Here is a 117,230-nt window from a genome sequence, read left to right as displayed (position 1 = left end):
CAACATCAGATATCAATTGATGTATGGGACCGTGTTCAATGAAATAAATCTACTGTGTAATCCGGTAAGCAGACCTTTCACAGCACATTAAAGTGCGGCTGCATTGCCAGCTGCTGATAAAAGGTACGGCAGGCATGTAGAGATTCGGTGTATTAGGCAGTAAGTGATGAAATACTGTTACAGATTTTGACGATTATCACCATTACACTGTGCTGCTAGAAAATAAATTTATAGGGACAGCACATTGCAGCTACTAAACACGCTTGAAGCGCTAGGCATAGGTATCAGAAAGGGTATCATAATTCTGTAGATTTTCTCCTAAAGGAGAGCAGCATTAGGAACATTTGAGCCAAATGATCTGACAGCTGAAAGCTAAATGACATTTGATGGTAGTCAATGCGTTAACTTAATGCCCCAAAAGGAAACGTGCTTTTGCAGAAAGATACCTGAGAGAACTTATGGGTCTTCAAACGTATGAAGAACAAAACTGCCCTTGGCTCACTGTATTGGAATTAAAATGCACTGACAGCACAGTGGAAGAAGTGAATGCTAATATGTGTCTTGCAACACAAGGAAAGATTTTATGAAGAGAAAAGCCTTAAAGACAAGATCTTAGACAAGCACAGGAAAATAACAGATGCACAAGATAAATAGCCTTATTGAGCACCATGCAATGCATACCTCAAGGAATAAAGAAAGGCATTTTATTTGTCTTCTGTTAAAGTGCCCTACAGTACTCATCCGCTTTGATAATACAAACGACTAGCTGAAAAACATAATAAAAGGCAGGGCTTTAAAAGTCCCTCACTCCAGTCCTATATAATACAAAGCTTGAAGGACAATGACTACACTATAGAAGACAACTAGACTCATCGAAGCATGTTTAACAAGCTGCCGTGTGTTTGATTATATTGTGAAAATATTAATAATTACAGAGCAACCATAATGTTCAGTTTACAAATTCCACTTTCAAATACAGTACGTTGTTTAAAGATGAATTTCCAGTGCACTGTAGTCAAAAGATTTTTTAAAACACTGAGCCCTAATCTTCGGATTTACAAGATAAATGTTGAATGGAACAGGTAATCAATACTGGCCAATAGGTCACTAGAAGATCTTCTTTCAGGTTTGATCAAAAGTGATCTTTTCAACAGGCCTGGTTGTATAATACAATGTATATTTCACACTGTTAGAAAAGTCGAAGCATTTTACTGCATACTGTCTGGACAGACTTATTTTCTACATGCTGAGATAGGAGCCAGAAATGCAGTAATGAATTATTGATATCACTGGTGTAATTAGCAACAGGTTTAACATATTGTCTATCCTTATTTGTATTTTATGTATTAATGTATTTATTTGTCTAATTTCCTTCTCAAAAAAACTTGGACAGTGCAAATACTGTACAAAAACCCAAGGTGTTTTTGTAAATTCAATAGTTAATAGAAAAAAAAATGTTGTTTATTTCTGCTGAAGTCTAACCTATAGGATGTATATTTCAGGTCAGGACGATGCAAGTAACTAGGGAAAGATCTTTATGCTTACCATCCTCATTTTGGTCGAACGCGATAGTTTTGCTGGAGTGACTGACACCCATTTTAAAAGTGCTTCAAATTATTCTCTGGGTGGATTCTTCTCCAAGGTCTAAAAATCATATTGAATTAACTGGAAGCAGAGCAGTCTTTTCATTGAAGTCAGCTGCATTCATCAAACAAACCAATGATGTGACATCCGTCTTCTGGAATAGCCTATAGGACAGACAGAAAGATAGCAACACAAAACCAAAGACAGTCTGACACAACGGAGCGGTGTATGTTATTTCTTTATGCTCATTTATTTTTAATTCTGTTCAGCTCTTGTCACAATGGCTACAGAACGGTTAACTGCATATTTAAGGATTTTGTTTGTTTGTTTGTTTGTTTGTTTTTATCTTGTTGAATTATTTGGTAATATCTTTTCAGGCAGTATGATGCTGACAACGAACTTGTACTGGAGTCGTCCCTTTCAAAGACTAATTAGTAACATAATGTTATGATTATTAAAAAGAATAATAATAAATAAAACACCCAGGAAAGTTGAATTCTAGACAATAAAACAGGTTCACTAGTTTTACGGGTGCTATTGGAAAGCATATAATAAACTATCGTATAATGTACTGTAAAATAAGCTGTTTCACGCCAGGTGAATGTAAGCTACTATCTATTTATTTTTTTGTTTGTTTGATTTTGTATCATACCATTTTTGTATATGAACGTTGCCGTGTTAGTATGTTTTAGTCCAAAATAAAAAAAGCAAAACTGTTTAAACTTATAATAAATAATTTAGCTTGTTCATAGAAAACTGTTAATCTATGTTCACAAAGCACACAAAAAAATCAGACACATCCAAAACACGAAGCTACACACCTTTTTAAACGGTGAAGATTCTTGACAGCTCAGCGTGTCCAGTAATAAATAAATCCCAAAGCAGGAGCAACACAGCTGCTTTGTTGCTTACACAGAGAATCACTGAGGCATCTTTAGATACCAAATGCAGAAATCGGACAGCTCACGAAACACCCGAGCCCCCTTTCTGTCAGGGTTGTAACTATCACTTGGAGAAAATAGGTAGAGTGGAAATTATAGGTAGAGCGTACCGCTGGCTGCAGATCATTGTAATCCGGTTATTCAACTGTACTTGAGCAGGTGCATCTGTTTGAAGATCAGCAACTGGCAAAGTCGCTGAAGGCTAACGCTCATCACAATTGATTCTCTTGATTGAACAGCACAGAGTTACATTTACATCTGACTGGGCGCTGGATAGAGGGAGGCGAATAGATGTACTCAATTAATACGAAGCTAGAGCTAGGAGCTGTAACCTACATTAAAGCAACACATGTGTCAATGTAGAATATATGAGTTTAATAAGTTGGGATTGTGGTCATATAAATCTGTAGCAAACAAAATGTCATTTTAAATATTTTAAAATGTAAAAGAAAGCGACGTTTTTGGTTATAACGAGCTTAATTACATTTTACAAAATATCGTTTAATGAAAGAAAATAATCTTTGATTAAATCTGTCCAGATCTGCCTATACTGAAGTGTTTTATATAACTACAGGAGCTGACCTGACTTGCTATGATTGTGAACAGCTTCACAATGCAGTCTAAATATTAGAAAAAAGTGCTTATATATATATATATATATATATATATATATATATATATATATATATATATATATATATATATATATATATATATATACGGTATGCCATACGAGAGCAAGCCTTACTTAGCATCTATTAGTAGATAATCTAATTATTATAATATTATTAATAATAATAATAATAAAATAAATAAAGAAAGAAAGAAAAGACGTTTGTTTACTTATAAATACCGGTATTACAGGATAGTAACAAATGTCGAAAACTAGCGCTAGCTTGTGGTGATGAAGTATAATATAGACGCTGTTCGGGACAGGCTGTAAATCTTATAGGGTATGTTTATTTTTTTAAGTAAAATGTTAAGAAAGTTTTAGAAATGTAGTACATTGTCGAACTATTTATTTGCACTGATAGTATGCATAACATAGATCTAATTAATTCCACGCTTTGAGATGTGTTAAAGTGACATCTATTGGTATAGAAAGGCTAATGATTTGATTAGGCCCTATGAGCAAGGATTATATTGTACAAAACCGAACCCGACACGCAGGATTATCCAGACGAGTTAAACACAAACTCAAAGCCATGGAAAAGGCAGATTTATAGAAAACGGATAACAACTGAACATGAAAACAGAACCCAGAGCCATTCAAACCCAGCACCAGAATTATTACAAACACCAAACAAGCACATTTGTATCTGAAGCTATGTGTGTTTAGGTAATTCGAAATGAATTAATTTCAGGTGACAGTAAACATTTACCATTGAGTGAATCCCAGAGCAGTCATTACTTTTATTTGCTGTTCCATACAGCTGTGAATAAAGGTACAGTTTAGTGAAACCTTATTAATCAAAGAGATTCCGTCAATGCTTGTTGACCCATCGTGTGTATTTGAGAAACTTTAGCAATGCTTGAATAAACAGTTTGGCCAAAAAGTTATCACATTACAATCCGGCAGGACGTTCTACAGTTGTAACATTTTGTCCCAGTCACTTTGTCCAAACAATTTAGATATTCCAGAATTAAAATAATAATAATAAAAATAATAATAATAATAATAATAATAATAATAATAATAATAATAATAATAATAATAATTCAAAACATGTGCTGAAATACTTTTGAGTTATTTCTGGCACCTAGAACTGTTATTGTTTCACCAGATTTACCTTCGTTTCAAAAAAGTGGGAATTATCAAGCGCAAAAACTGATAGCTTGATTTTTCTTTTCAGAAAACACTGTGCTCAGCTTCAGTATTTCAAGGGGAGAAGCTACTCATGACATAATTAGGTTTCTGTATGTATTTTTTCTAGTGCTGATTATTTAGCTTACCTAACTTGAACCTGACAGATATTTTGCATGACTGGTATAACTCGTTCTCATTCTCCTATTCTACCTGTAATGTGCGGCGTTTCTTGGTGTAGTGTGTACAAGTAGTGTTGCTATGCGAAGTAAAGCCAGCAGGTGGCAATAGTGGACAATTGTATTTTCTAGTGTGCCGCTCTTACGTAGTGCATGAAAAGTTAACCTAAAAACATGCTTGACGACCCGCCTTTAATAAAAAATAGTTGTCCTACATAAAAAAATAGAAGCAACGTATATGTTTTAATGCAGTTTTTTTTTTCTTTCAACAGCTTGCCTCTTCAACAAGCACACGCAAACATGTCGTATACATTAAACACTGTTTATAAATAGCATAGTAGAATAATTCACAGATCAGGCGCACACATAACAAAACATATCATGGAAAAACATTTGAATTGCATTAAGAAAGCACACACTAACAGCATACATGCTTCACTTCCTACGCCTATTTTAAAATCATCACACGCCCTTTAGTCCTGTCAAATTTTAAGCGCATCCCGCCAGCTTGGTAAATGTAGTTTTTATAACCCACGGAACCTTCAGTGAACTATTATAAACGGCATGTAAAATAAACTACAACTACCAAGAGCGCTACATCTGCAAAGAAGGTGGGGCTTGTTTTACAGCAACAACATTCTCAGAGCAAGAGTGGTCAATTGAGTGTTAGCAAGTGGGGAGTTTGGTGTTGGTTTTATGCGATTGACGTGCACTATAGAAGTTTATGCTTGGTTTATCATTAAACAACAACACAAAAGGATAAATACTTTATTTATGACAAATGCTAAAATAAAAACAGTTTGACTCATTAGGGCGTGGTCTTGAAGTTTATCAGGGAGTTTAAATTCAGTATTTGATTTTTCTGGCATGGTTAATGTAGTTTGTAGTTGATGAAGCCAATTGAAACAAGGTAGTTTTCAATGTGAATTCTTTAATTCAACACGTTTTTTCCCCCGTTTTAATTGTGCAACATGGCTTTTGCAAAATTCAGCAAAATCTTGCGACTTTCTAACTTTGAGAAAAGGAAAACAAAAGAGTATGCACATGTACAGAGGGATTTGAACCCCAGTGATATCTGGGAAATTATCGGAGAATTGGGAGACGGAGCTTTTGGCAAAGTGTACAAGGTAAGAATATTATTATTATTATTATTATTATTATTATTTTATTATTATTATTATTATTAATTCAGTGTCATACTGTATTTGCAGCATTTAGCTACTGTAACAGGGTAGGGTGATGCAATGAAACGTCTCGATGTTGCTGGAGTTTCATACATGCTTGGGTTTGGGTTTTAATGCACGGTGCATTCAAAATGTTTTTGGCACTATGGACACAGCAAGGACGATGAAGTTGGACACTGGGTCGACTACAAATCACTGTAGATTTCGAACCTATTAATGTATGATTGAATGTACACAGTCAGCGGTTTACATTCAATTTGCAGGCTTCCATGTCCTAGTGGACAGGTTGTCTCTGATGTCCACAACAAACGCAAAAGCTACAGTAGAATTTTCACTGAAGGCTTGCGGTTGCTGAACTGAGCGCTTCTAGTCATATTGGAGTTATTCAAATAGGCATTCAGGATAGGGTTGGGGCACATTTGAATAAACATTGTGTGAGACCTTTCACTACCTGTGCTACTGCATACCAAAGATTTCCCAGTGCCATGGCCATAATTGGTTTATGCTGGTCAGTGCTTGTAGATTTGCTGGTTATTCTGGTTCGAGACACTGTAATTCCAGGTAAAGAAATTGTTAATGCAGGTTCATAAAAAGAGATTTAAAAAATAATTTTAAAGTCACTTTTTGCTGTGAAGGGCTAGATTTTAGTAATTGTCTACAGTCTACATATTGATTTAATTTCTCTCAACATGTGCTGCTTTTTAAACATCACCTGGGAGGAACAGAAAAAAAAAAAACACTCTTCCTAATGTTTGATGTTCACATGGATAAGGGCAGCAGGTCATACATCAAGAAACACACGGGGCCAAGTGAAAGGGGCTAATCATTACAAGCATGGAGCTGTGTCTGAGCAGTGCACTGGGAAGTAGATGTTTGGTGGCAAGGCTGTAGTGTGTAGGGCACAAGGCATTAAGTTACAGTATTTGATAGTAAACATCAAACACCTTAATCTTAACCCTTTTTCATGCCTGTGCCAGTGGCATTTATTTTCCACGTCTCTGGCACAATTTTTTAGCACTTGGGGGGGAAATAGTGTTGGAAAACTTTAGTATTGTTTACTACATTTACTAACTTGGGAGGATTCGCTGAATGCTTGACAAGACCTAGGGGTGTGTGAAGAAACAGAGCAACTGGTGGTTTTTAAATCCTTTTTTTTAGTAAAATCAATTCCTGTGCTCGTGAATTTAACTGGCACGTTTTCCTACTGAGCTGGTAAATTTGTCCATGTGTTCATGCAGACAGACCTTGGTTCATAATCCTCAGCGTACCTTACTTAAAACAGCAACATATGACGCCTCCAAAAAAGAGTAAAATAACCCTGTCCGAAATCAGTTTAAAGAACCAGGCCATTCATCCTCCCCCACCACTCCTCACATCCTGTTTCCATACGTTGTTTTCAGAGCTTTGTGTTCAACAATCAAAATATAAGCGCCCCATATGTTTAAACCTTATTCATGTTGAACAGCATTCATTAAATATGACAGGAATACAATATGATATGTTAAACAGTGTTAAGTAAAAATTGCAGAATAGACTGGATTGTCTTGTTCATCGGTTTATGTTTTTGCAGAGTGATCTCAGGTGGGAGTTGATCCATTATTTAAAAAACCTACAGTTAGTTGATGAAAACAAAATAAAAGGTTGTGTTTTTCATTCATGGCAGTTGTATTACACATTCTGGGAATACAGTGTTCTTTTGAGCGTTGTAGTGTAGAAGCTTTACAGTTTTTTGTGTGGGTATTTTTGATGAAACAATACCACATTCTTTCTTTGAAAAAGAAACTAGCAGAGTACCCCATTGAGAGAGTTTACTGTTATTAACTATCCTTTAAAACCAGCTTTGACAAAATCAGACCTCAACGAAACAACCTTTTTTTTTTTTCTTTTTTTCTTTTAATCTCTGTGGCCCAGGCACACCAGCGCCTCGTGATAAGTTCTCTTGACAGAGGGTGTGGCAGGATGCCCCTGCTCTCAAGAATTCTGTGACATTGTACATAATTCACTGTTTAGGGAAACCTGCCACTTAAAGCTGTCATTTAAGGCAGCAGTTTAAATATGCAGTTTCCTGTCAGGATGCTGTTGTTGTACTGAAGTCCCTGGGCTGTAACTAGGAATCAACAGTTTGCATTTGAAGACACAACAGTTTTTCTTTTATAGCTAATATGCAAAATTTGCGCTTCTGTAAGTGGGTGACAACTGAGGCTTAAAAAGCATTCTTCTCGAGTTTTATGACAATGTACTTTTTTTAGGTAGTGTAGAATTGATAAAGTTTTAAATTTGACTATTTTGATGTTCAAACCCATCATTTTAATGAATTCGTGGTTACTGTAACCAGGGTGTTGACGTTGGGTGTTTCTCATTATCATAATGTCAAAAGAACTGCATTGCATTGCAGTATTCTTTTTGTAGCCGTTATTTTAAATTGAATTAGACCAAGTGGAATATCTAACAGACAACTGCATCAACTTGGTCATGTTTGGCAGTGATAGGGTGTCAAAAATACCTGGACAAAGTAGTACTGGAATTAAGACCTCAGCAGCCACTGAATATTGAAAGTCTTCTTGCAGCACAACCCTCTTGCTAAAACTGGCCTGCATGTGAGCTAAGATTTAAGCCTGTTGTCACTTTAATTAGCACTGGCAAGCAAAGCTTGTCTGTTTATTATATACAGGCAAAATAAAGTTATTGTGGACCTGTGTTTGTTTTATTTTTTTCAGTGTTATGCAAAATTGAAATTACATTACAATGTACTGTACTGTAGACCTACATCAGAAGAGCAGTGCATTTAGAGCAAATTTACAAGTGCTTCTTCAGTTCAAGAGCATGGATTCCTTCCTGAATGGAACCTTCTTGAATGCTGTGGTTTTAGTAAAGCAGTTCAGTAAGCAAGAAAGCAAATTATACTTTGTCTTTTTCAATGTTTTTTTTAGGTCCTTGGAGAACTGGGTGGAGTTCAAAAGCCATGACATTAACCAGCGGAAATATTTAATTTCACCCCAAAATTCCTGTCATTTTAACCACTCTAGATACATTGTATTACTGTAACCTTCTTGTGTCATTTGGTTTTGGCTGTGGGTTACCCATTTATCATAGTTTCTTGGACACCATTTTAATTCCCAAAGGAAAGTAAATAATTCTGCTCTGGTAGGAAGTTTATAATTTTCCAATCTCTGTATCTGGATAAAGGATCACACGTCCAGGGTTCCAGTATTTGCCAAAGAAAGCAGTTTTAGTGAGTGTGCAATTACAGTAGTTTCTACATTGTTTTGAGTGCCAACCCTGCTCGTTTTATGCAGAGTAAATAGCCAAAATATACTGATTCAGTCAGCAAAGTGGTTGCATAGCAGAATAATGGAACACCAGCTATGTCATAGATTTATTTTTAATTCAAAATGCTGGCTAAGTGTTCTTTTGTAGTGCTGTACATACTGCAGTACCTGAGGGCGAACAAGACACGTCAATTTTGTGTTCAAGATGTTGGCAGCAACAGAATTCAGAGCAGATTCTATTGGACAAGGTAGATACTTGCTGGAAGAGGGGAGAGGTTCTGGTTTATAGTCAACCTCAGCCTGTCGCTGCGTGTTTAACAGCCATCTTTATTTTAAACTATGTTTTGTTTGATTGGGGTCCATAAAGTTGTCAAGGACGAGCATTAGATGCTGTAGAGCAAACAAGTTGGAATACACGATCGTACAGTATTGACAATCCGAGTTAGGCCAACGTCTTACTGTATTACCTGTTGAGGAAGCAGTACTACTACAATACAAATAATAATAATCATACTAATATGCCACTATCTCCTGCTTTCCAGGGATGAACAATTAAGCATTTGAGCCCGAAGGAGCCTGCTTAATTGTGTGGTAATGCCCTCCTTGTGCAGTTGCAACATAACGAGAAGGGCATTGCCACATGATTAAGCCTGCTTCTGAGGGCTCAAATGCTATTAGATTGTGGATATGTTACAAATTAAATTAAAAAATAAATACATTTTAAAAAGCTAGTATTTTTTGTGATTTTATCAAGAACTAGATTTTGTTGCGGCTGATTATATTTTGTTATGCGATCTGTTTAGAATTATGCCAGGCTGCTTCATTCCACCAGTGTGATTGGACGATAGTTGTTTGTGAAACATCCAAACCTGGAGTCATCGTAAATTTCCCGGGAGATGTATGCTAACTTACAAATAAAACAAAACCATATAAAGTCTTAGGAAAAACAACAACACAGAGGTGATAATAGTTGTATTGTGGTGGACTGCAAGCAGTGGTTTGTATACCTTTTACTCAGGTTGGCCAAATTTCTTAATGCTGGCATCATGTTTCCTAAGGTGTTTTTTCCAAGGGGAAGTGGGTGGTACCATATGTCAGTAGAAGAGAGTTCTTCAGGTGATAAATTAATTTTAGGCTGTAAATAAAAACACTTTGCTTCATTGGGACATTTATTCATGTATTTAATTAAGGCCTCTACTGGACAATTTTTATTTTGTTTCGTACATCCTTCCACGGTAGTTAGTCTTGAAGTGGTCGCTGGTTTGCTTGCGATTTTTTTTCTTCATTGAAGGGGAGTGTGGCATATTTCAGCCCCTGTTCATCTTGCATCATTGAAAAAGATTTAGGTGGTAGCAGACTCTGACCCTCTCTGCCTCTGCGAGCAAAATCTAACTTAGTTATACCAGACTGTATACAATAGACCTTTCGGAGTATCTGTAGAAAGCGAACATTACATTTTTTCAAGGTCTTGTTTTGTTAATGCATCGTGATGCACTGTTGTGTCTTTGCGTGCATGCCTGATTTTCTTAATCACTGCTTTCAGTGCATTGTTGGAACTTGTATACCCTGAGTCGTTCATAATATTACAGTTTTTACTGAAGGAAGGGTTATTAAGGTGCTGATTTATCCTTGATCTTATTCCTGTATAACTCTGTATGCTGTTCTGCTCCTTAACTGTTCTTACTGTTGCATGGAATTCTCTTAGTGTAGTATTGAGTTGTTGTGGAGATTGTCAAAGTTGTCATTTCTTTTCTGATAGCCAGCTTTTAAGTAGACGAACAGCCCACTGTGTTTGTTCTACAGTTTTAGTCTTGTTTCATTTTTCTTCAAGCTGTCTCCAATATCCATATTGTGGACTAGTTTCCTCCCAGAATTAGGAGAGAGACCCTAAATCAGTAACATCTGAAACTTCATTGTATTGCATGCTGTTGACTTTAAATCTAGCCTAGGAAGTATTGAGAGGTTCATTTTATAATTAGATTTACTTGAGCATGAGCAGTAACAGGCAGCTGTTGCTAGGCAGCATGGACTCAGAGTTGTTTTTAATTCTTCTAGAGTGTCTTCCCATGTAAACAGAATTGATTGATTATTACGCCATTTACTGTACGTGGGGCATTATGAACTCCCCAGAGCTAAACTACAAACAAGGAAACGTAGTTGCCAACAAAAGTTTTGAATTGCTTTTATTGATATGATTGATTTTATGATTTTATGGTAATAAAAAATACTGCAAGTAGTATTTTGTATTAACTGTTTAAATATAGCACGAACAGAAGTAATCCAGGACCTCTGTAAATGGCTACAGAATGTAACTGTCCAAATGAATTTCATTTTCAGGTTCCAAAGCATATTAGTAATAAAAAGACTGCAATCAAAAGACTGTTGACTGTTTACGTCACACATGGGTGGAGAAACAGCCTCTACAGATTTGAGCAGCTGTATCACCGAGGAACTGGTTCAGCAGTATGAGCAATTGCAAAATGGTACACGTTCTATCATGAAGTTTTATACACCCTCCTTGTTCTTTACAAAACTGCTCTTGTTCTTTGTTAGGTTTGTTGATCGATCGTTACAGAAGCTGAGATTTATAATTCAAATGCTATATTTTGTCTGAATAAGAGGTATTCACAAAACTTGATATGAACTACTTTGTGTGTGTTTTCAGGACTATTTTTGAAGGAAATGTTTTGCAAGCCTGTTCATCTCTGTATGTTATATTTATGATGCAGCACATTGAAGGCTTCAAACAGAATGGAGGAGTGAGTTACAGTTTTAAAGAAGGACGCTGTTTGGATTGGGTGCATGGGTTGCATTATGCATTTCGTTATGTTGCATTATGCATTTCGTTATGTTGCATTATACATTTCGTTATGTTGCATTATACATTTTTTTTAAATCATACTTGCACCAAGTGTATGAAAGCATGCCAGAACAATAGAGGAACTAAAACCCCAAACACAGGTCAGCTGGTAAGAACATCATGTTGAGCCCTCTGCTTTTTCCTGTGAGTGTTTGAGGAGCACAGAGAAGAGGAACAACGTCTGTGTGAGTTCAGTGATTTAGTACTGTAGAACACAATTGATGATCCTGTTGGATAAGCCATAGTGTTTGTCATCCTTAACTTAAACACTCAATCATAAGAGATGTGAGTGCCTGTAATGTAAAATGGCAAAATACTGGAGAGGAGTATGGAAGATAAGGGAAGAGTAATGCATCATCTTCAGGAAGGCAAACGGGATGCATCTAAGTCTGTGCTGGCGAGTGAGAGGAAGCATTACCACACAGTAGTGAGAGGGGTTTTCCAAAGCACACTCTCGCACGTATACGTAAATACAAGATAAAAGGAGGCTATATACCTAGATAAAGCAATTCACTTTAGCTGTTTTGAAACTCCTTTACAGGAAATACGGCCTAATGTACTGCAAATCTGTCTAGGATTGTATTGGCTGTGTGTGATTTAGTTTTATAAAAGCTTATACTGTGTGAGAAGTCCTGTCTGTGCTCTTGTGAATTTTTGATAAGGAAGCCAGACTGTCCGTGTTCATCTTCAAGAGGGAGGCAGAGCTGACTATATTGCACATACTGTAAGTGGCCTTCCTACAGCCCAGAGCCTGGTGCTCAGATGTCTGGCTCAATTATTCTGCTATAAGTACAAACATTTTCCCATCTTTTGGGTTTATGTTGTTACCTGAATTTCTCCCTGTACAGTGCATACTAGTAAAGCAGTCAGACAGTGTCTTAAACAGTCCTAATTTGAAAATGTGGACCCTTAGGCACCCTCTGTAGTAATGGATATAGACACAGTAACTGCTTTGCATTTGTGCCAATCGCCTTGCAACATGTAGACTCCAAGCCTCACAAAGCTGTTTTGTGTTATGCACATATACAGGTAATCACATCAAATACTACAGTAACTCTAAACAAGGTTCTTTCTTAAAAAGGGATGGTGCGAGTCTCCAGCCCTGTGAAGAGTCTTCAAACTCAGCCGTTCGCACTAAAATGTACCCTTTTCAAGTCACTCTGTCTTCAGTCCTCAAAAGATTCTGGTACTGAAAGCTCTTGTGGGGTTGTGTGGCCTTGGGGAGTTTGTGTTTGTATTCACCTTGCACTATATGAAATCAAGAGACTGAAGGGTCTTATAATACATATATTTTTTTTCTCTTCATAACTGGAATAAAGTTGCTGCAGAAATTGTCTATCTTTTGTAATCCTTACATACCGAGCAGGCAGTTGAATTTCAAGTTTTTCCAGGACTCTCGATGTCTTTTGGTGTCAAGCTGCTTATCGGAGTATAGTCCTCATATTCTTACTGTGCATGTCATGCATACTCATACTAACAATACGGACCTTTCACATTCTGAGGCTCTGTCCACTTCTCCACAGTATGTGCAGGTACTGGGGGTTCTAGGAGATGAGCTGTTGCTTGCAGTGCAGTTCGCAGCATGGCACCACCCCCCAAGCAGTGTAACTATTGTATACGGATGTTCACATACCTCCCTTTCTCCTTCTTTTCTCTCACCGTTGTTGTACCTGTTAGCCGTAGTGTAACACTTGTATATTATGTAGAGAACCACTAATCATATTGCTGTGAAAGCTGCTTGTGACTTTCTTTAGCACAGGTTGTTTAGAACAGCAGAATGTGTGGATGTTATGTTTCCATTTTGGTATGTATTCAGAGCATACAGTGGATGTAGTGTGGTCCAGTGGTTGAAGTCCAGGGCTTGTAACCAGAAGGTCACCGGTTCAAATCCCACTTCTGCCATTGACTCACTATGTTACCCTGAGCAAGTCACTTAACCTCCTTGTGCTCCATCTTGTGGATGAGATGTTAAATCAATGACCTATTGTAAGTGACTCTGCATATAATGCACAGTTCACAGCCTACCTCTGTAAAGCTCTTTGTGATGGTAGTCCGCTATGAAAGGCGCTATATAAAAATAAAGGTGTTGTTATTATTGTATTGTAGATCATGGTGGTTTGCTTTTTCGTGTCTCTAATACATGGTTGTTTGCTTTTTCGTGTCTCTAATACAGTAATTATAATTGTAGAGCTATTGGTTAAGTCTGTCATCACTGACGTACTTGTTGAATTGTTTACCTTTCCTGAAGCAGGCAGTGTTTGATGTGAGATTGGGAACTTGTGGGAGGATAAGAAACAACGTTTAATGAAGTGATCTGTGCTTTAATGAATGAATATTTTGTGTTGCAGGCTAAAAACAAGGAGACTGGTGTGCTAGCTGCTGCAAAAGTGATAGAGACGAAGAGTGAAGAAGAACTGGAGGACTACATGGTAGAAATAGACATTCTTGCATCCTGTGACCACCAGTACATCGTCAAACTTCTGGATGCCTTTTACTTTGAAAACCAGCTGTGGGTAAGTCAACGCAATGGATGCTTTCACACCAAGTAGACAGCTTTATAGTCTGAGAAATGTAAACAGCGCTCTTTTATATTGTAGCAATCTTTATTTAGAGCAAACTGGGGTTTGATCTGCCTAGCGGAACATTTTAATCTGAACTGCAGACTTAAACTCAGTCCTAAAGTGTCTTTAATGATCTGAAAGATCAATTAAAATTAATTTCTGTTAAGGCAGCCCTGTGATTTGGTTGTAAATGCTACATTTGACTGAAAAGTCTTGTGTCCTGGTTTAACAAGCAAATCCACCAAAACATGTAATAAAACAATAATGAAAGAGTATGCTATAGTGTTATTTTTCTGGATTCAAAAGATTTCTAAATATAGCAACCAAACAGATGCAGTATGTAACCTGTTCAGTTAGATTATATGGAAGAGCTTAGGTGAACATTTCTAGAATTCCAGTGTGTGAAAGGTAAATTCTAGGAACTGTGTCCATGTACATTAATGAGGGGTTAGTGTAACAAAATGGAAAGACCTTGAGACGCCTGGAAATTCAGCTGAAGATAGCAGTAGAAGCCTTGAACTACATTAAGCTGATGATCTTTATATTAAATAATGAGAGAAAAGCAGAACCATGGCTGTCGGCATAGTTACCATTTTCTTTTGGTATTTGAAGACATTTTGGGTGTGATGTCTCTAGGAGCTATTATCACTGTTCCATCTTAAGCCAGTTTACAGAAAACATACAGGCTAGGTATGAATAGAATGTAAATGGTTGAACCTGGCATTGGTAGTCTTGTGAGTCTTCAAGACGTATCCTCTTGGGTAAGTTGCACACAGTGGAAACAGCTAATTTCTTGTAGCAGCCAATTGGAGTGCATCCAAAAGTATTTGATTGCCATTGATTGCTTGAAAGGAACCCATGCTTCCTGGATGAGTAATTAACTTTTCAAACATGTACTGTAGTATTGGAGAGACACTCACTTTATTCATGTCTAAGATGGACAGAATCAATGTAAACTGGCAATACTTAACGAACATATGGAATGCCAAGGATACAGTGTAGAAACCATACCGTGCGTTTTGAAGTGTCAGTGTGGTGACAGCTACAGCAGTAGTCCTAGAAACTGCAGGCAGGTTAAACTAGTCTATCGCAGTGTTCTGTGTTTATGCCAGCTTGTAACTAACACAGGAAAGCAAAGCTTCAGTTCTCTCAAATCCTCTCGTGTATACCAGCAGGGGTGGAACATTCTTGAACGCACGGACAGCATGAAGGGCTTGTTTTGTTTCCAATGTGAAAAAAAATATTCAGACTTAATATGTGCATATTATTCCCATATCTGAATATTTCTGCTGTGGACTTAACCATTTTTGTGCTGGAAGATTTGAGTATTGAGACCTTCTGTTTGCACACAAAACAGCTGTATAGATATACTTGCAGAAGCTTGCAGATAGCTATTTTGAACAAATCTTATTTAAGTTGAGGGTTGAATATGTTTGAGCAAAAGCTTGTTGACAGGATGTGGGTTATGGGGACTACTAGAAGTGCTGCATTGCGGTATTGCTATTCTGCACCACTGTCCATTGAGGTTTACTGTATGCTGGTGCAGGCCTTTCTGCAAAATTGTTTTCATAGTTGACTTTAAAATAGCAATGTAGTTTGTACTTTCGACCTTTTGGTGCTAGCTGATGTCATTTGTATAGTAGTAAGGTTATGTAGTTTTCATAACATCAGATAGCTTACACGCTGTGGAAGAGCCCGGGCAATTGGAATTGAACAATCTCACACATTAAATCCAATACAGGCTCTTAAGGGTTTTGATTTTTGATTGCAGCTTTTAATGTCTGGTTTTAGACACACAATGCATTCTCTTTCATGACTCAGTCTGGAGTGGAATGCTGTTTTAACAAGTATATCAGGTGCATCCTTATGACTCCGACATTATGATTATACGTGCTTGGCTACCACAGCAAGGTAAAATATGTTCCTTTGCAACGGTGGATCCTGTTTTAGGGAGGGGCAATCGGAATCAGGATCAAAATCTAACAACTTGCTTCACAGCTCCAAACATGTGAAATTTAGTCACATCTATAAAATAATTGTAGACAGGCACTTGTGTTTTGTATAACAAATATTGTTGTGACACCTGTCCTGTTGAAAATGGTTAATAATAATAGTAATGTCGTTTATAGGGGTCAGCCACTGCTGGATTTATTAAACCAGCAATCTCCTTGATTGCAGCAGTCACCTGTTTCTAGATGTAACCCTAGGAAAACTGAAGACAGGTTCACCAGTGCTGTGAAATGTTCTGATAAAATTCATTTTGACCAATGTCTTCCCCTGTGGGTTGTTCACTGTGACTCCTTACTGCAGCATTGTGTTTTGTTAAAAAAAAAAAAAAAAACTGTTGTCATGTTCATAATGAAACTGATGTCTCCTGTGTTTATCCCATTCATCCAGTCTGTGTTTACATTACTAAACCTGTGCCAAATCTACACTGGTATTTACTGTAAAATATAGACCCAGGAACGTTACTAGCCGCAGTTTGAACCAGAAAAAATGCTGTTTTGTATACCAGCATCGAGTTCAAAGTTAGGCTTGGAATGTAGTACTTTGATTTGGAAACATACCTGATGTGATTTAGCCATTACTCACTGGGGTTTATCTCAAGTATTTACAGGAGTCCAGCTAATCTCGAACAGTTCTTAACAGTAAATAAAATCTGATGATTGAACAGGTTTGTGTCCTTCCCTACTGCATTTGATCTGTTGTGTACCTAGCATATTGTTAAATATGTAAGGTTATCTTTGATTACAGCAATCTTTGTAAAGTAACACACACCCTGTGTGAAAAACATGACTGAGCTGCTTGGCATATCTTTTATAATGTACCTCTTTTATGGACTCTTATTAACCCAGACCTCTTCCACACTACCCTTAAAAGCAACATGGAACACCATGCAGTACGATGACCTTAGTATACTGTTATGTAACAGGTAATCCCTGTAAGGGTTATTCTCAGCTTTAGAGGTACAGAAAGAGTGACCGAACGTCTGTCCAAAGTAGCAATAGTAAATGTTTTGGATTAAAATTAGTTGTTTTAAAAGCTTAAATAGGTCCTTAAACTACAGAATAAAAAGGAAGAATGCATTCATCTTTAAGCAATTTATGGCTTTATATAGCAATAGAAATGTAGCTGGCCTACAATTTTGCTCATTAAAATGTTGGCAAACATAAGAATTATGCTGAAATAGAGACCTCACCTTTGCTTAATTATGCTAACCAGCTACACATGTTAAAGGTCTACAGGAGCTATAACTTGTAACAATACTTTATGTTTTTGTACTTTTTGGTCATTGTTTGTCTAAAAATACACTATACAGTGCACCTAGTACAATAATGTCTTTCTCAAGAGAATTACTCGCATGTCTCTCATGAAAAGAATCTGACTGCACAGCTAAGGCTGAATACATTTTGAATAAATAACCTGCTTTGAACTTTTCAGACTCAACATGATTCAGAACTAAAACAAAACAAAAAAAAAACCAAAAAAACAAAACAAAAAAAAAAACAGGAAACAAATATTGGCCACCAAACAAGAACATTCTTTTCGAGGGAGAACTTTTTGCATGTCAGGTTTAACCCTTATTGAGGTATTTCATTTATTTCTGGGGCAATGCGTTGAATGCCAAATAAAAAGTGCAACAACATATATTATTTACAACCAGTATGCACAACCAGTTCACTTTTATCTGTTCACAGATATACTAGACAAAAAAATATATATTGCACTGCAGATCAGTGAAGCTGGACAGGCAGCACAGTAGACACAAGGACATTTAATGGCAAGGTTGACACATTGCATGAAAGCAGAGCAGATTAACCTGGGTGCTATTAAACCACTACCAGAAGAATATGCAAATCGTGGGCCATGATGTCCGTGCAGTGTTGTGCTATTGCTATTTCCAGGATGCAAGCCATTGTGGAGTCACATGCTGGTTACAGCTGTAGACACACTGTCACATTTCCTATGGCACAAGCTACTAACCATACAACAATCCCCTCTTAGTCTACTGCTGCTACCTGCCTAGTTGCATTGCCTTGTTGTGCATAGTCTCCCCCTACTCTGTATAAAAGCACAACTTACTGAAACTGCCATTTGAAAAAGGTATTTGGGAGTTTAAATAAAAACCAATGCCAAGTCCCTGTACCTCCGTCCCATTGAGCTGTAATACTATGGGGGTAGGGGGTCTGTTTCACTTTACAGAGCACAGCATGCAGACAGAGGCACTCCGTTTCCAGGCAGTTTCCAATCCTGCCCTTTTAAAACCCTTTCTTGATTTTAATTTGATTGACACTAAAACTTTCAAGAGACCTTTTTAACCAAAGGGAGGGGGAGGGGGGATGCTATGTGCATAAATCTCCTAATGTAAGTTTCAACGCACCACAAATACACAACCCCAAAGTAACCTCAGTTTGTCTAATATATGGTGACTGTTAAGATTATTGTATTTATCAAAGGCTTGTTTTACTGTACTGACAGTGACCTGGCTATTTATGACTATACTGTGGGAACCACTTCGTGAAATGATGCATGTTTTGATGCACTGTACTCTTGTGTATCTGCTATATGTATAAATCACGGTGACCAGCTGTTTTAAGATACTGACAGCTAACGTGTGAAACCCAGGAGATCATTTGTGTTAATGTCCTCCCTTGTCTTCATTTGACCAGGACACCCATTCTTGTTTGTATCATATTTCCAGTAACTTATTGATATGTACATGCATGCAGCTTCATGTTGCTATCCACATCTGTAAATGTTTGTACAAGTTTAAACTTATGTGATATTCAACCAGAGATTAACACTATTGGGGAATAACTACTGTATCTATGCATCTGCATATGACTAAAATGTGTGACCGTAAATGCACTGAGTTTAGAGATGTTCCAAAATACAGCACCAGCTGAAATACAGCAAAAACTTTATCCTGCTTGGTTTATTTTTACCATATGCATGTTATAAATAGTACTGGGAGAATACAAATTGGTATTAGACTGCCTTCTGCTATGACCTCTAGGCTAAAGGAGTACATACTGTTTGAGAGCATGTGCAGTAACACGGCTTGTCTGAATATAAAACAGTGTGCAGTATTGCAGAAACTTCTACACAATCCAGGTCTGACCATGTCTATCCTGCAATCTGTGAAGGCATCTGTACCTCTAAAGGGATGCGGACTGCTACAACTGGACTATTGTTTTCATTATTGTTCTTTTTTTACTCTCAGGAAATACCCTTGTTTAGGACTGTTTGTGATTTGCATGTGTTTGTAAAACCTGAGAGTGAACATAATTACTTGGCAGCTTCTCTCACAAGGCTTTCCCCCCATAAGCAATTTCTAAACAATTAAGGCGACTTTGGGTTACCGCATTGGAGTGACTTTACGCCTTTCGCAGTATGCTTAAACAGTTTCACATTTGTTATTAAGAACTGTAAAAACATCGAAGAGTGGGAATATTTCCCTATTACAACACCAAGGTTAGTCAGTCTGATTTGCAGTACACAGTTGTAGTGATTTCTGACATATTAGAAATAAATGGTTTGGAATTATTAAGCATCCCCTTAGGGAGAATTTGCATGTAGTTATGTGCCTTGATTGCTTGTCAATCATTGTCGGGCTCAGGCACATTCTACACATTAATTGATTTGGCAGGGGAGGCAATTAACCCTTCCCTGATGACCTAAACCAACAATGCAAATAAATTACATGTATTAATAGTAGTAGTAGTACTGGTAGTAGTAGTAGTGGTGGTGGTGGTGTTTTTTATTTTTATTTATTTCTTAAGACACCCTTAACCATGGCGTCTGCTGAACTGTGACATTTAAATCCTGATACACCAAAATGCAAATAAACATGTGGTCATTTTCCATATATAAATTTAACTTTGTGTTTAGAAGCCATTATATCAGAGGTGCTGTTCCCCTTAAATCCACATTTGAATTAAATGTACTGGATGGTTCTGTATTTCAACTCATTTTATGTTTGGTTTTCTTCAGTTTCTGTGTTTAACAGGAGATCGGCACAGTTTGAGTTTGCTGTTTTTAGTTCCATTTTCCTCAGAAGAGATTTAGTGTAGCTTTGAAAAATACCTTTCTATGTCTGTGTTTTTTTTTTCCTTCTAAAAGTGCTTGCACTACGAATATGGACAGTCAGAGGGTATGAAACTAGAAATGATCTGTGTTGTTGCTAGTTACTCAAGGTGGGTGCATATCTGACAGTCCAGCTGGAGATATGGTGACGTGTCACATGCTTTCTCCTTGTGCAAGGGGTCATAAAAGTGAAACAATCTCTATAAAATGCGATTACCGCATTGTATTGTTTTGTTTGCCATAGAAACGCAAACCATAATTGAATACACCTTTCCCTGTGTTGCCAAACTTAATAAGATTCACCTGTAGTTTTAGACTTTTTTTTCTGTATTTTCACTTGTGCAACCATCTAAGAACTAGATTGTTGTTGACAGATTAGCCCTTGCTTTCAAAAAAAGCTTCCAGGGGTAGTTTTCATTCTAGACATTTAAGTCATAAATAGTAACACAATGAACTTAAATGTATCTAAATGGTGGCCGATCTTTTTAATGGTTAGATGGGACCCTCCCTGGTGTTTTACATATTTCTAGAGACAGAAATGCATTCCGTCGAGTCATGCTCTGTTACATGTTTGATTTTCAAAACCTTGATACACAAATCTGAATTAAATAGACCGCAATGAGTCTGTGTTTTATTTCTGTAGATCATGATTGAATTCTGCCCTGGAGGAGCAGTGGATGCCACAATGCTGGGTAAGAAACGTATTCTGATTTTATTTTTATTTTATTACTAGAATAGTTACTGTGTAACATTATGATCAATGTTGATGTAATCCCTAATATCTGATGCTTTACCGGGCTGAAAACTCACACGGTTGTACAGTACACATTTACAGACAAAGGTGTTTTATAGTCTAATTGCAGTTGAAGGATTATTAAAAGTTTCTTGATATTTTCTAATTTACAAATACAAATTGTACAAAATTTCTAACTTTGCAAGTGGATTTTGCCTCGTCCTAATACTCAACACTGTTTAGTTACTTTATGAGCAGCTGATATTCCTGCATTTTGACATTTAGTCGAAATGATTGTTTCTTTTTTGTAATTGCTACTCTACGTATTGAAACTTCAGAAGTGCATGTAGTCAACCTAAGAGACATTTTACGTTTTTATAAAGACTTCTGCAACTTTACATAAGGAAATTGTGCTATTATTTTATTTTTTTTCTTGTAATTTTGTGCAGAGCTCGACAGAGGGCTGACTGAACCCCAGATTAAGGTTGTTTGTCGTCAGATGTTAGAAGCTTTGGTCTACCTCCACAGCATGAAAATCATTCACCGCGACTTAAAGGCAGGAAACATACTTCTGACACAGGATGGAGACATTAAACTTGGTGAGAGCTGATGTAGCTTGGATCGTTTATAAAAATGTGCCTTTGAATACCCAGCAGGACCCTAAAATGAACTTTTAAAAGGAAAATATTAAAAGAATATCTAAATGCAGGACATTTCTGATACAGTTGTTTTATTCCCTTGGTCATTCTCTTTGGTCATGTACACATTTCTTTATGAAAGCAAATTGCCTGATATTTTGTGTTACAGTTTTATCTTTTTGGATTTCAAAGTCTTAAATGAAAACAGGCTTTATTGTGCTTCATATAATAGCTTAAAAAAATGCCAGCCTGAGTGGGTGGCAGAAAGAAGAATACACATAAATAAAATAAATCTCTCCAGGCAGGAAGCTGCCAATGTATTAAAAAAAAAAAAAGTCCATTCAACAGTGTATTCCATTGCAGTCAAATGCATTGAAATGTGCCCTAGATTTGAACTGTGGTGGAAGAAAATGCTTTTTCTTTTCAGTAGTTCGCTCAAGATTAAATGGGTATGGTTCCTTTTTTTTTTTTTTAGTTAAAAGGAGTACCTCCCAATGGCTAGTTGAAAGAGCTGTAGTTGTTCAGGAATTCATTCTTCATTGAATTCATTGCATTCTTTAGTCAATTGGGTACTTTCGGTTTTTAAGAACGTAGCTGTGTGTTATGTGTGACTCATGCTCTAACATCATTTATCTTTTTTTTTTGTTAGCTTTTACCACCCCAAAAAATTGAAGACTACTGTAAATTTATATTTTCTGTGCTGAGTTTGGCAATAAAGGAAAACAACAAGCAGTATAAGATCAGGGTGAATCAGCTTTGTCCTTCAGTGTAGCTCCTAACTGGGGGTTTGGAATTCACTCACATGACCATCAGATTAAACTGTAGAGGAAATTAATTTAACTATTATTCTTTTTTTTTTAATCTTCAATGCAGGCACTGCCCAAACAATCATGTTGGTTCATTATTTTGATTATTTTCATTTCATCCATTGTACTTTATTGTATCATTAATGCAGTAATCGGACTCTTCGATGCCCTAAACCCGTATATGTATGAATGCTCTTGTCATCAAATTGTGTATTGTAAACCAAGACATTAACTAACAAGATAGATGTAAAACTTTAATTGGAGCAGCGATAGTTGCATACTTTGGAGCCATTTTAAGCAAACTTATAAAATATATGTCTAGTTTACAGAAAATAACACATTTAGAGTATTTTTCAGAATATGTGTGAATTTGTTCCTTCTCTCATTGAGGATATCAATCAAGCTCACATTCCCATTCTATCTGTGTTCTGTCTGCACCACCCTTGTTGCCAACATTTCATTTAGTACCCTAGGGTTTATTGTTGACAAAGTCCTGCTTGGAATTAATGCTTCTTCAGTAGAAAGTTCTTATAAGACTAACACAAAAAAAATTCCAGCTCTACACAAAGCAATGCTTGGCTCCATAAGGATTCTGTGTTTTTTGCATGACCAGTCAGGTGGACTTACAGAGGCAGTCTGTATGGATATTTCCAGGGCTAGAAACTTGGTATGAGTTGAATGCTTTCTTTTAAAATGGAATAATGCAGAAAACAAAACAAAAAAAACACTGGAGACATTCAGAGCCACTGGCTACAGAATTTGGCTTTAGCCCAGGTAAAGGGGTATTGTGAGGCAGTGGTCAGTAGAGAAAATCAAAATGCTGCCTTGGGCCCCGTATTGAATTGTTAATCTGTTTTGTTTTATTTATAATTGACAGCGGATTTCGGGGTGTCTGCAAAGAACACCAAGACACTGCAGAGAAGAGACTCCTTCATTGGAACCCCGTACTGGTGAGTACTGTGCAGGATAGCCGACAGCCCCTTTTTAAGGTATCAGAGACCAAAAGAGGTAGTAATAGGTCCTTTTTTTTTGTTTGTTTAATGTAGCGTGACTAGTCTAAATTCATACACAATTCTACATATCGATAGCGCTACATCTCTCTTCAGTTGCTTTATGAAAATGCCACATGCCTTGTCTTCATTTCAGACTTCATTCACTTTGGCAATCCATAAATACCTTAATACAGTCTGGAATGTAAATGTCAGTCTGTAAGGAGGTACAGGACATTGAACCTTGTCTAAATAGGAATTTTAAAGACCAATGTGCAGGTTAATCATTGACTAATGGAATTAGTGGTCGTTACCTCTATCTTCACTATTAAATATCTCATAACAGGCCCGCGGGCAACTGGGGACTCCTGGTGGACTTTAGTGTGGCCCCTGACGTGCAGCCCCCAGCAATACACAAATGTGAAAAAAGCGGTGTGGCGGCCCTCACACTGATGTCTTATCGGTGGAAGTGGCCCCCGTCTGAAAATTAGTGAAGAACACTGCTCTATAACATATATAACTGTATGGAAAATACAGTAGAGAAACTGTTTGTGAAGCATGGCTACAGCTTTTCAGATTTTGATATGACTAGCTGCATTCTGTTACAGTATTGATTTTCTCAGCCATATGTCATAGCATGATGTATGGGTATGCCTATTCTTCTTTTTTTTTTTTTTTTTTTTTTCCCTACCCTGAATCTATTTAATCTATTATAGTGCGGTTGCCTTTTTGAATAACGTAGATATAAAGAAATCATGAAGTCCATTGCAGGTGGTTCCCATTTGGACATCTTTCAGAAGTGTGAAACGGTGTCTGTTTTAAATGACATCACACCCCAATGTGCATGGTTTTGTCTTATGACATGTTCAAATGCAGGAATGTAATTTAATGTCCAAAATACTGTACAGTGTAGGTCTTTTTATTTATTTTTTTGTACAGTGCAAAATGTTAATTGTAATTTGCAGTTGGAAAGATTAAGATCTGTTCCTAACAGATTATATTCTCTGTAACTGGGTTTGTAAAGGGCTGCATCTGGTTTACAGCATTTTGAAGTCGCTGTTCTCCTTTCTGCTCTAATACAGAAGATCTAATGATCATGAATTCATCTGACAGTATTGCAGACCTGGAAAGTTCTCCCACCATTTGTCAATTTAAAGGCCTTCAAACTGGGCTGATAGTAAAACATATTTGATATGCGTGTTTCAAATAAATGCAAACTGATTCCAGTCTGGGTAACGCATAGAAATGTGCTGTTTGTTTCAAGGATGGCTCCGGAGGTAGTGATGTGCGAGACCATGAAGGACACCCCATATGATTACAAGGCTGATATCTGGTCTCTGGGAATCACGCTGATAGAGATGGCACAGATTGAGCCCCCACATCACGAGCTAAACCCAATGAGGGTCCTGCTGAAGATTGCTAAATCAGATCCACCCTCTCTTGACATGCCCTCAAAGTGGTAAGCTCAGGGAGCCAAACCAAATGGGGACTTGAAAAAAGGAAATGAACACAAATTCACTTGGAGTGTCATACATATCCTCTGTACATAGCACTGCAAGGAAACTGAAGATAAAATGATTGAAAACAAAAATGTAAAAGTGGAGTCTCCTTTAGTAGATGCTTACTGAGTTTACATTTGTTGTGTAAAGAAGGAAAGGGTTTTTGCTTTTTGAGATAAAGTTAAGTAAAGTCAACAAAATAAATATCGTAAGCCCTTCAGCATAATTATAAGAACTTTGTTGGTGCCGTCTAACAGATTAACCTTAGAATACAACGTGCCATTAAAGGCTCTTGCATTTGTTCACCTGATTGAGTTTTCCAATGATTTATGTATTAAAGGACACCAGAGTTTAAGGATTTCCTTAAGAAGTCATTGGATAAGAACCCTGAGACCCGACCAAGTGCAGTTCAGCTGCTGGAGGTAATGCAGCCTCAGAAGCCAAAAGTTTCAAATATTCATCAGGATGTGATCTGCGTATCACATCAATCCTTGCTTTTATAATTACAGACCCCATTGGGTATGCATGTGTAAACAGGTCCCATTAGAAAAGCAAAAGGTATCTATTCCTTATGTCAAATTATTCTGTTGAAGTACAGTAATTAACTTCAAATTGTATGGAAGAATAAAGACCAAACCTACCCTAAGGTAAACGACTCCTATTTTGTGGGTACATCTGTTTGTCTCATCAGTATAATGATGTCAAAGGTCAGTTATTAGGTGGAGGCACAGTAAATGTTTGCACTGTTCTCTTTCCTGTGGGCTCATTATTGAAAGACAAACTATGAGTCTGTAAATTGCATACATGCTGTTCATCCTTCTGAGCAAAGCTGTAATTTGCCATTGCATTAATCAGCATTGTTCTGTTACTGTAAGCTGTTTTATATAATGTTTTTTATAACTGTTTTATTTAATACAAAGATATATCTTACTGGCAATACAATGTGAGTACTAGCTATTGTTAGAATAGCACAAACCCTGTATTTTTGCTGAGCTGGAAAGCAAGCTTTTGGTAGAATTCCAAAAGTTGAATTGCTGTAAGTGATAGCAACCTTACGGAAATAGTGCAGGCAGCATGCAAGGAAAAATCCCTGCTGAGGAAGCTTTGTGGATTCCAACAGGATTTCCTGAAGGAAGACATTTGTACAGGGTCAGGAAAGATTTGCAGCTTGTGTAATTTAAATGAACAGCCTTTTATACGAAGCAAACTACCACATAGCGTAGCTCATAGAACCACCACCTTTAATTAAATTGACAATAACAAAATGCATTTGATTATCTTTTTAATAATACATGATAGATACTGATAAGACATCCAACACTTTTCCCTCCAATAAACAGAGGGTCCTATTTCACATTTCAAAAGTCATAGTCTAAGCTAATTGGCAGTCCGCTCATTAGGGTAAACCGTGTAGAGTTTCATGGACAGTACCACTTTTAAATTTTTTTTTTTTTTTTGTGGCCCTGGCAGCACCCCTTTGTCTGCAAAGTCGACTCAAACAAGCCTGTGAGGGATCTGGTTGCCGAGGCAAAGGCTGAAGTGATGGAGGAACTTGAGGACAACAGGGAGGAAGGAGAAGACGACGACGCAACAGAAGTGATAGCTGTAATTCGTCAATATCTTGTTTTCATTTCTTAGAAACCTGAAGACCTGTAAACCCTTTAACACTTCCATCTGACACTTGCATTGTATTACTGTTTTATTGTTGTTGGCTCTAAAGAAAGGTGTTATCTTGTTTATGTAAAATGTCTTTTATAGGCCTGACAACATGCCACCAACACATGAATGAAACTGGAAAAGGGAGATTTTTTATATTGCAGATATAACATACAGAGATTTCATTTGCAAAACAACCTAGTTAAGGGAGGTACATACTATATTGCAAATGCATGTAAAACAGCAACAGTCTTATGCAACCACGTGCATGGAAATAATATGAGCCATGCAATGGAAAATGTCAGTTTAGTGGTGCTGTAAACGTCTGGGGGTTTTTGTGTTTCACAATGCATGTTTGGTGAGTGTGTTTCCATCCCTGCTGTCTGCTTTTAGACCCATCTTAATCGCTTACAGAGTAGGTGCAGATTCAGTAGAGAAGTGAGTGGAAAGTCAGCTGGTTACAGTAATCCAGCAGCGTTTACATTAGCAGGCCAGTCACACCTGTATGGGAACACAGCTGAAATATACTAACAGCTCAGAGTATTGGTAGCTGTAGCAAGGTTTCACAGCACTAGTGGTTAGAGTGCTGTGTCAGTGTGCAAGCTGAAGAACAGGGAAAAAGAAAATAGGTCAGCTGCCAGCTATATAGGCTAACATCAAGCATATGATTTCTAATTATTCTACCTTATGTTGCAATAGCCCATTGCCATCAGCACAATGAAGTAAAGTTATAAAATCTCATCTAGCCTAAAGACTGTATTTGGACTAATGCCATCTGCAGTCTTGAAACTTGATCCATAGTTTTCTGTGTGCACGTTTTGCACATAGTAGTTTTGAAAGCTCGCTTTCTGAACTAAAGGCTGGCATAGAGAAGAGGTTATCTACTACAGCTAATTTTAATTTTTGTTCTGCTTCCAATGAAAATGAACAGGACTGATTTTAGTGAAATGAGAAGTTAACAATTCACTGTAAATCAGATGTAGGGGTACAAAAAAAAATACAGTAGTTTTAGGCCATTGAAATGATTAAACACAGTGCTTGTGAAGCAAGTCATATATGTGTTTCTTATTATCTACTGCACTTCCTTGCATGGAAAATTTTCAACATGTGGTGGTAATAGCTTTTCATCATACCAGACCCTATTAATCGTTTTGCAAAAATGGCCTGAAAAGGTTTACACTTACTCTATGGAATATGAATGGCTGTATAGGGAATGTAGAGACTGCAGAAATACAGAAGGATGTTTGTGAGTGTGGAATGTTGGGTTACTCTAGCTCCAAAAAAAACAAGAGGATTCAATAGCATTAGGGTTTTTTTTCCAGGGGTTATTCGGGTGAGAATTAGAGCCCAGGCTGACATTTTGAACAGTTTCAGCTCTGTGTCCTGTTTGAGATTTCTGTTCGGAGTTCTGTGCTTTGGCAGCATTTTTCATCTTTGCTGTAAACTGAGATGCCATATTTTCAAGTATGTTCGTACCCATTAAAGCCTAAAATATGACATTTGGTTCTCATCTGTGAACTGCTATGTAGTAATAGCTAGTTAAACACTGCCCGTGCCTGTGATTACAGTTTATACACTTGCTGTGAGGCAAAATTGTATAGAATAACATTTTTTATTTTTTTAATTGTTGTAATTCTAATAGTACATTCTTTACATTTTTACTATCAAGTTATTGAACACTTGAAGTAACTTCCAAGTGAAAAATATTGTGAATTTCAGTAGGGTATGCTTGAGATAATAGTGGTAAGTTAGGGTTAGATCATTTAAGGTATGCCCAATTATCGCCCTTACTGAAAATGATCTTTTTAAGATACAAGGCAACATATTAAATCATCCAACTTAAATTATTAACATGTGAATACTGTTTATTCTTCAGCTGCCAGGTACTGATGCTAAAGATCCTTCTGAAACAAGCCAGAACAGTTTTGAAGGCAAGCAGCCTACAGAGCCCATGCTGACTAAAGAAGTCAACTGCATCAAGACCCCCAATCCACCTCTACCCAAGTACCAGTCGGACAAACTTGGCGACAGGCTTTCCGATGAAGGAAGTGGCAGCAGTGACACGGACAAAACTGAGAGTGAAAAGTCTCTAAAGATAAGCAGCTCTGATTCAGGAACTGAAGATGGCAAAAGTACCCTGACTCTGGGGGAGGAAGAGAAACCCAGACCAGGGACAGAGGCTGGGCCCCCAGTGCCTGCAGAACCGACAAAGACTACCCAGGAACCCCTGCCTGAGATCTACTACAACACAGTGAGCCCGTCGGCACCCACAATACCTGAGATACATCTCATACCTGTGATCAAACCCGATGTAGAAATAAACGAAAGTGCGGCAAAAGATGAACCATCCCAGAAATCTTTGGAGACAGAACCCATGGACTCTTCAACACCAGTGGCCAATGGTAGATCGAAACGATATTCTGACTATGGCAGTGTGTCTACCTCCGACAGCATGGATCTGATCCTGAACCTGTCCGGAGATCTTTCGCTGAACAAGGAGACCGGCTCAATGTCGATGCGGGTGAGCTACTTATTCTTCTGTTTTGAAAGAGCTCCTCTTCTGAAAGTAGTGCTTGACTGTCCAGGTCTCTATACGGTTATTTTAGACTACAGAACAATTCCTTACTCCCCAGCTAAGACCAGTGTGGGAGTGTCACAAAAAGTGCATATGCAGGAAATCTCAGAAAGATTTTACTGTTTATTATTGTAATAGGGCTTTCCCCTTTTCGGTATCGGGTTTTTCTGAAATCCATAGTTATTTACAACAACAGCGTATTCTTTTTTTTACAGTGATGATTTGTCCTTTTTTTTTTTTTAAATAGTAATTCAAAGTTAATTCTGAATTTGACATTAACTTAGTCAAGTGTTTCTTTGTCCTGGCCTCTATTCAGTATTGTTATCGCTTTTGTATACAGTCATTGTGGACCAGTTCTGGCAGTTTATAGACCTGCATCACCAGCCTTTTTCTGTTGTGATTTACAATTGTTTAATGCTGCTCATTTTTTCTGGACTAGAAGTTGTTCACAATTGTTAATCTGTTTGACCAGATGAATCAACACTAGGCTTGATAGAGTCAAGGTTGCTTGGCTGTTGAACACATTAGGGCAAAGGTAGAAAGAAACATGAAAAAAATATACATTTTGGGATGCTTCAGAAATATTATGGAAGGAAAAGACACTGGCTTAGTTACTGACGTTTTAAAAATTATTATTATTATTATTATTATTATTATTATTATTATTATTAAATCTTTAAAATGCATGTTGCTCAGCATTTACACAGTAGAAGCCTTGTTTTGAACCTTGCCTTCGTAGAAAGTCCCCCCCCCCCATGTTATGTTCCCTATTCCTAAAAAAGTTGCATATTTATTGCATGTTCAAGAACAGCTGAAACACACAGAGTAGGTCATTGTACTGAGTCAGAGCAAGAACCTGTATCTCTTATTACGATCACCCCAGTTGAAGTGGGACCTCCGGTAAATTCTTGTATAATCAGACAAGTCATAAATACATTGTGAATCATTTCTTGTTGTTCTCTGGTAATCTAAATAATATACATTAAAGACATACATTCTTGGTATGTCTGGTAACCTGTTGTCTTTACTAATAAAATATTCAGAGGAAAAACGGAAATGCATAAATGTGTCTAAAATGTTTCAGTATTGAGTTTTATACCCTTTTTTGCTGTGCTTGAATTGTAGGACTCAAAGTTTTGCAGCAAGACCCTGAAACGGACCAGGAAGTTCGTTGTGGATGGGGTGGAGGTCAGCGTGACCACCTCCAAGATCATCGGAGACGATGAAAAGAAAGATGAGGAGATGAGATTCCTGAGGCAAGTCAAAGCATTTCCTCAATTACAGTTTGCATTTGATACGCATGTCTTAATGATGATATCTATCAAACTCCCAAGTGGTCAGAACTGACCATTTCGCACGCGCGGACACACGCACGCAAGCCCCTTTGTGGTAGCAGATACTGTAGGCTTTATTTAAAAAGAAGCTAGTTTAAAAGTTTGCAGCTGGTGACCCAATAGGGATTTGGTATCTGAAAATGAACACCAATCCTGAATTTTTATCTAAATAATTCTCAGTGGATAAACCGTTGAAACAGCCTCATACCCTAAATGCTGATTCTACGCAGGGACACGTGACTCTGTACAGATAAAAAATGCACTTATTTTTATGAATTCAGTATAAACTGTAATATACCTCAGATTTGATCTCACTAAATGTGCCAAATGTTTTTAAATTGATATTCAATTGAAATCATTTTAAAAACCTTGTACTGCTATTGTAAATATTTGATACGAAACCAGGTATTCTGGTAAGACAATGGGGATGCATTTCAGATACATTGCATCAGTCATATACTATACATAGGTTCAAAACTGAGCGACATCATAAGTGTATCAGATTTCTGACACATGGTATTGAAAGCGCTGCTCGAGGTATATTTGAGAAAAAACAAGAATTCAGCTGACCATGTTTGATGTTCTTTCAATAGCACTGGCAAACAAAAGATTTTGCTGTTTACTGTAGCATACAATGCTGAATTGCCACATATGCTTCACTGAGGAAGCTGCTATAATAACGGTTGTTTCACCCTCAGTTGTATCATAACAAAAAGTTAGTGGTTCCTCATTACTTCGCTCTGATTCTCGCATCAAAAAATAAAAACATTCTATGTTTTATCTCGTTTTGTAGTAGTGTAGTTTTCTTCCGGTTTCATGATCCACTACCTATTTTTATTGTTTTATAATGCTTGTCTTTGGTTTAAAGTTAGCAGGCACTGTTTATATTTTATTAAAACAGCTGACGTATCGCAGTTCATATAGTTTGACTTGTAAGATGTTGAGGAACTAAGGTGTTTTATCTCCCAATTTTTTTTTTTTATTTATTTTTTTTTTAAGTCACTGTTAGTGTTTGGTAATGCACTAGCAACGTTTTAGTTTAATGAGGCAGTTAGTTTTAAGATATTTGAATTTGTTTCTACGAATATATTTTTAAATCAAAAGGGAAATTAAGTCAGGTTTTAAAATCATTTAAAACAACATGCTACTCTTGTGTTTTAAGGAAAAGAGAAAGCAACTCCTGTCAGCAGCATTGCTTGTTCTGTCCTTGCAGTCTGTGTGCTGCTGATTTTATATCTGTACTGCCACCTTGTGGCCACAGTTAAACAATCTCTTATTTTTCCAACTTCAGTCCGTAGATTCTGGGATGACATCCTAGTTTATTCAGTATTGTTCATGAGAAGGATGTAGTGAGTGACTTTTTACAGACCGTAATATCATGCATTCACAACCATTAAGTAATATTCTATAGTATTAATGTATTAATTGTATTTAGCATACACTAGTACTCAATATCTTGCTTCTTATTGTAAACATGTGTTTCCTTGTGACCCGTTCTTTTTTAAATAGGCTGCCCTATGTATGTGAATGTTTTATTTGATGTTGGTGGTAACGTTTCAGGTTTAGCAGTATTATGCAAAGTCTGTTTCAACTCGTGTTTTTGTAGAAATTAGTTTTTAAAGGAAAGTAAATAAAATACATATAAATGTACAGGCCTATCACAAGATAATAGCAACTACCCAGAGGCACAGCTTCAGTAGTTTTCTGCTCGTTGAACATGTTGCACATTTAAACATCAAATTTGCTGCATTTTTTACTGGACTTGCTTCTACTTGAGATTACTGATTGCCCTTGCAATCTCTTCAAACTAAAAACCTTAAACTGGATACTTCTTTAAAAGAGCTGTATTGTGGAGCTCAGGAGACATCTGTTGGACAGTCATGATCTCTTTTTTTTTTTTTTTTCTGGAGAACGCAGTATCTTTAGTTATGTCTTGCACTATAAACCTGCTAAATGAATCGAGAACCAAGAAGCCCTCTAATGCGCGTGCCCATGGTTTGGGTGTAACGTTGAATGGGGAGCCCTCTAATGCTCATGCCCGTGGTTTGGGTGTAAGGTTGAATGGGGAGCCTTCTAATGCTTGTGCCCATGGTTTGGGTGTAAGGTTGAATGGAGGAGCCCTCTAATGCACGTGCCCATGGTTTAGGTTTAATGTTGAATGGGGGAGCCCACTAATGCTCGTCCCTGTGGTGTGCCTCTTTCCTCAGACGGCAGGAGTTAAGGGATCTGCGTCTGTTGCAGAAGGAGGAGCACCGGGCCCAGACCGAGCTCAACACCAAGCTGCTACACCAGAGGGAGCAGATGTTCCGCCGCTTCGAACAGGAAATGAATGTAAGTTCAGGCTGAAATTCATACAGTGTGAAAGCATGGATGAAGAGGAACACCGGCCAACCAGCTGCACCTACAAAACAGCTCTGGGCAAACGTTTTGCAATATCATTTTCTTTGATTACATGATGTTAAATAAAAGATCTAAGTTATGTTCATTTATATATATATATATAATATATATATATATATATATATATATATATATATATATATATATATATATATATATATATATATATATATATATGATGTCTCAATCCTAAAATTCTAGGTCATGCAAAACCTTAGGCCATAGCTGTACAGTGGAGGCGATGGTTCACTCTTCATAACTTCATAATGGTTATGCACAATTGCGCTCACAGCATGTTATTTTGTTTGCTCGCAGGTAAAGAAGAAGTTCTATGACACAGAGCTGGAGAATCTGGAAAGGCAGCAGAAGCAGATGGTTGAGAAGATGGAGCAGGATCACATGACCCGCCTGCGTGACGAGATGAAGAAGATCCGGGCAGAACAAGAACGCGAGTCTAGCAAGTTTCAGGAGAAGCTCAAGCAGAAGAAGAAAGAGGTAACGCTGCATTCAAATGAAAGAGGGATCAGAATAATTGATCCGAACCAGGTACCCTGTAATAAAAGATGAATACTGATTTGTTCTGCTCTACATTAAAGGGCTTGATGTTTTACAGATCTTATAATTACTCCCCATGAATCCTCACCTTCACCTATCTGTCTTAACTTTTTCAATCTTCAGTGTCTTCAGTACTTTGTTAGTCGTGTCTGCCAATTGGGGGATACAAGATATGTTCTATAGATAATGTGTGTGTGTGTGTGTGTGTGTGTGTGTGTGTGTGTGTGTGTGTGTGTGTGTGTGTGTGTGTGTGTGTGTGTGTGTGTGTGTGTGTGTGTGTGTGTGTGTGTGTGTGTGTGTGTGTGTGTGTGTGTGTGTGTGTGTGTGTGTGTGTGTGTGTGTGTGTGTGTGTTTATTCTATCTGCTTTTTATTATTATTATTTTTACAGGTTAAAAGTGAAGTTGAGAAACTGCCCAGACAGCGCCGAAAGGAAACCATGAAACAGAAGATGAATGACTTTGCACAGTCAAAGCAGACACAGGTAAATTGAAAGTATTCTGTGAGCAAGTGACTTGACTATAATTACATTGGCTTACATAGATTTATTTGTCTGCCTAAAGCAGCCCTTCCTTGACTTCAGTTTATCTTGTTACAAATAGAGATGAGTTTCCATTGCACACCTATGGCAGGCTACGTATCCCAACGTTCATCCACCGAATGCAGCAGCACTGTCAGCCCTCAAACAGACATTTATGGATAATGCACACCCACAGATCTGTATGTGATGAGCATTTTCAAACATGGAACAGGCAGCACTGAATGAAGCTTTTTACTGACCCCAGGGATATTGTAACTGAGTAAACAGGTGCATTGTTCCCTTCAGGCTTTCCCACACTACAAACACACCTAGTCCCTTTTGTTCAGCAGACAGTATCTCTTAAAGCAGCAGATGCACAAGACAGGTGAAGAAAAACAAAGGGTTGTGTTTGTTTAAAGTACTCAGAATGGTTCAAGAAATGTGGTTTTTTTTTTTGTTTTTTTTTTTAAGTTTCAGTGATTACCAACAGTAAGTTTTGTGTAGATCTGCATATGTATGTATGTATCTCAAATAAAATTTAAAAAAGCCTGTCCTTTTCTATAGTCATGTCATTTGAAGGTCATTCTCTGTTGATTGGCCCCATTCTTTGTTTGTTTGTCTTTCTGGCTTACAGGAACAGGAGTTCTTGGCTGCCCAGAAGGAATATTTGGATAGCACCCTGAAGAGGATAATTGCCGAAAATAAACGAGAGATCTCTGAACTGGAGCGCGAGTGTCTCAACAAAAAGCAGCAGATGATGAGAGGCGAGTTGTGTTTTTGTTTTTAGGTTTTCTCTATTTTGCTTCCCAGTAGCTTTAATGGTTTAACATTTTGCCCCAATATATTATGGTACAATTGCATCTAACAGGTAAAGCTGTTGTTGGGGTCAGTGCCTCCATCATAGTGCCTGCAAGGATTCAACTAAGGAAAATCTTTCATTTCAGAGCGGGAAGCAACTCTCTGGGAGCGAGAAGAACACAACTTGCAGGAGAAGCACCAGCTGATGAAACAGCAACTCAAAGACCAGTACTTCCTGCAGAGACACCAGCTTCTCAAGAAGCATGACAAGGTAAAATACTCCGGACCGCTCTGTTAAGACTTGGACTAAAAGGCAGAGGGATTTGCTCAATAGTGAATGAGACACTGCCTTATCACATAATGGCAGTTGAGTGCATGCTTTCTCACTGTAATGTGTTTCATGCAAACACAAAAAGCGAGAAATACATTTTGTTACGCTGCTTCATTAGACGTTTTTATATATAAGCAAACACTTTTTTGATCCCTTTTTTTTATTAGGATTTATTTAACCTCCTCATTTCCATTTTGTTATCAATGAGCTGTTTAATTAGTGTTGCTGAGTGATCATTTCCTGTCCTCATGTATCCCATGTATCATTTTTAGGAGCAGGAACAGATGCAGCACTATAACCAGAGGATGACTGAGCAGCTGAGGGTGCAACAGCAGCAGGAGAAAGGACGGCTACCGAAGATCCAGAGGAGCGAAGGGAAGACCAGAATGATGATGTATAAGAAGAGTTTGAGGATTACCACGACAGGGAGTCCGGCAGAGGATAGAGAGAAAATCAAACAGGTATATCAGCCAGATCTGTTTCAGGTGCTCAGGTGTAATGTCATTTGCCTTTGATAATCCTTCTTCCATCACGGCTGTAAATACAAAATTAGCTCTGTGAGTTATAAAAAATGTACATCCATCATATTCGCTTGTGCCTCTGTACACCCCCCAGATTCTGATACTCTCAATAGCTTGTGCTAGACCTGTCTTAGGTAAGTGGTTCCCTGGAAGTAAAACTCTAAAGTGTGACACGTCTACATACAGCAGCCCCCACTGTATCCTTTCTGCTGGGGACGTACATGATAACAAACAGTACAGGAAGACCTGTCTAATCCAGCCCCTGTGCAAGACTGAATCCCACATGTAGTTACAGTACAAACAAGTGACTGTCTTTCTCTGGGAATGGATTAAACAGGCTCCTGCTAGCAACTAGTAAAGATTTTGTTGAGAAATTTGTTGTCTAAAGTCTGCTAAAGGATTTATTGTGTTTATTATAATTTGTATGTACAGTAATACTTTTAATTTTTGTATTTAAGTGTTCCAAATCAAAAAATAAATAGTTTTTTTTTGGTAAATTTTTTTTTTTTTTTTTTTTTTACAGTAACTGTAATCCAGTACACTGTCTAATCTGGCTCAATTTTCCTTCGGTCCCAAGCGATGCCAGATTGTACAGGGTTTACTGTACTAGCTTTAAGGGGTTTTCATGCATTGTGTGTGGTTCACCTAAAGGGGTGGGTATATTAATACAAGTTAGTCAGATAAGGGTTGTAGGAGTTTTGCAAAGATGCAACCATTTTGTAAATTGTAACATCTAATGTTTATTGTTCTACTATTTTATTGTTCTTTTTACATGCAAGCAATTTAACCATCAAGTCCTTTTGAAATCAGTTTGCACAGCAGGAGGAGAAGAGGCAGAAGGCAGAGAGGCTACACCAGCAGCAGAAGCATGAGAATGTGATGAGAGAAATGATGGCTCAGTGTGACAGTAACCTGTGGGAGCTCCAGCAACTACAGGTGAGCACAGCGCCCATCCCTTCCGACCACGAGTTGAGCAGGAACTGGCTGCATGCTTTTGAAACACATATTTCTCTGATGGCAAACCTTTTTTTTTTTTTTTTTTTTTACAGCTCTTATGCATTTGCAAAACATTACAATCCAGTTTGTATTCTCTTGGGCTGGCTGTCCATAAATACAGAATTGCATGTTTTAAATGGCTTGCCCAGGCCAGCGTTTGTTGCACCTCATCCTAAACCCTATGTTGAATGCCTCAAAAGACAAACATGGTTGTGGTATCTTTTTTTTAATGCTGTATTTTATGGGTTTTGTAAGCAGTCTACCTTTCTGAAATTCGTTTTCCTTTTCTATTTTAACCTACAGAATGAGAAATGCCATCTTCTTATTGAACATGAGACCCAGAAACTGAAAGCACTGGATGAGGAACACAACCAGCAGCTAAAGGACTGGCGAGACCAGCTCAGACCCAGGAAAAAGGTAAAACAATTCAGTATGTGCTACTATGAAATATCAGGCATAGCTGTGTTAAGTTTAGACAGTCAGGCCCATGCTTTTTAATAAGCACTGTAACGTTCTCACACTGCTTTTATTTTTACTTGCTGTGAACATGGCAGGCTTCTTGTTTTGAAAAGGCGGTTGTTACAGATGCAGAAATAGCAAACATGTCTGGTTTTTAAGACAGTCTGTTATTTTGGTGGCTTTGAATGCGTCTGCTTTTTTGGGAATTTGGTTTACAGTGTAACAGACAGCAGGTATTATGAAAGGTTGTTAGTCTGCCTGGAATACACGAGTGAGGCACAGTATCAAAATATTTATGCATTTTCTAGAAGCTGATTTCATTGTTGAAATTATTTTTATAACACACACACACGCCACAAAAAACATACTTGCAAAGGCAAATTCTCTGAGTGGAGTGTATTGTAATATTATTGTAAGCAACCACTTATCCACAGAAAGGAGCTGTTAAATAAATGCTGACTTTTTTTATATATTTAAAATGATTGCATTTCTCGCTAACAATTTGCCTCTGCAATTGCTTCAAAGTTGGCTCGATTAGATTGCCGTATTCTTCTTTTGACGAGAAACAGTGGTTCTCTTTTGAATTATTGATTCAGTTATTTGTGTAGGTAGTGTTTTTATCTGCATGATTTTTTTCGATCGTTTTTTTTGTTTTGTTTCATTAATTTTGTTACCAGGCCCTGGAAGACGAGTTGAACCTGAAGAAGAAAGAACAGGAGGAGTTCTTTAAGATGAGTGAAGATTCTGAATACAAGAGCCCAAGCTCTCCTAACAAAGTCGCCAAATTCTTCCCTTTTAATAACTCTACTGATGTCTCCACCACCTAGCTAGACTACAGCCAAGTGTCTTACTGTGAACTCAGGACCAACAGGATAGTGTGTAGCAAGCAATGGTACAAGATACAGAGTCAGAACACACACACACACACGCCAGTCAACCATTTGCAAGCTACGCGGTACCGTTGTCTTATTATTATTTTTTTTTTTTGTTGACATTATATTGGCTGGCTCCAAATTATAGAAATTATATATATATATATATATATATATATATATATATATATATATATATATATATATATAAATTATATTTATTTTATTAATTACCATCATTAACTTTACATAATAAGTATTGTGGTGAAAAGGGGCCTTTTCAGGTTTTCTCTGCTCAAATGTTTTTACGTTATTTGTATTTTATTTTTTAAGTTTGAGTGTTCGTACTCATTCTGAAATGTTCCAGTTATTTTGATGGCAATTTGGACATCATTTATGTCGACAGCATGTTCAACACGTTTATGGAGAGTTTTTATTTAAAGTCACTCAGTCTGTATTTTGCTTTTTTAGCTCATAATGGACTTCTTGTTGAAATAGATAATGAAGGTAGTAATACTGTAATGATATTTCAATACACTATGTGAAGCGAGGCACCAAGTAAAATAGTCTGTTTAAATTTACAAGAGCCTCTATATACTGTAGTATATGGTATGGTACGATACACAATAAACCCCCCCCCCCCTCTCATAAATTTATAATACTTTTGTTACAACTATATTACAACATATGTTTTTTTTTGATATATGTCAACTATTAGACTAATAAATATTATATATATATATTGATATTTGTAATATATATATATATATATTTATAGATATTAAAAGATGGATAAAGATGAACTTGTCAAATTACGTGACATTTGAACGTGTTCTATACAGAAAACTATCACAGTGAAACGGTTCTTTTCTGAATCGTGTCACTTTGGAAATAAAGCAGCCTTTATATATAAATTAAACATTCCTTTTTTGTGGTGTAGGCTTTTTTTTTCTCCTAATGAGCTAAAAATGTTCCTTCAAGGGTTCTGTCTGCAAATCGGTGTCCATACAGTGGCACTAAAATTAGGATTAAAAGCTTTCATTTTGGCTGCGTTTCCCTGCATTGCCAGAATTAAGCATGAAGTTCTTCCAGCAGTTGCTGTTGGAGACTGAGGGTGTCGTGTATTCACCATACAGGAGTTTGTTGAGCGTGCTGTATTTATAAAATCAGGGGTGTCCTTTTTTTTCTTTTCTTCTCTAAACACCACAGTCTGTAAAATAATTTACCTCACAAAGCTATATTTTTTAAGTAAATGCACTTCTGTAACTTAAGGAATTCAAAAATAGTTTTGTAACTGTTTTGGAAAGTCGTTCTGTTGTGTTAAATGGGTTTAAATTTGGGTTTGACAGCAGTGCAGATCTACAGAATACACAGTTTAAACTACTGTGTTCAGTTATCAGTCTCTTCATTTTAGAAACCACTATGTTGTAAATAAGAGTCTTATAAAAATGGCACTTGAATATGTCTCTCTGGTACAGAAAAGAAAACAAAAAAAAACCTGTTCACTTTTTTTTTTGTATTAAAATTTTTTGCTTTCACTCTGTGTATGCATGTTTTGTAGCACTGAAAGTCTTAACGTCAGTTTTTAAACCTAGTACCTTTTAGGTTTGCCTTTACAAACCCCCTTGTATACTTACTTTGGCACCGAAGTGTGTATTTCCACCAGTGGAGACAGACGTGGTTCATGCAAAGGATGATGTATGTCTGATGTGCCCTATTTAAAAAAAAAAAAACTGTTCTAGCTGGTGGTAGCTCAGCAGTCTCTGCCGTTGCTATCATATCTTAAATAACAGATAACCATGTTGGACCAAAATAGATTGTTATAACATCTGCAGATTTGCCTACAATTAGTTTCTTTATCTTGACAAGAATTGCGTAATCTGCCAAGTGTGTATAACACACGCTACATACTGCATGCAGTTTCTAGTGAAGTCCACAGATTAAACAGGTTTGCTATTCTGCTTTTTCTTGATTGGGGTATCATTCCCGTCACTGATTTTAAGTCAACCTTGTGAGCGGCATCTGCACGGACCTAATCATCTATAAAGAAATAGAAATTGAGTTTCTTAAGAAAGCCATTGCACATCACAAAATCGTTCCCTGGCATTCCACGAGTAAAAGCAAAATAGTGTTGTGAAGCAAAGGCTTGTTTAACTTTGTTTGTGCACTAAATAAGATAAGCATTGGCGTTTCAGAGAATTGCCTTTCCCTGGGAGCTGCAGTTCCTGAATGGCTAATTGACTTGGGAGTAATTTTTATATTTATATATATATATATATATATATATATATATATATATATATATATATATATATATATATATATATACACATATATACAAAACAAGATAAAAGCTCTCTGCTCAAGATCACTTGCATCTATTTTTGTATGTATTAATTATATAGGGCTTCTAGTTTTCAGTTTTTATTTTCCATCTATCCCTCCCTTTAAACCATAATTAATAGTTGTTAAGCCTTAACTGAATACCAGATTGTTTAAATTAGCAACGCACTACTAGAAACTAACGCAGTGGAAATTAATAAGCTGAATTTGGCAATAGAGCCAAAACGAAATGCAGGTTCAAATAGAATCAGGCGAGATCAATGCATGTTGTTTGTTAACAATCAAGATATGAGGGTAAAAATAAGCAACTTTTGGTAATTGGTGTTTGATTAAGAAAGCGAATCGGCTCAAAATAACTTTAAAAGGGATATCACATGATCAAAAATAAACCCTGAAAACCAGAAGCCCTAATTATAATGTGGTATGATGGGGCTGTGTCCATTTTTTTCTTTGCAGGATCATTGTTTTTCTGTGTTCTGACAGCCATAGCTGTCCACTGAGGCTACCTTCAAGATGACAATGCCACAAGATGGCGCTGTTTTTAAACATTGTCTGACCGCTCCACAGCAGATGTGCAGAGCCAAAGGAGAGAGCCTCTTGAAAGAAAAGGTCAATTACCTACAGGTAATGACCGCTGCAGAGGATATTAATTTTATAATAAATAGAACAAATTAAGGAATTTTTAAAATGTGTTTTTAGGCTATATCTTTAACTTTGTGTTGATGTTTCAAGAAAGTGAGCACTGTATTCTGGACCTGTTTGGCTTTCTGAGAGGTTTATAATCGGTCAGCTGAGACAATCTGTACCAAGATTGTGAAGAAAAAAAAGAATGATCCAAGAGACGTTATTAAACATGTCTGAGCATCCTTATACAATCAGATACCCATTTTTTCATGTCCACTTTTCAACACGTCCATCTGTTTGCACCTAATGATCACAGCATAGCATATACACCACATTTATACTACCAAATAAATCACAAACAAGGAATCTTGAGATATGAGAAATGTTTATTAAGTTTGTCTAAAATAAACTTTTGCAACAAAAAAAAAAGCAGGGGCAATGACATTACATTTTGCAAGTCTTAAAAATAAGAGACTATTTTATTACAGTACTTTGTACATCGAAAAAGTAACATCCCATCAAATATCCAGCTTGAATTCAGTTTCCACTCCAAAAAACAGACTTTATTCAGCAATAGAAAACCTAACTCTGAGAAGGCACCGTTCTCAATTAATAGTTATAATCATTAATAAAAAGGCAGTGTGTTGAAGGACATATGTACTACTGTGGCATACTCTTTAGTATGTATTTCGTTAAGTAGCATCTGGAGTAGTTGCATAAAGTAAATTAGGCCTGGGTGTATTTAGTATTGCTAACCCGTAATCACATTATGGGAATTGCTGAAGGTTAATCGTCCAATAAAACATTTTCCATTCCCCCCTGACAGTTACTGAACCCATTTTTCCAACTACCTCCCACTACAGGCGTGTAAGTAACATATTCTCCTTACACTGGGAAGGTTAGCGTACATTTTTTGTTTGTTAATGCTACATGTTGTATTTACTCACCTGTCAAGATGGCTTATTTTCAAGGATTTATTTTTTTTATCACAAGTAATGTATTTGTCTTTCTACTTGGCATTCCTGGACTTCTCATTACTCATTTGTCTCTCCTACTCAGGCGGACTTGGAGATTATTCCAGATTAACTTTGAAACTCTAAGTACTTCAGAGTGCACAATTTGAAATGTTCGTGTCTGTAGTTTGTGACCTCTGAAATGCAGTTTCACTTTCGAATACTAGCACTAACCATCACTGGAGTAAAACCGATCCAGTCAGGCTTCAGAACCGATATAACCAGCAGCCTGTGGTGGGTCGTGTAGAGTGCTGTACCCATGCCTATAGTGGTTTCACCTATACCTGGCAGTGTGATTGATCTGAATTGCTCTACTGAAACGGGGCAAAAGAATCATACTTTGCAACCCAGGTACTCCCCCATTATTGCACTTCTACTGAAGCCCTCTGTCTCATTACATTAGAACAGTCTATTGAAATGAAAAAGGATATGCTTATTTACTACTATTTTAATATTACATAAAATAATATGTTGTGTACCCCTTGTCACGTACATCACAAAATAAACAGGGAAATTGCACCCCCCCCCCCCCCCCCCACCCACCCACTATTTCAAAGTTCCTCACTTACCCTATTGTACTCTCCTCCCTTCCCCCTAAGACCCAATGTTGAGTTATAGTGTTTATCGCCCAATTTGAACTTTCATGCCAAACATCAGCAATCTTAAAAGCACCATGTTATAAAACTATAGTTGAAGCCTAGTGCTTGCTTCGCTCTTTTATGCACGTATGAATGAAAAGAGAGCACCCAATCCAGCCTGAAAACGTTTCACAAATGTGATTTATTTCTAAATTGCTGTATTGCAGAACAGGGTTGTTTCTACTAATCGGGAAACACATTTAAAATCCACTGATGTGCTTTAATATGATGCACAATGTATAACACCTGCATTGTTTTTTGTTAAAGAACATAAAAGTTAAAACAAAAACAAAAAAAAAAAACAACACCAACACATATTTGCAGCTAGGCTATAGTGGCTCCTGGCCTTGCCAATTTCTTCTGGTACAGATTCCACAGAGGTGATTGTATCAGATCTCACCATGTTCAAACCCTTCTTTACCAGCACAGGCGTTTAGAGTTTCTGCTGGCCAGGTGTTCTGGCTCAGCTTGAGGTAAAGAGTCCTGAAGAAATGTCTATGGTTACTTAAAAGAAGACCCCCACCCCCACCCCAATCTTAATATTAGGTATCTACTTATTCCATGCTTGAAACCAGTCAAGCATTATTAGTGTGTTAAAACAGAAAATATAATATTGCATTATATAGCTGATCAAAGCGCCCCAGGGAACAAACCCTATACTTGGCTGACAGACTTTGATATCGTAGTTCATACAGATGCTGCACAAACAAATGCTGGTTTAACTAATTCTGAAAAATGAAACCAATGCATTGAGAGTTTTCAGAGTGAAACTGTGCAAACCGTGCTTAAAAGCACAATAACTGGGTTTATGTGACGTTCATAACGACTACTACAGATGCAGCAGACCATTACGTGGTATGGTGAAACATGGCTCGGAGTAAAAGTTATGCATTCCAAAACCAATTCGACATGAAGTGAAGGTGGTCTTGGTTAGGGCTGAGAATTTTACAGATAGACATTTAAATACGCTTCACCTCAGCACATCTATGAGCTAACACACCGGGTTAACGACATAAGTTATTATATCTAATTATAGTTATTATGTATTCACATTTTCTAACAAAAAGCCACAGTGAGTGAACCCTGGTCTATGAATGGAAGGAGGCATTAGATAAGTCTACTGTAATAACTGATGGTTACTTGAGCAATCAACTTCCCCTAAAAAGTATGATAACTATATGCCTTGAAAAAATATTTAGATTGCATTTTCTGTGAAAGACAGCATCTGAAATGCATGGTTTGAACATTTTGAATGAGAAACTATTCTGAGGTACCTAATCTTTAGTTTGGCAATACTTCATAGAAAATGTGCCTCATTCATTTGTTGTATATATTTACCTTTTCTCCTACAGTCTACACAGCATTGTTTTAGTTAATCCAATATGCACACTTCATGAGGATAACCTGACTTATTTGCATACATTTTAATTTGTGTCATACGGAAGTAATATAGTACGTAAGGCATAAAGTACTGCACGATAGATTTTTTTTTTCTCAATTCTCTAAAAATATAAAAAGTTATATTAAGAAAAAAGGATAACATGACAGTAAAAGGTGGAAAACCAAAAAAATTTAGTTAGTACTCCAATTTGTTTGACTATGGAATCTGGTTTAAGTTCTCCAGTCCAAAATACAACTAAATTTACAGAAAACAGGTTCCAGTAATATTTGCTTATGGAGCAGTTTAATTTAATTTATTTGGCTAAAAATATACGTCGTTGTTGTTCAACAATGGAATGTGACTAAATGTAATTATTAAAAGGAACCACCTATAAATTAAAAAAAAAAAAAATACAAAAATTAAATATAAAAGTAACAAAAAAAGTTAAGAAAAAAAAGCATTATGTTTAATACCTATTGTTTTTTGGCCAAAAAATTGGAAGGGATCCAGCCCTCCCATATTGGCCCACCACTAACAACTTTACAAAACCACCACCCACTGGTATTCTTTTCTTGCACGTCAAACACTGTCCCTTCTTTAAATCCAGAGGTTTGCTCGTCTCCTTCAAAATCAGCAATAGCCACATACTTTCTTTCTGGTGGCACATCACCTTCCTTCCGCAAGGAAGGAAGCTTTTCTTTAGGCGGGTCAGGTTTCTCTGCTTGCTTGTTCAATAGCTTTGGCCCCAAGGCTCCCTTTAGTTTGGATTCATCCTTAGAAGGAGGTGGTGTAAGTGCCTTGGGCTTTGGGGGCACAGGTCTGTGATGTACGCTAGAGGGTTTGACCTCGGTCAAATCTTTCATAGACCCCTTTGCTTCTGTAGGACTGGATGGGACTGATGACTTCTTTGGTGGTGGGGGCCTTCTTGGTGGAACAGTAGGCCTTTGTGGGGCTTCTTTCGAAACAGAGATCTTTGGTTGTTCCGTCTCCCCTGTTGAGATTTCAGGCACCGGCTTGCCAGGGAATCCTTTCGGCCTATCGTTTTGACCGTGACCATTGTGTTGCTTTGGGGGAATCTTCGGTTCCACGTTCCCTTTACTGGTCGAAGGCACATTATTAAGGGAGTTGTTAACTGCTTCTTGCTGCGAAATGTCCAGTTCAACACTTTTGTCTGTGGGCTTTGCGGGTCTAAGCTTGCTTCTGAGATTGGTGATGTCCACCTTGCTTTCTGCTTGACCTTCTACCCTTGAAGCTGGAATTGGTTTGGGCCTCACTTGGGGTTTCGGCTTCGCAAATGTCATCTGGCCAACAAGTTCAGGCTTTTCTTCAGATGGTTCTGGTTTTGGCTTCCCTGGTTTTGCGACAGGCTTGAGGTTGAATTTTTTAACCTCTTTTGCCGATACCTTATGCCCACATTCTAAGCCCATCTCATTTCTGAGGTACAACACTTTATTCTTTTCTTCTTTTTTCTGATCTGGGGCCTTCTCTCCTTTAAAAGGAGCAGGTTTAGATGGCATCACAGGTAAAATTAGCCCTGGGGCAGGCGGTTTAGGTGGAAGGCCTTTGGTTGGGTCAAGCTTTTGTTTTTCTGTAAATTCTACTTCTAAGCTCTTGTTTATCGATTCTCTTCTTGGTGGCAGGGCAGGTTTTTCTTCAGCTGAAGGGCAGATAGGGTCAGTTTGCACAGCTCCTGAAAATGCACTGGAGGCTGCCTTGTTGTCTGGAAAAATCCCTTTTACTGCATCCTTAGTTTTCCAATCTTTGAGCTTTGGTTTGGCTGACGAACCATTGCTTATGGATGGGTCATCAGGAAGAGGTTTTGAAAACCAATCTTCACGACCATCATCATGGGCAACGTGGTTGGTGGTGCCATCTTCCAGCCTCAGTTGTGCCATTTCATTTGGCAGAGGAGCCAGAAAGTTTGGCCGTGTTGCATTGCTGGTTTTCTTATATTTATCAATAAATGTGATGGGAGCCCAACCTTCTTTTTCATCAATTTGAATGTACCACCACCCACTTGAATTCTTCTCTATAACCTAGGGGGGTGAAAAAAAAAAAATCTTATAAAGCAACCTTTATGCCAGTACTTGATTCCAAATGGCATGGCTGCACTTTATGTTGTATAGGCATTTTTAGCACCATGTTTGAATTCATTCAACATAAAAAATGGAATTTGTTGCATATGCTCATAGAATAATAAAGTCCAATAAGCACAATCTATAAAACAGCACCAACCAGAACATGCAAAACGAGCCAAAAAAATTGCTATGAATTAACTGTTTGTCTGTGCTGTTTTTCAAGATTATTATTTACCATCTCCAGTTCTTCAACACTATGTTTAGCCTACAGACTGAACACTTTACAAAAGTAAAGAGCAAACTGGACTTTCATTTCAACAGTATCTTACCTCCACTTTCATACCAGCTTGAAAACTAATGCCATCAGGAATGGTGGTCTGGAAGTCTGCTATGGTATAATACTCCTCTTCAACTTGAGGAGGAATTGGCGGTTTAGGTAAATGTAATCCCCTTGGCTAGAAAGGAATGAGTTATGTCTCAGTACATATGTCTTTAGTACGGAAGTGCAACAATGCATTTAGCACATCTTGTTTTCATCACAGTTGATGCATATCTACAAAACTAGGTACCATAATTGCATCAGTTACTGTTCTAATATCTGAACATGTACTCACTACAGTAAGATCTCGTCGAGGTGGGGGGCGATGTCTTGCATCAGGAGATTCTGTGTAAAATAAACATTTGATTTTTTTTTTTTCCTGGACAGTAGGGTTACTTTAAAAGCCTCCTAATTGCTTTACTAACATTTACCATTCCTGTTATCCCACCTTCCTTGGGAGTTATCAGACTATGTAGTGAAATCCTTCTGGGAGGATATTTGGAGCTTGGGATGATACACAATTTATAATGTAGCATTTTCCTTAACATAGGCTAATACCTATCTGTCAAAAAGGGCTTGACACTGAACTTCATACTTACTGCGTCTCACATCGGCAAAGGGTGAAAAACAGGCTTCTGACTTTAGGTTGTCCCTTTCTTTGGCAGCGTTTGCCTGCCTGGAGAAGCCGTCTAAGTCAGAGGCACTTGAGTGAGCAGGGCAGCCTGATGCCAGTTTCTGGGACAGCAAATCAGCCTTTTTCAGGTAGGAAGCAGGGGCCCAGCCCTCCTGGCCTTGATACCTGCAAGGTTCAAATTCAGCAATATCCAGTCAATAATGCCATCAGTGTTCGGAAATGTTATGCTTGACCAATGCAAAGGTTTGGAAAGTAAGCTGGGTCAGGCCAGGCGCAGTCAATAATGTGCCATTGAGTACAAGGCAAATTACTCATTTCACAAAAAATATATTTCCATAATCCTCAAACTGTCAAGTATGACTAGTCTGTGGTTTAGGAGCTTTTAAACTGAGCAACTGCCCAATGCCAAGAGTCAACAACTACAACCACTGCATGTTAACTCATTAGCTCCCAAGGAGTTTTACACTACTGCTAGATGCCTTCTGGTATAAAGTAAATTTACCTGTAGATGGGAAGTGCTTAAAATTGTATGCAGCGATAGCTAGTGCTCAGAGTATCAATAGCATGTGCTTGGGGTGTCTTTTTTTGTTCTACACCTCCTCAAAGCACTCTGCCAATTACAGTACAGTACATATCACTAAAGGTGGTCGTTATCAAGGCAGTCAGGGGGTTAATAAGTCAGTAATAGCTGTACTTTTGGACAGACTTGGCAATACTTTTGTACCACCATCTCTTAACATTATAGCATTCTAAGCCATATGACAAATTAAGGTAGAAATTGCTGACTCATGTATAAAGCATGGTCAGATGCACTTAGCTTTTTAAGGACCAGGAACAGATTTAACTAAACAGAGATCCTTCTTGGCTTTCAGTCAAGGTTCCTTTCACAATGATATGAAACATTCTGCCAAGCGTACAGTCTAATCTTTGCTCCAGGGTAAATAACTAGAAATGCATTATTGCATTTTGTGTCTCAACTTGTTTTTGTGGCTAATGATCATTAAAATACTGTATTTTTATTTTATTTTATTTTTTTTTGAAGAGTAGGATTTTATAAACACACCAAAGTAAGACTAATTGTAGCTGCAATTATTGTCCCGTGTTTACTCCAGTTTTAAAGGGCAGCTCCAACATTTTGACTCAGAATTACCTGATTTTCCACCAGCCCTCCAGGTTTTTCTGGATGACCTCGACAGTCATTCCCCCGTCCAAATTAATTTCATCTTTATCCCGGGCAGTGTACGGGTAAATAACTGTATATTTCTCCTCTGTAAAATAAGCAGACAAGAAATGCTTCATGATATTACATATTTTCACATGTTACATGCCGACGTCCTGTTTTGCTTCCACTAATAAAAAATACATTTGTGAAGAACTTCAAAGCATACGGTACTGTAAGACTTAGTTTAAGTAGTTATGATATTTTTGGCTGACAGGAAATTGAATGGATTGTAACATCACCAGCCCTATTTTAGACCAATTGATTAATGGAAGAATATATGCAGCACACAGGCATGGCTGGAACTAGCTATGAGGACACCAAGGTTGTTTTCTCTGGGGTTTTCTTTTTGCATCATCAATGCAGATGCTCGTGTTAAAATTCTGGTAAAGTACAAAAGACTCCTTAATTTTCTCTGTTGGTTTGCTGTGTAACATCGATTTGGAGGTTGAATAGTAAATACCAAGCAGTCACATTGCCAGCTATAGCTTGAAACCTGAGTTTGACCCAAATAGAATGTCAGCTCCAGTAACAATGCTGAGAGCTCAGACAGCACAGGGTGCAATTGCTAGACAATTATTGTTGGGATGTGGTCATTATTAAAGACCAGCTATTATATAGATTTTTCTAATGGCTTTAATTCCCGGAAAATCAAAACTGATTTCATTGACAAACTAAACCTCCTCAACTTTAATGATTCATGCGTTTTCCTAAATATAAGGATTTACTCAGTGGGTGGTCATCACCACATATTGTCCTAGCTAATTTATGTCAGATTGTATCTCCTCCCTGCTTTATGATACTGGAGCGTCTGACTACATTCAGGATAAAGGCAGATTTTGGAAAGATATGCATGCAAAACGATGACAGGCATGACATTTACTTTACCCAGCTTTTCTAGAATTCAACACACAGCATCAAATTATGACAGCAGAGAGAGAGAAAAAAGTGAAATTATATATATATATATATATATATATAAAGGCATGTTTGTTAAATTGAAAATAAATGTGAATGCAGTATAATATCATGTCTACATTAAATGTCAACATAACCTTCTTTAGAAATCAGTTATAATTTTTATTTATCATATGTCAATACAGATTTCCCCTCCATGTAAACACGATGTCGCTTCTCAGTGGCTGTATCCTGGTATTTTTTATGTAGACTAATGTCATTCAAAGAAAGTAATACATGTTTAATGCATTAGTGGGTTAAATAGAAATAATATGAAAACAAAAATTTAAAAAGCATCTAACAAGAAGCCCTACCATTTTTAAATGCAGGCGACTCATTACCAGACATCTACCATGCTTTACACAGACACTAGAATGAGACTCCACTTCACATGCAACACAAGTACAACAGTACAAGCATGCAGGAGCAGGGTCACGTATGACACAACAATGCATTCTCCACCTTGCCCACAGCCAGTGATGAACAGATCCCCTAACGTTCGTCGACGGCCCATGTGCCTCGGTAAAGACCAATATTTCCGAGTGACTAACAGCACAGTGGGAAGCAGGAAGTAAGTAGACAGGAAGTAGGGAGCTCATTAACACTGGCAGTGTAAGGGTGACAAAGCACCAAGCCCATGTGGAAACTATAATGCAGTATTTTCCATTATTTGGCTTCAGTACTCATCTGGCCTTTTTTTTTTTTTTAATACATGTGGCATACAGCACATTCAAAATAGTTTACTCAAACAATGTAAATGGGGCAGACTTGTAGAAATTATTAAGCCTATGGTATGCATTATGAATAATATTATTATGAAACAAAAGACAACAGACCTTTATCATTACTTATTGTAAAACTTGGAGAACAGATGGAATTTATTTGAGCATTTTACCACATCATGTAACCTCTCTGGATTATAAAAAACACGGACAGCTGCTTGATAAAATCCAGGGTGATTCCTTAGAGTTGTAATATGCTCCTTAAAATCACATTGTGGCTTATTCTAATGGGGTATCTATTGATTACATTATTCCATTAGACACCTGTCTAGGCTCGTGTCTAAACTGGTAATGAATGCAGGACAGGAAGCATGGTTTTTGCTCTTACCTTCGTCAGCTGGCATTGAAAAATCATCTGGATCATCCTGAGCCTCAAGACATGTAGCTGGGACCCAGCCCTGCTCGTCATCCGAGCTCACAAACCACCACCCTGGAAAAAAAGGGCAGCAAGCTTCATTGCAAGCCAGCATTCGAACGTAGGATGTGAAATCTGAAGGTATTTTGACAGCAGCAGAATTTCACACTGGGGTATGTAGGGCATTATGTTTGGACGGCCCCATTGCTTGTTCAATGTGTTGAGGGCTCAATTGAGTTTTTTTTTTTTTTTTTCTAGAAAAATGTACTTTAGAAAAATACAAATTCACTGAATAAACAGACCATTTTAATTGATTTCATGGCTGATAAGCCAAACAAATGTATTTCACTTCAGTTCATTGTGTTTATTTGTAAAATGCTTTTTTCCCTGATCCGCCATTAAATGAATTGGGCCCTTTGTTTACCAAATTAAACGTCATAATATTGCTTGCATTTAGATGCAAAGAACATCATTCCAGTACGGTATAAACAAACCCTCCTTATAATAGACCATGTCATACATGCATAGCAAATTTAGAGCATTACAGGTGATGTATGATCTTGACACACCTTCAGAATACGCAGAACCCAGTTCCCTTACCAGACTCATTCTTCTCTATCACTTCCACCACCTGTCCAACACACAGGCTGACTTCTGAACTCTCTTGCTTCTCATAGTCAGTCACAGCCACATACTGATCTAAAAGAAGGGGGTCTCCAGCAGTAAAGTCGCCCGCTGTAAAACAAAGCATGATGGTGTTAACAATTTTGAACTTCACTGAGAATGCTGGTCTACTCAACCTGATCACCAAGTGGCGTGTACCAAAAAATAAAATAGGTTTAGGAAAATGTAAAGATGATAATTAGGGTGTGATGGCAGAAAAAGAGGAATTAGCAAGATCTATAAAGCTTAGAGGTATTTAAGATCGAACGAGTACCAGGGTATGTACATGGATTTCATATGTTCACCAGAGAGGGCTCTACATACGGTAAAGTGAAGCAAGATCGCGACTCCCTTGAGCTCAAGGAATTGTTTAGGACGGTACCAGAATGTCTAACGCTGATAGCAAACAACTGGTGACATCGCCATTAAAATGTTACCACTATGGAATTATAATAAAAGACCAATTCTTGACCATAGCAAAACTACCACAAATCATGAAAGCAAACAAGCAATTGCCTTATGTGACACTTTATTATAAGGCTTTACTAGGGAAAAGGTTATTTGTTTTTCATTATTTTTTACTTTATAACTTGATCAAAATATCTACATTTTAAAAATATCATGTACAGCTAAAGTACCACACTAAATTGCCTGACATCCATTCACTGTATTTCTATACATCTTGGTACTGTTTGCAATTTAACAACATGTTTGAAAAAATAAGACGATCAATAAGCTCAAAAAACAAATAAATAAATACATCTCTTGAATCCGACAATAAATCAATTTTGATATTCAAACTAAGTTAATCTAAACCACGCTGTCACCTCACGATGCAGTGAGATCACCAGGCAGGAGTGTCATTGCGTGTAACAGCGCAATTATAAATAGAAACTGCCTGCCTTTTTAAAATGGAAAAGTGAGTCTGCTCAAACGCATGTTGCTTTAAAAGGTCTTTCTTTTTTTTTAGACGTAATGTAACACCAACAACACCTAGAAGGTGTAAATATGAGTGTTCGGGAACAATTAGTTTTATACAGTGCAACTGGAAGTTTAATGTCATTTCAAAAGAGAAATCACAAGAAGCCTCTCCCATTAAATGTAAAAGCCATTAGCAATTACAGCATGCAACACTGACATGATATGACGTGTAGGGGATGAGATTGTATCTTCAAAAAATGCTTGCTTCCAAAGGCCAAAGATTATGAAAGTGATTTTTTTAAATTTTATTTTAAATAAACAAGATTTAATTTAATTCTCTTACCAAAAGAGTGCGTTATCGACACTGGCCATGCATAAAACCACACCACAGTGAATGAGCATAGAGCGGACCACGGCTACTCCCCAATTAGCAGAATTGACTTTTTGGGTTTTTATTTTGTGCTGGTTTGATCCTCACAAGCCGAATCAGACCAAATAAGCAATAATTGTTACGTAGAGACAGTGAAACGAGAGCAGGGCCAAGCAAGTGTCTGTTACTACCTCTCTTTAGGATAGATGTCGCTCTCTTGACAAGCCCTGATGAAGGAAAATGAATGAAAGCAAGTGTAAGGAATAATGACAATGACAGGGCAAACCTGAGATGATTAGATAAAGAAAATAAATGATTCAACAAAAGGCTGCAACAAGGATGTTAAATAATACTGTATTTCGTACGATGATTTTTTTTTGTTTGGATTGCAATTATTTATATGTTGGTGGTTCATTAACATTCTCATATTCATAAAGATTCTTAATGAACTTCATTAAGCTGATAAGAAGATAATAAATGACTTGCTGGTTATGCCATACCGTATATATGGTTCCTCTGCGACTGTTCTACACTTGATGTCACTGTTACTGATTTAATGCTAACAGATTTGTGTTTTGCAAAATTAAAACCACATGTGTCAGGATACCATACGGGAGCAAAAAGCCATCTCAGCAGCCAGATGGCGCTTTTGTCTTTAGAAGAAAGAAACAAAAATCTGACTAATGAAGAAATCTTTTAAAAAGTTACTGCCAGTACAGAGAATGGCTTCAATTTCACAAAGAGTTGCAATTTCTCTAATGCTTAGAAGATCGGTGGAAAAAAGAAGGAATCGGAGTTTGTGTTTTTTTTAAATGGGGTGTACAGTCCAAATGTCAAATGCATGCTCTTTATGTAGTGTAGCTCAGACTGGAAACTAAAGTGGGCCATTACAACTGCTCAGCCCATCAGTACTAGAGAAACTTTAGCATAAGTTTCCTGGAGCGTGAAACAGTTTTTTGAATACACTTATTATCTTGAGTTCGAAAGGAGGGAGGGAGGGATTGGGGGATTATAAACGGGTGAAATGCGGGTTTTAAAACTGCCTTACCAGATTTCTTCTTTCCAACTGGTTCCCTGTAAATAAAAAACAAAAAGGTTAAATTGATTACTTCCATACTGTCTTATGGAGAAAGGGCCACCCAAAGAGATTTGCCCACTTGCAATGTGACACGGGACATATAAATCTCCACCTGTTTGATGGACTGGTATCTGGAGTAGCGTTTTGGCTCCACAGACTTCATTATGAAGTGCATGGTTTTCTTGTATTATGTTTATTATATTCCAAATTAAGCTACATACCTGTAATGACTCTTATTGAAATTGATCTTTGGTTTAGTGCCGTAAGGCAGGAACTATTACTGCTGTTCTACTGGGTGGCATTAAATGAATTACTACATGACAACATTTGAGGGAATATGATTGATGGCTTAGATCCCAGAGGTTTTCCTTGAAAGGCTGTAAGAGACTGCTTACAAGTCTAGCATTCAAAAGGGATCCGAGATAGTATTCTAGTGATTTTATGATGCCACTTTCAACCATTCACAGTTTATTTCACCACTAATTTGAGATACTAATTTGAATAAAATTTGAGGATAAGTGGTAAGCCTGTTAAACGGTCAATAGGATTTTACATCTTTTCCAAATGGTGTTTTAAATTGGTTTAAAAAATACACGCAAAATGTGCTCTCAAATGAAAATGAGACGGTAACCAAAACCGCCATTTGAAAACAGACACACACTCAGTGATGGCTCTGTCTTGAGATTTGCAGACCATGTGGGCAGCAGACACTCTACAAAGCCGATCATGCAGGCTTCCCTCTGCATGTGTGTTTCCTTAACAGAGCTGTGCAGCTCACTTCAAAATTGGCCAGATACTCTTGTTTCTATTTCGCTATTAAATTCTTGGCCTAATCACATAAGCTTTGTTATGACAACCTTGTTACTACCATTTCGCTCATAACAAATAGAACCCAGAAGGAAAGTACTGTAACCATCTCTTGGGAAAGCAACGTGGCAAAATAAGTGAGGCTTGCTTTAATTTTGTTAGAAGCCTATACAGGCAATGGAAAAATACACTATATCAATACACCAAGGCCATGGTTTTAAATTCAGCCCAGGCTCCAATGCGAGTACTCAGATCTGATGGCTGCAAAAGATCTCAAGTAAAATTAAACTTACACACACAAGCCAAGTCTCCCATGTTGGAGAACAGCCTCCGGATTAAGAGATGGTGGAAAATGTAAAAAAAAAACAAAAACAAAAAAAAACACGTATGCATGCTTCTTCTTGATTATCGGTGGGACATGAAATTCCATGCAAATCTGGCTTGACTAAAGCAACCTTAATGCAAACTTAATGCATGTGCCAATTCATCCCGTAACGGGACATAAAACTAAAATCCGTCTTGTCTAGCAAACATCCACATCTGTAATTATACGAATAGTAGAACAGATATGATATTAACACCACTGACACGGCAGTTTGAATTGTCTTGCATTGGGAATCTTGCACACTACTTAAATGTATTTGGACATTCAAGAAATACCTAATATTGATGCATAGGATACACAAAATGAGTATCTTCAGCTGGGTTCTTAAAATTAGTGACTCCAGATGTTTATTTTGGATGTGTATAAAGTACTATGGTAAACTTCCACATAATCACAGCTGTATTATGTTAATCAGGCTCACAGTTATATTAACCATACTTCTTTAAACCATTGCAAATTGACTTTTTTTTTTCCACGATCCAGAATCCAAGAATCCCCAAAAGTTCCATACAGTGTGTGTGTGTGTGTATATATATATATATATATATATATATATATATATATATATATATATATATATATACATACATACATACACACACACACACACACACACACACACATATATATATGTATATAGTTACACTGCACTACACTAATAAATGGATGGTTACTTTGAAACTTACTTTGTATTATAATGACTTCTCTCTTAGACAAATATTTGGCAAATCAAAATCATAAATGTGAAACCTGCTTTGATCTGTTGGTTATTATATATTTTTTTTCTCTCATTACTGATGTGATAATATTTTTGTATGAACATTTTCGGGACTATTTTCCTCAAACTTTTCTCAGCAGAAGGGTACGTGATGAATCATTACAAGTTCAAGGTAAACTTAGGTTTTAAAGATTTCTTTTTTTTTTTTTTCATAGCGATGGTGCCCTCTCAAGGAAGGCTCTACCACACAGTGGTAGAGCCTTCATTGGCTCATGGTTCAGTGGTTCAAAATGGACAGGCACTATTGCTTAATTAAAGTGGCCAGAGGTATATAATTTCACATGTTGTTTATAAGTGCAATATATAAACAAAAATATAATACTTGACTATGCTGGAGGTGACTAAAAAGCAGTCCTTACTTTAAATAACCCAAGAAAATATGAATCACTAAAACTAACACAGCAGCAGCGCATCACCATGGTGATCGTAGCACGCAGGTGCAATGCAGCAATGTATTTTATGATTATTGTACAGGGCTCTGCTTTCTTTCAGTGAGCTGCTAATTTAATTCTCTAGCGTATGGAGTTTGACATCACTGCCAGCACAACAGATTTATAGGCGGCAGTGTTTCACTCTTTTAAATTGCTAAATGGAACCTGGCAAGATATCAAATTACAATGGCTAAAATTAAGGGAAAGCTATAATCCAATTATTAAAAGGAAAACCAAGGTCATTCTTTTATTAGTCTACCTTTAGAGCAATGGCAGATTCTGCCAAGGATTTACACTATCTTCCAATACTCTCCCTACAGAAATCATTCAGCATAAGCTGACAACAGGAGACATTAACAACCCCAGCTAAGCATCGTGTCATACTTTTCCAAGGACTAGGGTTTATTCTCCTCTGTAGTACAAGATACCTCTTCTCAACAAATACAGACATGAGTCTAAACAAAATGTACTGAATTAACCAAGGAGGGAAGTACTATACACAAATTCCTTCTTTCTAAAAGGGGATATTATAAAATGGATGTGCTTTAACACATGTCATATTGATACTAAGTTGCAAATGGAAATCATATCTTTCTGATGACAGTTGTTAATTAAAAGGAATGTTGTTTGCTTAAATAATGATGTGCCATACTTACTAACTATTCCAGCAAAGACAGCTACTGATTTTGGGCAAGTCAGGTGAAAATATTATGAAATATTGCTTTTTAAGTCAGGAATATAAAACACAAAATAATGCCATCATAAAACTACACCACATTTTAAAGGCAGTGTATATTAAAGATACTACTGGCATTCTAACTATGGTATTACATTACCACGTGTACTGTAACTTTGATTGTTTTACAATACTTTAGTTAGATGCTAGAAGTTAAAAAAAAAAAAAAAAAGTGGATTGTTCAGAGTTCTGTGGTCTGTTGAATCAGGCAATATCTGGCCCAGGACCCTGTCATGAATCTTTGAAAAACCAGCACAGCACATTATGATTGCGTCAACAACTGGTGAGCTGTGTGCGCTGGGTTTTCTTCAAGAAGCCATTTACAAAGTTGCACAGTGAGAACAGACTGTTACTTGTTAATCCCTTCTTTGAAGCTTCCGAAGAAATAAACTAGGTTTAAGACGACCTAGTTCACTCAGATTAATGTCCAAACCACTACAACAAAATCACAACAAAAAGAAAAGAAAGAAAGAAAGAAAGAAAGAAATCAACAGGCTGATTTTGTACTTTTATGCTGGCACATATTCTTTGTGATTTATTTGTGACAAAGGTTTTCTAAATAGCGAAAAATATTAATACCGCTGCCCTAAAATGTAAACGTGTGATTTTGTGACCTCTTTCCGCTGTACTATAAAAAGACAATAGCCAACATTTCTGTCAGAGAAACGCTGGGCTAACTTGTTATAAACGCTATACTTTTATGGATGAAATGTTTTAGATGGTATTATTAGGGATCTTTTTTTAGCATCCTTTGAAGAAAAGCACATTGAAGTAGCACTGGTGCTATAGCAGACTGCATCGAGAATGTCTGATTTTTCAAAAACACAGCAACAAACGATAATTATACGAACAGTACAACAGATATGGAACAGCGCTTACCATACTGAATTCCAGAAGCCTAACAATACTTTGTGGTGGAATCAAATTTACAGCAATAAACTTGCTAGCATGATTGTAGGTTGTGAAAGCGTCTCCTGACCATCTTTTTGAAAGACGATTCCAAGTTCACCGTTCTGACCGGTTTATCTGTCTGCTTTGCAGACATGCAGCAGTGTATATCCAGATGTGCAAGATGAGTCAACTCCAGGAAACCCCATTCCTTACTGAAGAGCCCAAACCAGTGGTCAGATATTAACACCATTGACACGGTAGTTTGAATCGTCTGGCATTGGGAATCTTGCACAGTACTTAAATGTATTGACATATGATAAATATGTCAGATCCATTCATCATACATAAAACTGCTCCGCCAATCTGGGTCAGTCAGGGATCAGACATCAATGTATCTGAACATTTTGTAGGTAGAAACCATAACATGCAAATGACTGATGTGTGAAAAGGCAAAGACACATGCACAAAGTACTTTGACTCAGATCATATCATTGCTTAATATAGGATGTGCTTAAATAAACATACTCTTTGGGGGGATTGATGTCTTCAGGTCTGGTCTCAAAGAACTGTCGAACCTCTTCACACTGAGAGATGTAAACTGGCAACTGGATGAGAGCCTGAAGAAGGGAAAAGGTTAAAGCTGCACATTTCTAACGATTCCAATGCAACAGCAGGTTTTCCTATGGTGTACCGCTAATATTGCTTTTAGTTTGTCTGGATGAATTACAATGGTATACAGCGATTAGAGTTTAGTTAGAAGCTGCAGTGATTCTGAAGGATTCAAAGCGTCACAGAAACAACCTTTAAAAAGCTTGTGTCAGCTGTGTACTAATCATCTGGTTTTCTCTGTTATTTGTTGAATATAGACATATTTTTCCCAATTTCAAGTTTCACTAGACTGAAAGGGGCTTAGCTTTGTTAATATCCCAATACAGCTACACACATAGTAAAGTTATAGAGGCTCACTTGAGAAAGATATGTACAGCATATCGAAACGTTGGGCAGCTGGCTCTTTGAGCTAAAATAAATACACATATAGTGTTAATGCCTTTAACATTACAAAAACATTCCTGAATTTAAGACCAATACAGAATAGAGAAAGCCTCTAAAAGGTGCTGCAAGATAGGCAATGGTTTTCAGCCTGCTCCTCTAATCCATTAGCCAGGCAGCACTGTACAGTGTAATGAATTCATAAGGTCAGCTGGCCATTCAAGGCACCTGCTAAAAATATGATCAGGAACTGTGACACCCTCGTCTGCATGATTCATCGATTCAGTTCCTCATGGCAGCAGTGTTGTGTTTAAAAGGCAATACAGTTCTTCACGCATAGGGTTCCTTTTTCTGGGGGAATCAAGCCTCAGTGATTTTCAAAGGCCTCTCTCAATTAAAAAATAAAAAAATAAATAAATAGCGGAGGATATGATGTTAAAATCCAAGATTGATTTCTACAGTGCTAGACAACTTCAGGTTATATCACTTTCCAGAAATAGACTTTATGCAAGGTTAGCTCCCTGAGAGTTGAAGGCAGAGGAAAGGCATTAATGCAAATTGCCTTTACTGGTATATCCTACAAGAAAGAGCATCAACCTAACGCTGTGCAAGTGGAGGACAAAGAGACACAACACAGAATACAAACAAGCCCAAATGACTGGACTCAAGAGTTTAGTTTACCCTTTTAACAGCCAGCCACAAAACTCTCTCAGGAAAGGGGAATTACATCACTGTACCCTTCTGTATATTAGGAAATAAGCTAACTTACAATATCATTATCTAACCAGTTTCATTATGGTTTTGTTTTAGTTTGTTTTATACCATTATGCATCTTATTAAATAACTGAATTCACAAACACATATAAACTAGAAAGTCATAGGTTCAACCAAGGATAAGCAGTACAAACCACTGCAGCTGGGCATTCTGACAAGTAGTCATGGAGTTTGGAGTTATTCAAAAGAACTACATGGCCTAGCTTAAACAAATATTGCCTCGAGACTGTTTGCCAACACCCACTATTGACTTATATTATCATTTTATATTAACATTTACTGTGTTTACACTTGAAAATCTTCAACAGTCTATGCAGTATTGTTGTAGTGCAAACATAATTTTTTCTTGTTACGGAATTATTTGTATCGTCTTTCTATCGTCCTCCATCTCTCTTCCTAGCCCCATACACTAAAACAAATAGGTTATCTACTTAGATCAGAATCCCTCCAATGTGATGTTGTGTATCACTGGTTTTGAACTTGGTTTGAAAGGTGTTTGGTGGTCCCGACCAGACCACCAGCAGACAGCAAAAATCAATACACAATTGTACTCAATCAACATGCATTGGGAAAAGTTAGGATGTGATGGGCATGGAGTCTGCTCACAGGAATAAGGTATGCTTGGTTCACTGCCATCTTACTTTGACTACAGTGCTATCAATCCAGCTCCATCCAAGAACTCTAAAAAATTCTGAACTAAACATTTTAATCAGTGTGGGGTGGGGTGGGGGATTTGATGTCAATGGTAAGCAGCTGGTTTTGGACGTTCTTTTATAATAAAGTCAGTTTTGCTTTTGTATGTACTTCAAGGAGCCCACAGCTTTGAAAACTGCTCGTATGCCAGCTGTTCCCTGCTACTACTATTTGCTTGCAGTTTCAAAGTAGTTCCTTGTCAGATGCCAACAAATGCAACACCCAGGTAGCACCCTAGGGTAAGAGAGAGTCAGAAAACAACTGTGCAGTAAGACAGCCAACATGTAGCCAGACAACATCTATTATGAACTGGATTCATGTTATAAACATTACAAGTCCATCTAAACTCCTGACAGCACTTGTTGAAGGCAGCAGAAAAGCTGACCTCACCTCCCCTCCCCAGATCTTACACGGTGCATCAGAACATAGCTTTGATCATTAAATCAAAGCCTTTGGCTGGAGGAGTTCAAAGAGCCAGAAAGGGAAACACATTAACCTCAGACTGAATGCTTTTAATGTCACACAATTAACTCAAGCCAGGGGTGGAGAATGTAAGGAGCATTAGTGAAGATCCAGGGTGTAATAAATCCAGTGGCCAGGTGGCCAGTGACTTAAGTCCTTTACCTCACTGCACGGCCACTGCAAAAATAAGCTAACATTCACAAGAATGTCAACAGATCACACAGCATGTAAAATAGCAACAACAATCCATGGTTGGCCATTAGACAGACAGAAATATATTTATTTTATTTCATTTCAACATGTACTTATCTTTTAAAACACTGGAATTTATTTATTTATTTATTTTTAAATCCTGGTATATAAACCTATTCTTTGATTAATCCAACTAATCAGAAACCAGAATTCATGCATACAGTAAGGAGGAAACTGTTGCAGACGAGCTGAAGAACTTCACTTAACGATCGCCCATAGCAAGGTTAAAAAAAGAAGAACTCAATATGCAAGCTATTACGACGCAGCTACTGAAATCAACAGCTCTTAATACCTAATTGTACAGTTTGTTTTTCCATTGCAAATCATGTGCAACAAAGAATACAAGGGTTGTTTTTGCAGATGGGTTAGGGAAACGTTTCTCCTGTCTGTGTTCCTCTAATCCATCAGACACTCGGATGAGTTGTTTTAACAATGTCCAACTCTTTTTGAGATTCCTGTATTCCAGCCGAGTCCCTCTGGGTCAACAGACCCCAATGAGGCTCACCCCCGACAAAACCCTGTTTCTCTCAGTAGAAAATAACATAAACAAGAACCAAGATCTTTAAGAGCAGCACAGGAGAAATGCCTGAAGTTCATTGTTTTTACACGTGTGGAAGAACACGTTAGACACCATCTTTAAATCTGTGAGAGCCAAGAAAAACAAGGCATATTGTCTTACTGGTATATACAGTAAGACATTGAATCATTAAACAAAATGCTGTTTGGTGTGCTGACCAGTGTTGTCTCAGCATTTCAAAGCACTGGCACATTCAAACGACTGTGAACTTAACAAATCTGGACAACTTTCTTACTCACTAGCTAGTAGATTATTGAGAGTCTGTAAGACTTATCATGGAACATCTGTTTTTTATTAACAGTATCGGCTATAATATTTATCCTGCCATGTTTACCTTATTAGGCAATAAAACAGTTTTGCACAGTTTTCTGGCTCCAGTTGCACTTCACAGCTTAGTCATTAAATATGTTTATTTCATCTTGCTTGTGCTACAATTACAGATCGTTTTGTTTTGTTATTTGCCATGGTTCGATTTCTAAATCCATGGCTTTATTCTGTGTACCAGTGCAGAGATAATGAAGCAAGGATGAAGCCTGACATGTACTCTTACCTCCCTCATTTAATCCCACACACAGTCTGGTGTCTGAGTACTGACCACATTCCACATCCTACAGTTACCACAATCTATCTGAACCATCCCCGGTGTCATCCATAATTGTGTTTCCATCTTAATCCGCATGGCTACACGTACCATCTAATATATTCTTGCTTTCACTTTTCGGTTGGTCTATCAGAAGGTTTATATAACACAACTGAAATGTCAACTGTTAACTGTTTCCCCACTGTGTGCCCCCAAAATCAATGAATCCAGTGCAGTAAGCATGTCTCATCTAGTATGCCTCCTTTTCACTATTCAGAGAGGGCCAGCTAACCGAATATTGTCAAATGTTATTTTCAGGTGATATTCTATATATACTGCCATGCAAGTGTGCCTTTAATGCCTGATGGTAGCAGGCATCAATCTAGGTCAAAGTAGATATGTAATGGTTTCTGATTTGTTGCCCAGCTACACTTGGAACTGACCAGACTCTATGCCAAGTCTATCAAAGAGACCTGTACTACAGTTGAGAACATAATTCATCTTTATTAGGAATCTATGACGTAATTCAAATCAAAAAGCAGCTTTGATTCTCTTTTCAACTCACCCCACAGTATTCATCAATTGGCCTCAGACGTTTAATTGCAACATCCCTGATATGACTTCTTCGGAAAAGTATTTTACCTAAAACAAAAACCAAAAACATTATTAAAAAAACAAAGAACAACTTTTTTTTTTATTTTTTTTTTATTTTACTTAAATGGTTTGTTTTTCGAAATAAAATGGATTAAGGTTGTTCTTTGCATGACAACATGTTGAATCATTTTTGGCACAAAACAACTGGAACAAAGGTGGCCCATTGCAACAATTCTGAAAAGCAATTATATTTATGTTACGCAAGTTGGAATGACTGCGCTTTGTTGCATAATATGTATTTCATCTACATTTTAAATCATTTATATTTACAAGCCTGAAGTTGTATTTAACATTTACTAATGCACACGATACTGTAAATCAATACCACTGCATTGATTCAATTGATTTAAACAGCAGTGCATTTTAATACTGCCGCAAACTGAAGTTCTTTAATGAAAACCAACATCCCTATATATTTTTATACAGTACCTTTCACTGTGGACCACCATCACAAAGAGCTTTACTGAATAATAGTGCCTGTGGGTTTAGTTCAAGACTCTCTTGTCTTTAAACACTGGTAAAATGTCAGTAGAATGAAATATTTTATACTTTTATATATGAGAAAGCCCTAAAAACCTGTTTCTGAAGCTGCGTCCCAGTTCTTAATTCACTTATCTGTAAAGTGCTTATGGTACAACCTAAACAGAATACTCAGCCAATGAAAACACGTCATTCACCAGAGTGATTAATGAAGAAAAGGAGCAATGGTTTTAGCAGTGAAGGTCAACTGGTCTAATCAAAACAGCAACAGATGAATAACAGAATAAATGAATAATTTCAATTTACCACATTATCGCTTGAGACCTCATCAGACATCCAAACACTAAGCTGCTGCCATACAGCACACCTGCTTTGACAAGCTTCCTCTTAAATAACAAATACAGCGTTCAATTTCAGTACAAGAGCAGATCAACCAGACCTTTCATCCAGTTGGCGTCTGGAAGAGTTGAAATGGTCTAAGATGTGTTTAATGGATTTATAAACAAGGGACTTGGATTTCCAGCAATATGAGAAGATCCAACAGTAAAGCAGTGAGACTTGAGTCTCATTCACCTTTCGGTTCTCATTATTTAACCCAGTTACTTCAGTAATCGTAATGCCTAATGACATCACTCTATTTAAATTGATCTGGCCTAAAACCCTTATTGCACTGACCTGCTACCAAAGGTCACCCTGCTCATGGCACAGTAAACAGGTGCGTCTGATCAGTGTTGACGGTTTCTGTGATTTGTACGACTTTAGCTGCTTGTCACAACAGATTTCTGTTTTGATCTGTCATGACTGGCTTGATCAAAGTTGTGCTATCCAGTGGTGGTTTAACACAAACTATGCCAATCCAGGAACGCCCAAGAGAGCAGGTCTTGATAAAGTCATTTCAGCCATTACGACGAAGGATAGCCGGTTGTACAGTCACCTACTATCATGCTCCTTGTGAAGCTGATGTGTTTCTCCATGACAGGTGTCTCATGCAAATTAAACAGACCTTCATTCCCTAATTCTTCGTCCAGTCTGTATAGAATCCAGGTTGAAAAAATAAAAATAAATAATTAATAAAGACTAATGGATTAAATCGGTAGACCGTTCATTCAATTTATGGAGAATGTACTGCATTAGAAAGGTTAAAGGTTTAATTGCTTTAATAATGGAACATCTGACTTTGCAATAAAGGACTTGTCAGTACATGGTAAGTGGTTGTGTTGGACATTCTTTTAAAAATCACTTAGTTTTCAGTGCTCCAAAAACATCATCACGGAAACAATAACCCTGTATGTGCCACTAACCCCCATGACCTTTACATATCCCTATCTTCTATCCATTTCCTGTAATGGCCGAGGGGCAGACAGTTCTCAAAGTCACTCACTCCTCCCTAATCCTGCTACATCATTGGATTCTAGAACATATATTTGCTTGAGGTGGGTATGACTATCAAAATTCCATCTATTGTTTTTTGTTTGTTTGATTTTATTGCTAATGGTTTTTATTTAAGAGGCTCCAAATGCAGGAAAAGTTTTATGGAAATTAATTTAACGCTGAGCTACCACTTTGAAATTACTAAAAGGGCAAAAAATTTTCATGGCAGATACATGGTTCTAGAATGTCTACCCATGCTTTAACATTTGTTCAATATCTTTTAAATTATGAAAACACAACCTGCAAGAACCCTGGGGTTTCAATAACAGAAATGCAGCTGTTGTATTGTTTACAGCCATAACCAAGAATCTTTGGCTCGGCTCTTTGGTATTACTTCATTCTCCTCATTAATAGACACAATCATTTGCATGCACTTCCTGCATCTAGTGTTTTATAGCACCTTTTAATCCAAACTTCTAGGTGGGAAAAGACCCTGTAGACTTTACTTCCAGCATTAATTTCCTTCATTTCCTGAAGTCTCCACTGCTTTGCTGATTCAGCCAGATTGGCTAACCATGGGAAAAAACAAAGGAGTGACTAACAGGCTGCTGGCATTATTTTCCATCAACTGAGATAATGAAGAAATACTTTCCGATAAACTGGTACTTTAAAAAAACAAAAGCAGATAAATGCTACTTTCACATTTTCTGAAATGTATGTGCAGAATCCTAACCTTGGAAATCTTTTTTGGTAAATCTAGAGTTCCATGATATTTGTACAGCTACAGCTTCAAGCACTCAAAACTGCAGCTGAATAACTTGGACCGTTCATTTCTTACATGAGTCAGCTTTCGTAAACCTGAAATTGAGCCGGTGACTCCACTCTCTGACAGTGGGAACAAAGCTTGCCAACACTGCACACACTGTGGAGTTATTTGATGTCATGCTCTGCACCAAGCGGCTTGCACAGACTCCTGATGAAGTACAGATCTAGTAAATCATGGGGACCTTCAGATCATTTCAAACGAATGCTCCTGCTGGGACTATCCTGTAGATAACAAAGACAAAGATGAAACCATTCTTCTTTCTAGAATTGCAACATGGAAGAAACTTTATATCATTTGCAGCCTTCATTCTGATGCAGCACTGTACCTCGTCCAAAGAAGAAACCGCAGGGATCTAGATCAGCCTAATCTAAATAAAATAATAATACAAAAAAAAAAAAAGTTTATGGATTCAAATTTCGCTGCAGATTGATTTATTTTCGTAAGTTACCTTTTGGTTAAGTGGCACAACTGCTCTCCGATTATTATTATTTTTATTTATTTTTTGGTGGGGGGTGGGGGGAGGAATTTTGCAAGGCAACTAAATGTCATTTTGCAAGTTGTATTTGATTGTACAGGGTAGTGACGAAAAAAGTAACTTATGCAAGGCTCATGTGTCCTTCTATATTGTGTGCATGACAGCTAATGGCTGGACGTTTTAGTTACACAGTGTTCAGAAATTAGGATTCAAGAGTTATGTTTTTGTGCACATTCTACTGGTTTTATTCAAACTGATTCCTGTTTAGGTATGTATGAATGGGAATAATAAGAGACATGCGCTTCTTTCTTGTTTGATAACCAAGAAAAAATAACTGCATTTCTAAAGTGTTCAATTATAAAAAAGATACCCAATTTAAAGGTTTGATTAAAAAAAAAAAAAAAAAAGCATGTTTGGTTTTTGCAATTTACTTTATTTACAAAAATTAAAGTGTTTAAAAAAAATAATAATAATGTTTTCACTCTGTGCATATTCTGTGTGATTTCCATCTTTCACGATATGTATTCACATCAATAAAGCACACTTTAGATTAGCTTTATTTATAATGTTACAGGTTTAAACCTTTTTAATTTGACATTTTCCGAAGGAGTGCTAGTGGGCCACAGTGGCTAATGCAGCTGAACAGGTGGGTCTTGGGTAAAAAAGTTTGGGAATATTCCCAATTTTTTTAATTAACCGCAAGTCTTTCAGGAGGATTAATTAACAAGACCACCATGTGGTGAACTGAAATGACTTAATGTTCTTTCAACCAATGCCAAATCCAAAGCAGTTTTTAGAGTTTAAATTGGGATTTGGGCCACAGAGCCAACCTCTCCCACCTCCACGTCTTGCTCAGTTCCCAAGGTAGATTGAGTTACTTAAAGCCTCAATACAGTATGGTGACCAGCTGGGCACACGCTAACGATAACATATATATATATATATATATATATATATATATATATATATATATATATATATATATATATATATATATATATATATATATATAAAACATATATATCTGTATTTTAATTCAGCTAACTGTTTACAAAGTTGGCCAAAGAATGCTTGAACAAAATAGACTAGAAGACTTAACAAGGGTCAGAAAGAGGAAATATGGAAACGGTTTATAATTAGAGTTTCTTGGTTAAACTGCTGACTGGCTGCTGAGTCATTATTTTATGGTCTCTCATCAAACTGAGCAGTACTATGGTATAAACCTGTCAGGCAGCAATTACAGGGATAATGAAAACACTGGACTGAAATCAAAGAGACCCCCAAGTAGTTTTTCACTTCTGCACACAAACAAACATTTAAGCATCTGGACCAGCAACTGAATGCTTTTAAAAAGGTAGAAAAGTTATTGAACAATGTATTAAAGATGCATATATTACCATGACTGCAAGAAACCTATAACTTATTTAGATATTGTTCTGACTGATTTTGGCATTGCAATCATACTCATGACATATCAGACAAGCAGAAATAGGTAAGAGCACACAATGTGGGGTAGTTTATTGTGTCAGGAGAGCATAGCAGAGCAATTTCCACACATTCCAATCTCTTCTTGAAGATTTCTGTCTGGACTGAGGTTAAGCATCAAACTAGAATATACCCCTGCTTAGTCATTTAAAAGAAACAGTGTAACTTAAACCCAAGTCATTCCATTTGAATTAACTACATTTACAGCTACATATCACAGCACCATTACATTTAAAAGAGGAAATTTAAAATTGCTCCAAGCTTGCCTGTTAGCTTAGCAGGGAGGTTAAACTGCTGTCTTACAGAGTTTAAAGATGTAATAACATTCCTCCATGAAGACAAATGGTTAGACTAGCCAGACTTGGAAGGACACTCCTCTACTCCAGACATACACAATTTTCAATAGGAAGATTGGTAAAAACTGGAATGTGATACTGAGTTGAGCAAAATTAAATGCAGCTATAAGGACAGAGATAATAAACAGCTGTGGCTATAGCTTTTAATAGAGCTGGCAATGGAGATTTCTCAAAATGTGCTTTTCCTTTTTTGAACTCACTGGTGTTTCAATAGGAGCAGTACTAGTGTAAAGTGTATACCCCGTTCATAGGCTTTTGGTTTAAAACAGACTCTAATAGATCTTTAATCATAATGAAAGCATGCGGATAGCAGATGTAGAACCCAAACATCAATATAACTTGAGACATATAAAACATTTAGAACTGTCTGAAGTATTTTTATTGTTGTGTTATTAAAACGTATTTTTACTGATTTGATGAAATTGAAGTATCAGAAACACAAAACAAAAACAGACCAGAATCTCAACAGTAAATGATCTATAGTAATTAAAATAAACAAACCCCCAGAAAAGTCATATTAACCATTCACACAGTCTGTTTAGAAAGTCTGCCAAGGAGCATAAACCTTTACACATTCACCGGTTTCAAGAGAGAATGCTAATTAACTGACACAAGGCCCTGCTGGGAACATATAGTCCCGGGTGATGTAGTGGGCAGGCTTTCAACCCTGGGACCTGGTTCTGATCTGCCCAAGGCATTGAACAGAGAGAGTCCTGGCAGCGGACTAGGTCTCAGCAATCACTGTTGCAAAAGAAAAGTGACTGGGCAGCAGCATCTGTTACACGTCTGCTGCAGTTCTGAATTCCACTTGCTCTAAGGAAATCTATATTAAAGCTAACATAAAGAACAATTCTAAAGCAGAATAAAAAACAAACCCTCTTACCCAAACTACACAAGGAGGTATTAACTTTAATTATAATTACAAAATACTAGGTGGCCAGACAGATCTGAAACATTATATGAAATGTACTACAGTGACAATACAATCAATGAAAAGGTAGCCAAGTTACTACATACTGAATGGTTAATTGCCTTGAAGTCATCAATATAGCATATAGTTTTCAAGTAAACATGGGGTTAAACGGGTTTTAACTGTAATAGGTGGATACAGAGTCTTGACAATCTTGCATTTGGAACATGACATACAGAATACTAGTATCTGCCAGAGACTTTTACTAGGGCGGTGATTGTGATTGCTGGCAAAACAATGCAATAAAAATATAATACGATAGGAAAATTAGGATTCACTTGAGCATAGGGCTGTACAGTGTGAAGTGCAGTATTTGATTATATTCCATTATTTAAATCAAAAAGATAACTGCAGTTAAGAGCTTTGTACTTCTTGTACTTTGCATTGCTTCAAAACACAGTATAGCGCATAAGCACTCAAATGGGGCCCAGTCTTGCAACTTTATTTTGACCCAGAAAGTATTGAAAAAGTTAAAATGCAGAAACAAAATATTTCTCATTTAATATTTAATGTAAAAGAAAAACAAAATATGGTCTGATAAAACTTTTTTTTTTTAAACAAATCAAATAAAAATAATTCAAAACCAGATCATATGGAAAAAAAAGTCAATGTGGTTCTCCCCTCGAATAAAGAATATGTTAAATAAATACAGCTGAGATCTGGAGCAGAGTCTCCCGTTCTCCTGCCCTCTACATTTTCTGATTAACTCCAGACTTTCACAAAACTGGGAATTCTGATTTATATAGAAACACCACGTCTAACCAGGGAGAGGGGGGTCAGATGCGGCTATGAAAAAACAACATGGTCTTACACTTTTTACAGCTCTCTCAAATAAAAATGGTTTTAGGAACACATTTATTGAATATTTCCACTTTGTTAGTGCAGGCTCTGGGCTTGACAGTGGGTAACATGTACCAATAAGCATAATTACATTGTCCTACTGACCTAAGGTACAGGGGCAAATAAGTATTCTGCCACATATCCAAAACTTTTTAAAAAGTCGCATTGGATGACTCAAAGTTACATGAAACCCTAATCTTCCAAAATAAAGACTGCCAGACACTCATTATAGAGAAAACTGAACCGTCAAGAGGACGTGAGCCTTCGCTAGGTTGGTTTACAGAAGGCTACAAAAACGTAGGGCATAAGGGCATTCTAAGAAATCTCTGATAGGTGAATGCAAGGCATATTAGTTTCATACAATGTTGTTAGTTCTGGTTGCCCTGGTCATGCCCCAGCAACATCAATCATCGTGTGTGTGTGTATATACATACACACATACATACATACATACATATATATATATATATATATATATATATATATATATATATATATATATATATATATATATATATATATATATATATAAGTGGTGCACAGCTATCTGTTTATATGCTGCTTTTGTTTTTAAACAATAAAATGGGGGGGCGCGGGGGGGTTACCTGGGAGAAAGGGAATAATCCTTTGCTTTGGGTCCTTCTGGCCTCCTTCCACAGGGAACTTATCCAGAAGCTCCATCTAAAAAGAATAACATTAAAACAGCATTACACACTGAAAGCACATGAAGAAACACCATTGCTTGTGAGGCAAACTGTAATTAAACATGCTCTAACCAAGTAGTAGAGGCTTGCATATGTGCAAATGATTATTTATAAGAATATGTAGTGTACTGAAATGTGGTTCTTTAAAATGGGTTTAAAATGCATTGCGTATCTCTGACATATTTGTGCAGAACGGAAGGACTAAGCTGATGTAATATCTGCCCTGATGGTTCCAGGAGTTTTGATTTGAAATCCACACTGTGTGCATTTTCCTTACATATTAAATCAAAGGCAGCTTGCTTTAGCTGACATGGTGTATATTTAATAACCATCTGTTTGGTTGCCGAGCATTCCGAGGTAAGTTTTTGTTTTTTCCCACCAAAGCACATAAAATGGTTCTTTGGACAGTAGCCGTCCACATCGCAGTTTACATATTAAAAGGAGAAAATAGTCTTAAATGGCACTTGAACATCAATCATCCATGATTAATAAAAATAACAAAATAACCAAGCGACTTGCTACATGAGCGTCGACAGATCCCTGTTAAGTCAATTATTTTGACAAACTGAACATCAGAAAAAATATATGAAACCTATCTGCATTTCTCATATGTACTTTTCTAATATCTTGGACTCATAAAATATGCAGGACACGTTACAAGCAAGAGCTAAAACACTGCAGGTATTGGTTTCTATGGCAAACTAAGAGACCATCTGTTTTGTTTTTTTTTTCTCAGTGCTTGCTTCTGGCACTTTTTATTATGTGAATCTTGCTCTTTGCATTTGATTACATCCACTACAATCTACAACACTTCCAGAAACAACAGCACACTATTATAATGTTTTAGAGCCTAAAAGCCTAAAGCTCAAGGATGTTCCAAGGCAAATAATGTAACAACCTTCTACAACCTTTGCAGTTGTTTCTTATTAACAGACTCAAGGGAAGCTCTCAGACTCATTTCATACGCTGGTCAGCTGCTCAACAATGCTATGCTACAACAAACTGCACAAGCAAAAACAAAGCTCACCCTACATGATGACACAATGAAAATATTTCACCCATAATCTGACCCCAGGATTCACAGAACAGACTGATACCTATTGTTTATGCTTAAAACATTGGCAGTGCCTGTTTTGTTAACCCCCCCACACCCCCAGGACAATTTTATTTTGAAAGCAATCACTTTATAAAAATGATTACTATTATTATTGAATATCATTTAAAAATGTGATGACCCACGTCAGCTTTTAAAAACGTGATGACTCCCTTCCTCATTTTTCATAGGCCTCCCTGATGCACACCGATATCTGTTACATACACCAGTACGAAAGTCAGTAACGCCAGCTAGCAGCAAGTCAGTTGGACAAATCATCAACAATTATTACATTTGGTTTATGGGTGGTCTACTCCATTATGCAATCTTAAGCGATGTGCTTCAGTTATTATTATTTTAATAAAGACTGGAACCCTGTTTTGGTGGACTACTAAGCTGGAGTTTTGGTGCACAAAAGGGAAAAGGACAGGCATAACATTGTGTTGAGTAAGGAGTCAAAGACTGCAAAAACGAACAAAACACAACTAAATCGTTTTTATTCTGTTGATGGTTGACAATAAATAATCTATTGTTTCTTATCAGAAAACAAAACCAAAAACGATGTTGTATGCTGTTAAATGAAAACCAATCTTAAACTCAGTCAAAAGAAAATGTTTCAGGGCTTGTATAGAGTGACCTGTTACTGAACTACACAGAGATCACTCAAAGATTACCATGACATTTCTATGTCTTAGCCTTCTTGCCGTGCTTGATAAAAAGGGAGGTGCATTTCTCCAGCTTTGCAATAATCCTATCCAGTGATGCATGCATCTATGGCTGGCTTTACATCTGGTCATTCTCAAACAACAATGTGCAACCAAGAGACCAGGAGTTCAGAGTGTGGGAGGAAGTGCATGCATGTGATTTCCCCAGCTGTGTCAGATTCAGATCTGGAAACACGCCACACATTTAGGCTGAGACCACAGCCCTGCATTCTGTAGGGGTCGGAAGTGATTTTATCTTGGAGACTGTAAACAGCATTATTAATGATGTATGATATATGAGGCAAGAAGGTTTGCTGCTTAATCTGCCTGTATATGCAAGATATATAAATATATACACACACACACACACACACACACACACACACACACACACACACAACACAATCAGATAGAGATAGGAATAGATTTTAGTCTGATCATACAGTAGGTTATATTGGACAAATTTTATTACATTTACTTTGGCTATCAAATATAAACTGTTTAAAACAATGCAGTGTTGGACGTTTAAATCAGCCAGGATTCTTTTTTACATTTTTAGTTTGTCCAGTAAGTGGGAAGAAATTCAATTGATCTGGTGGTCTGCATGTTTTGTTTCAACTAAGGAGCACTCTTAAACACCTTACACCAGCTGGAAGACTTCTTTGTAATCGTCTATCGTGTATATAACATGTATAGAATAGGCAAGACAGACAGTTCAGTTTGTGCAGACATAATACCTTTACAGTTAGAGGTCATGTTTCAGTTTATTACAGTTAAGGAGAGGAGAGACACTCGCTTGCATTTCTTATATCCACCCCTGCCCTTCTCACATACTGAAACACAAAAAAGAAGTTACTGCTAAATCGCACTACTCATTGTAGTTGACCAAACCAGGAATACAATCCTTCTACCTCTTATTGTAGTTCATTATTTAGAGGTAGGGTTTTCTGTAGTTTGCTGTAACTGGACAACTGCCTTTAACAGTCGCTGACTAATTGGCCACAAACTTGATCTAATAAACAAGACATCAAACTCACCTTCTCCAGACTAAACCCATTCATAATGGCAACGATTTTTCGTCTAAAAGAAATCGCTAAGGTTAGTTGACCTGAGATCATGATCTATAACGACGCTCTCATTGATGACATGCGCTAGCTTCAGAGTGACACCATGCAACTGGAATGTTTACAGCACACAGGAAGGAAAGAGGGAAGCTTCTGTTTCTCATCCTGAACGGAATATTTAAACAGGGTTCTAAAACAGGCACAACTGTTTACTTAAAATAGCAAACTTTAACAGTGGTAAAACAATTGCTGACTATGGGCTTTCATGACATTTAACAAATATATTAAAGGTAGTGTGACATTTAAAAAAAGTATATAACAAAAAAGGTCCAGACATGGGGCCTTAAATACTAGTTCCTTGATCTCATTATGAAAAAATAAAAACATTACAAAAAGGGATGTTGGGAGTAACCCTTATGATTAAATGCCTTTACTATTTGCAACATGTATTTATTTATTTTGCACACAGATTTTCAAATCCCTTCTTGAAAGTCCCCTTTACTCTACAGCATGCACCCCAAAGTGTCAGCAGTTAGAAGAGCTCTTTCAAATATCTCTTTCAAATATTCTCGATTTTAAAAAGACTATGGCTATTAAACACATTAAGCATTTGGTTTTATTCTAAACGAGACAGCAGTACATTTTTGCAGACAACCATCCCAGCCAGACTGTGAACAGGAATGACCCTAAGGGGACATGAGAATATTTATTCACTGTATACAAAGCGCTAGAATGAATTCCAAAATTGCCATTTCATTGCCATTCCAATGCAACAGATTCCATTTCTGTGAAAGAATTACATTATAAAACGGGTGTCCAACGGTCCAATAGACAATCCTGTAACTGTTCGACCATGTCTTATTTTTGTATGCTTTAAAACCTAATTAGTATTTCTTTAATTTTTTCTCTCTAATGAAAGCCTGGAGCGGTGTAAAGCTTTGCTGGGATTTGCTAATGGAGCGTCTCCTACATATCCTGAGGCACTGTCTGGTGAAGCAGCAGTGAGAACAAGGGCCTTTTGCATTAGAATCAAGGGCACTTACTGTAAAGGAGTGGTAATTATTGAATGTGTCCAGGGAGCCAGACAATGAGCCCTCTTTAATAGAATATGAGAGAGATAACAAGGTGATTTCTTCCCCATAAAAACCTCAGAACTGTCTGGTATTTATTCTTCATTTAAACAAAATGTCAGGTTTAAAAAAAAAAAAAACTGTTTAAAAACATACCCACAACAAGTGAGAGACTGCAAAGTCAGACAGACAAAATAAGAGCAAATTGAAAATAGAGTAGCCTTGCATTAAAATAATCTCAGAAATTGCAAGGTAAAACCAAATCACAATATTTTTTGTAACAACTCACATAGGGCCTAAAAAGATAAATCTCAACTTCAAGTGTGCCTGAGAAAGCATTTGTAAAAATGAAAAGCCGAATGTCATTCACCCAATTACCCAATGGAACTGGGTCCTGATGAGTTACTGCAAATTGCTGTGGCATTTCTGAAAAACCAAGAAGACTTAAAAGAATGAAGCACAGTAACCTCTCAAAAGCTTGGAGACTGAACACAGGAAAAAAATACGCTCAAAACTGAAAGTAATTTAAACCAGGGTTTTGTTCTTTCCTAGCTTGACGAATAAAAACTACTCTGGTGTATAGTTTTGCAAAAAGTGTTGACTTGGCTTTATCCACACATTTTTTAATATAATAAAACAACATTTAACATCCGTTTTGTATGCTGTGTTTTAATAATAATGTTCTGGTAATCTGTTTTGTGTCTGATCTCGACATACTGTTTTAGGTGCAGCAGGAACAGCAGAACTGGCATGGCCTAGAACCAAAGATACTGTTAAATCTATTAATATCAATTCGCTATTCTATTACAACCTGTGTGCCAGTGCACTGCAGATGGGAACAATATGCTGGTACAGCACACGGTCTTCAAATTGCTGATCAAAATAATACTAAAATAAAATTCAGCTGTGAAACAAGTATGTCGTTTTATACATATGGCATCATCAGTCCAAAATTACGCATGGAAATTTCTTCCAAGAGTCATAAACAAAGGCAAAAGGTACTGGCAGACCAAACTGAAGATTGGGAAGAACAGTGTGGACCAATGCCCAACTTCTTCCACCTGCTAACTTATGGAATATTGTCTATATTCTATATGCACTCTCCATCAAAATTCATCAATTCCTGATAATCCACACTGATCACTTTGCTATTAATATGACTAATGTGAATTTGAAGCAGCGGACAATGGAAACTTTACATCTCTCTGGACGACTTTTTTTTTTTTTTTAAATGGGAAAATGGATCTACAGTAATAATGAATGTCATAGCATCTGGATCTCAGGCTAGCAACTGGGTAAATCAAGCATTACTTAAACAATTGCAAACATCCCATCCTGGAAGTAGCTATACTGCAACATCTGAAAGGCATCAATTAATATAAGAAAGAACATAAACACTGAATAAAGGTTCCAGAATTAAAACAGTGGTAAGGAAGCAACACATACTAGAAGACATGCTAAACCATTGAGAAAAACAGGTGTAGACAACTAAGAGTTGCCGAAATAGTTTCATCAAACTTTACCTTAAATGACTAATGCAATGAGGTCTTTAAGCACAGTTATTTTTCTCTAAATAGCAGTTTTCAACAACAAAACTGGCAAACTATCCGTGAGATCCTATTTAACTGCTAGTTCCTGACTATTTCCTGTCTCGTTTTTCATTTCCTCCATCCCTTCCTCAGCCTCCCTCTGGGGGCAAGTGAAACTCACTTCCCATACTCGAAGGCCTGGTCACACCGGCTTCTTCCTCTGCGAGCCAGAGGGAAACCTCCAGCCAAAACTTCATAAACCCTTTTCTCGTTTCCTTTACAGCGCTCACTCTCTTTCCATCTGTGCTAGTCTCCCACTCTGGGAAGCACGTCTGTTCCCCAGCCCCGGAGCCCAGTCACACCAGCCTCTACTCCACCAAGGCAGCTCTCAGAGAGCCTTGCATGTTTCCATCTTTCTCCTTCCAGCATTTCAGTCTCCCCCTCCCCCACTACCCAGCCTTGAAGATCTGGCTCCGCCCACCATCTTTAGCAAAGGTGATTCTCAATAAGCCTGGGGAGACATCTGGACTTCTCTTTATCTTTTTGATGCTTCTGCTATTCTCTCCATGAGCCAAGGGGAGACCCTGATTACTAAGCACTCTCCTCTCGTTCTAAACCTGGAGGATCTTTCACCACACAGCCCTTGCTCCTGCCCATTGATTTATTACTCCCGCCCCTTGATTTAGTGTTCTTTTTTTTATATATGTATAGACAGATTTTATCAGTTCAGCATTTTCTAAATTATGACACAAGCATCTAATTGTTTCCAGACTTTAAATATTGCACTTGGTCCTACACATGAGAATCAAACCCTAAACACATTGTAAAGAGACAAGCCCTACAAAAAATTGACAAAATACACATTGACAAAATAATATTCTTTCCATTGCTGTATTTGAGAAATTACACAGCATAGAAAATATGTAACAGCTGTTAAATGCAAAAAAAAAAAAAAAAAATGCACCTCAGTATTTGCATTACTTTAAATATATCAATTTAAACTAAATGCTGTTCAGTAAATGCATTGTTAAATCTATTTACTTTGCACGCTACAATTGGTTGCACATTAGCATCATGTTACACGCAAAACAAAATTGGAACAGTGTCTTAAATCAAATATTTTAGTTGCATTTATCCCATGTATACAGTACTGTGAAAAAGTTTTAGGCATGTGTGAAAAAATGCTGTAAAGTAAGAATGTTTTCAAAAACAGACATGTTAATAGTTTATATTTATCAATTAACTAAATGAAAAGTGAGTGAACAGAAGAAAAATCTACATCAAATCCATATTTGTTCTTAAACACATACATTTGAGGCACCCAAGCATTTATTTTACAGCAACAGTGAGATAATTCCTTTACAAATATTAAATGTCGAAACTAAAAACTTGGGGCAATTGTCTTGTTAACGGTGTTATTATTTTGATATAAGCAAAGTTTTATTTGCTGTTTTTCCACCAGAGGTGGAAGATTACTTACCACTAGAACTATTATTCCTCACCGCTCAGGAATGTGTAATAGTATCTAAGTATGATGATAGCATGCTTTTGCATTTTAGCCCTCGGCTATATATATATATATATATATATATATATATATATATATATATATATATATATATATATATATATATATATATATATATATATATACACACACACACACACACACACACACACACACGTTCCACCCACCTAGCTTTCAACTGATAGTATTTTTTATTTTTTTTTTAAATTTGATACAGAAAACATAATGGATAAACATACAGTGATGTTCAGTGAACGCTATATAATAATGTTTGCCTGACTGTTAAACTCTGGCATTTCTATACACTGAAAATCAACTACAGTGATTCAAATGTTGGCCAACTTTTGCAATGAGAGCTGCTCTCCCCTTCACGCATCACTCCTAAAAGAAGAGTTGTTGTTCGATTGAGGACAGCTATGGGATAGTGCTATTAAAGGTCAGGGTCTGATTTATAGCTGGGGTTATCGATTGCTGTATACAGCTCCACCCTCAGTCAGTGGGTTTAGTAAAAACTCATCTGCAATCTGCCTTGAAGACCAAGACTGATTTTTGGTCTCTGCGGTCCGACTGCAAGCATGCCTGGCTTGAGCAGAGCAATTATGTATTTTCCTTTGCTGGACGTGGCAAGCTATGTTTTTAATCAAGCCCATGTGGGCAAGGCAATCCTGCAGGAAGCACAGAGAGTCTTCACTGAAATCAAAAACAGTTGGTTGCTAGTACTGCCACACCATATCTGATGCTTTGTAGATTATCCATTTCAACAGGAGATCTTGCACTACATCACATGTTAAGAAAAAAGTTGTTTCTGTTTCTGCAATTACCTCATTTACACATACAATACCCACACTTTGACACATGTATAGAAATCAGTTTACATAGTGATTGTATCGCTGGCAGGCAGCACGGCATGGAGTAATTTGTACCATATGAAAAATGTCTCAGCTTTGTTTTGTGTTTTTGATAATGAAAATGAATCAGAAATCACGACCTGCCCTCTGAACAAAAAAAATGCAGACAGATGTAATTGCGGTGCAGTTGCTAAACAAACCTGTGTGTTGAGCCACGGCAAATTATATTTTTCAGTGGAGAATTGTTTTTCAGGCAAGATGCCCTTGGCTTGAACATTTTACAGTCTTGGGCACTTGATCAAGAAAGAGATCTTCAGGTGCTTTTTAATCTGATTATATTTTCATATATTTCATGTCAGTGAAAAAAAAAGTCTAATTTAATAATGATGTTATATTGAATAAGGATCTACTTCTTTAAAACATTAATTAAACTGACACCAAGTCTTTTCTCATTGTCCTGTGGGGGAGTGGCAGTACAAAACAACTATGAAATGTATCCAAATGCCACATCAGCATTTATTTTGTTCAGGAATACTAATCATTACTCTACAGAGCAAGTTGAGGCAGATAGATTGTGTCAATAAGTTCCATGCATTCTGTAAACCTACATTTATTTTACTTCACAAAACACCAAGTCTAACATTTGAAGCTATCAGTGATGGCTTAGAGGTTAAGTTTTATTGAAGCATTGTGTCAGAGACAGTGTAAAGGGAACAGAGTGCCCTGGACTAGATGGCCCTTTGAAATGAATTAATTCCCAGGGTTTTTATCCTGGATAAAAATAATAATAATTTTAATCACTGACCCTATGTATATGAAAAGCATGTGGCTTTAGTTTATTTTTTGGGAGCAAAATGTTGCAATATCCCTAAAATAGTTTACAGAGATGGTAGCTTCCCCACCCCCCACACACCTTCACACAGTACACTCTAAATCATCTCTTCTCCACCCAGAAGGCTCCCTGAACAATGTGTGTTGAGCCACGGCAAATTATATTTTTCAGTGGAGAATTGTTTTTCAGGCAAGATGCCCTTGGCTTAACCAAGGGGCACTTGATTGACTTCAGGTGCTTTTTATATTATAAGGGGACATAGCAAAGATGATCTGTAAGGATCCTTCTTTAAAACATGTTAAACTGACACCAAGTCTTTTCTCACCTGTGGGGGAGTGGCAGTACAAAACAACTATTGTATCCAAATGCCACATGAGTGTTTTGTTTGTTTTTGTCTACAGAGCAAGTCTAGATTGTGTCAATAAGTTCCATGTTCTGTTATTTAGACAGCTAACACGATCCGGAGCTGTCGCTACAGGCCAGCACAAAACCCGGACAACACTGCACTTTGTTTCACGATAAATTGTATTTGCACCACGACCCAGAAGGTAAACAATGTGGCGGATTGGAGGAGTGGTTAACCAAGGGTCATGATTGACAGGATAAAAGGGGACATAGCAAAGTGATCTGTTCCTTCGACATGTTTAACGTTAACCGGAAGGAGTACCATATTGTGAATCCAAGTGATGGTTTTGTTTAAAAGTTTTTGTGTGCAAAGTAATCTGTCTAACCGGAAGGAGTACCATATTGTGAATGGTGAGTGTTTTGTTTGTTTTTGTCAGCACTCACTTCTGACTGATGACCGTGTTTGTATATTGTGGGTGTAGTAAAGACTGTGTTTACTGTACCACTTTATTATATTGTACTGTTTTTGATATCAATACTCAATGAAATAAATAGAAAAATAAATGCTGGTACCCTTACCTGCAGATCGAAGAACTTGCTGTAACGCCTGTATATGTTCTCTGTAGATCCATCAGACCAGGAAACCTGGATGATATATACCTGCAGAAAAAAAATTGTAATTGTTTAGTTTATAAGCAATGCAGATTCCTAGCTTGTTACAATCTGGTCCACAGAGATTAATCAATGGAGGGTTCAACTACATACACCCGGAATGTTCAGCTTCAATATGTAAGAGCACAGATGGAAGGATGTCAAATCAATTGATCTAAACTGTGGTGGATCACGCATTTCGAGAGGCTTGATTTTCATAACCTTGCTAAACAGACCCCATGGTTTTGGGTTGGAAGAGTCTGCCTGAAATCAAACTGGACATGGACTGAACATAGGGATGTGCTATCATCTTACACTAGACTACACACTGTAATACTACTGTATAAAAGGACAACAGTGACATTTTACTGTAACTGCATCCTAGTGCAAGTATATATTACCCAATACCAAGTGTTACACTAAGAAATGCAAGCTTATTTGAAGCTTTGTTCGTTCCTTTCAACAGAACCAATTCTAACATATCCATCTCACCACACTTTCTCAAAACCAGCCAAAAAAGTAAAGACCATTTCCTGTACTATCCATTCCAAAGACATTTTAAACTCATCTACTAAGTAATTGAAATGTGGCCTACATTTGCTATTTCTCAAAGAAAATGTAGTAGCTTGTAATTCCTTTTGACACATACTTGACTCTACTGGAAAGGAAAAGGTTGTATGCAATTTCATGGCCTACTCCCTAAGAAAAATGGGTTTCCATACTGCTATGCAAAGAGCATAAAGTGGGCAATGTCACTATCTAAAACGACTATTGAAAACCTGTCTAAACATGAAGGTGCAACCAAAAATGTTGTTGAACAAGATTTTACTCTCAGGCTGAGAGGGGAGAAACAGAGGGATACTGAGGATAGTAAAAGAATGTCATCCAGCTCAAAGACTGTCCGTTTTATGTCCAGGGTTGTCACCTATCCCTGTTTCCCTAGATCGTCCTGGTTTTGAGAAAGGTGTCCCGGGATTTCAATATGCCTTCCCGGGACGCTAAAAGATCATGGATTTGATCTTATCCCATTTTTAATCTTATGCTTCCACATCATGTTGATAAGATTACTACAGCAACACTGCATTGCCAGTCTCGCAAGTGGCGCACAAGTTAATAAATCAAGATAATATTACTGCAATAGACAGACAGTATTTTCTGGATATACTATTAAGAGAGTTAAAGCTTTTAACAATGGTCCTGCTCTTCAGATGTCCTGGTTTTATGGTACCTCTGAGGTGCTAACCCTACGTACGTCCCGGCAGAAGCAACACTCCTCCTAAATGTTGCTTACCAAGCAATATTTTATATGCATAACAGAACTGGTTATTAAAGCTGTCCAGCCAATTTGAATTATTTCTGTCAGAACTCTAAAGGAAAGTCATTATTAAACAGAGATTTTATAAAGGGAAGGATAAAGGGAATCCATGAACTACAGGGGGGGTTTTTTTGTTATAAAGGATGAAGTCATTACAACAAAGACGTCACTGTGGGGCTGACTAGTGACTGAAAGGACGTGTGGTCAAGTTCAAATCCGTTGACGTAGGGTTATTTTTAGTCCACACGGGCTCATTTCCACACCACTTGTATGAGGTTTGATTCAAGTCTGTTTGGTCATTTCCAGCTTGGTTTTGAGAGCATCGCCATACTAGGAAAATAATACCAGGTAGCATGAAGCGGAAATATACATCATATACTTCCCCAGGAAGAAGTGGTGAATATAATTACGTTCAGAATGAGGTTTTCTTGACCCGGTGACAATGTTTCCTTTGTACAATGCTAAAACCTGAAAATGGCATTAGCAAATATCATACCAGAAGTACTATACTTTGTTTTTTTCCATTATACAAAAGAAAAATGTAAACCACTTTTGCTCTTAATCCAACTCCTATCACGTCCAATGAGTTTTCTTATAGTTTTTATGAAGGAACAACGCCATCTCCTCCACGTTGGTCCTCCGTGCTACTGATAAATTAACTCAAGCAAATAATGCATGGAGGAGATACAGGTACGGGATGGGAAAGGGATGCACCTTCAGAGAGTGGAGATACGTTAGACATGTTAAAACGGAACAATGATGGTGGACAAGTGAAGTGAATGGAAAGAAGTGTAGAAAAACTGACTTTAAAATATCAGCTTAAACTGCCTAGCTAGTAGCAATATAAATACTCATTGTCCGCAGTTGCAACTTTATTTCGGATCAACAGAACCTGTGATCAGACAATCAAAATAATACGGTTCAGTTCTTTTACTATCCAAACACTGTTTGACGACTTGATGCAAGTACTGGCACAACAGTTGATAGACTTGGCTAAATGAAAAAGTAATGCTGCTGAGGTGTAGCTTTATTTTTTCCAATGCAGATTATATTCTGAATCAAAGACAGCTGCGAGGTTAGTCTTCCAAACTGACGAGATTTCCTCAACAGCCCACATCTGTGATGTCATGTGGTCCAGTACAAGGCAATCAATTTGGGAACATTTTGTTACAAGTATACTTTAAAATGAAGAGCAGATCCAATACTAGAAGCCTATACTTCTGCTAAAGTGTTCTTAGCACCCTGAAGAGAACTAGACAGATGAAAAATTACAGTCGTTTAATAGTTCAGCCAGTTTGGTTAGATGGTCTGAATTTAAATTTGGAAATTGTTAATTTTTACATACAGTGGTACAATATTCACAGTACGACTATACGTCTGAGCAATCTCCTTGTGCTGTACATTGGTTCGTTTGTAACTTGGTCATTAGGTATCAGGTGATAGTACTAGAATTCAGAAACATAGAAAAAAAAGTCTACTACCTTTGAAAAAGTTTTAATAAAATCCTGATTCAAAAGCATGGGATCTTTTTATCCATGCATCAAAACTTTGTGCCAGAAAAAAAAAAACAACATAATACCAGGCTAAGAATAAAAATGCATTACCTTTTCCTCAGAGTTAAATTTACAGCCTTTTCAGCACAAACAGAAACAATATGCAATAAAAGCCAAGGGTTCTTGTTCTAAAATAATGGTTAGTTGGCAAATACACAAGCACAACAAACTTTTTTTTTTTTTTACTAAACAAGGAGGAAGGCAGTTGGAAATTAAACAATGGCTGCGTCTGGCTCATGCTTCTGTTGGCATCCAACCAAGCCTCTGCTCCACGCCAGAGCCGGCACCAGGAGAACAAGGCTGCACAGGGAAGAGTTCAGGAAGAGCTGGCCAGCCCCCTACTGTAAAGGCAATTACACTAGAGCACTAAAGGAAAAAAAAAAAAAAAAAAAAAACTATGTACTGTACACTTCATTCCAAAAGTCTGAGGGTCAGGAGAGGCAAAAAAAAACTGCTGACAGTGGAAACACCAAACAATGTGTATTAATTTCACTAGAACTACCAGATTTCCATTTTTGGTTGTTAAATGAGTACAACATGTATATGCTACTTAAGCACAGTATTATTCCAACAAAAACAACAATAATATATATATATATATATATATATATATATATATATATATATATATATATATATATATATATATATATACAACAGATGTATACAATACAAGAATGTTTCTATTGTGTTCTAAAGCTATAATATCCACACACCAGATTAAGGGCATGATGTGATCAATCTTACCCTCGTTCTGGGGAATTCTACAGCATCAGGGGGACCCCCTTGACCTTTGTATTGCATCAACAACCTATCTGTGGTTATCCCAGGAATTCTTCTTAAAAAATAAGTGGTTAATACAACCCAGGGGTGGTTCACTGTAAAATACCGTAAACAAGCTGTGGTTTATACTGATAGGGTACAGACTGGTCGCATCAGCATCCAAGTATACTTTGTACTTTTGAGTCTGCAACTCTGTAGTTGAATAAAGCCATTTAATATAAAATTGCTTTTCTATCACAAACATTCCTGGCAGGCCCGGCCCAGCCCAGCCCCCGTCCCCCCTCCTCCAGTTCTAAATGTGATGGCTGACAGGCGTTTTAGCAGGCACAGGTCTCAGCACTGTACCTACTGTGTACTGTATATGTAACCAAAAGACACGCTGTACTGTTGCACAAGCTTGTGATAAGTGTATGTTTGTTAGACAGGTGGGTGTATAGAAGTAAAATGATTTAAATATTACTGTTATGGAATGCATAATTATAATGCAGTAGTCATCTTAGGCTACAATCAATGTCCTTTAAATATATCTAAATAACAGCCTGTTGCAAACTAAATTGCATGTTGTATTCTAGTTTTTCTAAAGGAATGGCCCCCTATCTTTATAGGCTATATGATATTATATCCCCAGTCTCCCGATATCTTATACAGTAATCATCCTTATTATGAGTAACCTGTAAATTAAGAATGTTGCTTAAATCAAATGAGTCCAATTCTTTAACACAATATGAAAATGAAGTTCCATTCAGGCTTGTGCAACAATCTTATACCATGTCGTTTTATAATGACATTTAACTAGGGGAAGAATGTCAATACCTTCAGTTGACCTAGTTTAATCAATAATATAGTACTGTTTACATAAGCAATGAAAACAACACAGCCGTTTGTGCAGGCAGAGCAAGCCTACTGGATATTGACAACAGGTTATATTTTCATCTGCAAAACATTACAAACAACTATGCTTAATATCACTGTCCATTTATTTTCAAGCTACAGATTACTTTACATTAAAAACTTTGTATCAATCAGCATTTTTTTTATGTATTAGCAATATTGTATAGAGCCATCATGGTAGATGGCAGCATCTATAGTGTTCACTGTGTGTGGTATTACCTCATCGCTCAAGTGAAAGTCGAACTTTCCAGACTAGTACACAGCAGAATAAAAATCACAAAGAAAACAAAAACTTTGATAAATAAGGGATTGTTATAACAGTTGCGATTTTAATTACTGTATATTGTAAGGCATATTACTGGGTGTAATGCTGGTGTATACTTGAGTATATTGAATGTAGTACTTTCCTTTAGAATTCTATCTTTGTTGCTGTGTTTTTAGAGAAAGAAAGAAGGGTGATAGATATTTCACTATAAACAACAAATCATTTGGGCTTCTTGCAGAGGAGGAATGCCTGGATTCTGGTTCTGGTTCCACATTTATGACAATGAAAATTAATGTACCACATATGGTGCTACCATTTATTAAATGTCTACATCAGCAGCTCTTGTCAGACTTCCTGGATATCAATAGAAACCTACCAGTATACCATTTACTGTCCAGTATTGTAGGTCTAGTGATATTTTAAACACCCCTTATGTTAAATCTGTATATTTTTAAGAGGCTTTAAACCTCAGAGCAGGTTTGCATATTATCTAATGCCAAGCGCTTGGATTGAAAACTAAAATGCCTGTGAATAAATGTCAAAACTTGTTCTGGAGACAACACCATGCTGTTATATATGAAATAGCCCAGCGCTATAGACATACTATGTAATGTTAGACAAAACTACAAGTATAGCGTAAGTCAACAATAACGTTTTTTTTTTTTGTTTGTTTTGTTTTGTTTTTTAAACTTATAGGTAAATCTAAGCTTTAATTGCGAAATGAGCTTCATATCAGATTCATATATGCAACGCCAATTAATGATATTGTAATGCTAAATGCAAGACCCAATTTAGCACAAAGTTCCTGGAAATCCAAAACGCGCATTACTGCTTTAACACCACTCGGCAATTTAGAACCACTTGGAGCGCACTTTGACTACTCCTACTCTGAACTGTTTTGTTCGATTTTTTTCTGTCTTAATGTGTCAGGTATCAATTAATACGCACACAAGAGGTAACTAGGTATTTGTGTATGTGTGTGTGTGTGTGTATTTTTAACTTCCATTATAAATCCAGTAACAATCGAACGCAGGAAACAAAACATCTGTTCATAAACGTTTTGTTTCTTGCGTGCACATGCGTCTTTAAGTACATAGGGAGTTTGCGCTTTAACGCACCGGAATAAAAACACATACACAACCAAAACAAACAAAAAAAGGCTGCTGTAGATCAGCCATAGAAAAATAAAAATACTCAGATTCAAAACATTTCACTACTTAAAGTAACATTCGACCCAAATCACAGCCTGGTACACAAGGTGGCTACACTCGCCACCTACTGGTTCACAAGGTCGCAGCAGGAATGTCTATAGTGGATACAATACAGTACACATTAACTCATTTAAACAGTTTGTTTTATAAACAATCAAACTGAAAATGTTTCAATTTCTTATGCAAGTCTTTGCCTTTAACCTGATTACTCTGTTTGTGTTTTATACTAATCTGTGCCATTGTTTACATTTACAACTATGTTACAAATCAAGAGATTTTAACACTTAAGTTTAACAGGGCACACGCGGTATAGCTAATCAACAATAACGCTATTTTACGTACATAATGTTTATTGGGATTCCTCCTCTTCTGCACATCTTGCACATGCACTTGCTGTATACTCCGTCGGGGCATGGCTGTGAAATTCCTCAGATCTTCATAAAAAGTCGACTGTACAATCGCGGTTTTGCAAAGATCAGACCCGATTTCCAGAGATACCACATCCAAACACTATCATCTGTGTAGGCCAGATATCGATCGGCTGCCCTGGATTTGACTACGGCTGTGTTGCTCTTGCATACATGTACCACAAAACAAAATCTGAGATCTTTCGTTACTCCTTGCTGAGTACTGCAGCCCAGTGGATCCGCCAACCCCACCAAACTATTAGCCAATCCCAGCTGGTGGTGGAGATTCGATTATTACACTACCACGTGAAAGACCAGCCCTGCAAACAGTTAAAGGGGACGCGCTTTGGAATTCCAACTGGCTTTGATCTGTCTTTTGCAGCAGAATGTTTTCCCTGTAGGAGAGATCTATTCGCCTGATAACGCATTCATGATTATTACCAATTGCACCATTTCTGTGGCAGCTTTTTTGGAATAAAACAGCAATTGAAGTTATGCAACCTGTTTCCACCAGGTAGCCTTCATTCTGCATTCCAAATTATGTATTTAAACTTCATAATTTTCATCGCATTATTGTACTGGGTGTTTTTAGGGTGCAACCTTAATTTTTCTACACAAATGACAAGTTTGTATTTTTGCATCAAAAAATCTGATCTAATTTCACCTTCCCATCTCCAACAACAGTACCTAATTTGAAATGCGACACAAAAGTGATTGATTGTATTGAACTCCAAATAGTGCAGTGTTCCTGCATTTGTGTTGGCATTGTTCCACGTCACACGTCTAGCATAACAAACCCGATTAAAGTTTAACATAACATATTTGCATATTATTTTTGCAGTGTTCCTTGGTTACGCTATTCACATACCATGATTACCATGTTGTGCATGATTTTGAATACGCTCTGCCATGCCTGTCTGTGCCAATGCTAAATCAGAATCTGCAACAACTTTGTAGCAGCTTGCAGTTGTTGTAGCTTTTTTTCAGATTGGTAAACCACACGTATATTTTATCAATAAACTCCGTACCTCCAACTAACAGGGAATAGGCTCCCCACTGGAGGAATTTTGAATCTAATAATATATCAGGTAACAGTAACTTTAGATGAAAACTGACATTTTCATGCAGTTTAATTGATTTATATTGAGACAGAAGCCTGTTTTTGCAGTTCCACATTTCAAATAACTGCATGCAGCTTGTTGATCAAGACAGTTTATCCTCCCTCTACTGGCTTATAGTTTGTAATGCATGTGTATTATAAGTAACGACTGCTTGGTCAAAGCTACTCAAAGTACACAGCACTTGCTTTGCTTTCATTTCCCAGTCACTGCTCCTTGTCTACAGAAACATACATCAGCACATACTATGCAATTACATTAAAACTAGTTTCATATTATTTTGAATATCCATCATTTAAATAAAGGTTTTGCTTCACTAACGTTTGTTTTTAGTTTATAGACCGTTATCAATACATCTGCAAAACACCTTACTGGATGATAAAATTCTGTTCAGAGTATGGTTAACCAATACAAAAAACAAAACAAAAAAAAAACCCAAAACTGTTTGTATTCCTTTTTTTTTTTTTAATTTGTTCTGATTGTGTGTTTTATATCTGGATAACTAGCAACTAAATTCTTTATGGTTGGTGGGATGGATTCGGATAACTGCTGTACTTTCAATAAATACTATCCTTTCATTACATTGCTTATATGTGGCAACACCGTCCTCAGGTATTAGGGTGAACAGCTGCACAGTTAAACCCATAAAACCCGGTTCAGTGTCAGTGACATCAATGAGTATGTCAAGCTGTGCCTATGGATGACAGCACAGAGAAGTAGATCGAAGTATACACGTAATCTAGAGCCTGTACAGTATTTTAGTGACGTAATTTTCCAATGTGCTTAAGCGCTCAAGGAAGTATGTATGTGTGCAGAGGTAATTAAAGCATTAGACAAATGTACGTAGGTGACACGAGGTATTTCCAAATAACATTTGCAGAAAACAATTTAGACGCAGTACACTACTGCACTATGCATGGTTCTTAAATACAGACCTTTATAAAATAATCACGTACATTAGAAATGTTTTGCACTAACTGTTCTATTTCATAAGCGAATACAATATCTGCACATTTGCTAAAGGTGTGGTTAACAGCCTACAGCTCTTGCCTAGTCAATTATTCTTTGAAGTTAAAATGAAAGTTATCAGAGCAACTCAATTTCATATCATTCGTAACAAATGTGTACAAATAATGTGCAGTAAACAATGCAGGGATGTTTAAACAGTGACATATTGCAGCTGGATTTCTTCTACAGTATGATTTTATTGTACTGTACTACATACATCTAGCTGTTGCAATATTACAATACTTTGGTAAATAGTACAATATGTGACTGGTATTTATTTATTATTTTTATTATTATTTTGCATGTAGCATCAACCAGGGAACATGTTGATGTCTCTCTTCTCACCAAAACATAAACCAGTGTGTTTCTGTTATTTACAGATTATGTAGCAAGCAACCATTTTGTTTCAATAATGTTACAGTCAGCACATTTTCTGCAGCTACGAATGTCTCCATTTTAAGAGCTTGTATCACCATGGCAACCAACCAGAAGAACTCTGCAACCCTTTTGGTCCTAAAGCCTCATGTCACAGATGTAACCGATTTCACTGACCAATAGCAGACACCAGAGTGGATGAGGCCGCCTGTGACTGATAGATGTAGGTGCCAATCAAGCTTGCCCTGTCAAGTCTGTGTACACAGTGGCTTCTAATTATTGTGGGCAGAGTCGGAAAGAAGCTCATCACAAGAATACACAATTGCACTGTATTTATTTTGTATGTGTGTTCAACTTAAACAAATAAAAACTGAATTAGCGTAATAGATCGACATATATTTCCATTTTGGATTTTAAATCTACTGTTTTCTTCTTGGTCTCGAGGTGTGGCAAGGTTTTTTTTTTTTTTTTTTTTTTTTTTTTTTTATTTAAACATCATTACCGTTTTTCTAAGGTGTCAGATATTGCAAAAAAAAGGCTTTGAAACTGGACGGAAAGCGGACAAAAGAGAGACAATAAACCCACATGGCTGCTGTTCCTGTCTCATCAGTTCACTGTACCAGTTTTACTAACTGCGCAACGCCGTGCAGGTAAGATGTCAGGAGTTTGTCTAATGTTTATGTAATCTTACAACAAAAAACAATACGGGTTATATATATATATATATATATATATATATATATATATATATATATATATATATATATATATATATATATATATAATATATATAATGGCGTATAAAAAAGGTAAACGTTTGCAACATCTAAATCTAGATTTAGGGTGTAAGAAAAAAATGACTATAAATAAGCAGAATCTTATTTATATACAATCCAACTATGGTGTGTGTGTGTGTGTGTGTGTGTGTGTGTGTGTGTGTGTGTGTGAGGAACTTTGCAATTTCATAAATTACTACTTTTGAACGTGCATTCATACAATAGGTCATGGTTTAAAATGCAATTGAAAAAGAGTAAATAGTTATGTAACACTATAGTATTCGGAGGCAGTGTGGTCCAGTGGTTAAAGAAACAGGTTTATAACCAGGAGGTCCCTTTTTTATTCCCTGCATAAAAAAAACAAGAGAGTTCTGGAAAATAATAATAATAATAATAATAATAATAATAATGTATGCTGGAAAACAGTGACCAGCTTGGAGGTCCTTTTCTGATTGGATCATAAGGAGTCAAGCAGGGCTCTTTGCAGTCCCATGTTTCTTCGCTCTCCCGTGCAGCTTGTGTTGGCATTAAGTTGTCACCGTGGCTCAGTTTGAGTAAGAGGGAGGCTTGTTATGGCAAACTGAACTATTCGAATAGCAGGCGGCCGCACGGGAATTACCTGCAGCAGCAATATACTGAAAATGGCTTCTCTTAAATGGGGATAGACGTAGGAAGAATTGAAGACAAGTTTGACGAATAACTAGTTGTTTTAATGGAAGAAACAATAGATTCGGGTAAGTTCATTCACCACCTTTTAAAATACGATATGCGTTAAATCACAATTTCAAAAGCGTGTGCATATGGTTTTGTTTCGAGTTTTTTTTTAAATATAGCCGGGGAAAGAACACAAAAAAATAAATAAACGACGTAGGCTGTAGTCTGCACAATATTATGAAACGAGGGATAGGTGATCGTGCCTTTAACTTAGGGCTGGGCTTCTGCCTCTATTGTGAAGGTGAGTCTGGTATCCATAATGTCACGCACAGGCATCAATTAGGTACTTGGAACTTGGGCTGACATGCTTAGTAGTTAAAAGTCAACTGATAACAGAGTGCTATCAGTGCACTATCAAAGTTAGTGTGACTGAAAATAAATTCTTCTTGATATAGCATATTGCAGGTCTATATATATATATATATATATATATATATATATATATATATATATATATATATATATATATATATAAAACACATTCTGTTTGTCATTTGGAAATATATTGTCTAGTTTTTAAAGGTTGTGCAAATGTATTTTGTTGTGGTGTAGAAACAAATATAGACATTTATCCTGTGAAAAGACTGAGCAGAGCTTTAGGTATGCAGCTGAATGTGTGCTGTGTGGAGATTCCTCTCACTGGAGACCTCGTTTTAATATTAGTTGCTCACTGGCTCACACTGGATTAATAGTTTCGGACATTTGTCCCTTACCGTTTGGAAGAGGCCTTTAGTGAGATGCTTGGTCAGGTAGAAGTTGTAATATCAGCAATGAGGGAACACTTTAACACTGCAATGGATTGGCATTGTCTTGGACTTCATCATACCCTGGACTACAGGTGTTGTTTTCTACTCTCTGGCATTACCAATATGTACAAGTGAAATGGTTTGCTCTCTCTAAAGGAACAAACTTTTGTTTCCAATCACATCCAGAGGTTGGACTACAAATTAGAAACATCTGCCAAAACACTGTTAGCAGGGAGGGCCACCCTTGACGGTCAGGACAACTCTGATTCGACATGCTCTTGTAGGATGCAATGTGTTGAAAGTGGCCTGGTTGGGTTAAGAGGACCAGAACCGCAGTCATGGACAGTGCCTTGTATGAACCCTTCAACTGCTGTCTTGCCTGTTGACTGAAACGGACAGAGATTAAAATATGAATATACGGCAGGGAATACTTTAGTATAGCAAACAAATCAGTTAAACAAGGAACAGTCCATTTTTACACAAGTCTCCAACATATGACAAGTGATGTAATTGATTTTGTCCAACCCCTGTAGGTATGCAGTGTGGTACATGTGTTCTACATTCTGATACGTTTGTTTTCAACGTATTTATTGAGCTAGGAAGAAAATTTGGAAGGAGGCCCGGTGAATGCCCATGGCAGCAGCAACCTCAGACCATCCATCCAGTGTGAGCTAGAACTCAGAGCCGTTCATTAGGTAAGAAGGACAGTGCTTTAGTTATTTGCTGTCCTCATACGATCGCTAGGTCTGAAGTCCATCAAGACGTATTAATTAATTAAGCAGTGATCGTATGCTTCATGTTTAGCTATTTTTTTGTTTGCTAATCAAGTAAAATAAGATATTAAGAGTTGTACAAATCTTTGTTTGAGTTTGTTCATTTTGGCCAGATTTACGCTACTTGATGTATGTACTGTATATATGTTACGGTACGTCACAATTTTGGCAGATCTCAAGCTTTACTGGTAAATGTTGACATTTACCAATTAAAGTGGTAGATGTTGAAATAAATACAATTATGCTTTACTTCCGACATTTACCTCTAAATGTGAAGAATAACCAAGTGCTTTTACCAGTAAGCTTTGGTAAATGTCCAAAAAGCAATGTGTTTCTTCATAGTTCCCAACATTTACCACCTTACATGGTAAATGTTCTCAGTTACCAGTGAAGTTTAAGGTTTACCAGATTCTGACTTTTACTGTAACATATGCATTTATTTCTTAATCTTCATCACTTTGTGAATAAAACTTTACATTGACATTTTTATGTACTTTACATTCTGTAAATGTACACAAAAGGTGATACTTAACCTATTGAAGGCTGTGTTGGACCATTCATCCAGCTCTTGCTATGAAAAAAAAAAAAAAAACTTTCACATGCAACGCAGTCTGTTTTAATCAGACATTTAAGTCCTTTCCAATCTTCATTCTGAGAAAGCCACAATACACAATATGCTTGAAAATAGATATGCTTTGCTTGTCACAAATGATGGTAACAGTAACTGAACCCTTTGGACTCTTGGTTGGCATTCATGATAAGAAAGTGAGTAAATATAATATCGAGGTAATTCATTTAGATGTGTAGTAGTGTTTGTGTTCTTGTTACTCATTAACTACAAAACAAAAATCCTGGTGATTTGGTTTGGGTGTGGCACCATTTTAAACAGGTAAAGTAGCACTTGAGGTAACCGTGGCATACTGTAAGTGGGTGGCATCACTGACATACAGATTTGCTAATTATATCTCTTTACATGAAGTATGGATCAGGTTGACAAAACTTGTTACAAAAGCTGATTCCATTGCTAACGTGTGGTGTGTGTATATATATATATAATGGTATCGTTATGAAATGTAGATTATTTGTAATTATATTACATGTCACATCCCCACTGTAACTTATTGGCAGTAACTACACTTACATTTTGCCAACAGTGTAGATCTCTTTTCTGGGCCTGCCCTATCAAAGAGTGCACCAGAGATATACGCTGACCTGGAATTGGAAGTACCCTTGCACATATAAAAACCTACATGGTATGCTAGATTATGTCAGATTTTGCTCAGTGTTGCAAATGTGTTACCATTTTTAAAAAAGGTAAAATGACAGCAGCTGTTGTCCCAGTAAGAAAAAAAAAAGATTAAGTGTGTGTGCGTGTGTGCGTGTGCGTGTGCGTGTGCGTGTGCGCGCCCCTTATTCAGTTATTGTTCTGAGGATTTGTTACACAGCAATTAATATGCACACATGCCATTGCATTAACAACCTTGCTAGGGCTTACTGTAAGAACTATAAACACGGCACAGAATGTGGTTTTCAAGGTCTTGTGGCTAGACATGATCTAGACACCAGGCTTTGGTACAGATCTTGTGAAATGATGACTGATAGTACAGGTAATTATCTTAAGCATTAAGGTCATGAGTGTCCTGATACCAGTCCTTTGGACAAAGAACAACTTCTCCCTGTGGCTAAACGTGTTTTGATATGAAGATATGTGGATCTCAAGAGGAATACAGGATCAGAGGATAGGATCTATAGTGACTGAGTGACTGTACCAGCTGATGAGATATGGGTCAAGCTACTTTTTTGTTTCAGAACTTAACATTTTTTCTTTTCCTCAATTTTTTAAATGTTCAGCACAGAGCAGTAAGTTTAAATGCATTGATAGTGTTGCTTAAAACATATTTCAAGTCAGAGCTGACAAGCAAGGATCTTGACATTCAAAAGAATTGTTCTTTCTTCATTAGACTGAATCAAAGTTGAGATAATAAATTCACATGTGAAATTTAATTTGACATGATTTTAGAGGAAATGGTGCTTCCACCTATTTGTTGTTAAATATGTGATTATTATTATTATTATTATTATTATTATTATTATTATTATTATTATTATTATTATTATAAGTCATTTCATTTTTTATTTTATACATTTGTCAAACCATCAGACTTACTTTCTCATTTGTATTATAGCTCCATTAAAATTATTACTGCACCCCTTTCATTGTGCTGGAAATCATTTGGTTATTCTTTTTGTCTTACTAAAATTTAGGATATCTTTTAAGCAAACTAAAGGTAAACTGCTGCATCCTGGGATACCTTTGTTGTAGGTCACATGGTCTGATTGTGGCTTGACCTTTGGAGTGACTTGGAACTACAATCAAGAAGCAGCAATAACTTTTCAACCATGAAGTTACCTTTTGACATATTTGCATATCACACATTGAAGTATAAAAATACAAGCAAAACAAAAAAAAAAACCCAAGAAAATGTTTTAATAAATAGACCTTGTTTTGCACTCCTTGTAAGACATAACAAGCTTAAGATGCACATTATGTTGTCATGCTATTGAAAACATCCTCACAATGCATGTGTTGGTTTTCAGAATGAAGCGAGGCAGACTAAGCATCAACCCTGAGAGTCAAGGTCTTTCTGCCTCGGAGAAAGGGAACAAGAAGCACAGATCTGGTTCTGCCTCTTTCTTTAAGAGCATGGCCTACAGGCAGAATGCCACGGAAGACTGGGGGAACCTGCCTCATCATGTGGTGCTGCTGGTGTTCCAGCACTTGTCCCTGGTGGACCGCGCCCGGGCCTCCTCTGTGTGCAGGAGGTGGAACGAAGTCTTCCACATCCCTGACCTCTGGAGGAGATTTGAATTCGAACTGAACCAGCCAGCCACTTCGTACCTGAAATCCACTCACCCCGAGCTGATCCAGCAGATTATAAAGAAGCACGCTCAACACCTGCAGTACGTCAGCTTCAAGGTAAAGGATTCCCTGGGTGTTCCTTCATCTCTCTGGCTTAGGTAATGTTTACGAAGCCTCAAAACCGATAAAATCATTTTACAATCAAACTGTTTACACCTTTTTACTTCAGGTGTGTTGAGAGGGAGTGGCCACTCAGAGAAAGACCACTGTGCTCTATAGTCCTTGGTAATGGTGGCAAACTAATTATACCAGCTTCTTAATACGTGCTATTGAGCAAGTGACTGTATCTCTTACTAATAGGTAGGTTAAAAACTGAGTTCTGATTTTACATTAACATTGTTTAAAACGTGTTTGTATTATGATGTAGGTGGATAGTTGCACAGAATCTGCTGAGGCTGCCTGTGACATTCTTTCACAGTTGGTAAACTGCACAATCAAGACACTGGGGCTGATCTCCACAGCAAGACCTAGCTTCATGAATGTTGCAAAGGTAAGAGCTAATAGTCACACGTATTATTGGCAAACATTAGCTTCTGATTTTCTTAGCTATTTCAAATTTGTGTTGCTGTTTATTTTACTTGAACTGTAAAGCATCTGTATACCATGAAGCTTTTCAGAACTCTTTAACATGCTTTTTAAAATTAAAAGCAGTCCAAATGACAACTCTTTTATTTCTCCAGTCCCATTTTGTCTCTGCTCTCACTGTGGTGTTTGTGAACTCGAAATCACTCTCGTCCATAAAGATTGATGACACTCCTGTAGATGATCCGTCTCTAAAAGTGCTTGTCGCTAACAACAGCGATACTCTTAAACTTCTCAAGATGAGCAGCTGCCCTCATGTTTCCCCTGCTGGTAAGTGAAAGCTAGTCTCCATTCTGATCTGAAGAAACTATTCACTGAAGCAATCGCTGCATTTTGTGTTTTGTTTGTTTATTATTGAATTGCCTTCCTTGAATTGAAGAAAGTACAGTCGAGTGACAGTTCTAAAAATTATTGTATTTAACAAAAATGATCATACATAGCATATTTTCACCACCCTAAATAGCACATATTGTTTATTTCACTCACCGTCACCTCTTAGGACACATGTGCAAACATGCTTCTGAGAGAGTTCCTTTTCACGAGCAACACACATTGTCATGTTGCTGTGATTGCTGTCAATCGCTGACCTCGTGGCTGAGACGGCAGTGCGTCAGTTGATTCGAGTTGCGACAGCAGTGATACCAGAATTGGGAACTTGTTGTCTTTCCGAAAGGAGACTCCACCCATCAATCTCATACGTTACCAGTTTGACCAGTTAAATAAGTCTCTCTTCCCACAAACCACTGTCGTTTGTTTCGTCCACCTCCTCCCTGCCTCCACCCTGCAGTGTGCCTTCTCCAGGGGGAAGGTGACCCCAAGTGCCACTTGTCCTGCCCGCTGGTAGAGCCATTCTTAATCACTGTATTGCATTCACCTCAGCTCGGCCGGCATAGGGATGGCTATCAAGCTCCAATGGACAAGACCGTGGGCCAGATTGTAATGTGAATGTATTATGTATCTGTCGGCTATCATGTTCATGTCGGGCATAACTGTTTGCCAATTGTTCATTTGCCATCAGGCATATCTTTCGCAAACAATAAACTTATTTTTACTACTAAATGGGTTTTCAGTTCTGCTTTGTAAGTTCTGTAGTGACAAGTGTCATCATGTCTTTTTCCATGAAGAGAAAGGTGGACCACATGTGCTGTGAGAAATGGGAAATTTCATATTTCTTTGTGGACATCAATGGAAAGCCAACATGCTTAATTTGTAAGCAACATGTGCTTGTGAAATAATAAAACATTAAAAGAAACTATGTATGAAATAAATGGATCCCTATCTATATATTTGATGATTTTTTTTTGCAATTTATTTTTACCTGTCTCCTATTGAATACGCGATATTCCGTGGGCTGTATGGCATCGCTCCTTATGTTTCACATCCCTGGTCTAAAGTGTTGCTTATTCTGTTTTAACATTTTGTTTTTAAACGTTTTTGTTTTGTTTGTTTTTTTTTACCTCTGCAGGGATTCTGTGTGTGGCTGATCAGTGTCACGGTCTTCGGGAACTCGCTTTGAATTATTACTTGCTGAGTGATGAGCTGCTCTTGGCCCTGTCCACTGAGAAGCACGTGCTCCTGGAACACCTACGCATTGATGTTGTGAGCGAGAACCCTGGGCAGACCCAGTTCCACTCCATCAAGAAGAGCAGCTGGGATGCTTTGGTGCAGCACTCCCCCACGGTCAGCATCGTCATGTACTTCTACCTGTACGAGGAGGAGTTCGAGCCCTTCTTCCGCGAGGAAACCCCTGTGACGCACCTCTATTTTGGGCAGGCTGTCAGCAAAGAGATGCTTGGTCGCATAGGACTGAACTGCCCCAGGTTGGTTGAGCTGGTAGTTTGCGCCAACGGCCTCCAGCCCTTGGATGATGAGCTCATCCGTATTGCTGATCGCTGCAAGAATCTGACAGCTATCGGCCTCGGGGAATGCGAGGTGACTTGCAGTGGCTTCCTTGAGTTTGTGAAGAGGTGTGGTGGACGGCTCAGCGAGCTGTCCATAATGGAGGAGGTGCTGATTCCAGATAGCAAGTACAGCATGGAGCAGATTCACTATGAGGTTTCGAAACACCTGGGAAGGATGTGGTTTCCAGACATGATGCCCACATGGTAAACTGTTCAGACTGTACATAACCACCCAACTGAGACGGTCTCTCTCCTCCCGACAGTAGATGGCATCAAACCAACTCGGGACTTCCCTTACCAATTTCATTATTTGGAAGACACATAAACACATAAAAGACATTTGATTCTTTCCACTTTTTCTAACAACATTATTTTGGATTAATTTGTCAAATAATGAAAATTACTTTAAAGACTCCTTTCCACATGTTTAGAAAAATAGTTCCTTAAAGACAGAGGAGAGATCATGTACCTACTATGTTTGGCTCCCCATCAACCAAGGCTTATTTTATATATATACTGTATAACAAAATAGCAAACGATCACATTGAAATTGGGAGTTTACTTTTAAAAGAGTTGTATTTGTTTGTTAAACTTATATGTCAGATAGAGATTTACTCATAACCCGTCACTTTTCAGATGCATAGTGTTTAATATTATATATTATAGATTATATATAATATGTTTTGTTCCAACTCCTTAGAAATGTAAAGAATGTCATGCTCCTTACATGATTCATTTAGGATCGTTTGTGTCATTAAAAGGGCAAATGGCAGATAAAATATCAACTTGATTATGAAAAGCTAAAGCCTGTTTTCTTGACTTTTCTGTGGTTGAAATGCTAAGTATTGAATTCATATGATATTTAATAGGCGTCTTTGCTACTTCTACTTATATGACTTAGAAGCCTGTTTGATAAAATGTTGCAATTCAGTAAAAATGTTGCATTATATAAATTAGTGCTTATTTTTAAAAAAAATAAAAGTACAAAAAATTAAAAGCTATGCTTTATTTCTTGCAGCTGGTGAAATACGCATATTTTGATAATCCACCCGCAAAAATATTTCTGGTCTATGGTCCACTTTATATTATGTCTAAGTTAAAGTTGTGAGTCAACACAAGATTTCCAAGTAGTTAAAGCATTAAATTGCTGGAAGGACACTGTCGCAGGAGATCAAAAGTACAGAAACTGTGATGGCTTGTCTCCGCAACTGATCGGCTTCATCTAGCATTCTTTAGCATTCTCAAGGATTAAACTGAAGGGCAAAATTGGCATAGTTTTAGTCATCCCTAAAAACTTAGAAGTTTGTCTATTAATGGATAGATTTACTGTTTTTGATATTTATTTTTTTTCCTGTTTTAAATTGTAACGTTGTGTGATTTGTATATTTCTTACTTTCGGTTTATTTTGATACCCGGTGTCTTCTATAAGCATAGCAGTGCTTTGTATTAAACAGAAGTAAAGACAAGTAATGCCTCCCTGGTTCTTATTTTGAATCCTGTTCACTCTGGATATTTACTGCTGATATGAATATAGTTTAAAATGTGTTTCTAATTTATAACAGTTATGGGATTAATGTCTGGAAGGACAGAAAGTGAAGTGCAATCTTTCATCAACACGCCACTTGCATTTTTATAGCTCAGGCACATGGTGTCAACAGATACTACACTGCATCTGGACAGTGCTGCGCTCTGTCATACATCTATAACTGAGCAATGCACACATCATATTCATAATACACATTCTTAAACAGGCTGAACATGCCTACTTATACTGTACACACTGTGTGTCTATACATTACATTAAACATGTTTGAAGAATGCTATGTGTTCTACACATGACTGTACATCTGTCTTATTATACAATACAAAATCTGTGGCAGTGACTTCCCCACAGACAGGAGAGGTTTTATATTACAAACTATACAGGCACTTTTTGTCAAGTGTGTATTTTTGGTAATCATTGCAATGTACTGGAACATGACAACATGTTTTTAACCGTAATTAATTCTAGTACATGCGATAGTTCATATTTTTCGGACGAGATGTGATGTGTGATGCTGCAGACTTATGGTTCAAAGGAGGACCTTATTTTAGCAGCGTTCGCCATCTTGTGGTGAATTGGAGACATTGCAATTATTGCATTTGTTTAAAGGAAAGCGCCAGAATTCATACGTTTCTTGATATTTTTGTTGAACTTTTTTCAAGCTGATGTTTTATATATATATATATATATATATATATATATATATATATATATATATATATATATATATATATATATATATATATATTATCAAATGAAAGGGAAATAATTTACAAAATAAACGAAATGTTTTGTTTAATGCAAAATGTTTTAATTTTACAATCAAGGGGAACTTTACAGTTGCAATGTATGTGTGTGTGCTCTGAAACACTGAACACAGTAGCTACAATGCAATCGATGCTATTTCCACGATATTCCATCTCGCTCGTATGAATCTGTAGCTGTTACGGGGGTACATATGACCTACAGTTTTCCATTTCATCTTAGTTTGTTTAACATTAAGAGCCAGTTCACCGTGGCCGCTGTTGGTTTGAACTCGGAAAAACAACTCATATAACACTCGTTGACAGTGCTGTTATTCCTGAGTTTATCCGCATGTATTCAGTTTTAAAGCATGTATAATTCCTTCAAATTAAGATTAAGCTACCGACCGTACTAGCTTTAAATCTGTAACCTTTCCACCAACACAACACAATGCTGCCTTACACCAAGCTGCAGTTTTACAATTTGCATAGAGTTAATAATTTCTCATTAAAACACTTTTACAATTACAAGCATAATTACGTTTTAATTTTATTTGAGCAATTTTCCAATTTCATTTTAAAACAATGTACTTTTCTAAATAGATGCTAACAGCCTCCATAATTACAGAGGCGGGCACTAGATTTAAAATTGAATTATAGTAACTGACATCTCAAACTGTCAAAATCAGATAATCAAGTGTGAAATGTCAAGGGGTTTTACGATGCGACACTTGTATAATTTGCTGTATATTAATGAAGGCAGCAATAAAAGCTGTTAAGTCATTAATGTCAAATGAGCATTTCAGTTGTTTAATTTGCAAAGAAAATTCTGTTAATATTTACTCAAAAATGACTGTGTACGCTGTATCATATGCTCTTCAATCTTGTTTTTATTTGCCTTTCGTGGATACTAGTGTGTTAATGTTATTAGAACCTGACCCATGAATAATCAGACATGTTAAAGCTCCGTGTTTGTAATTCAGCGTACCTGTGGTGTAACAATCATAGAACTATGAATGGGAACCTTTGAGACTTTCATCTTTCATGATCTCCCGAGAGGCTGCATTGAGTGTCCTCTGCTGGTGCAAAAAGCACAGTGCAGTTACATAATTCAATTGCGCAAGTGGTTACAAACCTGCTACCCATGTAAATACAGTGCAGTTAAAAAAAGATGCAAGCAAATGACAGCATTTTATCATAAAGCATCTTGTTGCATTATAACTACACAATAATATATGTAATTGCTGCGTAAAGACCATACCGTGTTCATGTTATTTGATTATTCGTTTATTTGTATACTAACACCATAAGAATGTTTATATATATATATATATATATATATATATATATATATATATATATATATATATATATATATATATATATATATATATATTATATATATATATAAAAATAAATAATTTATATAAAAGTTATCTATAAATCATCTGCTGTTAAATAACTTTTTTTTGAAAAAAAATTAAAATTGAAATTGTTTACTATTAAAAATGAATAATTTTGTTTTTTTTTTTTTTGTTTTGTTTTTTTAAAAAAAGACACATTATACATTAACAAGCATTTATTGGCGTATAGCTTATAATGCAGGTGATGATCGTAATAGAAGCATTGTGTTTTAAAGGTTCTGAAACGCTATAGCAAAGTAACATCTAGAAAGAGAACCAAGAACAGGCATAGAATGCGGCGTTCATTCACCGTAGCCGACACGTCTGTTTAAATGTAAGGAGAGGGGTCAGACTTGTCACACATTTGGAGATGAAGGTGAGAGGTGACACCCGAATATTGTTCCTGCATTGGGAGCAGGTATCCCAGTTTGTCGCCTTTCGAGATTGGTCCACTGTACCGGTAGGGGCGGATATGGAAGATCTTCACACAGTAAGCTTAAAATCAAAAGGAATGATATTAATCGAAGCACATTTTTCATCACGTCATTGTTACAATGAATTGTCCAGCTGCTGTCTGTGTTATAGCGGCATTGTTTTGTTTACAGTGTATACAGCTCTTAAAAAAATGTGGCGCTCGACACAGTACTGTGTGTGTGTGTGTGTGTGTGTGGTGAGAATATTAGCACTTCACAACCACTGGGGTCACGATGGCTCTGGGAGTGTGGACTAAACCCATTCCTGTGCAGTGAGCTCCTTACTCATTATTATTTGCAGGTTCAGCTAGTTAAAATGTGCACCAGCACGATATGTACTTCCATACATCTTTGACTACATACGCAGTACACTATAATATAGCGATTTGCTGAGCTTCCGGTATTCAGTTTGGATTGTGTGGGTTTGACATTCCTATGGATTTCAGATATTGCTACCAGCAGCCAGTACTGTCCACTTCCAAGATTCCGGTCACAGCACAAACACAGCACCAGTACAGTGCATTATAAAAGTTTACAGCATTAAGTTCCATTTAAAACAACACACTTTTCTGTTTCTCCGATGAGACCGATTCTTATAAATTCAGATAGGGTGATCCATCAAACAATGGTTCAGTACCTGAGTTAGAGAGTTTAACACCATCATCAACAGTGCTTGCATCCCCATAGGGCTGTGCCTGTCCCATTAGAGTTCCAGTGAAGGGAGCATACACGATGGAGTAATCGTCACACACCACGTCAACGCCTTTATGGATCTGACTACCCCTAGGAATCAATGAGATTGGACTGTTGAAGCTCCAAAAATGATTCAGCCATAATACCAGTGGAACAAGCAGACAGAAGAAGGAATAAAGCAGCTATAACACACAAGATTACAGGGAATATGATCCATTCTCTATGAGTAATTGACAATTACATAAACGTCCAGGCCTCACTGAGAATAACCAACAAGCTGTTTAATTTCATTCTCCAGTGACTGCCAAGTTGCCTTCGACTTGGCCTGCGAATTTAATCGCTCATGTCCTCCAGGGTCTGGCACAATAGATTATTTCTGAAAGACATAAAACAACTAATAATAATGTACCTCTTAGCGTTGAATCCTCCGCAGCCAAATTTATCACAGCCTCTCACTCTATTGGAAACCTGACCAGCACACAGGCTGTCCCATGCTCCTGAATCTAGAGGCAAGACAAGAATGAAACACCATTGAGGAATACAGAGCAATGGAGTCTACTGTTGCGTCCCAAATAATGGATGATTTATCGAAAAGTAAAACAGCGGTAATCATGTCTTTAGATTCTTCTTAATAAATGATCCCTAATTGAGTCATTTTATTCAATTGGATACAATGAAAACAAGATAACTCCTTCATAGTACGAGACTATTAAAGTTGTTACAGAAAGGTCTTTGTAGTAGAAATGGCTTGGGTTGAATATACATAAATGGACTGGGTGAATTAATGTTTACTGCAAACAAATGACTAGTGTTCATGCAATTTGAACAGAGAGCACATGTTATAAAGTACAGGAAAGCACAGAGCGTTCTTTCAGACTCACCTTGTAAGCAGCATTGCCGTGCAGAAGGCCCTCCACATTTACCCTGTAAATATCTTCCTGGGCATAAATATGTGGTACGTTGACATATGCCTCCTATTTTGGTACAGGCAGAATCACCTTTTCCCTTTTTCCCTTGTTTTTTTTCACTGGCATGACCTTCACATAAAAAGTGTTTCGTAAAACAAGCAAGAACAAGGACATGCTATACAAGAGACTGGGCTTTGTGAAATGTGTGGTTGGCTAAAACACTAGCACACAACACCAGAGACCTATCCATCATGCTAATAAAATATTGCTTGCTCAATATTCTTATGAGGGGTCATAAAACCACTTGCAACAAATGATCGTCACAGATTCAAAACATGACACTGCACAGATATATTAAAACACTTGTCTGTGATCTCATTAAATCAAATGCACCTTTTATCAATCACTTTGCAGGGAAACTGATTAAAAACATCCACATCTTTACAAATCTGAAAGTTTAGATGAACACAATGTACATCTAAAAGCTTTATTACATTTTCAAGAAACTAGTTTTTCATGTTAACTTTATTTTTGAGGGCTAAACACCTTTATCCCAGCTTGTTGCCATATCCCTACACAACAGAATCCTTGTGTTACTGCTGTTGCAAGTAAAGGTACTGGCAGCTAGCTCTGTGAAGAAGCACCTAGCATACTGAAGCAACACAAACATGGAAATTGAAAGCTTTACAAACCACAGAGGGAAAACTATTTCAGTAATCTCAAAGTGGAGGAAAAACTATACTCACCAAGTATAAGCAGAGCACAGATGAAAAGTGTCTTAAGCAACATTTCGATATGGTAACCTGCAATAGCATTCAATCATAAAAAAAATACCTGTCAAGATACCTGTTTATATTTGCAACATACAGCATTGTTCTGCTATACAGTTATACAGGTCAGAGTCTAACATATATGAAAGCCAAGCTACCTGTTTGAAGATCTGCATTGTACATTTGTAATGCCCTTTTGTTTTAAGCAATATAGGGTAAGACTTCAAGTTGGCTCAGCCTTAATAAGTACTAATGTTTGATGGTATAAAACAACTCACGGTGTCCCTGAATTTTCACAGCACTCCTTATAATTAAACAATTTTTCGTTTAGAATAAGGACTTTATTCAATTGGAAAAGTCAACAAACAAAATCCATAACAGTTCAGTAGCCCTTGCTTTGATGTTGGCGATCTTCTGTAAGAGCCCCTGTGCTTTATATATGCTTTACTGTAACTGTGGGAAGCTTATTCAAGCAGTTATTGCTGCGCAAGTAAATTCCATAAAATTACGATAAGCTATATATATGATATAATATATATATATATATATAGATATATATATATTATATCTATATATATATATATATATATATATATATGTATTATACTATATATACAGTTTTAGTGTACAGTTAACACTCACATCAGCTATTTATCGGATTCAATTACCCCTGTTAAGGTAATAGTTGTTTTTTTTTATATTATTGGTTTGCCATACTTAAATCTACTGAACACAACACACACTTTCTGTTCTTGTTTTGAATATGCCTGAGTATTTTTCCAGTGAGAGAAATGCAAACCCAGCAAATAGTGACAAAAGACAAATGCAGGCAATATATTTACAGATTGATTACCTCCAATATTCCACAGCAATTGATACATGAATTCATTTCTTACCAGTCTTCTCAATTGTAGCTCCACTCTAGATGTTACAAAGAGATTGCTATTTAGAATCAGCAGAAATCAAAGTTTAAAATGATTTAGCTATGCTTGCAGGATACTGGCCTGTGAGTCAACATTTCTGTTGGCAATGAAAAGCATATATTTGGGCCAATTTGATTTAATTACTGATAATTTATAGTTTTGAGTTGGATTTCTAAATACCAGCATTGCATATTCTACTGGTTGTCAAATATTTATCGAATTATACACTATGTGAAGCTGGAATGTAGATTGATTTTTTATTTATAGATCACATTTAAAAGATTTTTGTGTTGCATTTCATTTAAACAGTAAGTCTGGGGATCGAGAAAGCTTAAAAAAAAGGTTTCATTTTTAAAATATCGGCCCTTATAAAGCCTATTTTGCTAAATTAAGTTTTCATTTCATGATACCTATTTGCAGGGTTTTTAGACAGAGTTGATTCCCACCCCCCACCCCCCCTCCATTTTCCGAAGCACTGTCTAAAAGACTATAAACACTCCTTTAACACTATCAAAGATATCTTCTGTTTATTTAATACTGTAATTGTATTATGTACTTATATGTTACAGCAATGTTATGTATGATTTCCTGATCATTTGCTTGTTTAATAATCAGGCTATTTTAAAGTTTAGGCAGCCCCTTTCTAAACAGTGGTTTAGGGTTAGGGTTGGGGTTACATGAAGAGGTTTAATGGCAAACCTTCTATATGTAGCAACAATACCGTCTTGATACTTCTAATTTGTATTGTTTTAGTCCATACCTACTGTGCTTAAACAGCTATAAAACCCACTTGTAGGTTGCTGCAATACATTATGACACAACAACGGGGCTATCTACAGCTTTTTAAACTACAGTCTGTACAGTACAGTAAATACTGACATGTTTACATTTCTAATGTGATAGCATTTGCTTGTGTCTCCCTTTGTTTTATATATAAGATTTGATTTATTTTGTTATTTTTGTAAATGAAAGTGCGTCTCTCCTGCGCTTTATCTACTAATCACGTTGCTAGCCTGTCTGACACAAGGCTACTGTTCCTCAGTCACATATTTTGACATTGCACCAGTAGCAGTCTGAGTGAAAGTTTCAGGTGTTTTTACACTAGCCTACTGCTTCTCTCTGGTAATCTACAGCGTGCTATTTGAAGAATGGGACCCTCAAAAATAGAATGCCTGAGTGACGCAGAATTAGGGCAGAATATTTTAAAGGTTCAAATTAACAGCAAGCTCTATACTGCACAGTGTGATTTCAGGATTTTAACGTTGGGCAAACTTCTCAATCTTTTGACCTTTACCTCTAATGCTGCATTCTTTCACTTTCAAATAGTTGTCTATTGCCATGTTCTGCACTGCAATAGGATTTGAGTGAAACCGCAAGTGTATCTTAGCAACGGACAGAGTAAAAATTACATTTTTGTGGGTTTTTTTTTCCCAAAAAACATCTTCTGCTATACCCAACACTTATTCTCGCTACTCAGTTTGACCTGTTTAATCTTGCACATTTGAAACAACTAACATTTATTAAAATAATTACAGATTGGTCCAACTGAACAGAAGATTGTCAAAGTAAATCACATTGCTTTCAATAGTAAGAACTGCAACAGTCAATCTTTCACAACTTATACCTTATTACAGCACAGTGATATCTTCAACAAATCAATCTTGAAATCAACCTGAAGTCTTGTTCAATGGAAGTCTAAATAAGTTGGTATAGGTCCTAATTACTCGGTTCATCAATGAAAATGAAATGGCATGGCTTCCTCTTGATAAAAGACATTTATTTTTATCTTCATTTATATGTATGTTAAAGGTCAAGCAATACATTATCTTAGATCATCATTTCAGTGCATGATGTTGAATGGAAGATGTTCCCAGGTTAATCATGTTACACATCCTTTACAAATTCATACTGCATCCCTCTTATATTACCATGTGTAAAGAATACATGCATTGTGCTTGCTTTGACTATTAAAAGTGCTTTAAATCACTGCTATTATATACACTGTGCTTTAGTCGCTGTAGCCTCATGTCTACTATACAGTGAGTGGTGTTCCACCATGGTGTCATGGGAAGCTCTGACATGATTTAACCACAATGCTTAGTTCCTGTCCATTGGGTGTCATTGTACAGGCCTATCACTGTCAAGTGATGGATTAGTGGTGCCTGCTAGTAATTCATGAAGTCATTTCCGAGCTGTCCGCAACCTTTCTAGCTTAAAGAGCCGTATCGACAACCAGTAGGCTCTTAAAGAGCCAGCAAATTGCAAATGCAGACTGAATGAAAGGTAAATGCCGCAAACTGTAACTCTCAATAAGTTTAGTTTCCTGAAATTGTGTATTTTAAATGTAACATCCAGCAAAGATGTCCAGTGTCATATCTATTCCTTACTTTAAGCCCCTTAAAAGTCAATGGGATATTCTACTTATAAATCAAAATATTTGGGGTTTCAATGAGACGTACACTATATAGCTCCATCAGCTGGATAACTGTATGGTAATTAATTTTCTTGATGGATTGATTGGATTGAACTGTCACTGTAATCAGGTTAATTCATTTGAAATGAATAAACAAATGATTTTCATATTTGAAGCTGAAAGGATCAAATATGGGATTATATCGTTACTGTATGTTTTAATATGCAGAGAAAGAGGCAGCTCAATTCCATGTATTGGCTATGTCTTTGCTAGGCATGGCTTTACTCTTAATCAGCTGTCAGATATCAACCAGGTCTATAGTAAGGGCCACTGACTGTCCATGAAAGTACACTACAAGAAATCAAGTTGGATGAGTAGGCACTGGCCATGCCCCTACAAAATCAGCAAGCCTCTAATTACATTCTGAATTAATCACACAGCAGTTACAATGTTGCAACATGTAACTGAACCAGAAATCTAATTCAAGTTTAGACACACACTAAGTTGCCTTAATCCTTCTTTAATTCACTATGATAAATGCAGTGAGTATGAACAATCAGTATGAAGTCTTAAGAAACACACAGCACTGAAGTTGCTTTCTAAAGCACTCTTTCTTGTTCTAATGTCAATATTCTTAAAATGGGGCAGGCTGCTATCTAAAAAACGTTAATTAGAAATTGGCCAAACAATTCAAACTTAATTTGAGTTCATTGTAAAATACTAAATGGGATCGACAAACTAAATGCTATCTGAAGTTTAGCATTGAGATCATGAGCAGAGGACACATTTGAAAGCTGAGTCCAGACAGATAGTATAGGGCAGCAGCTTTTCACACAGTGGTGGGTGTAAGAATGTGTACCAAGACATGTTGCTTTTGCTGATTTGCTGGTATCCTTCAAGTGCTGTCTAATTGAATTTCTAGGGCTGTTGCAGCTATACTGTTACCAATTTCAGTTTTACGCGTAATGTGCAGTTCATTAACAAACAGATTTTATATCCTCTGCATGTCAGCAGGAGGCAGTACTATTACAATGTATTTCCAGACAAACCATAAGCTTGTCCAGCACAGTTTAATTGTGCATGGGGTCTTATATTGTCAGCTAATGTAATTAAGCCCGAAGTTTGGTATTCATCACTCACGACAACTCTGCAACACTGGTACAGTGAGATTACAAAAAACTAAAAAAAAAGTACTTTCTGATTTCGTTTCTCTGTGTAATGTAGATATGGATAAGCCCTATCTGCTTCTCGCTAATTAAAAATGGAGAGCCTTTGCCTTTATTTTTACAGACTCTAAACTAACCAAAGTCTTAGGGTTTTTTTGATGGATTGGTTGTATAGTCAGATGACCTCCGTAGACAGAACAATTACATTAGGAAATGAGAATTCCAATGGTTTATTTGAAAATGCTCATTAGGATGGGGGACATGAGTGCTGTTGGAGAATGGAATGAATGTGCATGTCTTTGTTGCCAAGCAATTACTAAAAGATCCCCTGAGGTGAGGAACGGAACACAGCTACAGAAATGGCAAACTGTGTGTCTCAACTGCAGGGGACTGAAGAAGGAATCCATGTTCTCCGCACTGTCCAAAGCCGTGTGTCCGAATGTATCCTGGCTTCTCTTAAAAGCATTATTACATCTTGCACATGAAGAATACTGAGGGTTTGGTGAGAATTCAAATCTGACTTTGGCACTGCGCTTAGCAACAATGAGAGAGAGAAAGAGAGAGAGAGAGAGAGAGAGAGAGAGAGAGAGAGAGAGAGAGAGAGAGAGAGAGAGAGAGAGAGAGAGAGAGAGAGAGAGAGGAAAAATAGAAAGACACAAAATTACAGCACAACAGTATCAACTCCCAACTGGGAGTGCAAACAATATCACTGCATGTGCTGTGATGCCCACAAAGCATTTTTATTTGACACATACTGTAATAGCCAATGCAAATTATAAATTGCTGTTTGAAATCCCACTCATGCTAATCAATCTAAGTGGGCCTAATGAAGGACAGTGTCACATTTCCAAATATTTACAGAGGTAAAACTTCCCTAGAGAGTGATAAGGAGAGACCGGCAGATACTATCTATATTCAATGGAATCAATGGATCTCAATTCCAGACTGTAGACTAGGCTGAGAGAGATAACATTACATACTTGAAATACAGTAGATTAAGTGCAATTTAAATCATTTAGAAGAACTTGTGTTTTTCCAGTGAAGTATTAGTGTCTGACCATCCAATACACAGGTAGTTTGTACCATCCCAGCACAAAATCATACATTTGTGAAAACAGTTATAAATAATAATAATAATAATAATAATAATAATAATAATAATAATAATAATAATAATAATAATCTCTGAAGCATTTTAAACTTGTGTAAGTAAATCAGTTTCTATCAGCAACACTGTAAAACACTCTGCAAACATTTCCACATTATCATGACAGAGAGTAACACCTACAGTTAGTTAAATAATTATTTCTTTAAATAAATAAATAAAAATATTTCCTTTGTGACAATGACTGCAGTGCAGTACACATATGGTGGGGAATACTAAATAGTCACAAAACCATCAAATAGAGCAACTCTAAAAACTGCCATTGTAGTTCATAAAGCAAACCACTAGATGGCAGAAACTATCCATAAAAATCAGGCCTCAGAGTACCGCACTGCTTAAAAGATTAACGAGAAGTCCTTAACAAGGAATGTACACTCGAAGGAATGTGATAACTTCATAGAATGAAATATTGTTTTCATAACACATACATATAGCTCAACCTAGTAAAAATATATGTCTTGCATATACAATAGAGCACGATACAAAAATAAGTATAGGCAAATCTGGAACAAGTGAAATGGATTTGTTGATCTCAGCTTGGTCACAGGGCAATATAAAGGGGGCTCACATTACACCTTCTGGTGCTATTCCTGCTGTCTGGATAACTATTTTAAAGAGCACCCACACTTGATCATAAAAATAAAATAAAAAAAACGGGCTGGTGACTAAGACACCTGGAAAAGGTTCACCAAAGACAGTGAAAAATCAAGACACGTGAGAACTCCTGACACCAAGCATAATTAAGAAATGTATCATGTTTTCTGGGCGAGGATATGTGCTTTACCGGCTGTCTGCAGAGAATACGTTGCTCAGTGTGCATATCTTGGAGGTTCACCTTGCTCTTTGCAAGACTGTAATGGAATAAATCCTGTATTATCTAAGAACTCAAATACAAAAGAGATATGTAACGAAATATTGGGTCTATGATGGCACAATACCACTTTGTAGAGTATATTAAAAACTCAGATACAGTAAGTTCAAGACATAGGGAAGCAAGCCAATATACTAGAAATCCACTGGTGAGTCATTTTAAAACAATGCATTTTGCTTGGGCGATAAATAAAATAAGTTGGGATGGGATGGGGGGGGGGGGGGGGGGGGGTGTGTCTCAAAATCAAATGAGTAGAAGGGTAATTTATCCAGTTTGGGTTAAATAGAAGCTTTTATTTATTACCATTTTCAGTTCCTTGTTCGAGACCATTATCATTTGAAAAACTCTGCACCAAAATCATCCCAACATATCCTATATAATCAGAGCTAGATATTCAAAGAGATGAGCTTGCATGTAATCTCCTTGTGTTTCTATGAGCCTTCGTGTGTGCGTCTTTCTCAAATCTCTAGCCCACAGTCTTTCACACTGCACATGTTGCATAACTGTTTTCAAGGACAGCTGCAATCCTGCAGATTCTGTAACAACACCAGTGCTATTCTCTTTCAATTAGAGACTATATGATTACTGGGATGTTATTGTTACTGCTGTACCTTATTTCTTTTGGTTACCTTATTTTATAAATCTATCTTTCTAGTCATAGAGTGTCATTTATAAAATCAATGAGCAGTTATACACTACCTGTCCAGTGTTACAGAGAAGCACACCACACCATAAAACAAATGGATTTAGCTTTATTGTAACCTGACCAGCGTCAAATACAATAATAATCATGTCAGGTCACTTGCTTTTCACTGAACAACAAACCTGTTGCAATATTTATTAATCTTGACAGATTTGTTAATCCAAACTGCATTTCTTTCTATACGGTAATGTACAAAGGTTACCCATTCCAAAATACCTTTGTGTGGAAGTATCTCATACAGTGAATTTCTTCCTTACCAAAGGGTCTCCAGTAGCAATGCTGTTGTACCACACTGGAACTACAGTGATTCTGTACAGGGTCATTCTAACAAAAGGGCAGCTGCAATGGAAACCATAGTGGTAGCATTTCAATACACACACAGTGTAAACCAACACACAGCACCACTGCAGAACCACGTGTGCCTATATCAGGGCCACTATGCAGTAGTTCTATATTGCACAGCAACATGGTGAATAATGTAGTAGCCTGGCTGTGGTTCTTCAAAGTAATGCAAGAAGGTATTTCAATGATATGTCAATGATATAGTATTGGTAAGGGTTACATTTATACACAGTGTACACTTTATGATATGACATTTGGGAATGGTGATGGCGATTTTAAGTAAAAGCTAAATTTGTATTTGCTAGGCTACCCCAACTGGTGGCCCAGCCTTTAGGACCGTCACACACAGTCCCTTCAATGATTAATAGTGTTGTCATAAATGACAAATGAACTGCTCTTTACTTGAGCTACTTTTAATTCTTCTGGCTTTCAAAGACTGGCCTCTGCCTGCTCCTTATCCTGGGGCAATGCTTTCACAGTCCTGTCGCTCAGTCCCACACTGGCATCTTAACGGGGTGTAGGGAAAGCTGCGGAAGACATGACAGCTGCCCCAAGAGATGCCCCGCAGTGCCCTGGCATCAAGAGAAACAGTTGTACATAGCCATCTGTGCCGTTAGGTGACATTGAGATGGAGATGATATGTGCACATTCTGCAATTAGATTACTGTCTTTAAAAATGTCCGTAAACGTGATGGCACGCTGCTTGGCACTCACAACGATTCTTTCCAAATGGAAACATTACAAAAACAAATGTTCTTGCCAAAACAGGCTTTTGAGAGAGAGAGAGAGAGAGAGAGAGAGAGAGAGAGAGAGAGAGAGAGAGAGAGAGAGAGAGAGAGAGAGAGAAGAAAATGTGGTACTGTTTTAGGATACTGCTAGGATACCCTGTCCAAAGCAGTAAACAAAACACTAGATGACAGTGACAAATACCCCTCCATAAGGAGAATGTTGAAGGCTGTCACAGAAAATTTACCTGCATTCTGCTATAATGAGAATAGCTGTCTGTTACCATTGAAAACAATGTCAGGATGATATAATATTGTATCTGTGTGTAAATGTTTAATAATTGGTTGTTGAACTTTTTCTTGTATTGTTTAAAAGGTTTTTTTCTTCTTTCTAGTCAGATCCATCATATAATTATATGCACACACCAATAAACACACAGTACTACACACTAAAAAAACAAAAAAAGTATTTTCAGATATTTTGACCTCATTTTAATTGATTTTTCAGTTTTATCCCAGTTTATATAACACAATGTGTCTGCTCATCACTGCAGTTCACTTTGTGGATTTATTTTCTTCTTTCCACCTGCTGAACCGAAAGCATTACATTTCTGAACCCTGGAGACAAGGGCCCAGCCTGGGAGGCCTCTGCCTGGAGGAGTGGGGTGACTGCCCAGCAGGGGTTGCAGAAAGGCGATGCCCAAATACATACATTTAAATAACAGGCGCGTTTACATTGGCACAAACATTCCAGATCGAGAGGATAAGAGGATAGATTCCGGTCACTTTTTGCTAGCGTAAACGCTACTGAGCACGTTCTGGAATCCATTCAATTATCCTTTCAAATGTTGAGTTCGTATTCTGGATTAAGAGGATGGATTCCAACCACTTTTTTTCAGTGTAAATGCGCTGAGGACATATACTGGAAAGACTGCAGAAGTCTCCAACTCGTAGCTTCTAAAAAAGTAAGTGTAAGGCATTTCTATATTGTTTATATTAAGTATTGATAATATGTTTGATATATCAATTAACAGTCGTGGCTGCACGTTTTTTTTTTTGTTATGCACTTTACATTTTTCGATGTTTAGCGACTACTGGCTGTACCTAATGGTTTTTTATTACAGTTTTGGGGAAACAATGTCAGAAGGACGCTTGTGCAACTTCACCGATGAAGAAAGCTAGGTTTTAATACCTATCTGGAGTGAAGACAGGATCCAACAAGAATTAAATGGGCAGTGGAAAAATCTGTCGCAACAGCAGGACATCTTTCTTTCCCTCTCAAAGTACGCATGCTCAGTCTGCTCCTGTGAGAAGTACCCAAACCCTCGGCCCCCCGCCCTCGCTGTTTCAAGCAAGTGTAAACGCAACGTTCTGGTGCAAACCGTCCTGGAATCTTTTCAGAAAGATTCCAGAAAGCTAGAGTAAATGCGCCTAATAACAACACACAACACAAAATAAACAAAATATGGACAGGGGCGGGGTGTACCTCAACACAAGAACCCTCAGCCAAGATTTGCTACACAGCACAACCAGGATCCAAACTCGAGAGCCACTGATGGTTCAACCTCTATGCAGAAGTGCCTTACTGGTTAAATTCTGCTGCAGCACATTACTCATGCTTCCATATAATGCTGGTCATTGGGAAATCATAGCATGGCTTATTCTTTGGCAGCCTATTTCCCTTGTGCCTCTGCAATGCGAGGAACACAACTCATTTGTATGGCAACCCATTTCCATTTCCGAACTAAATGGGTACAACTGTTAAGCCTGCTTGTTGATTAAAGGGGTGTTAGTTCAGGCACTGTTCTGGCTTTGTGTAATCAAGGTTAGTGATGCTGAAATGTTCCAGCTGAACAATTGGCACGTTCACTAAAGCTATAAGCTTCTTCAGATGTACACTGTGTGTTTGTTTTTCAAGCTCTGACCAGTGTATGGTAAGCAGCGGATATGTTTATAATGTTTTGGTTTTTTTTGCCATTTGTAACAGTAACTATCTCATGCCTATATATATAAAAAAAAAAGTAATTTTAAAATGCCCGCCAAGGTCAAAGAAAGCCAAGTGCTCTGATATGGTAGAATTTGACCTCATCCTCACAACAAACTCAAGCAGAGCATATATTGGCTGCCGCCAGACTTTTACACGCTCCTTGTTGCCTGTGGCAGATACTTATACAGGGCATAATTTACTTTTCAATTTCCATGCTACACAGTAGGAAGTGCACATAAAATGATAGCATATCTTTCTTCTCAGGTCACAGGGCCATTTTGCAGGTGCGGCCCAGAGGCTAATTGAAGAGATATGAAATATTTTCAGAAAGCAAAGACTGGGACCTACAGTGCTCTTAAAACCTGCCTCTCATGTCTACAGGCCCAAGTTGAAGCCTGGTGAGTCAAGAGTACAATATACCCTTGTCTAGCTTTTGAAAATTTATTTTCTTTAATCCATATAAACTACACCATGCTCTGTTAAAAAAAAAAAAAAAAAAAAAAAACATACATGCTGGTTTAATAATGTGTGTAAGTTGGATGGATACATTAAATACACCTTTTACATCAACTACAAGTGTTAGGGTCACTGCCTCCTACGTGATTATCCTTTTTCTTTCTTAATTACTATGCCTGACACGCTAAATTTAAAGTATTAATAATTATCTTCAAATAGTATGTTCTTTAATTGAAGCTCTGAAAAGGAGGAACAGGATATATGCTTAGGCTCTGGCAGTGAAAATCTCTTTTAATTCTGCATGCGCTGCCGAGACTGAATTGATAAAGCCTCAACAAATACCCAGATAAGATAAGAGGGATGTTGTTTGGATGTGTAAACATGCAGGTATATACTGATACAGGATTTGTTTTTCATATTCCTTTTTGGTTTATGAAGTCCGTACACTTTTTCAAAGTTTCCACTAAGTTTCAGGTCTCTTCGCGTCTGAAATAATTCTGCGTGCTTTGTTTGAAAGCAATCATATTGGGATTAGTGTTTTCAGACTAGGATCGATGTGAACACCCCCACCCCCCCCCACCCCACAAAAGCTGCAAAAGCTTGATTGTATTAGAACTTTATACAGCACTGGGGAATCAGTGGTCATCCCAGAATTACCCCTAAAAAATGATGCAATTTAGAGCAATTCCCCAGGTCTGTAAAATGCTCTAATACAATCAACTCTGGTTTATCCCTGTGGTTAGTCAAATTGATCCCGTAGTCTTCACACCGCTGCAGTTTGTGAGTGGTGTAGACATATTGCTTGCAATGTTTTCTGCATAATGCGGAACACCCAGAGTGATAGCCTTGACAGCCCAATTGAATCGCTGAACACGCTCACAGCTATGGATTCAAAGATGATGAATTCTCTAAGGCATGGTTGCAGTGCTCTGCAGAGGTTCACAAATTACACTTATAGGGCTAACTCACGTATCTTTAATAGTAATCAATGTATGTTTTTAGAGAAAACGATTCCCTTTTAATACTACAAAATAAATAAAAAGATGCAGCCTGTTTAACTTCAGTAGATCTTAGAATTCTGAAGTGAACCCAACCTTTAATTTATTTGTGCACTCTGGGATCACCAATGTTACATGCTTGGGTTTTTACTGGGTGCAAAAACCTCTTTCTACTGACCTTGTCAATCCTTCATTTGACAGAAATATATTTTTATTTAGAGGCAACATCTGTTCACCAATGCTTTCCTAGTCTTCAGTTTGAGAAACGTAAAGGTTTAAATTCATGTTGTCTGTGTGTCTATTAAATTTAAAGTCATTGCCAAGACTGGCACTTAACTGCTTACCAACTGCCGTGTTATTAAAATCCTATTCCTAAGAACCAAGTATGCGTAACAGTCATAAACAATAAATATGACTATAAAACCCAATACAAAGAATTCAATTGCAACCATTCTATCATTGTTACTTTTGTTAGTAAGAAAACCCTAAGAAATATGTTGATTTAGGGTTTAACACTCAAAATGTCCCATATTAAAACCATAGCAAAGTGTAGTAAAGCACAGTGAAAGCATGGTAAAGCATAGATGAGCATTGTAAAGCACATATTTAAAAACATGGCAAACTATGGTAAATATTTAGTATACATATGGAAAAGTGAAAAAAATACTGTGCAAAATACAGTACTATACTTTTATAAGGGGCAGCACTCTAACTGGAAGTAACCATACTTTTAGCCAATAAACCAGTCATGCACCTGTCCTTTCCCTTTGTCCACTAGTAAGCATATGGTGTGGATTTAAGAGACAGTTTGCTACCTGCCTTAATCACCAAAACCTACAGGAAATGAAGGCTTGTAGATTGTATATGCATATTTTAGTTAAAGATAAAAAAAGGCATATAATATGCAAAATAATTCTTCAGCAGTACTAAGATAATCAAATAATGGAAAGCTTTTACCTGGGCAAAGTAAATTAATGCACACTTAAAGTAATGTAAACCCAAACTTCCATATACCAATAATATTTAGGATTTATACTGGCATAAATGTTAATAAAGTTGGTATTTACTTCAACATATCCTAGCTTAACCTAAACAATATCTCTGTTTACAAAGCAAGATTTTTCCTCCATGTACAGGATGCTCTCTGTTTTGAAGTTCCCTCAACTGAAAGGGATATTCTTCCGAAATAATTCCTCATGCTGAACGTCTGTGATCCAGTTGCCCGATTCCCTGGTCGCGAGTTATAGCCAATGCTTCGTAAGCGTGTTGCTCTCCACTTCACAATCGATGACCTTTGGGGGGGGTGGGGAAGCCAATGTTTGATCATGTGTTTGAAATTTCAGCTCCATCCGTCACTACTGTATGAAGAACTAACATGCTGCAGTCAGCTGAGACAAGGGGCAGGCTACTCCTGAACAGGTGGAGTCCAGGTTGCCTGGCACAGTCCCATTGGATTTGACAAGTGCTCAGCTGGAGGGGGGAAAGCAAAGAAAGTACAAGTCCTTTATTGGATGTCCTTGTTTACTCAGGGTATCAGCATGAACTGGAAAAAAACTGTCTTTATATAGAACGTCTACAGTTTGATGCATACTATGTTCTGTTGCGGTACAAGTGACACAATTTTTCAGTCTGCAGGTACTTTAACAAACATTGAAGGAATGTAAATTATAAGTCCACAATGTGTCGCTCCTGGCCCATTGTTTGAGAGCGTCTTGACCAGTGTTGGAGGTTTCCATGATTGGGACCGCTGTACCATGTCTTTTCCATGTCACAGTGTTGGTCAATGCAGCCACTGCATAGAGTTTGAACTGGCCGCCATTGTCATGCCCCTTGTGACATGACATCAATGTTGCTGACTTTGTACGTTTGCATACATCGCAGACCAGACTAGTTTCAAATGTCTTT

General features: G+C 37.2%; 4 protein-coding genes across 8 annotated transcripts; 2 read left to right on the top strand and 2 right to left on the bottom strand.

The window, feature by feature from the left end:
• The first annotated feature begins 5,167 nt into the window (after window positions 1–5,167).
• On the top strand, window positions 5,168–38,310 carry LOC121297350 (serine/threonine-protein kinase 10-like). The gene is made up of 19 exons (XM_041223628.1): window positions 5,168–5,635; window positions 14,170–14,334; window positions 21,113–21,161; window positions 21,652–21,801; window positions 23,524–23,596; window positions 24,900–25,094; window positions 25,475–25,556; window positions 26,605–26,739; window positions 28,667–29,311; window positions 30,491–30,621; window positions 32,907–33,030; window positions 33,415–33,594; window positions 34,044–34,136; window positions 34,807–34,936; window positions 35,117–35,241; window positions 35,574–35,762; window positions 36,633–36,758; window positions 37,122–37,235; window positions 37,955–38,310. Exons 1-19 carry the CDS (start codon window positions 5,480–5,482, stop codon window positions 38,102–38,104), a joined length of 3,012 nt encoding a protein of 1,003 aa, XP_041079562.1. The 5' UTR covers window positions 5,168–5,479; the 3' UTR covers window positions 38,105–38,310.
• Window positions 38,311–42,677: 4,367 nt separating this feature from the next.
• On the bottom strand, window positions 42,678–86,377 carry LOC121297178 (SH3 and PX domain-containing protein 2B-like). 2 transcript variants are annotated; one of them, XM_041223283.1, is made up of 14 exons: window positions 86,066–86,377; window positions 79,634–79,714; window positions 69,943–70,018; window positions 62,446–62,522; window positions 58,078–58,169; window positions 53,495–53,520; window positions 52,638–52,673; window positions 51,093–51,227; window positions 50,466–50,567; window positions 48,330–48,447; window positions 47,145–47,344; window positions 46,841–46,890; window positions 46,556–46,681; window positions 42,678–46,184 (listed from the first exon to the last, which is right to left on the bottom strand). In XM_041223283.1, exons 1-14 carry the CDS (start codon window positions 86,135–86,137, stop codon window positions 44,622–44,624), a joined length of 2,754 nt encoding a protein of 917 aa, XP_041079217.1. In that variant the 5' UTR covers window positions 86,138–86,377; the 3' UTR covers window positions 42,678–44,621. The 2 variants fall into 2 exon arrangements, with proteins under 2 accessions (XP_041079217.1, XP_041079218.1); XM_041223284.1 differs by lacking the exon at window positions 52,638–52,673.
• Window positions 86,378–88,887: 2,510 nt separating this feature from the next.
• On the top strand, window positions 88,888–97,287 carry LOC121296828 (F-box/LRR-repeat protein 3-like). Of its 3 annotated transcripts, XM_041222658.1 has the most exons (6): window positions 88,888–89,281; window positions 91,467–91,562; window positions 94,239–94,617; window positions 94,928–95,050; window positions 95,241–95,412; window positions 96,608–97,287. In XM_041222658.1, the coding sequence occupies exons 3-6, from the start codon at window positions 94,240–94,242 to the stop codon at window positions 97,249–97,251; spliced, it is 1,317 nt and encodes a 438-aa protein (XP_041078592.1). In that variant the 5' UTR covers window positions 88,888–89,281; window positions 91,467–91,562; window position 94,239; the 3' UTR covers window positions 97,252–97,287. The 3 variants fall into 3 exon arrangements, with proteins under 3 accessions (XP_041078592.1, XP_041078591.1, XP_041078593.1); XM_041222657.1 differs by lacking the exon at window positions 91,467–91,562; XM_041222659.1 differs by lacking the exons at window positions 88,888–89,281; window positions 91,467–91,562 and adding an exon at window positions 89,896–90,141.
• Window positions 97,288–100,893: 3,606 nt separating this feature from the next.
• On the bottom strand, window positions 100,894–104,572 carry LOC121297436 (leukocyte cell-derived chemotaxin-2-like). Of its 2 annotated transcripts, none has more exons than XM_041223760.1 (6): window positions 104,473–104,572; window positions 103,553–103,609; window positions 102,780–102,935; window positions 102,308–102,401; window positions 101,843–101,988; window positions 100,894–101,227 (listed from the first exon to the last, which is right to left on the bottom strand). In XM_041223760.1, the coding sequence occupies exons 2-6, from the start codon at window positions 103,593–103,595 to the stop codon at window positions 101,061–101,063; spliced, it is 606 nt and encodes a 201-aa protein (XP_041079694.1). In that variant the 5' UTR covers window positions 103,596–103,609; window positions 104,473–104,572; the 3' UTR covers window positions 100,894–101,060. The 2 variants fall into 2 exon arrangements, with proteins under 2 accessions (XP_041079694.1, XP_041079693.1); XM_041223759.1 differs by having other exon boundaries at window positions 104,430–104,521.
• Window positions 104,573–117,230: the final 12,658 nt, after the last annotated feature.

The sequence above is a fragment of the Polyodon spathula genome, chromosome 22 (genome assembly GCF_017654505.1).
Source record: "Polyodon spathula isolate WHYD16114869_AA chromosome 22, ASM1765450v1, whole genome shotgun sequence".
In the NCBI taxonomy this organism is placed as follows: domain Eukaryota; kingdom Metazoa; phylum Chordata; class Actinopteri; order Acipenseriformes; family Polyodontidae; genus Polyodon; species Polyodon spathula.
Note: the sequence above shows the minus strand (reverse complement) of the source record. Positions and strands in the feature narration are given on the sequence as shown.

Bases quoted from the DNA above. Each gene is read 5' to 3' on its own strand.
- LOC121297350 (XM_041223628.1), top strand. From the start codon at position 5,480: ATGGCTTTTGCAAAATTCAGCAAAATCTTGCGACTTTCTAACTTTGAG. The intron at 25,095-25,474 runs GTAAGCTCAGGG...TATGTATTAAAG, and splicing joins CTTGACATGCCCTCAAAGTG to GACACCAGAGTTTAAGGATT. The intron at 25,557-26,604 runs GTAATGCAGCCT...TGGCCCTGGCAG, and splicing joins GTGCAGTTCAGCTGCTGGAG to CACCCCTTTGTCTGCAAAGT.
- LOC121297178 (XM_041223283.1), bottom strand. From the start codon at position 86,137: ATGCCCCGACGGAGTATACAGCAAGTGCATGTGCAAGATGTGCAGAAG. The intron at 53,521-58,077 runs GTATGTTTATTT...TTTTATTTACAG, and splicing joins GACATCAATCCCCCCAAAGA to GGAACCAGTTGGAAAGAAGA. The intron at 52,674-53,494 runs GTAAGGCAGTTT...TTCCTTCATCAG, and splicing joins AGTTGGAAAGAAGAAATCTG to GGCTTGTCAAGAGAGCGACA.
- LOC121296828 (XM_041222657.1), top strand. From the start codon at position 89,217: ATGGCTGCTGTTCCTGTCTCATCAGTTCACTGTACCAGTTTTACTAAC. The intron at 94,618-94,927 runs GTAAAGGATTCC...ATTATGATGTAG, and splicing joins TGCAGTACGTCAGCTTCAAG to GTGGATAGTTGCACAGAATC. The intron at 95,051-95,240 runs GTAAGAGCTAAT...TTATTTCTCCAG, and splicing joins GCTTCATGAATGTTGCAAAG to TCCCATTTTGTCTCTGCTCT.
- LOC121297436 (XM_041223759.1), bottom strand. From the start codon at position 104,457: ATGTATCAATTGCTGTGGAATATTGGAG. The intron at 103,610-104,429 runs GTAATCAATCTG...ATGCTATTGCAG, and splicing joins ATTGCTGTGGAATATTGGAG to GTTACCATATCGAAATGTTG. The intron at 102,936-103,552 runs GTGAGTATAGTT...TTTTATGTGAAG, and splicing joins CTGTGCTCTGCTTATACTTG to GTCATGCCAGTGAAAAAAAA.